This window comes from Psittacula echo, assembly GCF_963264785.1.
Source record: "Psittacula echo genome assembly, chromosome: 2".
NCBI classification, from domain to species: domain Eukaryota; kingdom Metazoa; phylum Chordata; class Aves; order Psittaciformes; family Psittacidae; genus Psittacula; species Psittacula echo.
In genome coordinates this window covers 58920837-59034864 of record NC_137737.1, presented here as the reverse complement: position 1 = coordinate 59034864, position 114028 = coordinate 58920837, and the positions used below count along the sequence as shown (strand labels likewise).

The 114028-nt window shown below is 42.9% G+C and overlaps 3 protein-coding genes across 7 annotated transcripts; 2 read left to right on the top strand and 1 right to left on the bottom strand.

Moving 5' to 3' along the window:
* Positions 1 to 17297: 17297 nt before the first annotated feature.
* ALS2CL (ALS2 C-terminal like) lies at positions 17298 to 44509 on the top strand (the record flags this gene model as incomplete). The annotated part of the gene is made up of 26 exons (XM_080639419.1): positions 17298 to 17378; positions 17796 to 17904; positions 18772 to 18964; positions 20755 to 20820; positions 21564 to 21729; positions 22203 to 22331; positions 22664 to 22783; positions 25080 to 25156; positions 25538 to 25604; positions 26324 to 26520; positions 28389 to 28454; positions 29259 to 29357; positions 31139 to 31297; positions 31633 to 31744; positions 33362 to 33439; positions 35002 to 35129; positions 37041 to 37214; positions 37791 to 37884; positions 38455 to 38612; positions 40103 to 40171; positions 41173 to 41346; positions 42247 to 42289; positions 42725 to 42786; positions 42882 to 43031; positions 44033 to 44129; positions 44410 to 44509. The coding sequence occupies 26 exons, from the start codon at positions 17298 to 17300 to the stop codon at positions 44479 to 44481; spliced, it is 2940 nt and encodes a 979-aa protein (XP_080495545.1). The 3' UTR covers positions 44482 to 44509.
* Positions 44510 to 46728: 2219 nt separating this feature from the next.
* JMJD4 (jumonji domain containing 4) lies at positions 46729 to 55687 on the bottom strand. Of its 3 annotated transcripts, XM_080639422.1 has the most exons (8): positions 55592 to 55687; positions 54868 to 55068; positions 54482 to 54568; positions 53661 to 53826; positions 51935 to 52060; positions 50985 to 51252; positions 50150 to 50296; positions 46731 to 48489 (listed from the first exon to the last, which is right to left on the bottom strand). In XM_080639422.1, exons 2-8 carry the CDS (start codon positions 54914 to 54916, stop codon positions 48178 to 48180), a joined length of 1155 nt encoding a protein of 384 aa, XP_080495548.1. In that variant the 5' UTR covers positions 54917 to 55068; positions 55592 to 55687; the 3' UTR covers positions 46731 to 48177. The 3 variants fall into 3 exon arrangements, with proteins under 3 accessions (XP_080495546.1, XP_080495547.1, XP_080495548.1); XM_080639420.1 differs by having other exon boundaries at positions 46729 to 48489; positions 54482 to 55068; XM_080639421.1 differs by having other exon boundaries at positions 46729 to 48489; positions 54482 to 55068; positions 55367 to 55667.
* A 77-nt stretch (positions 55688 to 55764) lies between these two features.
* Positions 55765 to 88235, top strand: SNAP47 (synaptosome associated protein 47). Of its 3 annotated transcripts, none has more exons than XM_080610619.1 (5): positions 55765 to 55794; positions 64024 to 64570; positions 70401 to 70885; positions 75120 to 75250; positions 85095 to 88235. In XM_080610619.1, exons 2-5 carry the CDS (start codon positions 64080 to 64082, stop codon positions 85239 to 85241), a joined length of 1254 nt encoding a protein of 417 aa, XP_080466745.1. In that variant the 5' UTR covers positions 55765 to 55794; positions 64024 to 64079; the 3' UTR covers positions 85242 to 88235. The 3 variants fall into 3 exon arrangements, with proteins under 3 accessions (XP_080466745.1, XP_080466747.1, XP_080466746.1); XM_080610621.1 differs by lacking the exon at positions 85095 to 88235 and adding an exon at positions 77358 to 78058; XM_080610620.1 differs by lacking the exon at positions 85095 to 88235 and adding an exon at positions 76049 to 76439.
* Positions 88236 to 114028: the final 25793 nt, after the last annotated feature.

Genomic DNA, 114028 nt, shown 5'->3' with positions numbered 1-114028 from the left:
TTGGGCTCTTCATGTAGCCAATGTGCCTTGCGGTTGCAGGTGGCTTTGAGCCCAGTGGGACAGGGCCTTGCTATCCCCATTTAGCTGCTGAAGGGAGAGATTGGACACATTCAGTGTGATGCTGTGGGAAGATGGCTCCAAGGCAAGGAGAGGGCCACTAATCTCATGTGGCTGCAAAAAGAAGGCAATCCTCTTCTAGTGTGCTCTGTCGTCAGGAACACTGTTGTACCCACTCATCACTGCTTTTACAGCAAAGTTCTATGCTGCCATCTCAGTTGGGGATTTGGGAACTGGGAGGGTCAGGAATAGGGGGAAGACTGGGCCAAAACTTGCTCAGCTCTTCAGAGTTGCTCATGTGCTGGCCGGCCCTTGCCATTTTCTCACACACTGCCTGTGTTTGAGGAGAACCTTTCCCAGTCCTCTCAAATCAAATGGTGTCTTTCTCAGGAAGTATCCATAAAACCTATCTGGGTGACCGAGGGAGACTGGTCTTGGCCACAAGAAATGTCTCATGCACTAAGAAAAGAAATGTAGTTGATTCCTGCTCTCTGTCCTCCTTCGGTGAGTCTCTGGCCTACCTGTAGCTTCCCTTTCTTTCATATCTCCACATGCCAGATACCTCTGGCTATCAGATTGCTCTGGTCCGCTGCCAGGATGCTTCTGGCACAGCTTCCCAAGGAGTGGGAAGAAGGCCCCAGCACTGAAGCTGGGGTTGTGCCACCCTGCTCGAGCGTTTGGAAAAGCCCTGGTAAAAGTCACTGTCCTCCTGCAGGCAACCACTGCAGACCTTTGGGCCATTCCCCAGCTGGGCTGCTTTGCAGCCCACAAGACTCAGGCAATTAAGTACTTGTTTATCTCACAGGTAACACTTCTCTACTCCAACTGAGACAAATTTTCATGTTGTTTTCAGAGCCAGAAGGGTTGCAATCATTCTGCTACAATGAAAGAACACCTTTTAATTATTATTATGCAGTTTTATGGAAACTTATCCATCCAGCTAACCACCAAAAGGCTCAAGGTTTCAGGTAACTTTGCATAGAGCAAAGTTCTGAGCTAAAAGATGACAGCTTAGTACTAACATAGCAAAGTAAATTCCTTTTTGTCTGGATTTCTGCCCCCCTGCATGTTATAGCATTTCCTATGGAATCAGGACTGACTGCCAGAGGCGGTTTTCCTCTTATCAAGTCTGTGGAGTAAGAATTAGAATTGCTTTACTGAGCAGTAAGATTATTAGTCGTGTAACACCATGTGGTATGGTGTTCCAGGTGAGCTTGTATTTGGATGTGATGTGGGCCTTGATGTGATTGCAGAGGTGTTGGCATCCTCCCAAAGTGTTTGTAAACCATCTGTACTTTCCAAAGTTGACAGAGCAATGTAGCACCCTGACTGCTGGAGGGCAGCTATTGCCAGATGGGTGGGCATCCTGACTCGTTCCTCTGCCCTCAGAGCAGAAGCAAGTACCACAGGTCATATGGAGGGGGACATACTTTGAAATGGTGACTGTCCCCACCATGACCATCTAGCTCTCCTGCCTTGGCAGCCTAATCTTCTGTGCTGTGTAGGACAGGGGGAGGATGGGACCAGTTGGTGCAGCTCATGATGCACAGTTTCAGCACCACCTTGTTGCAGCTGGTGTTTGTCCAACAGGCTAAGAAACTGGTACAGCTTGACTAACAGGCAAAAGGAGACATGTTACTTTTGGGTACTTTTTGGTCCTTGGATCAGGATCAATGTTTGGTTCCTTATGCTGATGGCCAGTGTGTTCCTGTTTGGTTTTGTCCCTTTCCAGCTCTTCCTTACTCTAAAGAGAACCAGGTGCTACCTGATGAAGGCCATCAGCCAACAGCTGCTGTCTGTCCAAGGTCTTGTCAATGCCTTGGATGACCTTGCACTTCTGTAACTTCAAAGCTGTAGCAAATCCAGCACTGGTGCTAAGAACTGGGTCTGCCATAGACCAGATACTGCATGGACATGTCACTGTAGACATACCAGCATCAGCTCTTGTCTAACAGAGGAGATCATGAGTGGAGTGGACTTGCCAAAGGTCATGTAAGCAGCTGGGGAAATGGTATCTAGGTCATCTGGCTGCTCAGCTAAGGCTGAAATGTCTAGACTGTACATGCTTCATAGAATCATAAATTGTTTGGGTTGAAAAAAGACCATTAGGATCATCGAGTCCAAGCATTAAGCCAGCACTGCCAAGTCCACCACTAAACCATGTCACTAAATGCCACATCTACATATCTTTTAAATACCTCCAGGGATGGTGATACCCCCTTCCCTGGACAGCCTGTTCCAGTGCTTGGCAACCCTTTTGAGGAATAATTTCTTTTTCCTAATATCCAATCTAACCCTCCCCAAGTGCAACTTGAGGCCATTTCCTCTTGTCCTATTGCTTGCTACTTGCGAGAAGACACTGGCTCCCACTTCACTACAACCTCCTTTCACGTAGTTATAGAGAGTGATAAAGTCTCCCATAAACCTCCTTTTCTCCAAGCTAAACTCCTCCAGTTCCCTCAACCATTCCCTGTCAGACTTGTGCTCCAGACCCTTCACCAGCTTTGTTGCTCTTCTCTGGACATGCTCCAGCAATTCAATGTGTTTCTTGTAGTAAGGAGCCTAAAACTGAACAGAGGATTCAAGGTGTGGCCTCATCAGTGCAGAGCACAGGGGGACAATCACTTCCCTCATCCTACTGGCCAAACTTTTTCTGATACAAGACAAGATGCTGTCTTCCTTTTTGTCAATGCTGTGACATTTAATTTGCATCTGAGCTCTCTGACACTGAGACTAGAGATTGTAGGAAGTGTCAGTCTCTTAGCTTTCTATGGGGCTTCCCTTCATAACGGATAGTGTGTGGTAAGGAAAGATGTTAAGATGTTAAGTACATATTATCTGCTTCCATGCCTTTTTCTCCTGTGCTTGCCCTGTCTCTGCCCTGCTTGTGGCCATTCTTATGCTGCAGTCTGTCCCTGGTCTTGTCTGACTGTCATCTCTATCTGTTATGGACAGAAATACAGACACAGACACATGACTGTTTGCAAAGCCTGTTACCTAATGCTTCTGTGCATCCTAACATGACCCTGGAGAAGTTCTGGAATTGTTTTATTTCTGTACTGGTTTACTGCTGAATGGTAGCGCAGATGAAGAAAACATGCCTGTACCCATTGTTGATCCCAGTTTCTCATTCCTTGTTTTCTAATTACTCCTGCCTTGCATGCCTCTCTTACCCTTTAGGGTAAAAGCTTGTGTTGCCTCAGTGAAAAGAATCAGGACAAGTTTGATTATCAAGAAGATTGTGAAACTTCTTTTGCATGAGATACGAATAATTGCACACTTAGCCCCTGTTTCCATGCATAGTTTCCCAATGGCATGCACAAACACTCTGCTTCTGGGCTTGCAAGGCACTTGAGTTAAAGAAGTACTTGTTTGGATCAGACATCCACCTCTGTGTTAAGAGTCTCCTGGGTAAGTGAATCTGAGTACTTGTTGCTCCTGTCTGGGGTGGGTGCTGTGTCAGATCCGTAGCTGGCAAAAGCGTTAACAGATTCAGTGAGGCTCCAGCTGCTATGACTGCCCTATCCCTTTCCAAAGCCTTATTTTTTTTGCAGGAAAATGTGTATTTTTCTCGCATCTTCAAACAGCCTCTCCCTGTGGGTAAGCAGGAGCCGAGGTTTCTTTGAGCAATGTTTTGGGAATGAGAAGCTGTAGACTGTTTGCTGCTGCTCTTGGGCATGCTTCAGTAACACTGTATAGGAGCTGGCATAGTCACAGGTATTCTTGTAACTGAGTGAGTCATAAAGCAGTTATTTCCAGAATGGCTGGTTCTTGTTACATGGAGTGGTGTTACTCTGGTGATAGAGAGATGTGCTGGCCAACAGAGGTGACTTGGCATCACTGGCCCCAGAACTCAAGATTTTGCCTGGGACCTAGTTTCAGTACAGGAACTTGGACTATAAAGAGGCTTTGGTTAGAAAAGCCAAAACAAATACTTGATGGAAAAGGCAACTTGATTTGGGGAAGCTGTATTTGAAGGAAATTATGAAGGTGGTGAAATACTCTACAGTGAGGGTGCTGAGGCACTGGAAGAGGTTACCCAGAGAAACTGTAAATGCCCCATCCCTGGCAGTGTTCAAGGGCAGGTTGGACGGGGCTCGGAGCACCCTGATCTAGTGGAAAGTGTCCCTGCCCATGGTAGATGTAGTGGAACTAGATGATCTTTTAAAGTCCCTTCCAACCCAAACCATTATGTGTTTCTATGAAAGGGAACATTTTCTCATGAGGTACAAATTAGAGTGAGATTTGGTGGAGGCTTCTCTTCTCATGTCTAAAACCCCTAAGCAGAAGGAGCAAGGTGAGGTCCTCCTCTGGGAGTTTTCTTGATTATACCTACTTTGGATTTCTAAAGGGATAAATGCTTTTACAGATAGTAAGCAACAATTTCATTAATAATGAATTTCAGATAATGAGAAACCTAGAGTGATAGGGAAGCTTTCCGAAGACTTCTGTAGAAAACCACTGTGTTTATTTAATAAAAACTGTTAGTAGAAGAAACTTAGTTCTGACAAAACTCCAGGCATGGACTCCTTAATTCGAAAAGAAAAGTCACATCTTTCAATGTGCCCCTGATTTTTTTGTTGTTATTGTTGTTCATTTTTTTACAACTGAAGGTCTCTTAGGTCTCACTTTCTTATTTTAATTCTAGTTCTGAAACCAACAAAAGTTCCCAAGTTAAAAACAGGACTTTTTGTCTTTAGGTTGGTCAGGACCAAAACTTAGCTATTTGCAAAATATGCCTTGGGTATGTTCTCGCCCATCCCCAAATCAGAGCAGGGCAGGGAAGCAACTGCACTATTATGTTTACAAGATGAGAAACATGTCTCATACACAGCCTTAGATGCTCTTCAAACATCTATGTCCTCATCACTGTCCTGTCTACTGCATATCCAACACAGACCTAATATGGTCTTAAAGGCTGGATGTCAAGGGATGTCAAGCAGCAGCAAATCACTGACATTTTTTTGCCGGGTATTTTAAGGTAAAGCAACAAGAATTCATGCTGTAACCTGTGGCAATCTGGTAGCTGTTGCACAACTGAGCTGCCCATGCAATGGAGACAGGTTAGAGGATGGTGGTAAATAGCATGGTCTGGAAGCTGGAGGTCCTATCTCTGTTGAGGACAACATGTAGGGGACAGGAATGTGAAGCTGTTCAGAGAAAGATGAAGCAAATTCCTGTCTGTCTGGCTTGCTGCTGTGGGGCATCCAAAGGGGCAAGGGTGATTAGAGCTGGGGAGAAGCTGAGAAAAAGAAAACCAGCAAATGAATAGTTGCATATGTGAGAAATGGGTTGCATGGATCATGACTTGCCTTGCTCACATCCAGAAGGAATGTTTCTGACCTGAAATGCAGAGGTGCAAACATCATGACTTGAGGCTTCTGCTGCTGCTCATTTGGGTTAAGGCTGAGAAGCAGCCTGGAGGTCTTAGACTAAACATGATACTTGTACAAATTCTGAGCATTTTAGGAAAACTAGCTGAGTGACTGGAAACAGAATTCTGATGACGAAACACAAGCAAAAGATGTGTCCCCAAACAAACTGCGTGTCAGCACAGTTTTAACACAGCTTTACCAGACTGGAGTTAAAAAGAATAGTTGGGGGGAAACATGAATCTGAAACGTGCACAAAAAGCCACTTTACCAAAACTGTACAGAAACAAAGCACAAAGCTGAGCTTGAGGCCCAGACCCAAATGCACTCTGTAGGTTGAACTGGAAGACATTAGATGTTCCAGTATTTAAAGGGTGGCTACAAAGAAAATGGAGACTCGCTTTTTACAAGGAATCATATGGAAAAGACAAAGGGTAATGGGCAAAAGTTACTCCTGGGGAGATTCTGACTGGATACAAGAGCAAAATTTTTCACAATGAAGACAATCAGTCAGTTGGAGTAACCTCCTCAAGGAAGTGGTGGACTCCTGTTGGAGACACTTAAGATTCGGCTGGACAGCATGCTGGGTCATCTAGTCTAGGTCATGTCTTACCTGGAAGTGTTGGACCAGATGATCTTTGAGGTCCCTTCCAACCCACGGTTCAATGATTCTATAAAATGAATGTGGGTTCTGCAGTGTCAATCTCTCTCAGCATGGAGCAGCGTTCATAGGCCATTCATGCAATGCCAAAGGGGAGCTTGTGATCCCCAAAACTTTATGTGCAATAAGAAAATGCTCAACAGTGGAATCTCTGAAACCTTCCCCTCTTTCAGAATGGTAGGCACTCTCATAAGTTCTGCTAAGGAGCAATCTCCATCCATATAGGGTTTAGAGCCTGGAAAGTTGTGGGATCAAGCACCTATCCAAAGACTTTGAAAAGACTTGAGGGGCATATCAACCATCTCCCTTGTGGGGAGAGTGCTTTCTCAGGATGTGGAAAATCTGATTTTATTCCGAATTTTGGACTGAAAGAAAAAGGCCTGTAATTGTGCCAATGTCCTAATCACCATCTCTTTGACTTCACAGCTTGCAGAGCAGGTAGGAGGTCAGCAGTGAGCTCATTGCGTACTCATCCTTTCCATTCCCTGGCTGCATCCTTTCCTGGTATTGTTCCCTGCTGTGTATAGGGTTGCTGCTCTGCCTGCTTGTGTAGTGTAAACCATTATGCTGAGGCAGACAGTGAGCACATCCTTCTCTGAAAAGACCCCAGGTGTCCAGGAAAGTGGGAAGGAAGTCAACACAACAGAAGAACTTCTCCAAACAAAAGGTGATTGAGGCATCTCTTGTCTCCAGTTACACCCTGAGCATCCTCGCTATAGAAATGGACTTGTCCTGATCCCTCAGGCTGCAGAAAGTTCCAGTAGTTTGTAAAAGTTGTTTAAATCACAGCTGGGGAGGAGGCAGGCTGCTGAGTCGTAACATGTCAGAGAGCCAGGAAAAGAATGGGGCTTTGTTAGTTCACTTCAGCATGCTTTGAAGCAGAAGGGGAGGGCATGGAACTTTTGTTGGGCAGCGTATCTACTTTTTCTGGTGTGGAGAGCGAGCACATGGCGGCAGCTGCTGCTTTGACAGAATGCCTAGGTCAATTTGCTGTAACTCAGCATCAACTGGAAAAATGCTTTTGTGCTTTAGGAGGTGGGGTGGTGGGTGACCTCCAGTAGATGGGTCAGGGAGGATACCAGACCCTCCTGATAGATGGACTTGGGAGTTTGGGGTTTGATTTTAATCTTTTTTTAGAAGGAAAGGAAATGGTTACTGCTGGCTGAAGTGTAGGAGAGGACAGACTTTGCATGCATGACGCGCAGGCTGTCACAGGCTTCCAGCAGCAGGCTCTGAATAGGAGGAAATGTCCCATTTCCCAGGGTTTTCGTCTGTGAGCTATGGCAAGTGCAGAAGTCCCACAAGAGGAGAGACTGGCAGAACAAGGAGAAAAAGCACAGGACCTTCATTTGGCAAACTGCTATGGGCATGAACTGTAGGTGAAAAGGGATTAGACCTGAGAAATGCCGCTGCAGAAAGGAAAACTCATCCTGTCCTTTTTCCTTTCAGTTTGCTGTATTTTAAGCTTTCCTGACACACAAGCTGCCAAGAGCAAAGATCACAAAATTTCTTATCCTTTTAGAAAACACAAATAACAAGCAATTGCTTTAGAAATCCTATTTGCATGGGTTTCGTAACTGTCTCTCCAGGCTCTGTGGGTGTCTCATCTAATGAACAGGCCCAGATCTGTGTTTCAGCAAACGAGACGGTCAGACGTGGGAGGGAAAGGTGGGAGGGGATACCGGTGGCTCCGGGAGTGCTGAGTATTTCAAGACTCGGAAGCTCAGAGGAGCTGCTGCATAGCATTTACTACTGGGGAATTCTAATTGGCTGCCTTATGCAAGGTACGTTGCTCTACACGATGGTTATTTTTGGGTTTTGTGACCACTGGTTGTTGGTTGGTTGTTTTCCCGTTGACCTGAGGCTCGTTTTTATGCTTGGTTGTAAGATCAGCTTTAGCAGGCTGAAGGGATTACTGAAGGTAATATGCTATCAGTAAACATCGTAAAGTTAAGTTTCTGAGTGTTTTCTACAGGTAGAAATTCTACCTGTGCAAGTGACCAAAGGTGTGGAGTGCATTTTCCTGGAGCGTAACATGCAGTAGTATGCATCGCTGTATTTATTTACTTTATCAAGACTTGCATAAAAAAGGTACCTTGTCTTCAAAGTATTTAATTTCCAGTAAGGTCTATACTTGAGGCATTAAATCCTTTGCTTGCTTTCACCTTGGGTTTTCCAGAAGAGGATGCTGGAGAAGCATGTGCATGCGTGGTCCCTCTCCTGCAGGCAGCTGCCTGATCCTGGGTGTGTTGAGGCTTGCTCCTGTGTCAAGGGAGGGATTTTCCACCCGTGCCAGGCAAGCAGGCAGCCTCACCTGGTAACCCAAGCCTGATGAATTAAGGTTGGAAACTGCATTTGTGCTGGGGTTGCGCAGCTTGCCTGGTGGAGTAAAGAAACCAATACCCAACTAATTAGTCAGGGTGACAGAAGCTGATAAGCTCATTAGGGGTTTTGCAAGGGAAGGAAGCGGTCAAACACTTGCAGGTGTCTTAGGTGTTAAGTGAAAAGTCTGGGTCAAAGGCCCAATTATGGGGTAACAGTAACATACTTAAGACTCCCAAAAAGTAACAAACAACTAGATGTTTAGAGCCAGAGAAGGAGGAGCTTCAGTTCAGAGGAGGGCCTCTTAAACTTTAGCTTAGTTTAATTTGGACCTGAACCAAAGTTGTGTCTCTTTGTGGAAATTTCCTATGGCCTGAAAGCTTCCTAAACCTTGCAGTGCCTCTCTGAACTTCATAGTTTCAGTACTGCTACTGCAATGACTTCAATTCCCAATGAGAGAAAATATATTTGAAGAGCTGCAAGGAAATGAGGCATAATTGTCCTTCAAGATCCTACCTTCAGTTTAGTAATGCTTTTTGGAGGCAAGCAATACAATCAGGTTCAAAAGGAACAAGATAAATTGAGGGACAACAGGTCCATACTAGGAATAGGGTTGCATCTTTTGAGATCCCTAATGCAACAGTTGGTTGTTGAGTGAATACAAAAGGAATGAACCTCAAAAAGTGGCTAAACTTATGTTTGTTCTCTAAATAACAGCTGTTATTCTTACTGCCAGACTATCTGGACCACTGGCCTGACTGGGTCGGGTATTGTTTACATTCCTCTTGAATTGGAAAGGGCTCATGCAAAGTACTTTAGGCTGAACAAACAGGAATTTTCTTGTGAAACAGTTTTGTCAGAGATTCTGGGCAGCTCTGCAGGTCATCAGAAGACCTGAGTTTTGGCACTCAAAGCACCTCAGTGAACTGTGGTGTCTTGGAATGATGATCAGAGGTTAGGAAGCACCAGCAGCTCTTTGAAAATCTGTCTTGTCTCTAGTGGCTTATAATTTGTCTTCCAACAGCACCTTAAGGTTTTGGTGTGACACTAGAAGCTTCCTGCTATACTTAGTCTTTTGTAAAGGCCTCAGGCACTAGAAGAAAGAGGACGAAAAATTTGGCAGTTCTTCATTCAGGGTGATTGTTGATGTCCTGGATGTGAGTTTAAGGGACCCAAATGGAAAGGAGAGGAAGGCTGGGTGCAGGGATTAAATTGATCCAGGCAACTCTGCCTTTTTTTTTTTTTCTCCATTCCTGTTCCTTTGCACGTTCTTCAGCCCTGCCCTATTTCTGGCAGGTATTGGGAATGCTGTCAAGTGCCTAGGATTAGCATGGGTCACTTGATAGGGCAGCTGTGGGAAGTTTTCTAAGTGGCATTTTGTAGTAGTATGTTGTTACCTTTAGGCCTTGCCTCTAGCGTAAGCAAATATTTGTGAGATGGGAGGAAAGGTAAGTAGTGGTGTCGAAGGGCAGATAGAGAATGGATACAGAACTTCACTTCTGGAACATTTGGTGGAGCCAGCCATCTCAAAAGTGTCTATTGTCACCATTCTGTGGTGATTTTCTGTCTTTTGGAACTTGACCCCATCTATGAAGCAGTTGTTCTACCACCTCTCCCGTTGTCCCAAGGGACGCTCCTCTGATAGTGTTTGTGACTCTGAGTTTGTTTCTAGGCTTAATTTAGACTCTGATACTCAGGGTCTGACTCAAAAATGCTTCGATGTAGAAGGTGACACATTTTCTAAATGCTAAATTTGTAGTGCTCTGTCTCTTTTTTTGTTTGAGTTTGGTTTTTTTTGAGGCTATGCTGAAATCCCATTTGCTTCAGAAAAGCAGAGTAAGCATATTGGGAGTATGAGGTCAAGGGAGAGGAGCTTCTGCTCCCAAAGCTGGTACCAGAGCTGTGACACAAAAATTGTCCCTAGCTGTTATCTTTTGTCTTTTCCATATTTCTGCTCCAATGGAAAATTGAGTTCTCTCTTCTCATGATCTCCTTTCCTTTGCTGCCTCTGTACAACTTGTAGTTGTTTCATTTTTGGCTTGGAGTTTCACCTAGTAACCCCCAGTTATTCTGTGTTGTATGAGAATTGCTGGGTCAGAATAGTTATGCTTCTACATGCATAAGCTGCTTGTAAGTGATAACAATAATGGGAGCTACAAGGACATGGGGGATTAAACCACTAAGTAAACATCATCTCATCTTGCCTTGCCATTTGCAAAGACTGAATGACATCCTTAATTGTGGTGAGGGTGATTTTTCATTAGCCTTAGTTGTTAACAAGTAAAGGATCTTATTTGAGCTATTTAATTCTGTATCTCCTGAAAGAGACCAGGTATTCCCAAAGATCCACTCATCTCACTAAGGCTGGCTTATATGGGTTACAAAGCATGTCTGGAGTAAGTAGTTGTCCTGATTTCAGTTCGGATAAAGTAATTTATTATTATATGAGCCTTCAGACACCCAGAAAGGGCAGATGGATTTTGTCCTTTTGAAATCAACTAGAGGTTTATGTTTGTTTTTGTTGTGCTCAGGGGTGAACTTCTTAAGGAAGGGGCTTGTGCTTTCCATTTGGGTTTGGGGAAGAAAGAGAAAAGCTGTGTCAAATAAGGTTTGTGTAAAGCCTCTGCATTCCCAGTTTCTGCAAAATAAAGGAGGAAAACACACTCCCCTCCCCCCACATAGCTTCCTGTTTTTCTGTGTTAAAGGTGGACAAAGACAAAAAGTCTGGGAGAAAAAAGTTCTCCTGGAGCTGAAAAATCAATTATTGCAACTTCAGTGCTTTCTGAACAGAGTACTGAATACTTGTTTGACCCTTTGTAAGCTCCTGGCCACATACTACTATCCTAAATTTGCTGAGATTTTAATGTGGTCAGCATTTTGACAGCCTTGCATTGTCTCTTCTTTCAGTGTTTGGGGTCCTGCCATGCAGGTGACCAACAATTTTAAGTGGTGCATAAAATCAGCAATAAAAGCCAGGCTATCCTACCTCTTATAATGCAGAACATGCCTGGAGAAGAACACCACAAAAAGTGGAAAGGGTTGTAGTAATACTTCGTCCTTGTTTGCTTTTTGCCTCCTCAGGGACTTCCTGAGGTGGAGCTGATGTTTGTTGTTGGGTTTTTTCCTACTTTCATTGCTGTCCTGGTAAAGAAAATGCTGAACCATACCCTGCCTGCTTTTTTCACGTGGCTGGCATTGGCACACTCCCTGTATCCCATACTAAAGCCTAATCCAAGTAACTGCTACCTCTGTTCTCTTCCTCCTTTTTATGCTGCTAAGGGCTGTCTTGGGATTTGTGGTTTTATTGTCTTTCTACCCTCTTTATTCCCAATTACCTCTTAACTCACACATTGTGTGTTTGTCTGCTTATGAGGTTGCTCCAGTAAGTTGAACTCTAATTCATCCCGAGTCATGACCATCTGAGGCTTGATAAGAGCAGAGTCTGAATGGGAGAATTTGCTCCAGCGTGTTGGTGTTAAACAAAGTCTGGAATTGTTTTTCCACATGACAGAATGGTCTTTGTACCAGCCTGAATGCAGACTCAGCTGGAGCGTGACATGTGAGGGAAGGGATGTCGGTTGGGAATACAATTACAATGCATGAGGATACTTGTCCCTAAGAGAAAAGTGGCAAAGGTTGGGACAGAAAGAGTAGCAATGTCTCAGCATTGGCCACCAGAGTTTGTCCCAGTGGCCTGAAGAGCTCCTGAGTTTATGGATTCTGAGCTGGCACTAACTGAATGAGGAGATCCCACCCTGCTCCTAGGCATGTTTAAGTGATTGCACCTTAAACTATGCTGGGGAAGGATTCAGGATAAAAAGTAATTTGGCAAAGAAAGCTAGGGTCCTTGGTCCATGCTCAAATAATCTTTCCTGTCCTTTTGCACCTCTTAAGACCAACTGTTAATGCTAATCAATCTCCCCCTCAGTCTAACAATACATTTTTCACAAGTTCACCTTCTAATTTCCGTGGGAGAAACTCCCTAATGACAGGTTTTGCTTATAGTTGTGTATTATTCTGCCCGGTACCATGCATCCATTACAGCTACACCCTTGCTTGAGGAAAGATATAATGCTCATTTAGAGGGTGAGTGAGTGATTAAGAGCAAGGGAGGAATTTTGAGCATCTAGAAGATTTCAAATGTTTTAGGCTGCTGCAAAATGGAGGGACATTTCCCAGTCCATGTCTAAGTGAGCAAGCTTTGTATTATATGCCCAAGCTCTATATTGCATTCTTAGACAGGTTTAGATGCTTTAGTTAGAATCAACACCATCACTGGCATGAAGAGTTTCAAATTTCTCCTGAAAAAGAAGTATCTTTAGTGCCTCTTGGCTTCTGTTTGGAACACTTTTATTTACTTCTGAACCAGAGCTTGAAATAAAGCAGCTTTATCCTTGCTGCTGCAAAGATGATGCACTCACTTGACATGGGCTGTAGTAGGAAATACTTCTTCAGTTGCAAGGCAGCAATAAATTGATAGCCTTTCAAAGGGCAGGGAAGGGAAAACTTGGCCTGTTTGAAGACTGTATGTAACAAAGTGATGGACTGGCCCTGTTTCTGAGGCAGTTAGTAGTATATAGACTATTAACTGCAAATACAGATGAGATTGGAAAGGCTGCAAAGGCACAATGCCTTTTAGGATGGATGATGCAGGGAAAGGGAAGAGTTTTAAGGAGGGGAGGGGCTACAGCAAATGTGGTTGCGGCACTTACATCCCACCTGATTGAGTTAAAATGCCCTAAGCACTCCCTAGATCAAGCATAGTTCATGACAGTTTCCTTCCCTCTGATAAGTATTTTTGTTGACTGGTAATCTTTAGCACAGAGGGGGATTCACAAGAGGAAGATGGATAATGAATAGTCATTCTGTAGATGTCCAGTTTGTTCCTTAATGTACAGGAGCTGATAAGATTGTTTGACTAGATGTGTTTCCATGAGAAACCTTGTGTCACATACAAAATATATGGGGCTTTCCAGATATTTTCCTGGTGGAACAGCTGCCTCAGAGCTCCAGACTCCAAAGCAGAAAGGGGTTCTATAAAAAGGTGACATTGAGCCTCAGCATTCCACCAAAATGTCTCTTTGCTTGGTTTCCTATCTGTTCCAAATACCCTTCTAGCGATTTTCTGAAACTTGGTATAACAAGCCGTTATGGTTTCTTGAAATATGTATTTTCTTGCTGAAATGTTCATTTAGCAGCTTAAACCCTTTTGAGGATGAATGTACCTCTGGATGACCCAGGCTTCTCACATCTATTGGATGCTCAGCAACCACTTAGTCTGGTGTTAGCTTCTGCATCACCATTTTACCATTTTTGTTTCCCTCATTGCTATGCTGACAGAAAGGCCAAGAACATGATAAGCCACAGAGATCTGGTGACTCCTACAGAAGTTGTTTCTCAAGGTCTTTTTCCTGTTTCTACATAAATACCATTATGTGTGTTAGAGGTCCCTTCTGTAATTACGGACCTGTGCTGTACGGCTTTCTTGTACCTTCATTTAAGGAGAATAAACAGATGTGTCTGATACTTCGGAAAATGTTTTGCTAAGGAGATCTCATTTCTCATGGCAGCCTGAAGCAGGCTGGTGGTGGCTGTTTTGGTTTGCCAGTGGAAACCTCTTGGGGCATTTTCAAAGGCTGTAGACTTTCTGATTTTGCATGTAAACCAGGTGCTGTCGTGCAGTGTGCAGCTAGCAGACCCTTCATTGGAGGTGCACCTCCTTCAGTTCTGGCCATCAGGTGTGCACCATCCTCAAAGGTCTTTACTCTCTAGCAACAGAGACATGCATGAAGAGCGAAATAAAATAACCTTATGAATAGGCTTCAGAGTGGCTGTGCTCAAGCTTGCCCTGGCCTGCATGGAGCAAACACAGAACTGCAAAACCCCCAAATCACATGAATGCTGTGTCCAAGGTGAGGGAAGCAAGCACATGACAGCCCCAGGTTGCTGCTCAGTGCTCCCATCACTCAGCAGCACTGCAGTTTGCATTCAGTTTTTCACACACGTGAATGCACAGCATGACTTCCACATGCCCCTGCACGTTCCCAATTGTTTCCTTTGCCCTCTGTGGCTGAGGCACTGTTGGTTTTGTTCTCTAGGTGATGCACTCCAAATTTTTTTTTCTCCTGACTGGGCTAGAATATAAGTGTGTAAATACTGTTCTTGCAGAATTGATGGGGAAAGCCTGGAAATGCTATCTGAAAGCTGTGTTTTCCTTATTTGGTGATATGATGTGGCAACTTAGGTCTTTCTGTGGTACTGGAAGGGCTGTTTTGAAAGCTGACTGGTGCTGCTCATCCATTCGGTAAATGATCCCTAACTATTGTGTTCAGGCTGGAAGTAGCCTAAAGATTTTCACAGAAAGGGTGAGAACATGGTAGCTAAAAAGAAAAAAACAACACCTAACCTGAACCACTGAGTTAAATTTGTATCAGGTTATATTGGAAAAGAGTATCCAAATGCTTCTGTTTTTTGCAGAGTTGGCTTAAGTGTCTGTTCAGTATTGCTGCTGCGGTGGTTTCTCAGCCCATGTCCTGCAACCAGAGAGTCCTTTGTGGTTATCACGTAAGGTTTGAGCTGAGGTCTTCATGGGTAATAGACCCTCAATGTATGAGGATTGTAGATGGGCAGGAGGCAGAGCATGGGACTAGCTGACCGGTTGGAAGGGGCGTCTGGATCAGTAGGCCCATTTTGGACATACATAGTTCTTCTCCCAGGTGGCCATTACAGAAATAGCCAAATAATACATAGGCTGGGGCAGTGATGCTTTTATGGTGTTTGGCATGTGTCCTTCAGCCTTGAGGAGGCTACTGAGCCTTCTGTCTCTGCCCGTGGACTATCGTGGTCCTGTGGAACAAAGCTGTGGGTATTTATGCCCTTGGTTTGAGTCATTCAGTTTACATTAATCTGCATGTAATGATTGTTGGGCTTCTCTGGTTGTGTTGATAAGAGTTTGGGGAAGACACCGAGCCTGGCATCTAGTACCCATTCTTTTTGTTTAGCATAGGATAAAACATTTTCTTGCAGAATTAAATAAGGACCAGGTGGAGACACCCTGTCATATTGGAGCCATCTGAAATGATGGTGTCATCTTTCATGTTTCCCTAGAACCAGACAAACCAGCCAACCTTAAAAAATATAAATAAATCCACCAGACTGTTACTCAGTGAGCCTAATACGACCCCAATGACTACCTGTGGGTCTGCTGAACCATTTGAAAATTAAATGCTGCCACACATCCCGCCCAATTTTACTCACTGATTGAGCAAGCTACTTATGCTTAAAAATTTCTAACAAGCTTGAATGCTCTCTAGGACCTCTGAGAAATAACTTTGTGTCTACAAGACAGCAGATTAAGTGATGGCAAAAATAAACTTTTAGATCTGTCCTGTCCTCTTGATACTCGGGTGAGAGATGCCTGGCTGCTCGTTTGTTTTGCTGTTCCCCTGGCTCTGTTGCCTTCACTGGGAGGGGCCAGAAGGAGTTTGGATTCCAGCTTTTTGACCTGTTCACATGCCTGCAGCTTTCCTCTGGGGCGAATTGCGGTGTTCCTGCAAAAAGTAGCCTTATGGTCACACTGACCTTGATGTATGAAAACTTGCAAACTAATGAGATTATGGAATTTTTTAATGCTTCCCATTCTTCAGAAAAATGAAATTTAAGAGGCAGTGGTTACTAAGGAGAAAACATTGTCGCTCATCTGCAGTCAGTTTTGTCTGGTTCTGAACAACCACTTAAAACCACGCCATCTAACTGTTCAACTGCAAAGTGTCCCTTGCTCTATGACATAGTTTCAGCCCGAACTCCAGGATGACCTGGAGGGGGAATTCTTAAGCAGAATTTGGTGTCTTTAGGGAGCTCAGTCTCTTATTTAGCAAGGAATCCACCCACATGTGAAGCTTAAAAATGAGACATTCCCACCCAACTGAGTCACTCCACCCAGGTGACCTTTTGACAGTTCATGCTAAGATACTTGAGGTATTTCTTCCCATAAAGTACAAAGGCTTCTATGGCTAACTTCCTAAAATCTCAACATGAGGAGAATGAATCTCACCTATTGTTTGTAGCAGTTGGGTAGAGGTTAAAGATATCTTAGAGTATACCACAAGCAGATAGCTTCAGTTCGACTCTTCCTGAAAACAATCTAAAGACTATAGTTAGATCTCCATTAGTAAATAAATGCAGTCTATCCCATAGCTAAGTAGTTATTGCATAAGCTATACCTAGCTAACTTCTCCTTACCTCTCAAACCAGCACGACTATGTGCAAGCTACCTGTTTCAAATGGTCCCTGGACTGTACCCTGGGAATTCTGGGAGAGGCACAGTTGGCACACAGCAAAACTGTGCCAAATTCTCTGCCACTAATTTAGCAATGTAAATCTTTGTGTCATATCCTCGTTTGCTTACTATTGTGAACGTAGCCTTTAAGTGTGCACTACAACCAGGGAAAAGAGAGGATAAATGTGGACAAACCATACTCAGTCACTTGAGTTTTCTGATTTGCTTCACAAAGTTAAAAGAATCTCAGAGTTTTGTATTTTTAATTACTAATGGTGATAATTCAGAATCAGAATCAACTGATTCTGCCCACAGTATCTCTGCCACTTGGCCTTTTTCCATAGCAGTGTCTTATGATGTGTTATTAGTTGGCTGTGTTCACTTCCTCTGATAAATTTCTTTTGGGAGGTAGGGCTGGGAAGGAGGAAGCTACTGGAGCTTGCTCACATGAGTTTGCTGGCTTTGTTGTTAAATGCTGCCCACTTCCGCTTTAGGCAAGCTTTCATTGTTGACGCAGCATTTGTGACATATAACCAGCAGTGTACTGTCTTACTTGGAAAGGAGTAACACCAGACCCCTGTTCCTCTGGAGGGCTGGATGTGCGGGCATGGCTGGCACAGCTCTACAGCTCCGTACTGTAGCTTGTAGTGCCAAAAAATGTGGACAGAGGCACTGGAGCAAAAAAATGGTGAGAGATATGGGAAGAGATGCTCTGCTTCATCCTTTGCTGCCTTGTACTTCAGGGATTATTGTCTTTTTTTCTGGGAGAATGCATCTGGCACTGAGCAGCATTAACACATATAAGAAATGTAGGGCCTTTTCCAGTCACGTGGAAGAGGTAATGTGGACCACCTGAGAAGATCTTCAGTTTGGGGCATCAGGAAAATGGGCTGTTGCCTCTGTTGTCTTCCGTGACACTGGCTCGTGTTGAGCTGTTTGATTTCTGTATCCTCTTTCAACATTTTCAAATGCTTTGGGCACAGCAATTACACCTGTCTGTGCTGTCAAGAGCAGGAAAGGCTGGTTGTTTGTAATAAGCACTGAAGCCTTATTAAATGGATTCTCCTGCTAGGGAGTTTATGTGTATTTTCTGTGTTGTGTCCAGGACATGTATACAGCTGAAGCAACTGCATCTCTGCTCCAAGTGGAAGAAACCTTCTCAGCATGCCTGGCACGGATAGATGCTCTCATCCTCAAGCCTCTACTCCAGGCAGGTAGGTCAGAGAAGACTACTTTTTTGTCTGTAGTCCTAGCCTTGAGTCATTGGCACAGCTATGAAGGGATTTGTAATTAAAACTCGGTGGCTGAGGACTTGCTAGAGGCTGTTTTGCTAGAGTGAGTGGTATGTAAAGATATTTAATTTAAGATGGTGAGCTCTTAAGGACGGCTATGGCCTTTCATTTAAGCTTAGGACCATGGTTCCTGTTTATTTAGAGGTTGATCCAGATTCTAACCAGTATCAACCTGCTGTGAGGCTTGTTTCCAGCATGGTACGCAAAAATCCAAACTACATCTCACATATGCAACCCCTAATCCATGCCCGTTCTGCTTCCCTGCTCTTGGTCCATGGTCATGCCTGTCTTTGAAGGTAAAACTTGTGGGTGCAGGTTCTGAGCTGGCAGTAAATCAGAGCAGCTCCACTGAAATAACAAATTCATATAAATATTCACAAGCCTGTCTGGCCAAAAGTGATGTGACTGGATTAGGCCCATAGCGTGGTTCCCTCTTACGTCACTGCCTTTTTGGTGTAGCCTCCAAGGAGATTTGGAACAGCCCTTCAGGCCGGGGGCAGAAAATTTTCTGCTGGTGCTCATGTCTGAGCCTCTTGGGCTGCCCTGACCACATGCCCCACAAGAATGTGAAGGACTAAGCCTTAGCATGTGTAGCCCATGCAATTACTCATAGGAACACAACCCTAAATAATCTTCATCTCTTTCCTCCTTGTCATTGTTTTCCTACAAGAATGTATGTCCTTTACACTGAAAAACTGGAATGAGTATTACATGTAGGCAATGTTTTCCACAAGATTTCTTGGAGTCAGGGGTTTCTGAGAGCCTTTTTCTTCCATCTTTTCATCAAAGAGCCTACTGACCAAAAGGGAAAGGAGAACTTAAAGCTCTTCCTGCTCCTGAATGACCGATTTCAAGCTCTCTGGAACCTCACAGAGGAAAATTACCGGATTCTGAAACAAAAATGCAGCACCTCTGAGTCATTCTGCATCCAGGACATTTACACTGTCTGGAAAGGAGACCTGTTTCTAAACCTCTACATCCAGTAAGTACAGAAGCATTTTCAGTAGCTGAAGGGACCAGATTACCAAATTTATCAACTTGTAGGTTGGTGCAATTAATTTGTGCATTTAATTTGTTCAGTCTTGTCCACTAGTGTTCAGTCATTAGGTCAGGGAAGTGGTTGCATTCACTGCTCATGACAAGTGCTGTGAAGACAGCATAATCAGTAGTCCTTTTTGTAGCTGTGAGAATGCTTGAAACCAGGACAGTGCTTGTAAGATAATATTTTCTTACAAGTATAGGTTTTTTTAATGCATCTTAAAAGTGGGAAAAGGATAGGGGGTAGAATTTGTGTTTGGGTCATTTATGAAAGTGAAGCCTGAGCTGTCAGGAGAGAACAGAAAGATGTGTTTAAAGAACTCAACAGGAACATGGAGAGATGTCGCCAGGCACAGTTCCTATTTTGTGTTTATGCCACATTTTTATGCCTTTGGAAAGGATATGATGTGTATGAGCAAGTGATGGATGTAGTGTGATGTGAAAAACATACTGCCCCATTGCTCTTTCTAGAATTAACTACATCTGCTCCCCATCTGTCTGTAATGCAAAATAAAATGTTTACCAAAAGCACTGCAGTGTATGTAACCTGTGTTGATGTCCTAGAGAGAAAGCTATCATTTATGGGCATCTGAGATGACATAAAAATCAGACAGTATTTAATCCTTCATTCATCATGTTGACCATAAATGTGGCCAAGACAATACAGATGGGCTTGTACCGTCTGTGCGGTTTGCACCCACACATGGGAGATCGGCATACTGACTTCTGGGCGTTGCTGTTCATCTAGTCTTGGTTTTGATGGTTTTATGCATGTGGAGGAAGGAAGGACTACTTTATATTTTGTTTTTACTTAGCATCATTTTAAAAAAGTGATGTACAACAAGTTTTGCCTTTGTATGAATGGGGTTGGGAGCGGTGTGTCTTGCTCATTTGGGAACTGATTCAGTGAATTAAGACTGATTTGCTTTAGGCATGTGAAAGATGAAAACTTGTGCTGAGGTTTCAGATGACATAAAGGAAAGTTTATCTTAAGATCTAATTTCCCCTCACTTCAAAATTAAAACCTGTTTTTGTTGTGGGTCATGCAAAGAAAAGGCTGGTTCCTACCCACCTCTGCTGACTCACTCTGTGCAGTCCTGATCCTAACAATGTCTTGTACTTGTTGGAGTAATATAGAACAAAACAGATCTGATGCTTATGGGCCTGAAAATCAGCAGCAAATGCGTGTACCTGAAAAATGTAAATAATGATAATTAGTCTGGACATTTTCATAACTTACCTGGAAACAATACTGGGAGAAAGTGTATTTGCTGACAAAATATGGCTCGATCTCCCCCTAGTGTGAGATGAGATACATTGGTGTGGGACACCTTGACTTTAGTTTACCATTAGTAATATAGGCCTGCTACTTTTACTTCAGCCAGTGGAAATTCATACATCTGATGCTGATCTTAAGCTCAGCCTTTGTAGATTAGCTTTCCAGGACAGTTGTGTAAGCTTACTTCTGCTTCTGCTAAATGAAAGGATGATTTAAACTTCCTGTATTGCAAAAATCAACCAGGCAGTTACAGCAAGGAGCTGGTAAATGAGGCAAAAGGGGACTCAGCCAAGGTGAAAAGTACGGTAGCTTTGTTTCTCTCTGCCTTCCTTGGAAAGGTGGACCTGACATAACATTTTCAAATCAGCTTCTTCCATTTATCACTTAAACCTTTTAGCTAATGTGTACCTCTAACTCATGTTTCTGTGTGTTTGGTTTTTTTTTCTTGCCAACAGATATTTCGTCACTTTTGCAAACTACGTTGTAGTCCATGGCTTTGAACATGCAACAAAGAGCAAAAGGTCAGTGGGATGAAAAATGCTTGTTAAAGGGGCTGATAGGAACACAATGATACTGTAGGGTTAAGACAATTGTAAGGTTAAGCCAGAGCAAGCAGCACCTTGCACAGCACCTCGCAGTGATCTCTCTTCATGGTTCAGTGCCTCTGTTCTGAACTGGCCGTGCTGGTTGCTTCTGCCATCTTCTGAGCCCATGGCAGTAGCTGTCTGAAGGCTTCTTCTACATATCTGTCCCCATCTCTTTCTAACCATGCCCAGCCCCTTTTGTAGGCGAGGAAACCTGTAAATTTGGAATTTGGAGGATTCAGATAAGGGTGGGACCCGAGAAAGGGTGATGTGGGAATCTGTCAGATTTCCACTGCTTGTCCCAGATGTTGTCAGATTCTCATGGAAATAGCAAATGAAAATACGAATGCTAGATGTGAGCAGATTCACAGCTGCTTTATCTATGTCACCCTCTTGGTGTGCAAACCATTGTGAAAGTCATGCTATATTCTGTATATCTGCAGGGGTGGTTCCTATTTGCAGAGACAGTTGGGCCAGAGGCAGGATGGATGGTGCTCATTTGCCTCATTTCTGTGTGTCTGGCGTACAAATATATTTGCACTATGTTATCTCCTTTTCTCTCAAGTCTTTCTGTGCCATCTCTGGGGGTGAGGTGGCATATAAATTTAGGGAGGTAGAGGAGTGGAAATTTGCAGAAAAAAATATTTAATGAACCTTTGCCTTAATTCACTATCTCGCAGTGAAGCCTGGAAGCACCATAAGACAGTGCTGAAACAATTCCTCACAGACTTCACCTCCGAGACCTCCATGTCACTGGCCTTATACACTGTTCTTCACAAACCTATCCGAGATCATATAATGCAATATATACTGCTCCTTACCAAGCTGAATGAGGTTCTCAAAGAGGTAAGAAGCTCCTACATGATGTTACTTGACTGGCTTATGCTAACACTTGTTAGGCTTGTGGGGTTTGGTGGTGGTGTCAGTGAATCCAAAACAGGCTGGAAGGAGACTTATTTCCAGTGGATATCTGCAGGGGTAGTAACCAGCACCGGTGGAGTGCAGCCTACCTGAAGGTCTCAAAGCAATGAAAAGTGGCCGCTCCAGCATAGTACAGGCTACTCGTCATATAAAGCAGCTGCAAAGGGTCAAGTAACTGGCCTAAGGTTGCACACTTCTGCTGGTCGCAAACATAATGGTAGGTTTGGGTGGCTTTCCTAGGCCAGGTTTGGGAGAGGGTGGGAGAGGGTTGGATGATAAACTCTCATTAGCTCCTTGGATTCAGAGCTGCTGAAGTTGTTCTGCATTCGTAGCCCAGAGAGTAATGTCCTGCACAGCTGTGCCTGAAGCATTGCTCAAGCCCTGCTTTCTTTTATCAGGACTCTGAAAAGGACGTGGTTACCCGTGCCATCAAGGAATACATGAAGCTTGAGTCTTTCATCAGCCAAGTCCTGGATGAAGCTTGTTTTACTAAGTCCTTATGGAAATCCTTGGGCTACAAATTCACAGTGAGTTATGGATGTAGAAAGTGACTTGATGGGGAGCACTTTTAGAGGTCTTACACTTCTACTTACCCATGGAGAAAATTTAATATGGATCAAGAATTTGAGCTTGGTTTGAAGCCAACAGAGCAGGGCAGTGTGGAAGCCTTGGAGAAACCTTATGGTCACTGGGTGCTCTAGATGTTGAGTGCTGTGTCTGGTTATGTTATTACTGTCAGCTTGTGCCACTAGTCAGATGACTTCTGCAGGAACTGTTGGCTTGATTTGTCCTTTTCCAAATCCTGACGTTTCCTGATGCTTGTGGTCCTTCATCTTGATCTCTGTGGTTCCCTCTGCAGGACATGCTCTGTGTACCTGAAAGGAGGCTGCTGGAAGATAGTAAAAATCTTCCTATCTCTGCCAGCACAAATCGATCAGACCGGATCTTGCTGTTTGATGATGTCCTTGTGCTGATTCAGGCAAGTCTACAGTCTTTCAAAGGGATTAGAAGGACAGTGCAGATAAATGACAGTAAAATTCATGTTCCTTTGATGCTGAAAACGAAACACAGCTTGGCTGTTGGCAAAACCTTGTCTCAGATCCATGCATCTGTGGTTTGCACTGAAGAATAAAAGAAAGTCTAATGAAGGAGGACTAGGAGAGTATCCACGTATTTTTTTTCCCAGTAAATGTATGCTATCCAGCCACCACAGGACTTTTCTAGTAACCCAAGCCCATGCCTGCGTATGAATCAGTTGCTTTCTGTCCTTGCTTATGCAAAGGGGGGCTGATGGTCAAAGATACATACTGTAAGCAGTCTTGCATGGGAATAAACATGATCTTTCATTGTTGACTCTGCTAGTGGCATATGAGCAGAAGTTGCAGGTGTTCTTGGGGCTATTTCAGGGATTTGGGGCCTGGGTGTGAGGCAGACAGGGAGTGTCTACAGTCCTGGATAGCTTAACATGCGTTCAAAGCTGTTCTGCAGCATGTTAAGTCCAGCTTGGCTTGCTCTGACTGATAGCAGTCATAATCTAGCAGGGCTCTTTTCATGTACACCTCTCTCTGCTTGCTCTTTAGTCATGCGCCAGCACCGTGGGTGTCCAAACATGACTGTCTTGTGAACTGATACATCTTACGGGCTCCTCCAAACATGAGCCTTTGTGATAATGCTGAGCAGTCCTACTCAGCTTGCAGGGTCTAAGCCTGAGGAAATAGGGTGGTGATTATCTCATCCAACTTTACACTGTGGATTTCTTAGCACAGTCACGCTTTCACTGTGAGCAAGTGCCCTGAGGCTCCCTTTATAGTCAGGAGAGAGAAATGTGCACTGCCTGGGTGTGGTTTATCTGACCTGTTTCAGATGCCCAAATTAGGATGAGTTGAATCATGTCCTCAACTCGGTTGACTAGGAAGAGAGCACAGGGTAACTAGCTCACACAGATACTTACATTGTAGACACCTCTGTTCAGTCAGTGGTTCTAAACCATGTCCCGTCTGCTGCTATGACTGTTATTGAGGCTTGGGGAGATATAACTGGGCTGGGATTAAACTGGTTAGCTTGGGCTGATAGCAGGGGTCTGCTGATGAGGGTTCTGGTGCTGAGAATCTGAACCTCTTCGCTGTTCCCCCAAATCTGCTACATACATCAGTAATTAATTGTGGTGAATTCCATAGTGCTAGTCCTAGACTCATAGAATCTTAGAATGATTTGTGTTGTAAGGGATCTTAAAGATCATTCAGTTGCACTCCCTGCTGCCACAGGCAGGGACACCTTCCACTAGACCAGGTTGCTCAAAGCCCTGTCCAACCTGGCCTTGAACACTGCCAGGGATGGGGCAGCCACAGCTTCCCTGGGCAACCTGTGCCAGCGCCTCACCACCCTCACAGGGAAGAACTTCTTCCTCATTTCCCATCTCAGTCTCCCCTCTGTCAGTTTAAAGCCATTCCCCCTTGACTTATCATGGCATGCACTTCTCAAAAGTCCCTCTCCAGATTTCTTGTAGGCCCCCTTTAGGTACTGGAAGGCTGCTATAAGTCTAGTACCTAACCTTGGCCAAGTACATCATTACAGACAGCAGCTCTGTAGTGTGGGCATGGGTACTTTACACAGAGAAGAGAGTTGTAATATTAAATGCAGCCTTGATGCAGCATTTCAATCATTTTAGTTTCTTCTTTTTAGTGTACTATTGATCAAAATAGTGACTTCTTAAATGTACTTATGGGCCACTGTTGGCTGTGCCATCTGGAGTCCAAATCCTAGATAGATCATAAGCAAAACTGAGGCATAGAATCATAGAACAGTTAGGGTTGGAAAGGACCTTAAGATCATCTAGTTCCAACCCCCCTGCCATGGGCAGGGACACCCCACACTAAACCATGTCACCCAAGGCTCTGTCCAACCTGGCCTTGAACACCGCCAGGGATGGAGCATTCACAACTTCCTTGGGCAACCCAAAGACATGCTGGGCACCAATGGTGGTTTGGAAGTGCTGACATGTGATAGGGAAGGTACTCCTGTAATGCCATCCTAGAAGGTCTGCTACTGTTAGTTGTAGCCATGGTGTTATGGAACACCACTTACAGATGTTAAACTAAGAACTTTCTTCCTTCTCTTACCTTTCTTCATCCTCTAATGTATGTCATTGTAGTGTGGTATAGATGTGGACATCAAAAGAGGGAATTTACAGTTCTGCTAGTCTTGCTCTGCTGCTCAATGAGGCAAAGTGTGATGTTTACATCAATAACAGGAACATCTTCTGCCTTTTGTTCCAGGGAAACAGCTTTCAGAGTTTTGATCTGAAGCTTGTATGGGTAGATGAAAACTGCAGGAAGAAATCAGCTCCAGGACTGTAAGTGAAAAATTTCCACTTGAAGATTAAAAAAAAAAAAGAAGTGTTCAACTTGATTGTGAAACTAAGAAAATTATTCAAAACTTTGTCCCATCTCCTTTCTACCTAGTGGGATTGGTTCTGGGCTCTGGGCAATTGCAGCAGCTCTCGGGATTGCAGCTTGGAATTGGGTTGCTTGCCTTTGCTGACATATTGAAATCAATAATAAAATTGTTTTGTCTCCAGGCTTAGAGAACAAAAATGAGTTAACTAGATGAGTCAACTTCCTGAAAAGGAAAAACTCTCTGCAAAAGAACTACTAGTTCCTAAAGAGGAATGGGAAGAGCAGGAACTTCTGTTTAACTGAAGATTTCATGGTCTTTAATGTCTTTTTCTTCACAGGTATGGATTCTGCATTGTAACCCCAGAAGAAACATTCTTTCTCTCTGCTAAGGACCCGCAGATGAAGGTTAGCAGTGGGCAGAGTGTTTCTATTCCACCTGAAATGCAGCACACTAAGTTTTGAAATAGGGGAATAGTATAGAAGGGATGGCAGCTCTGTAGTAGAGGTCACCACTGAGTGGAAGTTGAAATCCCTTTAAGCATCAGGATTTTAGCTTCCTGATCAGAAGACAGATTAGTGGGCTCTGTACCTGCTTAAATGCAACTGAGGTCTTTCCTCTTTGATTTTTGCTTTTTTTTTTTTTTAATTTTTATTTATTATTTAAAGCAGAATAATAAGCAGTTTGGGGTTTGTTGGTTTGTTGTTGGCTTGGGTTTTTTCCCTCTCTGTTGAGCCAGTACTGGATTAGATGGCCAGAGGTCGCCTAGACAATTGATAGTAGATGAAGAATACCCGGGTGCTGTAAGTGGTCTGCCCTGAGCAGTAGTGTATGCTACAGTCTCATCAGCATGGTTCTGTGTCAAGGCCAGTTAGTGGTAGTGAGAGTCAGGCTTAAATGACATGGAAGTGTTGTGCATTGGTGCAGTATCCAACTTGTGGAATCCAAGATAACACCTCCTGTTGATGCTGTAGATGAGCCATAACTCATCAGCCAAGCCAGCTGAATGGCACAGAATCAGTGGGAATCGAACAGCTTCTTGCAGCCTCTCCTGGAGTATCTCTTATTGAGAGCTATTACGCTTTCTTCACTTGTTAGTCCAGCATTCCTCTTCCTCTGCCCCCAGGCTGTTTGGCAATGGAAGCTGAACCAGGCTGTCCGCCAGGCGCTGAATGGGAAGCGAGATTTCCCATTGTGGGGCAAGACTGGTGAAGGCACCGAGCCCCCATCCTGCCGCTTCTTCACCTATGTCTTCAAGCTGGAGGGCAAGTTCAAGAGTGCATCCTATGAGGGCGAGTGGCATTGGGGAAAGCCGCATGGCAAGTAAGGAGCCGTTTTTGCCCCTTTCCTAAACAAGAACCTGCAAGGACGGTCCTGTCTTTGTGTAGCACTGCCTGGATCTAATGGTTGCACAGGGAGAGGTATAGATGTCACAGAATGCCTGTGGACATGAAGTGGTTCATCCCATGCTGAGGATCTGGATCACAGACTCTGGATTGGTGATCTCCCAGGGCATGTCAGCCTCTCTAGTTACTGCCTCACTTGTTTCCAGAGGGAAATCTGGTATTGAGGGCAGATTCAGGGAGCATTTGGGACACATTTGCTTGATTTCAGGGCTTAGTCAAAGCACAAATCCTAATATGTGATCTATTGTATTGTAGATGTCTCACTAGTGATACTGGTTCATGCAGTAGATTGTAAAGACTGCCCCTAATAATGTGATAATGATCACATAGAAGGCACTGCACTGGCTTATGCCTGTAATTAGGACTTAGACTTGAGCTAATGTTTATTTTCAAGATCTCAGCCTGAGGCATAAAATCTTAACATCATCATTACAACAAAAAAAAACCCAAAAACATCAAAACCTCATTAAAAAGCCTTTGCTTGTGAAAGAGACAAATTTTTTATCCTGTGCTATCAAAATCTATTTTAACATCCACATTATTATCAGTGGAATTAAACAAACAAACAAACAGACAAAAAAACAGTCTCAAGTGCATTTTTTTGAGAACATGAGAACTGCTCAGTAAATCCAACTGAAGTTTAAAAGCAAACTCTGCCAAAAGGAAATGATCTGTAAATCAAAGGCTAAATCTTCCCAACCAAAATCTTTTTGATATAGGATAGAGATGAGATAGGAAACAAGAGACTGTTTCCTCTGTTTCAGCCTCTGGAGAGGCTGGCATGGCAAAGCATATAAGCGAAAAGCGGCAGCAGTGTGAATCGGGGCTCTTCAACAAAAGCATAAACAGTTTTCACTGTTCTGTCTCAGAACGGATGACCTGATGTGAGAGAAGGAGATACTCCCAATGAGAAATAGCTTAAACCATCCCCATGGCTGAAGCAGGCATTCTCTCCGGCTTTGTCAGCTTTCATACTAGCAAAGCTAAAGGAGATACATTTAAAATCCATTTAAAATTAATCTGACCCTTTCCCTGTAAGTATCAGAGAAAGACCCAGTCTCACGTGGGTGTTCTTAAAGCAGCAACCTCGATGAAAGTCAAACAAATGTGTCATGGTTTTGGTACTGCACAATCTTCTGTAGTCTCTGTTTGGAGAATGTGTAGGGAGCAGATTGTGTCTGGGGTGATGCAAGAATTAAAACAGTGAGTGGGTGTAGGTGGAGTGGAAGACTGGAAGGGAGGTAATTTGGCCATCACATTGACCATTCCAGTCTCATTTTGCATCGTTACCTTGTGTAGTCATTCCTACAACCCCACAAAGAAAAAAAACAAACCAGATAGATAGGATCCTTTTAGGCCAGTGCTTGTCTCTTTTGTTTTCATAGCACTCGATACAATGAAGTTCTGGACTGTGGTGTCATTATGTTGTCTGAGGATGTGCCATGTTGGAACTTCAGCTGGCTTAATCACATGCTGCACTACAATTACAAAAGGGTCATGTGCAAGGTCCTAAATGGATGACCCAGCAACTCTACAAAATATTTTTGAGATTAGAGAACTTGGAAGCGGATTCTCTCCACTCATGCCAGGGCATGAAAACATTGTGGTATTAAAGCCTTACAGTGCAAACCGAAGTCCCAGAGGTGCCTGGAGAACTTCTGTGTCTGTGTCCGCTGAGAAAGTGTTTCGGTGTTAGCCATTTCGAGGTTGCTTCTTGATACCTTCTGTTGCAGATGTGAGTGTTGCTGGTGATGTCCCTTGTATAACGCTTGCTTTGAATTGCAGGGGGACACTGAAGTGGCGCGATGGACGCAACCATGTTGGAGATTTCAAAGAGGGCTTGGAGCACGGGTGAGCTTTGAAAACCAGGGAGTTTCTTGCTTTCAAGATAGGCTGAGAAATGGTTCCTCCCAGGGGTACAGGGACACTGGTGTCTTGTAGGAGGACTCTATTTACTGTTACAAACCAATTCATCTGACCTATTCTAGACACCTGATTTAACCTAAGGTGATAACGTTGACAGTGACCACAGTAAAAGAAGATGACCAATTCAGATGCAGATATTTCCATTTAGCTGGATGAACATGACCCCTGATCCCTAAATCTAGGTGAATTTATTCATATGAAATGCCTTGAAAAATCTATTTTTAGATATCTTTAAAAACCTCTTTTAAATTAAGAATGTTTGGAGCAAAGAAAATGTACAATGAAATACCAATATTATTTTTCTAAATTTTTTTAAAAGTAAGGCTTTTAGATTTCTCATTTTTGCATGAGTTCAGAATAGGTTAGGCTTTTAAAGGGAAAAATCCGAATACTTTGTGTCAGGATTAAGAAAACATTTTGTTTGGACCAAAGCAATTGCTTTTGTAGTCTAACTCCACCCCTAAAATGGAGAAGGGGTAGAGAGAGGAAAACCAAAAACACTGAAAGTGTCTCTATAGAAGAAGCAATAAGAGACTGTGATTGCAGCTCACAAGGTGAGCTTTTCCTTGGATCGAGTTCATTGACACCTAGAAATAGTGTCAGAGGTAGAGCTGATCCCAACCCATGTAAATCAGCCTGGGAATCTGGAAAGTCCTTAGTCTTTAATCTTCATCCAGTACAACAGACCTGCCTTTTGTCATGCTAACCTCTGCCATATGCATCTTGTAGGTTTGGAATATGCCTTGTCCCACGCCGATCTGAAGACCGGTATGACTGTTACAAGTGTCACTGGTACAAGGGCAAGATGAGAGGCTATGGAATCTGTGAGTAAGTAAAACCCAAAGAAGAATCTGGGCAAAAAGGGGACTCCATGTATTTTAAGGGTGAAATGTTCCCACCTCACTGTGGAAGGCTCAGTCACAGTGTAAAACCCAGGGTAATTCAGGTGCCAAAAGCTTTTGCTTTGGAGATAGGCAGTATGGCTTCTTCACAAGCTCTGAGTCTCCTGGACATCAGAATAGGAAGAGCTTTTCTGCAAGCTGTGACTGTTGTAGCTACCTGACGTAGCATCCTCTGTGCCCTATATGTGAGGATATAATTTTGTATTCATGCTTGCGATTGCAGAGCAGGGAGAGCATCGTGTGCCATCAGCTCTGGACAGACTTGATGGAGCACACAGCTCACTCCGTGTCCCCTGGCCATGCTGCCTTAATCAAATCTTGTGCAGAATAGGTTCCTTAATGATGGATGGGGTTGTTGGTCTGGGAGTCATAACTGTTACACTAACTGCTGAAGGGGGTTGGTTCTTTCATTTGGCTCACTCAAATTCTGAGCTTAAACCCAGAGCTTAACTTAACAAATGGAGTCTGAGATTTTCTTATTTGGTCATCAGAATGCTTCTGGAAACAGTAATTTGTACACCTGTGTTTCAAAGTGCTGCTGGGAATTTGGATGGAGCCTGGTCTCTGCTGTGGGCACATGGTGGTGTCCCAGCCTTACCCACCACCTACCTTCCACTTAGAAAGCTAGAAATGGCAGTGGAGGCCTGCCCAGGCTGTAGGTATAAACTGGTTTCATTTGCAGCCTAGGGGATAAGTGGACAGGACCAGCTTGATTCGTTTATCTAGCAGTGAGCACAACAGTATCCCCATCTTTGCTTAGGTCACATGTGGCTTGTGGCCAAATGGGTTGGCCAGTTTACAGACTGGACTACCTGCTGTTACTGCATGTTCTTACCCCTGCTTTTATTGCGCTGAGTGTGACAGAGGAAAGCACACAGCCCAGCTTTCCAGCTGTTTACTGTGGGATAGGCCATCTTCCTGCCTGCCTGCATGTTCTGCTCCTCATTTATAAATCAAACTCAGAAATGCAGAAATCTGTGGGGAACTTGGAGCCATCTGAGCAGCATTGTGCCCATATCTCTGGTGTCAAATGTAACAGCATGTTCATAATTACAGGACAGCTCTGCTTAGCATGTTTTCGCTGTTGCAGCAGTGAAGATCTGCTGGCCAACATGGGCAGGGCTCAGAGAAGCTCTTCTCAGCAGGATGATCCCAAGAAAAGGGGTGGTTGGCAAGCAAAGAAAGGGGAAGGCAAATCTGGCTTCCTGCTTGATTGTAGAATCAAGGGATTCCTGCTTCCAGGGGTGGGGCATCCACAACTTCTTTCGGCAACCTTTTCCAATGTCTCACCACCCTCACAGTGAAGAACTTCCTCTTTGTATCTCATTTAAATCCCTCCTCTTTCAGCTTAAAGCTATTCCTCCTTGTCCTATCACCTACATACCCTTGTTGATCTGATCTGCTCCAACCCTGGATTAACCAATGGTCACCGTGACTTGGCTGGTGAGAGGTCGAGGACTGAGTAGCCTCTCCCAGATAACTGGAAGCCTAAGTGTTTTGTCCTTGGATAATATTACTGTGGAGCGATTAGCTTGGGTGGTGCACATTCCTAATAGTAAACAACTACCAGCTCCAGAGTTGTCAGTCAGATATTTAGAATATTTAGCTGGCAGATGAGTCCAATCTACTCACTTTCCTGGCTTCCTGCTCCAATAGTAGCTATCAAACAGTCACTGTCTTAACTTCTGTCTATCTGTCTCCATGCAGGTATGGGAATGATATGGTCTACAAAGGTTACTTCAAAGACAATGTGCGTCAAGGGTTTGGGATATTGGAAAACTGCTCAGCTGAGCATCCATTTAAGTACACAGGACAGTGGGAAAACGACAAGAAGAATGGATATGGAGTCTGGGAAGACAAAGATAGGTAAAGGTGGTATGGATCAGAGTAGGCTTTAGGGGCCTGATATTTTTTCCCCTCTATTGGCAGGGGTAAAACCTAATGTTTTGATGAGGAGACTTGGGGATGAAGGAGCGATGTGTTCAACCTTTGCTATAAGGCTTCAGCTCCTGGGAAAGCATCATATGAACTGAGTTTGTGCAGTACATCTGGCACAATGTACTGCATATAGCTGCATATAGCATTGTGCTGCATGGAGCATTATATCAGGCAAAACTAGCACCAGTAAGTTAAACATCAAATTGACTTAAGATCTAAGAAAACAGGGGAAAAAACGTATTTTGTTTTCCATTGCATTCCAGAGGAGAGAGATACATAGGGACATGGCTCGATGATCACAAACACGGTCAAGGCATTGTAGTAACCCAGTCGGGTGTCTGCTATCAGAGGACATTTCATGCTGATAAAATGGTGGTGAGTACATACTTTCAGCAGACTCTCTAAATTAGCGGAATGTGGAATTCCCCATCAAGGGCAAGATAAAGATTTTGCATCATAATTAATCTTTGCGGGAAAATGCAAAGCAAGAAAATGTAAGCAGTGATGTTTTACCATGAAAATGTTTTTGAAGAACAAGACCTAGATTAAGTCTTGTTTCTTATCATTTTCCTCAGGTGCAGGTAGGAGCTAGATGTGTGACTGCTGCTTCTCCTTGCTCAACCTAAAACCCCTTATAAGTCTGTCTTTTAAACTGACCATCAAGTCAGAATTACAGACCAGAACTCCTATGTGAACTGCATAGTTATATATGATAATACATCTGTCTTGGAGATCATTAAGTCTTTACCTTTCCAGTGTGAGCTTACCTATAACAAGTTGGCTTTCCAGTTTATTGAAAGTTTAGGTGTTGGTAAGGAAAGCAGAAGGAATTGGCATCAGTAGAAGTGGCTTGGAAGTAAAAACATTTCTTCAAATGAAAAGTACACTCTTAAAAAAACAAACAACCCCTTCCCCACTCACCAAATTAGGACAAAATGTTTAGCACAGAAACTTTGTCGGAAGGACTTTCCATAAAACCTCCATCTGTGGGGAACCAAAATAAAGCTGTCATTTGGTTTGTCAGCTGCCAAAGGCTCCTTTAACTTCACAAGGCTTCCGGGTAGGGAGCAATCACTTCAATTTTCCTAGTGGAAAATTGGTATGGCCAAGAAGCTTCCCTTGGAAACCTTTTACTTTTGCCAGAAAGGGTGCTTTCCATCAAGAAAGTCATTCCAACGGAAAATGTGTTACAGCACTAAAAGTGACCACATTTTCTGGCTGGTATTGGTACATGTAAAGCTTCGGGCTCAAATGCTCCATCCTTGGCGGTGTTCAAGGCCAGGTTGGATGAGGCCTTGGGTGGCTTGGTTTAGTGCGGGGTGTCCCTGCCCATGGCAGGGGGGTTGGAACTAGATTATCTTAACGTCCTTTCCAACCCTAACTATTCTATGATTCTATGATTCCCCACTCATATAAATTGTCCTGTGTCTATTCTGCATCTTGGTGCTCCTTCTCTGAAATGTGTGCTGCTGTAGGCAGCCATGGGAGTTTGGGAGGTAATAGAACAAGTCATTTAATGAACGCTTACAAGCAGCTCATTAAAGTCCTGTTGCCTGCACAGCAAGAGACAAAGCTAATTCTACATAGCAGCTGCCTTCCTCTTTTCTCTTAATCATTTTGCGAAGAATGACACAAATGGCTACAACCACCTAAAAGTCATAAGATCGGAAGGACCATGAGTTTGACCTGTATGACAATTCCTGGTGACCATTCTTAGTACAGAAGCCTGCCTTTTGTTCCTTCTACAAAACCGAATGCAATAGTACTGTTGTTTAAAACCTCCTGACTATTCTGGAACTTCTCTGTGCAGGGATTTCTAATGGGTTATCTCTAGAGCACCTCCCATGATTTTGTCTTGAGCATTGCGATGTATGCTGGGCTTCCAAAAAGGTTCTCAGAATCTACAACCCATAAACAGTCCAAGCCAGTGGCTCTTTCTAGCTGAATAGGAAATTAGTGTCATGAATTCACTACTTCTGCTTTGAACTGAAGGGTTCTGGGATTCTCCTCTTGGAAGATGACTACGTCTATGAAGGGAACTTCACGGAAGATCTAACATTTGTTGGAAAGGTGAGCATTTCCTTCATCTCAGCCTTTCTATACAGTAGCATGCTTTCCAGAGGGCTGAGGGGTTGATCTTCGAAGTTCACACTGTCCCACTCCACTTCCCCCCAGGAAAAAAAAAAAAAAAAAAATCCCTCTTTTTCTTCTTTTTTTTTTTTTTTTTTTCTTTTTTTTTTTCCCCCCTCTGCTATTGGTCTCATTCACAGAAGGAAGGCTGCAGCTGAGAGACTTCAGTAGCTGCAGGCTTTGCACATTGGTTTTTTTTTTACCGTTTTGTTTACATTGAGGGTTTTGGTTGTTTTGCTGTTGGGGTATTTTTTGGGGGGGGTTGTTTTCTTTTTTGGTGGGGTATTTTTGGCTGTGCTTTGCAGCTTTAGTTGTGATGCTTTTGTATTCTCAGAACAAATGTTTTAGACTTTGTAGTGGTTGGGAACACAGGAAATGTTGTATAAAACCAAATGGAGTTGCAGTACCAGCACTAGAATGACGTAACTGAGATGTTAACGTAACTGAGGGACCTTGGAGGCTTAATTTTGCAACCTGGACACTGCATTGACATGTTCAGTGTTTTGTGGTTGATCTTTAACAGAAATATCTGGTCAAAGTGTTCATAAAGTGCCCTGCTGCAGGGAAAACCAGCCCTCCAGCTTGTTATAGAAATCAGTGATGAGTCTGACAGGAAGCGTGTGGTTATCTCAGAACTGAGCGGATGTCAAAAAGGACACTTACTAACGATTGCAAATGAGCCCTGTCATTTACTAACTTGTCATGAGAGGAAAAGGTGTCATCATGTTCTTCAGCCAGAAGACTTGGGGTGGATTTTGAGGAGACTGATTATATTGCTTAGATACCTCCTCCAAGATGAATGTTTAGTTTTAGTGGTTAGTCTAGAAAAATCTGTTCTTTATCTAAAGATGGAGTGCCTCCTGCTATTAGCAATGAGGATTTTAGGCTTGATTTCAAAGCCAGACTAGTTACAATATTGTTTGGATTTGGATTTGATATAATTAACCTCTAAACCTCTAACTTTGAGTCAAGCTACTGCATGTCTTTTGTATTTGCCTCAGAGAATTTCAGGTTTGTCTTATAGCAGCAAACACTTTCAAAGTGTTTATGGTGAATATCATATGAAGCCCCTACCTGTGAGGCCAAACATGCTTGTGACTTTAACAAGCAGAGGAAAAACAGGGGAGAAATGAAAGTTTCATGTGTTCACTCTAAGTTAGAAATAGCTATTGTCAAATTTTAGCCAGAAAAATTTATAACTCAAAGAAGATATTGGCTGTTTGTAAAGCATAACCCAAGTATTTTACTCTGTGACTGTGGTGGTCTTTCCCCGCCAGAATCCTACGTGTCATTCAATAGTGAGGACATGTTGTCTCCAGTGACTGCCATCTTAATGACACTATTGCTTTGGATGGTAAAATTCTGCACCTCTGTCCTGGAAGTTGTTCTGAGTCATCATTTCAGGAGCTGGCTCTGTAGAAAAGCGAATCTGCGATCTCAGTCCAGCTTGTTTCCTCTCTCTAAAGAGATGTTGGCAGAATAACCCTTTTTCTCCATTGCAGGGAAAGCTGTCATTTGCCAATGGCTTCATTTTGGAGGGAACCTTTACTAACAAATCGGGCCAAGGCCTTCAAACGCATGGCATCCTGAACACGTCAAATGAGCAGCTGGATGACCGGATAACCAAAGCGTGAGCAACAGGAGCTTACTTCTTGGGTCATGGCTTGTGTTTTGACTCTACCTAGAAAAATACTGGATCAGTCCCTACGGGGATCAAGGCAGTCCTTGCTCAAAGAAGGACATGGATCTGTTGGAGCAAGTCCAGAGGAAGGCCATGAAGATGCTCTGAGGGCTGGAGCACCTCTGCTATGGAGAGAGGCTGAGAGAGCTGTGCCTGTTCAGCCTGGAGAAAAGAAGGCTCCAGGGAGACCATAGAGCAAGCCTTTGAGTACCTAAAAGGGGCATATAAGAAAGATGGTGTCATGGTTTAATGGGGATAGACATTTTAACAGGGCCTGTAGCAACAGGACAAAGAAGAATTACTTCAAACTGACAGAGGGGAGATTTAGATGAGATCTGAGGAAGAAGTTCTTCCCTGTGAGGGTGGTGAGGCCTTGGCACAGGTTGCCCAGAGAAACTGTGGTTGCCCCATCCCTGGCAGTGTTCAAGGCCAGGTTGGACAGGGCTTTGAGCAACCTGGTCTAGTGGAAGGTGTCCCTGCCCTTGGCAGGGGGGTGGGTTGCACTGGATGAGTTCCCTTCGAACGGAAACCTTTCTATGATTCTATGATGATGATCTAAGAATCAGTTTATATCCAGCGAAAGAAGGAGAGAGCACAGTTTGTTATTTAATGTTAATGCCACATGGGAAGCAGAAAACAAACTCTTTACTCCCATCCTGCCACCATCTACCCAGAGATACTCCTGTCCTCAGACTGGACAGAGTTTTGGAGGCTCAACATTTTCAGTGATTGGTACATGTGTGTGCATGCACACATGTTGCCCAAGTTGGGTTGCCCAAGGAAGTTATGAATGCTTCATCCCTGGCAGTGTTCAAGTCTGGGTTGGACAGAGCCTTGTGTGACATGGTTTAGTGTGAGGTGTTCCTGCCCATGGCAGGGGGGTTGGAACTAGATGATCTTAAGGTCCTTTCCAGTCCTAACTATTCTATGATTCTACGATTCTATGTTTCTGTGTATACAGACAAATGGGTCTGAAGCTATACAGAAAAAGATGGGCTGCTAAAATGCATCACTTGCTCCTTTCCTGTACTTCTGTGCAACTACATGGATATTATTACCACCTGATATTGTAGAGGTGGGAAAAATCAAAAAAAATAAGATGTGAAGTACAGCACGTGAAGCTCTGGAGAGCTTGAATTGGGTAGTGCTGTATGTAGAGGAAGGCTGTGGTGCCGGGGTAAGAGCTTCATGGGGCACTGATGCCGCTTTGGCAGGCAACAGTGCAAATGCAGGGCAGGAGTAACTGATCTGAAGCTGTCTGGACACATCTTCTGATATAGACTCTTATCCTCAGAATTGAACCCTGCAAAGGGATGCTCTGGTTGCCAGGCTGTAGGGCCTGGGTTTAGTCAGTTTAACCAAAATGAGGGAGTTCCAGTGGGAAAGACAGGTGCTGTCCTCTGAGGTTAATTCCTCTCATAAAACCCAGTTCAGTTTCATCTCCTGTTTCCTGTACTTTTCAGGCAGCAATAGCTATTGGTTGTGGTTGCTCAGCTGTCTTATTGCTGTAAGTCTTCAGGCTTTCAGCTGAGATTATAGTCTATATTTAGAATGATCCATAAGTGGAGCAGAAAGCTCCATTCTTATTCACCTCAATTCACCTGCAAAGGTTCAGATTACTGATGTTCCACATTCCACCAGGACTTTTTCTTCACCTAAAGTACCTTGTTGTTAGGACAATAGACTTGAGTTGCTTTTTGTTGATCTTTTTTTTTTCTTCAGTTAGGCACTGCCATCTTCACAGCTTCAGCAATTACTGTGTTAAAACGGGATTCTGGAGAACCTTCCATATTTGAAGGTGAAGTCTGAAATAATTGAGAAGGGAGGCAGAAAAGCCTAATGCCATGTTGTATTTTGCAGTCAGCTGGGCCTCGAGGAGTTCCCTGTGGAGAAGAGGTGGAAGGGAATCTATGACCAGTTCCTGGAGTTCATCCACTCTGGCTGCAAAGAAGAAACAGAGGAGTCTTTCATGGGGTTCCACATACAAACAAGCAAGGAGCTGCGGAAGTCTCAGGAGTACCTCTTTTGCCAAAGGTTATGAGTATTGCATGCCTTTATTGCAACAGAGGAGCCCATTTGTATAAAGAAGATGGTGGTTTACATTAGGGTCTGCCATGTGTTAAAGTTATGAACCCAAGCGCTATCCATTTGTTTCTCCCTATGAGACAGGAGGATGAATTTTATGCCTGATTTTAAGGTTGTGCTATTGAGATTCATTCTTATACATGAACATTTGGATGGGATTAATTTGATTAAATATATGCATCTGCATGTGATTCTGTCATCACTGGCTCCTCTTGTATTTGAGGGAAACCTAGGTGACATCATAAGCTGATCCAGAGTAAACCCATCTCTCCTTAAGAAAATACTTAAAATAGATCTGACAAGCATGTGCAGGATGCAACTCAGGCTGATTGTAAGGTGAGATTAAACTGAATTTAGAGAATCACAGGTACCATAAGCCAGTTAAGCAATTCCACTGAAAAGGATAGAGAAAAATTAATTTCCAATAGTCTTATTGCCCCCTTAGAATCTACCTGCAATACCTATTTGGATTTATCCCAGTGCTTCATTGTGTGTTTTTTCCTTCCTCAACTCTCATCTTTTCAGGGGGACTGAGGACGTACCCTGGAAGACAGAAGATATTCTTGAAGAGCTTGTCCAGCACCAGGGGCTGGAGTCACTACCGAGTTATTTAGAGAAGGTAAAGTTTTAAGCCATAGTGATCCATGTCTGTCTACTAGACCACAGACATAGGTCGTAGCAATTTTGTGTTGCTTTCTGTTAGCACATATAACTTTGCCAGTGATTTCGAGAATCCTCTAAATTAAGTGTGAATATTTATGTTTGTGAAGCGGAGGGTTGTTCTTCATGCTTTTTGCACGCTCATTTTGTGTACAGCTATGCAGGCCAGGAAGTGATAATTAAGCTTCACTCTTGGTTCTCAAACTATGCCAGGGAATAAGCAGGAGCTTGAAATGATAAATAAACTTCCATGAATTCTCAGTGATTGTTTTTCACTCAACTAGCCTTTCCTCCAAGCACCCTTTGCTCTCTCTTATCTCATCAGAACAGCAATTCTACGAAACGTATTTCTGCCAGATAATGGGAAGAGAATGAGCTTGTGCCAGCAAAAATAGACTTAAAATTATAGTTGATTACTTCTAGGCTTGTTCTTCTTTTCTGACAAGAGAAGATTGGGTGGCCTTTCCATGTTATCCTCTACTAATGGCAAGGGCTAATTTGCAAAATTTAATTTTCCTCTATCATGCAGGCATTGAAGTCTTCCCTGCATCCACTGGGAAAGCTGCTGAAGGCCTTGACAATAGCTTTTCAGGCAACATATTCTGGGATTGGGGCCAACAAACACTTGCTGACTATGGCACAAGAGGAAATCAAGTACTATGCAAAGAAAATATGGGAGTTTTACCAGTAAGTCAAGCACGTTGAGTCCTTCCAATGGGTATGAGCATAGAGGGCTTTGCAGTGTACACCACTGGGGTAACCTTTTCAGGCAACAGGGTTGCTTCATTTTGCAGCATATTTCTTGGGAAAGTTGCTTCATAATAGTGCTATATAAAGAGTTATTTGCAATAACTGAGGTCATATGGACCTAGAAAATCTTTATTATCCCTATTGCTCAGTACATGACCCAAGGGCTTTAATGTTACTAAATCTCACTGAGTTCTACAGCTCAGTGAGCTGTTGCTCATAAGAAGACTTAATTTAGATAAGCACAAATATGAGCAAGAAACCACACTAAGTAATGAGGGCAGCAAATTATATCAGAGCACACAACAGTGGTGTTCAGTATATCTGTTTGAATAAAAAATAGCATAAGCTTAACATGCCTCAACTTAATGGGAGTTAAGAACATGCAGTGTAAGCAGGTTGTTGAGGCTCGGCTGGTGTGGGTAGTGACTCTAAAATGAGATTGCTCAGTTGTGTGGTTGTGCTTTTGGGTAATTAAAGATTGGATCAAATGCTTGATTGGGTTCTGTTGCTGTTTGAGCATCATTTGGGAGAAGATACAAAAAATGCCACAGTACGCAGAGGTGAGGAACTCTGCCTCTAGCTGCACTCAGGGTGGTATTGCCTTAAAAATAAGAGGTTGGATAAAAGCTCTGTCATTATCAGTGTAGCCTTGTGTGCTTGAGGAAGACTGCCAGCTTCCTCAGGCATGAGGGGTTGTCTGTCCTGGAGCAGTCTGAGAACAGCAGCACTGCTGATGGGAACAAGTCAGATTTGATTCAGTTCATCTGAACTATGTTCACTAACAGTACATGAGGTCTGACAACCTGAGTATTGTTTCACATGAAGGTGCTTCTGAGCTGAGTGCAGACCTTGGAAAGCTTGCTTCATGTCTCAAGACCTTTCACATGCAGGGTGGGGAGGCAGACCTACCTTGCTCTGCTGTGCCCTTGGCTAAGTTTCCTAGTCTAATACTGCTACACCAAGAAAGACAACCTTTCCCTAATCCTCATTTTAAGATGATGAAGTTTTGGCTTGGAAATATCAAGACAAACCCAAGCCACTTTTTCAGAGTATGAACATCCTCCAGTGTTCATAGATGGATTAAAGAATTGGTTGGTATGGCAGGTCCTGAAACCTCATGTGCTACTGTTGAGTAGGAATACAAAGAGATGGTGCTCGATGCACAGGGTCTCCAGAATGACCATCCTATTCTTCAGAAGCCATGGAGATTTTTAAATGCTTAGTCATTCCTGGAAGCTTCTGCTGGTAATGAAGAAAGCCCTCAAATAATGAAACAACACTGCAAGGATTACAGAGAACTTTACTAACAGCTCACTTGATGTTGGGACAGCTGAGCTCCTCACTTGTGAATAACAAATTACACTTTAAAAAATGAGGGAGGGAACTAAACCTCAGTTTACAGAACCTCAGTTCTGCTGCTCTTGTAGGGGTTTGCTCCGCCTGGCACTGGAACAGAAAGGCCAACTGCCTGCAAAGCATGTGGAAGGGGATATAAGGTATGTATCACTACTGGTTGTTTAATTTTAAGATGCTTGGACATATGGGGTGTCTTCTAAAATACAGTAAGTGTTGAACTGATTATATTTGTCCATTTGGGTCAGGTTTAGTATCCACACTTCTCTCTGAGTGCAAAGCTTTCAGTAGCTATACTTGAAGCATAAGCACAATTTATTCATGTTCTGCAGCAGAATAGTGGTGAGTTGGAGGTGTGTGTGGTACACAGCCTGGCAAGATTACCCACACCAGCTACCGTGCAGCAGCATGGCTGTGTGTGAGAGAGCAGTCCCAGCGCCACCATGTGCTTTGCATTAGTCACAGGAACTTGTTCAGGGATGGTGACTTCCATATCTTTCCTGAGAGAAAGGCAGGCCTGGAAATAGGGAGTACAGCATGGGAGATGTGGAAAAGGAGGTAGAAGACATGATGTTCCTAGAATAATAAGGTAGGAATAATTGTGGGAGGCCCAGGTTTATGTTTTTTTGCGGGCGGGAAGAAGCATCTCTGTCCGGCTGTCCCCATTTTGTTTGGATTTCTTCGCTGTAATCTGGAGCCATCCCCATATGGGCTAAATGAAGCCAGGAGACTGGTGGAATGGCAAGGAGCTAGAAAAAGGCTTTACCTGAATTTATTTGGTCTTTGTCCCTTAAGAAATAATAGGTCCTCTACTGAAACAGCTCAGAAAGAACAGCTTGACATAGGTCTCTAGTGCTGCAGGTTTCTTAAAATTCCAGATCAAAGAAACAGTGGAGAAACCGTTACCTGTCCTGTCCTACAGCATAAAATACACTTGCATCTCCAGCTTGTGGGCACACGCATGAGGGTGTTGTATAGGTCACTACTGTCCAACTGTGACATTGAACTAAAAGGTGGAAGAAGGTGGGGAGAACAAGAACACCTTTCAGGCTCAGAAGCTGTCTCTTCTGTTGTGTGCCATGGGGCTTTTGGTAGTATCAAGGTTACAGGTCTCACTGTAGGACTGTGCTTTTCTTTGCCACAGTGATCAGAAGGCATGCAGCATGGTCCTGCCACTGATCTTGCCCTGCTTCTACCCTGAGCTTTTCATGCTCTACATGCTCTATCATGAAAGAGAAGATGACCTCTACTGCCAAGGGATTATGGATCTAAGTCTGTTTCCTGACATCAAGCTGCTAGAGTTTCTGGATGTGCAGAAGTAAGTGGAGTTTCTTCATACCAGAATGTAACCCCATGATACCAGCTGGGAAAGTAGGAGCCAGGGAAATCTCTAATAGGATAGGAGGAAAGGACATACAGCCTTACCCTGGGTCCATCATCGGCTGTAGCATGGAAGTTTTTCTTAGTCTGCCAGAGGAAGTCCTGTCTGGAATGCCTGCAATACTGTCTGGAAGGACAACATTGACTAGTGGAAAGCTGCTACTAGCTGTACTAATGTTAATTTTGTGTAGCAAAAATTGTATCTTCTAGCTTACCAAACAAATGGCTTCCTCCAGCTCAGGACCAATCAAACTGAGTTTATAAATGTGCCTTAGACAGGGCTGTAGTCCATCCGATGGCATCTGCCATAACAATGTAGGGACAGAGTCTAAAGACAGGGAAAAGTCTGTGGAGCTAGATGTTTCCTTCATCCATTCTTGCAGCTAGATTCATCTTTGGAAGTGATACCTGAGGATCAGTGAGCCTCAGACCCAAGAGGCACGTGAGCTTTTCTAACACAGCCATCATCTGCAGCTCAAGGACTTTGGCAGGGTTAACAGGAGACCCGGAGTCTCAATCTGGCAGTTTAATTCAGTCTAGACTCAGTGAGAGGAATTGATTCTGCCAGTGCCAAAACTCTCAACTGATTATTACAGGAGCACCCGTGAGTAAAATGAACCCTGTACTCAGGTTAATGAGTCTAAGTTATTAATTATTCCTGTAACAGAGTAAAGAAACAAGCAAACAGCCTCATGCCACCTACAAGAGTGCGTGAGTAGCATGCGCTTAGCGTGCATTTAGTATCATCACCTTAAGGAGATAAAAGCAGTCAAAATCGACTAAGGGTGAACATATGGAGATTGGCCTTCTAAATCTTTTCTCTGTTATCTCCTTTCAGACACCTCTGGCCTCTGAAAGATCTCACCCTGACAACCAACCAGGTAGGAAATAATGCTAACAGCTAGCTTTAGTGTGTTAGTGAGCTGGCATCAGGCTACATGTTGGTGCTGGCTAATAATGGAGCTTCACCTAAGTAATCACAGGGCAGAAACTGTACTCAGAAATCAGAGCAACATGATGTGTGTTGATTAGTTATGATCTATAGCTACTGTGTATGATTTTCCATGGATGGGAATGTGAGCTCCGAATAAGATTGCTTTGTAATGCTCTGCTTGGTGGTGTTTCAAAGACATCTGTGTTCAGTGGCACTTCAGACATCTCAGTGTGTTCAGAGTGGCATTGACTACAACAGCTTTATTTTGCCCTCTTTTATGGGCAGCAAACGTGTTTATTTTGGGTCCAGTGATGAGGAGACATGTAGTGGCTTCTCTAACAGATGCTGTTACAGAGGCACAACTCTTTTGTCTCCCTTTCAGAGGAGGTCCCTTATAAAAGACAAGTGTTTCCTGTCTGCCACAGAATGTTTGCAGAAGCTCATGTAAGTCACTGTCCATAACCTCTGACTGATAACCAGGGATTTTATATTTTCTGAGAAATGCCATACATTTGACATGGCTGTATTCATACTGACAGCACCACAGTGGATCCCCGGGAAAAGCTGGTGATCCTCCAGAAGACATATGAGGAGATTGAGAGCACAGTGTCCCGGGTGGTGGAGAAGGACTACAAGCTTCCCATGGATGACCTGTTGCCTCTACTGATGTATGTTGTATCCCGAGCAAAGTAAGTGTAAGCTTTTCATTTCCCAGTCCTGCTGTTGTATGATACCTTAATTGGAGAAAAACAACCATGTTTCCAAGCAAAATAATTTACATTAAAAGCTAGGGTTTGTGTTTTGTACATGCTTTTTCCTGAGCTGTATTGGGGTTTCTGTGTGCTGCTGTCTGCCAGGTGCGGTGTGAGGGTGCTGGCCATGATATGTGAAGTGGCTAGGTACTTCCTGAGTGTATATCTCTTACCCGAGAGGATAATTCAGGGTTGTCATGGGAAATGCGGTCTTATGTGCATGCCAGATTACAGTAGAAAATAGGAACATGAAACCTTTGAAGGCCAATTGTTAATGCCTTCCAGACATCATCTGTATATCATGCATCTTCTGTTTTTCATTCTCAATGGGGCACTGTGATCCATTTTGAAGACTAGGAAGGTTCTGAACACTGACCATCTAGTTATTAGACTTTCCCTGCATAGGAATGACTTTGGCAAAAATGTGTCACATTTACAGAGGCTCTGTGCTGCTTCCAGTGTAACTGCAGGGACTCGCTTACATCCAGTAGAATGAAACTTTATGTATTTATTTCCTGGTAAATTTGAGTCAAAATCCCTCACTGGCTTCCTGTGGATATGTTTGGTCTTCAAAAAAGGGTGAAATACTTGAATTTGGGGCCATGAAATCCAGAAGCTCCCCCTGCTGCTGTCATGTTGGATAATACAGTTTTGTTTGCTAGGCAGCTTTCTTGACTGCAGGTCAGACAGGAGGGGAATAAGAGAATGTAAAAAATGAAAGAGTTTAAATTCTCTTATGATTGAGCATCTTTGCTGAGATCCAGTCATATCAGATACCTCAAGGACTCAGCCTCCAGAAGGTCAAGGTAATACACAAGGAATCAGAAGTGGACTTACAGATCTGTGCTTCCTTCTCTTCATAATCTGAGTTGAAGTACATGCACACAAACACCAGATGCCCAGAGATTTGTTCTAGTTGTGACTTTTATTTTTGCTAGAATACAGCATTTGGGAGCTGAAATCCATCTGATTAGAGACTTGATGGACCCTACCAATCAAGGAGGACTGTATGACTTCCTGTTAACTGCCCTGGAGGTAAGGAAATGTTTTCAGCAGTGAAAGTTACAAACTGCATTAACCTGTGTTGAATAGTAGCAATACTGATGTGCTATATCCTTAATTTTAGGGGGCTGCTTATATGCCTAGCACAGGAGGTTATTTTACTTCTAGTCTAGAGAATATGCCTATCATTCATTTGTAATGTGCAGATTTAATCCTGCTTTTGGGGCAATGTAGCTTTGCTTTGTGTGCAGGAGACCAGAATTTAGGCCAAAGTTCCAAAACTTCTTAAAGGATTCCTCTGTTCCTTTCCCAGTCTTGCTATGAACACATACAGAGGATGAGGCTCCACCAGAGAGAGAACTGCCACGTGACTCACAGCTCCTGAGTCCGAGGACCCAAAGGGAGCCTCCTCTCTGCTGCACTTTTTGACCAAACACAGTTGGATGAAGAAGCAATTATGTCCCTGCTGTTCTGGCTGCTTTTTAAAAGGGAAGAATAGTTATTTATCAGATGAGGGTTTCTTGCTGGGTTTTCTCTTAGACTAGCTGTGATTGTAAAGCACAGGCATACAGGTGCTGTGGACTAAAAGCCTTCAAGATGCAACTTCAGCTTGTGTTTGGGAATGTCTTTGCAGAAAGTGGACAAGGTTTCTTTTTCCCTGTAGTTTTATTTCCCTTTCCTGCAAATAGCAACCTGCCATGAAACCTCATTTAAATGTTCTTTTAGACACTGCGTTTGTTTTGCACTAGTGAACTGACATGAGAGGTTATTTATAGAAAGCGGTCAAATTAAACCAGAGGCAATTATTTTGGTGGGACAGTTTCTGGTTGGCAGAAATGTGGCATGGACAGGAGAGGCCATCTCCATCCTCCTAAACAACCTGCTCCTGGAGTAAGGTGGCTTTTCCTGCATCCCTAAGAGGAAGGTTTTTCCATTCCTCTTCCCACTTACGACAAATTCAGTACCTCTCCATTGCACTGTAAAGCTGCTATTGACTAACTTCCTTGTTTTCATCATACTTACAAGTGTATATTTACACTCTGCAAACTCCTGTTAAATCTCAGGGATATCACACTTGCACCTTGAACATATTAGTGCTGCTTTGTAATTCTGCAGGGGTTTTTGTGTGCCGAAGAGAAAGAACGTAAGTTGTTCTGGGGTAAGAAATCTCAAATCCTGGTGACAGAAAACAAAAACCACCTGGCTTTTTGCACTGACATTGCTGCAAAACCACTGGTTTTCTAAGGTTCACAGCTTTTGCTGACAGACCACCCACTGATGCCAGTGGGGTACAAATCAGATTAGAATTGGGCTGGGTTTTATGATGCCTTTATGAAAGGCAAGCAGGTATTTGGTATCCTGCTACTCTCAGATAAAAATAGTAATGTTGCAGTTGCCTGTTTATAGCAAAAGCTCCTTTGAACTAGATTTTAACCTGCCCTTTTAGTTTTTTTAAAGTTCGACTTTAAAGCCCATGTTTGTGACTTAAGGAAAACATAACAAAACTTCACAGGCAGCTCCTCCTGTTTATCACAAGTATTATGCTTTAATAAATAGTACATAGATTACAATAGTTAATATATTGGTATGATAATATCCTAATGTATGTTTCACAGTAACTTTGTATTTAAATAAAACTGTTTCATTTTTAAGACTCCAGGCTCACATATTTCTTATTCTGATCTTGTTGCTGTTTTCAGGCATTTTGAGAATTTGCTTTCCTCTCTTTATCTTTAGAAAATACATGGCTTCCTCACTGCTTTGATCATTCATGGGAATGGAGAATCTGAACTACAAATTAGTTTCCTAATGTAATTCTAGCAGACTGAACGCATAATTTGTTCCCTGCTGAATCAGTAAGGAGGACATGGCTTAAACTTTTAACATAATTTCCTGCAATTAAATTACCATTTTTTTCCACCATTGTCTTGCACTAAGTTTTAGCAGGCCTTATGAAGGAGGGCTCTTACACCTCTTTGGAGCTGAAAATGCTATGGTGTAGAGACAGCTCGGGTAAAGAGAGAGTAAGTAGTTGAGACCCACCTTCCTTTACTTGAATGCCTCTTTATTCACCCTATTTTCTTCCTTCCTTGACTACTTTCTACAGGGAAGAGGAATTAACTGCAGAAATGATGCCTCTTCCCTGAGAACTGCTGCTGGATTTTTGCATTACAGCAAACTCATGCCACCCATCTAAATGAGGCTGTAGTCAGCCGGATAGTACAGTGTCTAAACAGACCCTGTGGAATTTGAGATACTAGGTTCTTGGTGTAAAAGCTGGATTTGTATTTTTGCTGGTTTCACACAGCAAATCCAAGCAGTTCCGCTTCGCAGGATGTGAAATGAAAAGTATTGTTGATCTAAGCAAGCCCTTGATAAAATTGCAGTGTTTAAAGGGGTTGGTGCCTAACCACTTGCACAGCATGCAGTGAGACAAGGGGATACAAGGCCAAAACCATGCTTTCCAACCATTACACTGATTATCAGCTTTAAACCATTGTTCCTCATCTCTATGAAATCTCACCCGATTCATATAAGGAAGAAAGCTGCAGCTGCCTGTCCTTGAGAATGTAAACAGACGTAAGTAACAGCTGTGAACTTTTAATTTCAGAGCTGCTTAAAACTGGCAGTTTTCCAGTCCAAAGAAACACCCTGCCAGAAGGTTGAATCACTGAGATGTAATCACAGCTGTTTAAAAAAAGCAAAAAAAAGGGTTTTTTTCCATATTGCATTTATCCATGCTCTGGGTATTGGTTTTATTTTCAGGTACCATTTCCTTACTCAAAATGCAAAACTTCTACTAGAAAATAGGACATGCAAAATGCATGCATGTACAAACTCTACAGCATTATCTAGAAAACTGATTTTTCAACCTACTGAAGATTTCTACTATTGCAGTAAACATACAATTAGTTGCTCTTACTAGTCATCTGGTTGAAAATTAAGGAAGTTCTTGAGCAGTAATTCAAGTGAGCCCTAAAGGGGCAACTAAGGTAACAGTGTGCAGCCATTTGTGCTTCTAGACTTTCTTACCAGCCAGTAAAAGCAAGAGGGATGCTTCACTAGAAATACTCCTTGAGCCCAAGGGTTGCAAATTGTGCTAAGTAACCATGCAGTAGTGTTATTTGGTGTGGTAACAGCATGGCTTTTTTAGGAAATAATATGAGGCTACTTGCTTGCTTCCCTGATTAATCAAATCTCTGCTTGATAAAATATTGTGCCTTGAAATAGCATGTAGAAATGTGAGAGTACATTCAAGTTCCTTCTTTAGAGCTTGGGTGGAGCACATGTGTAAATTATCAGTGACAGATTTGCTGTCTGCACTAATTTGCAACCAGGACTTGAGCTTCCCGATTATTATGTTAAATTTAAACCTGCAGGCCCTTGGAGCAGTATGAAGGCTGACCCTGCCTGAGACTTGCAGCTTTAGAGAGATACCACTTTAGGGGACACTGGTACAGTCAGCTCTTCCACATCCAAGGTACAACTGTTGAGCCAGTTTGGGCTTCAGTAGAATCTAACTAACTAGAGTCTCCTAAAAACCCCCAAATCCATAAAAAAAAAGAAAAGCTGAGCTGTACCTGGAAGCAGGACAGGTCTTACAGTAATTTAGCTGTGACCAAACAAAGCAGAGCTTAACTGTTGGAGTCTTCAATGCAGGTCTGCCATTTGTACGCAGTGCTCTCTATAGTAGGAGTATGGTGCAGACCACTGCAACCTCGCTCAGTGTAAGACCACTGCAAGATCAGTGTTTAGTCCTGACAGACCTAAGCTTGATCCACAGAGAATTTCTGTTCCCTCTTCCCTGCAGGCATATTCGGCGGCAGGGTTCAAAATATAATATTACCATCATTTGGATTTTGCCTTTATCTGAGGATTTTTTTTTCCTGCCTAATTACTCTAGACACGCAAGTTGTGTCAACTTAAAAAGCATTCAGTTGTTTTATGAATGTACTCTCTCCCCACTCTATATTAAGGCTCTCTATACTTCAACTGCAAGAGCTATTAAACAGGGAGAAGTCAGTCTTCTACAAACATTTTGCAAAAGGTTCATTTTACAAAGAATAGAATAAATAGGAAGTTAGAGTAGTGCTGTATCTATTGCTGCTTTCAAGTGGTGGAGCAATGCCTCCGGAGGTGGAGAAAGTGATGTCAGGTCTAGTTTCTTGAAATCTTCATTAGCACTCAATGATGTTAACACCTTCACAGTCCTCTTTAAATCAAACACTGCATGGAGCATGCCCAAGGTGGAAATGGCAGCTTTTGGAGTGTTTTTTGCTGAAGCTTCATCATCGAGGCCGTTTTCCAAGACAGAAATTCTGTTCTCTGCGATAACTTTGAGGAAGTTATAGAACTCCTTGTAGTCTATACCCGTGCAAGACTTCATGATCAACTAGGTTCAAAACAAAACAAAACAACCCAGCACTGAAACGGAAACAACTCGTTTCTTTGTATTAATAATAAAAACATTTTATCAAGCTAGTAGTAATGAGCTGGAATCATAAGTAACTATGTTTAATCATATTTTTTGTAATTCCACAACGGCACTAAAATTCTTTACCTTACTTGAAATGCCACTAGACCCAAAAGCAACACTCTATTCTTGCTAAATGGCTGTGTTATTTGAAGGATATCAACCTACCAGCAATAACAGCCTCAAGAAATAAGCTCCACATTTGTTCCATGCTTAAGATTTTGGAAGCATACAAGATATAAAACCCTGCTCAGTACAGTCAGATGTTCTGAAAGCATCACTTTGCAGATACAGAAACCTGCTGTCACCTTTACCTTAATTTTGCTTGTTTCAGATTCACTCTGTCATCATGAATGGTCTTCAAACCAGTTATTCTGTGTGGGGTCTGTCTTGTCAGTTCTTCTGTTTACATGAAAAACACTTACATTTTATAAAGGGGAATGTAAATACTACATAAAAGATTGATCCAGATGCTAATACTAAGCTTGAAGAGCAGTTGAAGCAGTAGTTTTCCAGGCAACATCCTAACCTCCCTGACACAGCAAATATGCACTGGCATAAGCCTTTCCCTATCTTAATAAAGTAGTATTTCATTCCTGCCACTCAGAGGTACCTGGACAGGCTTGAGAGGTGGGCTTGTATAAACCTCATGAAGTTCAACAGGACCAAGTGCAAGGTCCTGCACCTGGGTCAAGGTAATTTCAAACACAAAAACAAGCTGGGCAGAAACTGGATTGGGAGCAGCCCTAAGAAGAACTTTGGGGTGTTGCTTGCCAAGCTCAAAATGACCTGGCAGTGTGTGGTTGCAGCTCAGAAGCCAACTGTGTCTTGAGCTAGATCACCAGGAGCAGAAACAGCAGATCAAGGGAGGGGATTATCCCCCTCTGCTCCACTCTGGTGAGACACCCCCCTGCAGTCCTGTGCTCAGCTCTGGAACTCCCAGCATAAGAAGGATGTGGAGTAGTTGGAGTGAGTCCAGAGGAGGCCACAAAGATGCTCTGAGGGCTGGAACACCTCCACAGTGGAGACAGGCTGAGAGAGCTCAGCTTGTTCAGCCTGGAGAAGAGAAGGCTCCAGGGAGACCTTACAGCAGCTTCCACTGCCTAAAGGGGCCAACAAGAAATCTAGAGAGGAACTTTTTAGAAGGGCATGTGATGACAGGGCAAGGGGGAATGGATTTAAACTGACAGAGAGGAGATTTAGATTAGATCTGAGGAAGATGTTCTTTCCTTTGAGGGTGGTGAGACACTGGCACAGGTTGCCCAGAGAAGCTGTGGCTGCCCCATCCCTGGCAGTGTTCAACGCCAAGTTGGATGGGGCTTTGAGAGTGGAAGGTGTCCCTGCCTGCGGCAAGGGGGTTGGAACTAGGTGAGCTTTAAGGTCCAACCCAAGCCATTCTAGGGTTCTGTGATTTCCTGCAAAATGAAGTTGTCACCAGTTCCTACTTCTTGATGAAATATACTAATCACGTATGAGGTTAAGGACTTTTGGCCTTAGAGCAATAATAAGGTGGTGCAAAGCATCCCTGAAATATATGATTCCCTAACAGAGTCATGCAACCAACACCACATTGTTATACCTGGCATTGTAGGTGCCAATCATCCATAGGGTCTTTCCATTCATTAATTTCCCGCTGGACAGCTGCTAATTCATCCTGTAGGAAGCACCACATTATAGCCACATTGCAGCCATTCACCCAGTTGTGGTTAATGGAAATGGTATCCTCCTGAAGGAATAATTTAAATGGTTATTAGGCTCTACAAAGGAAAATGAGAAAAAACAGCTATATCATCACTAAGGCTGCAAAATGTAAAACCATATTCCTCAGCAAGGGAAATGCTGCTTTAGCATCACTGTGCTGAGAGACTGTCTCTTTCTAATGTCTCTGAGCAACCAAATCTTGTTTCACATTGTAAATTGGCAAACATCTTTACTTCCTCTGTCTAAGCATAACTTTCAAGAGCACAAATGTAGAAGGCAGTGGGGAGAAGGGAGTAAGGTTTTTAATTTTGGTTTGGAATCATGAAGACCAATTTGTTAGCATTTTCCATTATTAAATTACAATTTACAGTTAGAAACCAAGATTAACAGCCTCACCATAGGTCCATCTCATCTAGCACCTCCTTTCTCAGTGACTAGTAGTAGCATCTAATGATGAAAACTGTAAGAAAAGAGGGTGCAGACAGCTTCTTCAGTGACCCAAGGAACTTATGAACTCAGGCTTGCTTTCAGCCATCATCTTGAGTGGCGACCAATAGACCTTTCCTCTGTGAATCTCTCTAAGCTTTTTGCAGCCCAGTTAAACTTTTGGCTTAAACCCACAGCATACTGTGGCAACAAATGTTTGAACTGATACAAGCCTGCTGGCTGATGTTCAATCTGTGCAATGAAAACGATGGTATCAGTTACCTTACCAGATTGTAAACCTGATGATGCCATCCGCTGGGGATGAAGACTATCTCCCCTGCTTCCTGCACAATCTCAACAGGGGGTTGACTTTGGTTGTAGCGAGGATAAATGCTCCTGTCCTGAAGGCTAGGTGCAGTCACATCAAAAGGCAAGTTTCCGTGGCGGTCTTTCAGGTACTCCTCCTGTCCTGCAGGGTACAACAGCCATTTCTTTCTCCCACATATATTGGCTGACCAGCTATAGGAACGGAAGACATCAGCATGGAATGGAGTCCTATAGGGCAAATCAGAGGTTTAAGTGAAGACAATGCTTAAAAGCTGTAAGATGAATTAAAATCTTTGAGAATCAAGCAGACAGAAATCAACCTTTACTATGTAAACCTGATCCATAACTGTCATCCTTTTGATTGTTTTATATATTAAAAAGCAATTATATCTACATAGTATTGCAGCCTTTTATATCCCATGTTTCTCCATCAGTTAGTTTTGAACCTGTCCTACAAATACCTCAATGGCAAAAGATTCTGTGATGTGAACTGATGAGACTACTCTAAAGACAACTTTATCACCAACACCAGACTTAAGTTTTCACCTGCAAAATATGTGACCAACTCATCAGCACTGCTCCACGGCTTCTTCTGACTTTGCAAATCACAAGTGCTAAATGATCCCCAGGGTGTTTCTGCTCTGAAACTTTATGCAAGCTAGCTCATCTTGTGGGTACAACTCAGGGCTTTTTGAAGCACAAAGGAACTCTAGCTGGCTGCATAAGGACAGCTCACATCCAGAACCATAGGAGTTGTGCTTGAGAAACAAAACTGGCTGGGTTCAGGTACAGCACTAAGGCCACACTCCCTCTGCAGCATGATGCTATCCTCAAGGACAACGTGAAAACCCCCTGTAATATTAATTAAAAAAAAAAGGATGTAAGAATGACAGAAACCACACTAGCTTACCATGAACCTTTAGGTCCCATGTAGACAAACCGGTAATCATCCACAGCTATAGCATCCCAGTATTCATTCAGCCAGTCAGATGAGAAATACACAGGGGTTGTATAAACATCTTGCTCGGGGAAAGCTCTTAAAAAGATAATGTGTTGGAAATGGGTCTCAGAAAAATGAAACATTTTTCTTTTTACCTCAGTTTTGAAAACCCAGTTGCAAAGACCAAACAGGTCTCTAACAGGCCATTAGTGCTTAGCTGCCATCTCCTTCACATTATTTGTTGCAGTGAATCCAGAAGAGGTCACAAAGATTCTCCAAGGGCTGGAGCACCTCAGCTATGGAGACAGGCTCAGAGAGTTGGGCTTGATCAGCCTGGAGAAGAGAAGGCTTTGGGGAGACCTTAGTGCAGCTTCAAGTGCCTAAAGGGGCCGACAAGAAAGCTGGAGAGGGGCTTTTGACAAGGGCAGGAAGGGATAGGACAAGGGGGAATGGCATTAAACTGACAGAGGGAAGATTTAGATGAGATATTAGGAAGAAGTTCTTCCCTGTGATGGTTCTTCCCTGGCACAAGTTGCTCAGAGAAGCTGTGGCTGCCCCATCCCTGGCAGTGTTCAAGGCCAAGTTGGATGGGCCTTGGAGCAACCTGGTCTAGTGGAAGGTGCCCCTGCCTGTGGCAGTGGGTTGTAACTGGATGGGCTTTAAGGTCTCTTCCAACCCAAACCATTCTATGATTGATTCTAAGACAACACTGAGTTGTGTGTAAAATTCATGCAAAGGTGCTTTTCTGCCTCTCAGGAAAGCTGTGAAGCTAAACTGCTATTTGGGAGACTCCTAGTTATGCCAAAGACAGTTTCTAATAAACACACTAATTATAGATGAGATGCCTGCAAGACTGCTTGTCCAACTGGTTGACAGGCTGGAGGTGTGAAGGTTAGGAGAGAAGCCAGGCTGTGGCATTTTTGACAAATGTGTGGCCTTCTCACACAGGATATGCTGCCCCTTTCCAACCTTAGGCTGCATGTCCAGGTTTTCTGCAACAAGCCATGAAACCAAGAAAGCAGATGAACAGGGAGGGACTGACAGATTTCCTCTATTGTAAGTCACTGGCACAAAAATTATAACAAGAGCTCATCACAAGAATGTTGGATTACGAGCAGGATATGTTTAAAGAAGGAAAGAGTTGAGTGAAAAGACATTAAAGTCCTACACAGACATGAGAAACAGACAATGCATCCATCTCACAAGCAGCAGGCTGGAGAAGAAGTTAAGGCAGAATACTGGGAAGAGAACTTGTAATGATTGGGAAGGTTAGCAGAAAAGAAAATGGATAATAAAGGATTATAACTCACACATGCTCACTGAATCTTTTTTCTAACACAGACAGAAATGTCCCCCATCTTTTTAAAAAGCAAGGTTTGCACTGTAGAAGTCAAACAGAAGCCAAATGTTCCAGCCACATGGTTTCCACAGGGATAACACAGTCATTTAAAACATAGATGAAAACCAAAGTGCTCAAGAATGTCAGCCTCTTCCAGAAACAATGGCCTGTTTAAGGACCTTGCCATGTGAAATACCCTGAGAACAGTGCAGCATAAGGCAGGTATTTTGGCGGGCGGGCTCTAACAAACAGCACTGGTGGCATTTAAAATCTCAGGCATAGGAAGATGAGTACTAAGGCTCTGTGGCAGTTCTTTGCTGTGAGTTGCATGCAGGGTTTTCCACAGCACTCTCTTACCTGCTCAGGTGCCAGTCCTTTAGATAAAGACACCCTTGGGATGAACAGTAGCCATTTTTAATGTACTCTTTCCAGTACTTGATATACTCCTTGAAGGGGAGCTGCTCCTTCGGGTTAGAATTGTACTCCTTGACATCACAGTTGGCAACAGGTACTACAGCCTCTCCTGAAATATAAAATACTTCAGCCCTGGTGGGGACAGATTCAATGATGCTAAAACTGAGCTTCCTTACCTTATCAGCTGCAGAAGCCTCTAATTTCTGGGCTCTATAATGTAATTCTAAGTACAGTACAAATACATAAAGCTTAGCTCTCACTCCACCCTTCCCAAATCTTCGTTCATGAAGTCAAGCCATGATAAGCTCTCACTCCCAACACCATCATCCCAGGCAAACATGATTCAGACCAGAAGTTATTTATTTAATGTGACCTGAATTTTCCTCTTAAACTATATTAGGATTGGGGTATTAGTTCCTACTAAATATACTAAAATTTTAGCACCTGAAAGATATTTCACTGGAACTACAAAATATTTTCTCCTTGTCTGAGAAAAGTATCAGGCTGCTCCTCTGGTTAATGTTAAGCAGATGTATAAATTGGTATGGTTAAGTTATACAACACCATTTCATTGTGGGAATAAATTCGAGATTGAAATCTGCAAAACATAAAGTGTGAGTAAGTATAGAAAATGAACGTACTAACTTGGAAAAAAAGTCTGAAGAATTTCTAGGTTTTGTCTAGCTGTTCTATTCCTAAAATTAAGAATAAGCTGTCATTTAGCATGCAAAATTTTATTAGGTATTAAAAATACCATGACTTACCAAACTTCTGCAGCAGATAATCAAAGTTAGGCTTTCCATCCCAAGTCACCCAACTTCTCCTGCTGCCCCAGTCTTCAGTGAATTTAGCTGAGAAAATACAGGGATGGTTGGGAATCAAATAATCCCGGAAAAAGTCTGAGTACGTGAATGATTCTACTTTTTCAATAAAGTCAACGTGTCCTCCGGGGAGGCAGAATGCACCCTGAGATGAACTGTTGTAGTCACGAAAAAAGGCAGTGGAACAGGCAAATGTTGCCCTGTCCATGCAGGCTGGATATCCTTCCTGGCTTAGCCAAGACAGCTTTGAACAGATGCTATCCTGTTATGCTACAGCAAAAAAACTGCTTTAAAAAGTGGCTTGAGTCTTTAAATCCATGAAAACTCACAGGCAAATATAAATGGCCAGAGGTAAACCAAGAAGTCATGCAGGAGCATCCCACCATGTTTGGCTAATTAGGATCTTTCATAGTTCATAAAGTTTAATGCCAGTGGGATATTTGACAAGACAGTCACCCTATGGTTAGTGAAGATGTCGCTTTTCCCTCATCACCTTCTTGACAAGTTGACCACGCTGTCTGGGTTCCTTCCTGTAACAACAGAAAGGTGACTTTCAGCGGGATATTCCTGCTAGACATCTGGGGCACTGAAAAACCACTGCAGCCCAGTGATAGAACTGAGGCTCACCCTTTTGTCAGAAGGTGTAAACTCTAGCACGCCCCACCCTCCCAGACCTTTCTCTATGGGCCAGGCAGGAATTATAGATTTAAAAAACAACAACCAAAAAGGTAAATAATAGTGAATAAAAGAGAGGTGTCCAGGAAGGCAGGGGGAAACGGAGCACAAAGCGGGAGGGAGGAGGCCCAAGGAGAAATAAGGTCATATAACCTGCAAGGATGGGCTTCAGGAGCGGGACGACACCGAGCGTGAAGGAGGAGACCCGTCTGCTCAGGGGGTGAAATGGGGCCGCCATGAGGCGGCTCACGAAGCTCCAGGGAGGAGACCCGGACCCCACATAGCGTCGCACACACCATCCCCACGTCGGGTTCTCGGTCCGCCCGCGCAGCCCGAGTCCCGCAGAAGCTTAGAAGACACTGGGGGACGGATACTCACCCCCACCCCCCGCGGGGCAGCACCCCGGGGCGAGCGGCGAAGCGGACAGACTTCCGCGACCACTCACGGAACCTCAAAGCTCAGCAGGCAGCGTCCGGCGGGGGGTGAGAAGGGGAGAGCACCGGCACGCGGCTCAGCCAATAGGAGCGGGCGGCGGGCGCAGGCGCAGAGTGTCGATGCGGGGATCGTTGCGCTGAGGGGGGGTGAGTACGGGATTGGCATGGCGTTGAGGGGGTTCTGATGGGAGTCAGAGGAAAGGGGGAGGTTGGTGATGTCTGAGTAAGGGTGTAGGAAAAGCGGTTTGGTCTGAGCCTGGGAGGGGGGTGCAGATGGAGAGGTGGGGGGTTGGCCTAGGGGAAGGAGTGGGAGTCTGGCTGAAAGTGGAGGGGGTGTTGTGGGAACGAGGACTTACAGGTATGGGAAGGATAGAGAGCAAGGAGGGAAGTGGGTTTGGCCTTGGGGAAGGTGTGTGAGGGTTGTCTTAAGAGCTGTAGCAGAGGGGAGGATTGCAGTTGAGCCTGGCCTCGCAGTGAAAGAGAGAAAAGGATTTTGGGTGGCTGATCTATGGCTTTTGCTAGGACTAGGGGAAGAACAGTGTCTCTTATGATACTAGGAAAAGGACAGGGATTGAGTAAATATCTGGTTGTGTTTGGGGTGAGGAGGAGGAAGGCTATCTTTGTACTTGGGGAAAAAGGAAGAGAAAGGGATGGAAATGTGTTTCAGGAGGGGAAGAGTTCTGTCTTGGGGTAAGGAAATAGTCCTGGGGCTGGCACTGGGGAAGAAGAAGGGATTGAGAGAAGGGGTGCAGAAGTTGGGCAGGGAATCGAGGTTTTGGAAGTGTAGATATGTCTGTATTTTGGATTGGAGAAGTTGAGACAGGGTTGAGATTAAAAGGAAAGCTGATGAGGTTTAACCTGGATGCTGTAAGGGGCTGGTGTGTGTTAAAGGATGAGAACTGAGGCAGTCCCATTCTTTAATGTATTTGGCAGAGGTGGATGGTCTTCTGTTAAGTTGCTTTGTATCAGAAGTAGGGTGGGATCAAAATGGGTTTTCTGCAGAAAGATGGAAACATGTTGATGTGGAGAAGCACCTCAAAGTAACTGGTCTGTAGTGGGGATCTGTTGTAATCTGTTTGCAAATGAGTGGAGCTGCGTTCCTCTGTGTGCCATAGTAGAGATACTGTGTGTCTTTGCCTACTGCACCTCTTGGAGGGTCATCCCTGAGTACTGCGTACCTTGTAGCATCATTTGGAGAAATGTAGAGTTAGAAACCTGGTGAAATTGTGTCTCAGGCCTTTAGTTAAAAAACATGGGAAAGTCATAGATTCCTAGAATCCCAGGTTGAAAGGGACCTCAACCTCTCTAGGCAAAGCATGACCTAGGCTAGATGTCCCAGCACCCTATCCAGCCTAATCTTAACAGTGTCCAATGCTGTGAAGTCCACCATTTCCCTGGGGAGATTATTTCAGTGACTGATTGTGCTCATTGTGTGCCCCTGGGGTAATTAGTGACGCTTACATTTCGTTGAATGATCTCAAAGTACTTCACAAGAGAGGGTGAGTCACCTCCTTTTTATAGAAGCAGCCACCCAGCTGTGTGTTAGCTAAAGAATTTCTACAATGTTGTGGTGATGCTGCCGGAAATGTAATCCTCATCTCTATGCTGCTTATCCTAGTTCTTGTGCTGCGTTGCTGTGTGTAGCTTTGTGTGGTGCTGCACTCAGTTTGGGGTGGCAGATGTATCGTAAGGATGAAGTGTTTGCTAAAAAAAACCCAGACAAGGGGTGGGTAGTGTTTTGGTGTTGTGGAGCCCAAGCTGGGAGAGACCACATGTGTCATCTGGCCTGTAGACACACGTATAGGGAGAAAATACGGTTCTTTAAAAAATATGGAAGACCTTATTGTGAAATCACTTTGGGGTCTCCTTCCACTGCATAAAGGGAAGCAGTTGAAGGACTGTCCCCCGTTCAAGTTTATAAACCTATTGTTGACTGTATTTACATGTACTTGAAAGCCATATGTTTATTTTATTTTCATTTTTCCTACCAACCTAGCCTTTATATGGTATTCTAAAGGACTGACTGTCATCTGCTCATTGTTTTTGGTATTTTATTTCGTTTGTTTGGAAGTTTGTTTTTTTGTTTTGTTTTTTTTCTGCTGGGAATACTGAAATGGTATGGTTTACTGCAGATAAGGCTTTTTTGTGTGTGTTTTACAAAGCTATAAATATTGTGTCTTTTTGTGTAACTTTTAGCCAAGTTAATAGGAATAGAATGGCAGTTGACATTATGCTGAACCTCAGGTGGTGGGGTTAAAGTCATGGGAAGAGGAGAGATCCTGAATTTCAGGCAATCATATAATCATAGAATCACAGAATGGTTTGTTTTGGAAGGGACCTTAAAGCTCATCTAGTTCCAACCCCCTGCTGTGAACAGAGAAACCTTCCGTAGACTAGGTTGTTCAAACCCTTTCCAACCTGGCCTTGAACAGTGCCAGGGATGGGGCAGCCGCAGGTTTTCTGAGCAACATGTGCCAGGGCCTCACACCACCCTCACAGCAAAAAACCTTCTTCCTTATATCTAATCTAAACCTACCGTCTTTCAGTTTAAAGCTATTCAAGCAGTTCCTTGCAGCAAACCAGCTGTGCAAGTAGTAGAAGGCCTATAGCTCAGAGTTTCTGAAATGTGATTGTCAAAACTTTAGGAAATACAGGGGGGAAAAGTCTTTTCATTTGAAGGACAGTGGCTGAGCTGTTTGATCTATAATGATGAGCTTACTGTTTACATCAGAGGTGATCACAGTATCACAGTATGTTAGAGATTGGAAGGGACCTCAAAAGATCATCTAGTCCAATCCCCCTGCCGGAGCAGGAACACCTAGATGAGGTTACACAGGAATGTGTCCAGGAGGGTTTTGAATGTCTCCAGAGAAGGAGACTCCACAACCCCCCTGGGCAGCCTGTCCCAGTGTTCCGTCACCCTCACAGAGAAGAAGTTTCTTCTGATGTTGGTGTATTTAATTTTGCTTTTAATTTCATGGCTTAAGTATAATAAGGTGTCCTCCATTTAGGTGCTGCTAGAGCTAACAAGAGTTAAAGTTTTGTTTTATTAAAGGCAAAGTGCTGCCAGTAGGTGAGACTGAGAAGTTTTTTTTAATATTGACTCAAAGAGAATGAAGTTGCAAAAGTAATAGGATGATGTTTTCTAGCAGCTTTGAAACCATCATCACAGGTTAATAGCCATTAGAGAATTATATGGCAGAATGTATAAATGTGTTGTGTACTTTCAAAGTATATGTGGTACATATCCTACATGAGGATGTGCACATTTAATACCTGTCTTGAGCTAACTTCAAATGGTTGTGACTGTTCCTTCTTTAGTTTAACACTAGTGAAATTTCTTACGTGTTTTAATCCAACTCTTTGAAGGATGGTATTAAATTATAGTATGGTGTTGAATGTTCATAAATGATAACTGTGTTCTGTACCATTGATGACTGTTTTCATTGGTAAATCAATCTTGGTTATCCTTGTGTACCTCTGTATTTCTACAAGGTATGAATCCCTTCTCTGTGAGAGAAAGAGAGGGGAAAAAAATAAAGTGCAGGTCTCATGGTAATGAAAGCGTCATTATATTGGGGAAAAAATATGCTGGAACAGCAAATAGATTTAATTACCAAATGGGTTTTTGCTTGGAAATTCTGGTCTTGGGCACAGAGAGGAGCTGACTATCAAGCAAAGCTGTCAGGTGAGTCAAAAGTCATAAGACCTCAGGCATGTGCACATATATGTATACACGGGTGAAGTGGCTGCTTCGTTTCTTCTCCTGGACTTGGAAGACTTGCTTTACTCTTAGATCCAGGGTTAAATATACATTCTCTATTATTTATGTATTTTTCTTTTTGGTAGTGGGCATAGTAGGATTTTTTGCTGTAGCTTCTGGGTTTTTTTACCTGCTGTTTTGGATTTTGAAGAGAAAGAAATACTTGGGGAAAAAATTCTAACTACAGATGGACAGTTCTGTAAAGACAACAGCCCACAAAAGGCTGGCTGAGAATTCTGCGTCTACAGATAAAGGTAAGGAGCTTGAAGTATAGTTTTAAGAAGGTCTTTTTTTTTTTTTTTTTTTAATGGCACAGTTGTCAGACTGAATCAGATATTGATATTTCCACAGCCTTAATGGTAGAGTGTTGGCTTGAGAGGAAAAATGCTGTCTTGAGGAGGGGGTTAGTGGTAGTCATGCATAGTTTGTGGAATGATTAGCATGTATAAATGAACTCTAGGCTGAGATTTTACAAAACTTGGAGTCATTTGGTTATTTACAGTTTCTCCTTGTCTCCCTAGTAGGGCTGTGCCAGGTTGAAGGTGGCTGTTGCTGTTAGCAAGGTCTAGGAGTTGTTTTGCAGGTGACATTATGTTCTGTGGATGCCTGTTCCAGCAGCGAGCGTTGGGAAACCTGCATTTGGTTCCAGGTTTCCCTTGTGATCTTCTACGAGGCATATAATCTTTCGGTGTCTTGGTTTCATCATTATTTATATACATTATTTATAAACTAATATCTCAGAGCAACAGCTTGTTGTGAGCAGCATATTAATATTTATTGAGCTTTTCATAAGCTAGTGTAAGTAGCAAAGACACGTGCAGGGTGGAGGAAGAGAATGTCACTACTTCATGGGGGTTGGGATTTGCTGCTTTCCTGAATGTTTTGATAAATTGAGAGACTGCTGATTCATTTTAATTTTTGATTTCTTCCTCTCACCACCCTCTCAACCCAGGTCTGATGGGAGCTCTTTCAATAAATATCATTTGCCTCTGCAATATGTTTATGCTTCAGGGAGCTTGAGGATGCAATACATGATAGTTATTATTGTTTTTCTTTTGTTGATATTGAATTTACTTCATATCTAGGCAGTGTCAAACGGTTACTCCTAATTTGGATTTGAAATTTGTCAGTCCTGATTAATAAAGCTAAAACATGATTTAATTTCAACTGTCATTGATTTCAGCCCTGTAATTTACATTGTTGTAATGTAATAACACTTTGTTGTTTAACTTGACATAGTTGTCAGTTACAGTAACAAAATGTCTACTTTCTTAGCATACAACTGTGTATCCCTATTAGGAACATTTTCCACTTAAAAGTGTCCTCTGAAAGCCCCTGTTCTGCTGATGGCTGTTGTGGAATCCCCCTGGCCGATTTGACTGATTTTTAGGACTGCTTTTCTTTTCACTATTTCTTTGTGTATGACAGAAAGAAAATAAACTTTAAATAGAAATTACAATAAAACGCAAAACTCACAAAACCCAATAAACCTCGGGGGGGGGAAAAAAAAATCCATCTGTCTGATCTAACGTTGTTGTATTCAGGGAACTACCTTCTTTTTCTAGATGGAGGAATCAAGGCCAGAGCTTTTAGCTTTCTCTGCAAATTATAGAAATTATGTAGCAAAAGTCAGTAAAGCAATAATATTTCCTAGAACTTGTCACTGTTTTGTTAGCTATAGCTACTAATAGAAATCAGACTTCTGTGGGCTTTCCTCCCCTCTGTTAGGCCCAAAGTACAGTGTGAAGTTGTCTCTCTACAATTGTGATTTCATTAGGTACAACAGAATGAGAATTTTCACTTTGAAATCTAGCTTATTGATAAACTTATTGCATGGTGGGGTTTTGTGGGGTTTTTTTGTGGGCTTTTTTTTTTTTATCACTAAAATTCATACTGACATGAAATAAGGCACAAAACTGAAGTACAGAAAGAGTACAGTTTTTTGTGGAATATGGCAATCCATGAGGAGTCATTATTTCAGGAATACATAAGTTTTAATATATTTAGTAAAAGGCGTTGGAACTGAACTCCGAAGCAAAGTCCTCTAAATGCCTGGGCTCACCACCAGTGTGACCAACAGGTAGAGGGAGGGGATTCTTTCCCTTACGCTGCTGTCATGAGACACCCCCTCTCCCGCCTCCACCCCCAACCTCGCAATCCTGTGTCCAGCTCTGGGGCCCCAGCATAAGAAGGACTTGGAGCTGTTGAAGCAAGTCCAGAGGACACCACGAAGATAATCAGAAGGCTGAGGTTCCCCTTCTATGGAGACAGGCTGAGAGAGATGGGCTTGTTCAGCCTGGAGAAGACAGGGCTCCAGGGAGACCTTAGAGGAGCTTCCAGTGCCTAAAGGGGCTGACAGGAAAGCTGGAGAGGGGCTTTTGGCAAGGACAGGTAGGGACAGGACAAGGGGAAACGGTTTTACACTGACAGAGGGGAGATTTAGATGAGATGTGAGGAAGAAGTTCTTCCCTGTGAAGGTGATGAGGCACTGGCACAGACTGCCCAGAGATGCTGTGGCTGCCCCATCCCTGGCAGTGTTCAAGGCCAAGTTGGATGAGGCTTTGACCAACCTGGTCTAGTGGAAGGTGTCCCTGCCTGTGTGTGGGGGACAAGTGGAGGTTAGGATGAGGCTCTAGATGATCTTTAAGGTCTCTTCCAACCTGTTCTATGATCCAAGGGATATTACTGATGCAGCAGCCTGAAAGCACTAGGAGATCTTCAGTGTGTATTACCAGAATTCACACCAGTACTACCTGAAAAAGGTCTATTAGCTTTTTATTTTAATGAGGATTCCTAGACATTTCTGTAAGGAGAACAGATCGTACTGAAGTCAAAAGGTGTAATTATTGTCAGTGTCAACTGAACTGGGGACTTTGTAGTGGAGGTCTACCTTATTTATTGCATCATACAAATAGCAGAGCATCTTGAGATAACATGATGGTGCTAATGTGTAAATTGTGCTATCAAGCATCAAAGGCTTTGAGAAGATAATGAAAATATGTGTAATTATGATTACATAATGGATGTTCACAAAGTAGTTGTGGAACATAATTGGTCTTTGATGTTCATACTGAAAATGGTAGCAGTATGAAGGATAAGTTACAGGAAACAATCTGACCCGTGGGTACAAGGACCTTCTTTGGGCTTGTGAAGAGATGCTACTCCTGACATGTTTCATTGAATTTACTATACCAAATTTGAGATTGTTTTGATGTGAGCAAACCAGGCCTGAGGCATATGACAGCTGTTTGTTGTCTTGTTGGGATTGCAGATACCAATGAGCAAGTATTACAGGATTAATATTATGTCATCAAATAGCATCACGGGCTCCCAGGAGAACGCAGCCTGTCACAGAGATGCAATGAAATCACCAGTTCCCTGAACACCGTGTTCCTTCACGCTAAGTGCAGTCAGTTCTGCTTGCTCCACTATCACTCATATGGAGTTGCTCTGCATAGCAGGCCAGCAGGACCTCCTCCGATAAATACAGCTGATGTTTTTTCTTGTCTTAACTTCCACTTGGGTCAGTCAGGATTTTCCCAGCAGTGCTGATAAGCTGTTTACAATTTTTCCCAAACTCCTGTTTCCAAACATTTTTAATAGTAACTAAGCAACAATGAATATTTTACAGAACAAATACGACAGATTTGAGGTGTTTATTTTGGCTGTGTTTTTCTACCAGAAGTTCTAATATCCATTTGAGTTTTGTAAGGTAGATACTGTGTTAGGTCTCTTCTGAGACCAAGAGTGATGGTCTGAGGTAGTGACAATGTTTGAAGAATATCCATTTGTGGCTGGGTGTTTCTGTTCTTTAATGGTTGTGAGTTCTGGTCCGTGGTGGTTTTGTTTTCACCTGCACTGTTTGATATGTTGCGCAGACATTCTGTGTGTCTTCTTAACATATCTCAATGTTGAAATATCAGCGTGGATGGGGAAGGAATAGTTATTTCTTGTGATTGTTGTAGATATGTATCAATGAACTTGCATTTTTGTATGTTCTGGATTTTCTTCAGTACCTATTTGTCTATGGGAAGCTGGTTCTGATATTGCGGTAGGGAATGGAAAAATTTTTACATGGTCAATTTTCAGGAAAACTGCATATGTGAAAGACTCAGAGAACTTTTTCAGAATTCTGGTTTTGGTAGGTTCCTGTCCACCCAAAAATATGAACATATGCATGTGAACATGTAAGACTAATCAAATTATAAAGCATCTCCCCTGATCAGAACAGCACAGCACTTATTAAATATCCAGGACATTAATGCAACAGTCATTTGAAGTTTGTGCTGTTGTAAATCCTATGCTGATACATGATGAGAACATTATAAAACAGAGGGGCACTGCTGTTTTGGAGTGGGCAGTAATATTGACAGTCCTGTTTAGAAAATCCTGAGCCTTTCTGAATTAAATACTCTGATGGTTAGAAATGGTTACCAAATTTTGTAACCCATCCACAGCTATTTCCAAATCTATCAGGTATGTACCTGAAAGGTTACCAGGCAAGTGCTGGAAGCCAGCTCTGGGTGGGATTAATTATTTATGAGTGTGTTTTAATGTCAGCTTTTATAAGTAGCTAAGGATTCTTGCTTTATTTCCTCTCTCTTTTATGCTAGTTTCTGCTTCTGACTTTGAGAGTGTTGCTATTGAAGGGGATCTGAACGGCGAGCTGATGAACGAAGACATACGTATCCATAGCTGGCCTTGTTCTTACTACTTAGACACCAGCAAACAATGGGTCTCTGGCAGACTCTCGCTGACTCCTGTTGCAATCAGATTCACAGCTGGCAAGACTGGGGAGCTTTTGGTCAACTTCCATCTTTCTAGTATCAGTGAGATCAAGAAGGAATCTTCAAATTTAATCTTCAGCTCACTTACCATCTTAGAGAAGAACACCAAGCACTGGTTTAGTTCTCTGCAGCCCAACAGAAATGTGGTATTCAACATCCTTGAGCACTTCTGGAGGGAGCAATTGCTGTCAGGCCAAGGAGCGGAAGCAGCAGCTTTGCAAACAACAAAGGGAAAAGAACTGACAGGATTATTGACTGGCTCACAGAAACGGCTGGAGGACACAGCAAAAGTGCTGCATTATCAGGGCGAGCAGTTTGATAGCATCATGAGAGGACTCAACAAGATCGAAGGGGATATGGATGTAGCAGACAGGTATGGTAATGGAGCATCCTCTGAGCTAAGCAGTGCTTGTGGGATTGCATTGCTTATGCCTACATTTTATAGGGCAGATCTATGGAGGTCTTCAGAATCATAGAATGGTTGGGCTTGGAAGGGAACTTAAAGCTATCTAGCTCCAACCCCCTGCCATGGGCAGGGACACCTTCCTCTACACCAGGTTGGTCAAAGCCCCATCCAGCTTGGCCTTGAACACTGCCAGGGATGGGGCAGCTACAGCATCTCTGGGCAATCTGTGCCAGTGCCTTACCTCCCTCACAGGGAAGAACTTCTTCCTCAGATCTTGTCTAAATCTTCCCTCTTTCAGTGTAAAACCATTTCTCCTCGTCCTATCCTTACCTGTCCTTGCCAAAAGCCCCTCTCCAGCTTTCCTGTCAGCCCCTTTAGGCACTGGAAGCTGCTCTAAGGTCTCCCTGGAGCCTTGTCTTCTCCAGGCTGAACAAGCCCATCTCTCTCAGCCTGTCTCCATAGGAGAGGTGCCTCAGCCCTCTGATTATCGTCACGGCCTCTGGACTCACTCAGATGGGTCCATGTCCTTATATTGGGATAAACTGTTGATTTTCTCTGAAAGTTTAAGCTCACAGTGGTCTGTTGTGGATCTAGTTCTTGTTACAAGATGTGTCTGTATTTCTGTCCTCCGTTCTGTGTGACATTTTTTTTCACCCTGGTGAAGTTCTCTGTGCATATGTACCTGTCCCCTCTTTCAAATAACTTTTCAAGCCCTTACAAGTTTCATCCACAACTGGCAGAAATGGTAGGGATCTCCAAAATATGAACAATGTGTAAGTTCTGAAAGAATAGGCAACATTAGGGGAAGTAGGTGACAATTCATGTCCCCATAGAAGGATAAGGTACGGCACTGGCATTTTTATTAGATGTCTTTGAATATGTATATATAAAAAATACTGGGAGCTGGCTTTGGTTAATTTTGTGGAGCAGCCTGTTTTGCTGTTCTATAGCAAACATAACCACAGTTCTGCTTTTCTAGTTCTTCTCAAAGGAAATTTTGAAGATAGCAGGTAGGCTGCTGACTTGGAGGCAATTTCCTAGAGTTATTGCGAGACAGCTGCCAGTTGATCTTTAGGTAGATTGTACTCCTTTCTCCGTGCATGAAAGTCAGCCCTTGAAGCTGCTTTTTGCATGCATTGGGTAGTTGACGGCTTTATATTTGTCCTTTCCTTCGCAAGAACTTACTTCCCAGCTACACATAGCAGCGAGTATTGGATCTGGTGCAGATGTAGTCAAGGAAATAGCTGTAGAAACAGTGCTCCCTCATTTGTGATATAAAACTGTACTACTTTGAACCTTACATGGAATACTTTCTGGCTTTAGGTCTAGGAGGAATAAAAGTTTTGAGGAAAAAATGAGCAGTGTGAGCTGCTCTGAAGTGCTTTGTCTGCAGAGTAGGGTGGTGCAAGAACTGGAGAGACAGTACCAGACTATTTGTAGTAATATCAGTTGAGCACTTAAGCCAGTGTACTCATTAAATTTAGACACTCAAGTGCTGCCTTTAGACAACTGAAGTAAGGAATTTGGAGCACATTTGAGATGTTGCTGAACTAAGTTTTGCAGAACTCAATGTGAATAGTAAATGATTGGTGTCTTGATCAGAATATTATGGCTTTAATTCACTTTGAATGCTAATCATTATTCTATGTTATTTTGTATGCTGCAGGTTTGATTTGATAGCAGTCCAAAAGAGACAGTAAGGTAGACAGTAGTGTTGTAATATATAGCTATGAGTGTTTTTGTAGAAGCTCTGACAGTTGCATGAAAAAACAAACAGTATAGTTCAAACCAGTTGTTTTTGGAAGAAGCATCTGTTTTTAGACAGATATCATGTCTAAAAGAAAGTGTTGATTTCACAATGGTTCTGCTGATACTCTGCATACCCTTTAATGAAAAGCCAAGATAACTGAAAGCTTCAGCAATAGCTTTTAAAGTTCTGTAGCAATAAATAATGAGTAGGAAAATAAATACCTGCTAATTGTTTTTGGAAGAGAGTTTTGTTTTGGGTTAAGATGTACTCGGAGGTTTTATTTGTCCTTATGAATCTGAAGAACTAGATGCTTTGATTTAAAAATGGAAAAATAAAGGAAGGCATTGACCAAATGTTAGCTGTTTTATCTGTAGTACAAGGAGTTTGGCCAGCTTGCAGGATAAAATATAGCCCAGAATCCATTAGCAAAATGGTTTTAATCACCCTGTACTTTTCTAACACTTAGTTTTCTAGTGTAGTTTGTGTGTAGTTTTTCTTATGAAGCTGCTTCTCAGCCAGAAGTCTTCTCTTAAACGGATGACATCTCTCCTCATGTCCTTAACCACTGTAGGAAATAGGGAAGACTATGAATTCAGACTATTAACATAAATGGCCTCATGTCTGTAAGGCACTTTGACTATTATTTTCCTTAGAAGCTTGATGAGAAGTAACTGCATGGATAATACCATGCAGGACTATTTTCCATGTGTAGCAGATTCTGTGCAGAAGGAAACTTGGTAACAAACTTCTGTATATGCTAGTTCAACAGCACCAGTTTGGTGGTATTGTCTATCATAAAAAGAACCAGGCCCCTTTATCTCCTTTCATATGTTTAAAACTTTGATTTACTTTATCTTGCCTGTATGTGTGGGCTTTTTTGGATTATTAATTCTGTTCTTGTGTATGCATGGGTACATACAGCTGCCGTCAGTGGATCCGTGTTCAGATAAGCAGAGCAGAGTGTGATTTTCTAGCAGATGTTCAAAGACCAAAAATAAATAGAAACCCAGATTTGCTGTTTCCTATTTAATGTATTGCTATTAGATGACAAGGTACTTTGGTCACAAATTTTCACTTGTGTATATGGACCGGTCATATAGGTTGTTGATACAGACGGGTGACTCCTTCGTGGAAGGCTGGAGAAGTTGCCTGGAACCTTTGTTAGGGCTGTGCAGCAGAAAAGCCTTAGCTGTAAATCAGACATTGCACAGCTGGGATGTCAGTCCCTGGGGAAAGAAGGGAGGAGGCAGGAGGGTGAAGGGATGAAGTGATAAAAATTAAGGCGCAAAGCTATCCAGGATAAATTGCCACAATGTAAACAGAGGTTTAGGCTTTTCACGTTGCAGCTGCTTTTCAGAAGGTCCCTGAACACAGTGAATGTGATGAAGTGAACCCATATTGCCATAGGAATTTAATGACTTTTGTTAGGTTAAGACATAGGCATAAGCTGTCATTGCCCTGAAGTAAGTTTTTGTAACTCTTTCATACACTTAAGAGGACAGAAAAAGTGCTTTGTGTTCTGTAGAAATGAGATCAGGTTGGTTGTCTCTGCTTAACAGCAGGGAGGTTGGAGCATAGCTTTGAATTTGGAAGATGTGTGCTAGTAGAGCCTGGGGCTTTTTCAGTCATTCTCTGTGTAGAATGTAAGTTGAACCTCATAGTTTCAGAATTCATCCCTAAATCTATGATACTGTGCCATTTTAAATTCTGTTATGTAGAACTTTGTACATATCCTTTGGTCTACCTTCCCTACCCCTCAGCCCTTTTTTAAGGAGTGTCACAGCATTTCCAGAGGGCAGTGGTGAGCTCCAGAACTGATACTCATATTGAGTTCTATCTACAGAAGTATCTGATGTTCATGCTTTAGCTGGGAGTAGACTCTTGGAACAATTCATTCTGCCTCTTCTATTCAAGAATTCAGTGGTTGATTCCCAATATGACGTTTTCTGCTCTTCCTAAAAGATGAGTTTATTTAAGTTGGTGTGTTTTGAAGCCAGTGCAGAGCTTTGACGGCTAGTAAAAAGTCTTTCAGATTAGACTTTGTCTGCAGCCAAATTAAACAGGTTTTTAAAATTGCAGAGTCTTCTGTGTGTAGGCACACTCTGATTCTCATGGAAAATAAATCACTACAAAAGATCTTTAGAGCAGCACTGTTGTGATGCGTATTTGATCAGGGAGTACCTTTCTAGAGTAAACTTAAAAGTAAATTAAATCAAGCTGACTTTCCAAAATAGCGGTAAAGCAGTAGTAGTTTTTGTTTTGGTCTCATAAGCCTTGCATCTCTAGGATTTAAGTTAGTAAATAGTCTTTTGTAGTAAGATGGCATTTTTTCATGAAAGATTTTATTACGTGTAGGCTGGCTTCTTAGAAGCATCTACTACAACTGCTGTGCCAGTGGCACGTGCCTCATCACTAGATAGTCTTTAAGGTATTGATGGAGATGGGGGAACACACAATTCTGTTCTGGCTTGAACTTCCTTACAGCTGATTTTTTTTTTTTGGTTGATTTAAACATAACCTCTTCCTTCCCATTAGTTAATTGAGAATTCATTTGTGCCTCCAGAGACTGCTTTCCTGTCCTGCTCAGGGGCTGAGGAGTGGACTGAAAAATCTCTGTTTAAAACATCCTGAACAGGCTAATTGTCTGCAGCCTAGTTTGGTTTGTAGGATGCTTCCAGCCAGCTCTCTGCTGGTTTTCAGTGGGAGCAGGGTAGGGTTTGGGCAGTCAGTGATTCCCAGAGGTTTGATTTGCCTCTTCCTATGCCTGGGACTGGAGATGAGCAACTTTGGCTCAGATGTGACGTGCGTATCAGAGGCTGCTGGTGAGTGAGAGAGGAGGTGACTGTTTACACGGCGGGAGGGAAGGTGGATATGAAGTTTGTGTTAGCTGGGTGTGGAGATGTTGTTGGTCCCAAAATTTCTTTCCAGCCACTAAAGTGGAGTCATCTTGAAATGCACAGTCCTCTGCTAGCAGGATGGGCTTGAGTGATACAGGCAGGGGATGAGAGGAAAGTGAGAGAAATGGAGCATCATTGGTGTTGACTGTGGCTCTGCCACCAACTCCTGTCTAGACGTGGAGAGGGATGATAACAGACAGGAGCGCACAACGTGAAAAATCAAACCAAAACCATCCCATTTCCTCTTATTCCCTTTCCATTTCTTTCTTTTTTTTTTTTTTTTTGTGTGTGTGTGAAAAGAGCAGTGGTCAGGCTTAGACCCAAAGGTCTTCGATCATGATCCTTTCTTGGGAGAGGACCCAGAAAAGGGGAATGGGCTATGCTGATAAAAAAATATAACAGGAGGATTTTGTTTTCTCTGTCATTGATTCTTCCTAACAGTGTTACATCTTTCTTGCTTGCAGCTGGTAAACTTGGATGCCTGCTTAGGTGCATGTTCTTGCTTAGGAATAAGGGACTTGACTCTTTTGTTATTTCTGGCTATACAGTGGTCTTTCTGGGGAGCAGTTGCTTAATTGTTCCATAAAGTCAGTCTGGTTACCTTTAAGCTAAGGCACCAGTTTCCAGCAAGAAGGCCTGTGTCCTTCAGGAGCTACACCGATACTGATGGTGAGGCAGACTCTGGATGCCTGTGGCAGTTTCTGCTGGGCTTTTCAGCCTCAACATTGCACTCTTAGTGTTTTAATGGGAATTTGGGAGTGGAGGCAAAGCAAAAGGTAGCATCAGACTGTGGGGCTGTGGTATAAAGGAGCAGAAGAAGGCAGTGGTGCAGATGGCGAAGTGTGGAAATATTGAGGTAAATGGCAGTATTAGCTGAAGACCTGGCCTGATTAAGTAAGTTAAAAGTTGGATTTCTTGTGTCAGAACAGTGGGATTCCAGGTCCCCTTTCCAGTGTGTTAGCAAATGAAGGAAAGCTGCTTTTTAAAACAGATGGATCCTGGTAACCTGTGAATAGGTTTGAGGAACAAAATAAGAGGGCGGGATTCAGTATTAAGAAATCTTTGTCTGCTGTAATTTGCTTTGAACTGGAGGGGTAGCACGACCTCCCTACTGGCTTTGACTCTGCTAACACTCTCTTTTCTCTGCTAGGTTGTTGACTGAGCTTGAATCTCCTTCTTGGTGGCCATTTAGCAGCAAGCTCTGGAAAGCACCATTGGAAACCAAGCCAAAGGAAACTGCCACAGTTTCCGATTCGAAGAACCAGGAAGGAATCATAATTAGAATTCCAGTTATTATCACCCACAGAACAGACTCAAATGTCAAGCCAGGAAAACTCACGCTCTTTGCTTCTGGTCTGGAAATCAGTGACTGCAATTCTCAGGTCATTCACCGTTTTGAATCAAAGGATGTAGATGATATCAGAGTTCATACACCATATGAAATCAGTGTCCGTCAGAGATTTATCGGGAAGCCAGACACCTCTTACCAGCTCTTGTCAGCAAAGATGCCGGAAGTAATTCCTATCTTGGAGATGCAATTTAGCAAGAAGATACAGTTTCTAGAAGATGCCCTAGGTTTTGCTGGTGCCAGGAAGTCTCCTCAGGTGGATTTGGGGACCTCCATTTGGCAAGCAGGTATGTGACAAAGCAATCCATCTATAAGAGTAACAATACTGCCAGAATTTTCTAGGTGGTTTTCAAACTCAAAAGTGTATAATAGTTATAAGGCAAATCTTCTTCCCTTTGCCCCAGTGTGAGACAATGTTGATGATAAAATTCAAGAAATAAATGATGGGTGACCTTAGACCCTATTGCCAAGAGGGCAGAAGTGACAGAAGTGTGTGGCCCTGCTTTAGTCTAGTTGGATTTTCTTTTCACAGCTACATTAGCAGAACCTGTGACTGCAGATGCTGAAGCTGAGTGTCCCTCAGGAGCCTAGCAGCTGGATTGCACCAAGCCCTCTTTAACATTGTGCTCTCAGCTGGTGTTGACACTAACTCTACACCACTTTGTGAAAGGATTAACTTTGATTTTCAGCTGCTGGCCTGTGTTTTAACTACAGTGTCATTCTTTTTCCAGTGGTCACCAATTCACTTTTGTGCCATTCTGTGGGGAAGTCATTAGAAATCAGTTTTCCTGATTGCATGCTTCACAGTCCTCTATTGTTGTTTTTACTTTGTAAGTTTGTAGCTGGAAATATATTAAATCTGTCATTCAGTTAATTGTAGAAAATTTAAAACATATTTCCAGTCCAGCAGGTCTTTTAAATAACATCTGGAATAAACATCACATTAATTTTCATATCTTAAAAACTAGAATTTTATTATTTGAGAAGTTCAGGTGTTTGGAGTTAGATTTTAGGTCTCAGGCTAGGTTAATACATAGGTGAAAGAAAACAAAGTGGAGATTGAAACCCTTTCACAGTAATAAGAATGACATTACTTACTACTGTTACGTCTGCTAAAATTCTGGAGAGGGTTGTTTTTTGTGTTGTGGTTTTTTGTTTTTTTTTTTGTAATCCAACCCTGGATTCATTTGGAGAGCTGTTGAATTCTTGTCTGTTAGGAATTTAGTTCTATCAAAATGTCTGAATCCTCCTTTTTTTCTTAATCGTTCATGACATAAGAGCAAATTGGATGGATTTATTGCCAGTACATTAAAAACAAGTAGAAAAATTATACAGTAAAGCAATAATTGAACCTATATCCGTGCACTGAGCTAAAACTGGAGTTCAGCAGGGAGGATAATGTCCTCTTGTTGAAGAGTCATCGAGGGCCATAGCTTGGAAAAGCTTGTTAATTTTTAAGGAAGTAAGTCTTGGGCATCTGGCACTAAAATGTCAGCACAACAACTTAGAGGAAAAACAACCTGCTGGTTTCTTAAGCACTGAGTTATTCCAGCAAATTGGTGTTCAGTTCCTGATGATCTTAAGGCTGGTTACATAAAATAATTGGTTATACAGCCCTAGTGTGCTTAATTTCCCACTGCTCTGCTCTGTTTGCATCTGAGTCAGTGAGTCAAGGATATTGCTCTCCTGCCCCCACCTGCATTTCGACTGTTTAATTTGGAAATGTCAGTAAAGAAAACTGGAGGTTATGGAAATCTTGACTTCTCTAGCTCCACCAAAACCCTTGTTTGTTCCTTTCCCGAGGTCTAGCACTGTCTGTCTTCTGTCGCAAGATGGCAGTCACGGACTGTGTTTTAACCTCTGGGTTTTTTCCGTGGTGGTTCACATGGTGGAAATACTGATTTATTTTTATTTTTTTATTTTTTTTTTTAGTTCTGTCACCCCCTCTTTTTTTTTTTTCTTTTTTTTTCTCCCCTAAAAGCAGGGGAAAAAAGTCTGTGTTATGCATCACTGTCTCTGCACACATAAAATGTGTCAGTTTTCAGATAGTGAATGTAGATTCAGGGACTTAGAGAAGAAATATCTTTGCAGTGGAGGTACATCTGTCTCTGTGAACTGGCTTGTAACGTTCTGTGCCCTCAGTGGTGAGATGTGAACATTTCCACCGCTGTCATAATCTCATCTGGATCCTGTCTGCTTATACTAGTCCTGCCTTAAAGTTGTGCATATTGCATGTTTGTATAAATAAATAAAAAAACCCCTCATCTTTCCTGAGAGTTTTGGCTTAATGCCACCTAGAAGAGGAATTTGTGAAGACTTTTATACACACCAGATTATCTGAAAGTATTTTTAGCTGCTTTGCATGTTTTTTCTGACTGTATATTCTTGGACCGAGCCACATGGGTATTTAAATGCTTAGGACAGAGCAGTGAGGTTTGTTTGTAACAGAGGTGGTTCTGTGCTGTATCAAGACAGTACTCTCCTAGCCAATAACATCCTCAATAGTGGCTGATAACAGCTACCAAGCATTAAAAAGTGCAAGAAATCCTACAGTGCCTGTGCAGTATAGCAATCTAGGGCAATGCTGTCTCAATCCTATAGCTGAAGACTGGTATTCGCTGTTTATCTTTTTTGAGGCTGCTGAATTTTTCCTGTCTACCCCTGTGACCGAATGTTCTCATTATTGAGTTTCCAGCACTTTGTTCAGTGGTTTTTACCTTCTCATCCTCACATGGTGGCAGTGAGTCCCACAGTCCAACTGAGTGTGACACAGAACAAAATTGCTTTTTAAACGTTTCTGCCTTTCTGTTCAATTCTGGGAAATGCCAGATCTTCTTCTTTCTTCATCCACTGTTTTTGTTCAGCTTTGTCACATCCTCTTACTGTTCTTGTCCTCAGTGAGATTAATGGATTGAAATGGATAGATTTCTTGTTTTTAATGAAATAATTAGTATATGGTGACAGTCAGCTGATAAGAAACACAAAGAATCTCCTCTGGTTATTTGCTGCCGTAGGAAGGACTGTCATTCCCTCCCCACTTTGTCCTCCGAGGGAGACCATGGCAGTAATTTACCATAAGCAGCATTTTTCTGTGCCTTGTTCTTAGACCATCTGATTACAAGGAGCATTTGCACAGGGTAACACTAGTACAGTAAATTACTTGCTTGTCTTAAATCTTGATGGTGTCTGAGTCCAGTGACTCTAAGGCTGATAACTGAATAATTCCAAGGATTATGAGTTTGCAGTAATTCCTTAAGAGGGATTTAGGATTTGGTGCTTTTGGTTTAGCTTTTGTCTTCCTTTTTATGGGGAGGTAATGCTGTCCAGAGCAGTTGAGTATACCTTGTCAGCTGGGCACCAGCTCCTTGACCTGGCAATGAGCTCTGGCATCTGGCACACTTTCTGTCCTGATGTACATAGGAGTTTTTGTCGTCTTCCTGTAATGGGTCAGGTCGTGTGCTCACAGGTGGCAGCAGTAGAATTAGCTTCCTTTATGGTGCCTCTTTAAGTGGGAGAGCTTCAGAGATCCTTGAAGCGCCTCTAGGAGCCAAGACATGTGTCACGGGTGTTTAGCAGCCATCTACATCAGAAATAACAACCTTGCCTTGCTGCATAATCCTGCTACCCTACTCTGGGTAGTATCACATACTGCAATAGGAGCTGATGCTTTAAATAAAGGACAAGTGGCATGTTACATGAGGGATTGCGTCAACACTACTTAGCTGGGGATGGCTGTTAGTGTCAGTGTTGCCCTTCTGTTTCAGGGGTTTGCTGACTTGACTCTGTCCCAAATCCATCACTTGCAAATTCTTTAATTAAAAAGATTAAAGAGAGAAGAAACAGAAGGTGGAGAATCCTCATTTATCTGATTGGGAGTGTGTTGCTGCTGCTTTGTGCTCAGTTCAGATGAATCCCCACAGCTCAAAATGAACCCGTTCTCCAAATGCTGCCTTTAATAATAAGTCATCTCTCGGTAGCCTGGTCACCTCCAGGTTAGGTATTGTACAGAATACAGCTCAAATCTTTTCTAGAAGAAAAGTCCCCTTGCAGACTGGTATGGAGAAAAGCATAGAATCCCAGAATGGTTTGGGTTGGAAGGAATCTTAAAAATCATCCATTTCCACCCGTCTGTCATGGGCAGGGACACCTTCCACTAGACCAGGTTGCTCCTTCAACCTGGCCTTGAACACTTCCAGGGATGGGGCAGCCCCAGCTTCTTGGGACAACTTGTGCCAGGGCCTCACCACCCTCACAGGAACTCCTTTCTATGATCTCATTTATATCTCCCCTCTGTCAGTTTAAAGCCATTCCCCTTGTCCTGTCCCTACCTGCCCTTGTCGGCCCCTTTATGCACTGGAAGCTACTCTAAGGTCTCCCTGGAGCCTTCTCTAGACAGAAGAAAGGGAGGGAGGATTAGGGGGAGAGAGAGAAAAAAGCAGGGATCAGCCAATTTGATACTAGAGCTGGTTCTCCCCATTGGTACAGGAAATGGCAGTCTGACCATGGGAATTTCTTTTGCAGCCACGGGACTCCTGGGAGGAGTGGTGCAGCCCAGCTCTCCAGTAGGAGGCAGAGAAGGGATGGACAGTGACCACATCCAGCTGCAAAAGCAAGAGAAGATCTCCCAGGAAGAAGCAAAAGAGCTTAAACAGGTATAAATTGGCATAACTTTGATAAGAGTTGTTTCACTGCCTCTGATTTCTTCATGAGATACATTTTCATCATCAGAAACCTAGTCATTGTCCTTAACAGAATATTCCTCAGAAAATTCCTGAAATTAAATGGGCAAATTTTAAAAATCAGTTAATCAAGCCTGTGATTAAAATGCACTGATAACTTTATAGTTTTGTTTTGTTTTGGGTTTTTTTACTTATTTTGAACAAACCAAGGATTTTCATCAAAATATAGGATTATAATCCAAGCAAAATCCTTAACTGTAACCTGTTTTTCTGAAGATTAAGCATCTTAATTAAATAATTTTTAGCTCTTTTGTGTTTTCTGTATGCCATCTTATTCTTTTTAGTAAGGATTAGCAGTTCTGTTTCAGAAGCATCCACAAAACTGAACAAAGTGTTTTATAAACACACAGAACTTGTAGTTGGGAAATAAGTATACTGTCCAGCATATTAATAAAGAGGAGATTTCCCTAGAAATGAAAAAAATATTTAAAGTAATCTAGTCTGATATTGTTCCTCTGAATGGCTCTTTAAGGAATTTCTCTCATAGTTGATGTGCAGAACTCTTAGTGAAGAATCTGCCTTTGTAAGTAGATGGTTGATCTGAAACAGTGAACAAGCTGGAAAAGCAAATGAGAATGGTTTGAGTGGTTTTTCTATTAAAATAGATTTACTGGTGATGATCACAGCCATATCAGAAGATGTGACTGAAAATTAAACTTTATTATTGCTTATTTGCCCCCCTCTAGCATTTTATTCTTTTTGATATTCCAGGTGTATCTTGGTGATGGCATCATGTGAAGTCTGTCCTAATTCCATTGTTTCTTAGCCAAGCCTGAAGGCTTCCAGCCCCCTTCTTTTGTTTTATAGTTGGGAATTAGAATACAGCAACTTCTGTTAGCTTGAGTGCGTATGACAGTCACAGTCACTTAGTAGAGTCTCGAGTGGCTAAAAATAAAAGCTTCTTGCATGAAAAAATCTATTTATTAACCAAAAAACAGTTGAGTAAGTGAGAGTTTAACCTTTGCAGAAGGTTAATTTCAGAAATTTCTGGTACTCTCTGTGCTGGATGGTAGACTAGAAAAAGTGTTATATGGCCAGTGTGATTTAAAACAAAACACTTTTAAGATGAACTAGAGCTCAAAAAACAATTTTTGTATTTATTTATACCCCACTAAACCAAAAATCTTTAAGCCAGTTGATTATTTGGGGTGAGTTTGTGGGGGAGTGTGGATGAAGAGAGGATCTGAATTCCAAATTTACAGGCCATGAACTGGCCTGATTTTTCTCCAGTAATTGCTGTACACCTGTTCCCTAACAGCCAGGTGTCTTTAACCATCATTCCCGTCATTAGTAATTTTATGGTACATGTTTTAATTCCTATAAAACTCCTGTTCTTTTTCCTTGCTAGGAGTCACCACATAAATACATAGCTTTAGACCATAACTTGCTTCTGTAACCAAAATATAGTCAATATCTTTTGATTGAAGTTTCTTATTTGGATTTTTTTCAAAAACAAACCTGACTATTCACCATTTAGTGATTCTCCCTTCCGATCTTTTAAAGAGCTTATCTCCATGATCTGTTATTTTATCAAAAAATAACAATTTTCTGAAGCAGCGTTGACCTTTTGGAGGATTTTAAGAGACAATATTTCTCAGTCATAGTTGTACAAATAGCAGCAATCTGTTCTTCATGCAGACATGTGCTTTGTATGGCTGTTACGTATTCAGGAGGGCCAGTTGTTCCTTCCTTAAATGTCAGCTTTTCAGCACTATAATTCTGATTTGTAGCCAGACCCAAAAAAGATAAATACACTATGAGGGCTTGTTGGTCATGGACTACTAATGAAGACACATTTTGATACACCTTGCAAAAAAGGCTTTTCACGAATTGCTTCCCCTCCTCATTACTTGTGATGTGGGTGACTCCAGGAGAACTTCTGAAGACTGGAGGAGAGGAATTTGTGATGAACAGATATAGTTGTCACTCCTCCTCTCTCCTCAAAAGCAAAGTACTTGCAGTAATAACAATAGACATTTTGCAGCAGAAATCGTTGAATGATACTAATTCCTTCCATTAGAGCTGGAAGTCCTGAGCATCTGCAGTTGTGACTGGGTGACTGAGTAACGGACCTCACCAGGACTTCATGAAGGGATATTTGTGTCAACATTTGTGGCAGTGTGAGCTGTGTTCTTTAGCTGTGCTATACAGATGGAGAAAGAAGTCTCTGAAGTTACTGTGGTCTCTGGCTGAACTTCTGCCTCCCGCCTCGCTATGGCTGACATAATGGCATTGGGTGTGGGAGGGGATGTGATAATATTAGCTTAAGGGCTGTGGTCAAAGGGAGGCAATTCACTAAATTTGAAATTATTTTGCCAAACCGGTGCTTTCTAATTTCTCAAATTGTTCCTGCCAAAGAACTGTCCTGATATTTACTGTCTGGAGCACATATGCCATGAAGACAGAAACAATATTAAAGAAGTTAATTCTTTAACATTTGGGAAAAAGCCCACATCCCAGTTCATACCTTTGGCATTTGCTTTCTCATTGTCTTCTCAGGTCAAGGTGGTTCCATTTCAGTCCGTTGCTACTTTCAAAGTCTCTTCAGTGTTTATTCACCCTTTTATCATACCTTCATCTCAGGAAATTCCAACTGTTAGAAAAAACGTTTTGTTGAGGAACTGTTCATTCCAAGTGCTGAATACCAAATTTGCTCACAGGATGGCCTGCTTCCATGGCCTATAGTGGTCAACAGACAACTGATCTTAAGACCCATGTAATGACTATGCCTCAAGTTTATTTTTTGGAAGGCACAATGCAGGGAGAACTGAGATCCTGACAACTAATGCTTTGTATTTGCTTGTGTGTAACTTAAATATTTAATGACATGAAATTAAAAGGTGATAGTTAAGCTTGTGGAGCTGCTTGAGTACTTTTTTCCAGACAAGGCCAGCAGGATGTTAGTGGGACCATGAGTGCTCCGTGAGAAAGTAAATAAAATTAGAGTTCTGTATCACTCCAAGAAGAAATAATGGGAGAAATCAGCCACTAAGAATAAGATAGTAAACAATGATCCTTCCGTACTGTCTGAATAGCCACTGCCTCAGAAGAGCTGATGTTTTAAATCTGTCTGCTTTTGTGTGCTTCAGATACGGGGAACCTGCTGTCCTGTCAGACACGTCTGTTCAAGTGTTATCTGTGCTCAGATGTTCTATTCCACAAGAGACAGCCTGATTTTCTAGAGCAGGCAGAAGCCCTTTCACTAGTGGCTGGTGTAGAGCTTGGGTATTTGTACACTAAATACAACTCTGCATCTAGCAGAAGGAACCTCTGTGCTTTGCACAGCTACAGGCAAGTACTGAGAGCGGCAGTCTCAAACAGAAAACATGTTAAAGCAATTCAGATCCATAGATATTTGTTAGGGCAAGTTGCACTTGCCTCTTGAGGCATTAACAAATGTCCTGTAGTAAATTGTGTTGTGGTAGTTTAAGATACTTCTGCGCTCTGCTATCTCCCTGCCCGTTTCCAGGTGCAACAGGGGAAGATGTGGACAGGACCCTTAATATTTCTGGTGCAAGATCATAGAATCATAGAATACTTAGGGTTGGAAAGGACCTTAAGATCATCTAGTTCCAACCCCCCTGCCATGGGCAGGAACACCTCACACTAAACCGTGCCACCCAAGGCTCTGTCCAGCCTGGCTTTGAACATCGCCAGGGATGCAGCATTCACAGCTTCCGTGGGCAACCCATTCCAGTGCCTCACCACCCTAACAGTAATGAATTTCTTCCTTATATCCAATCTAAACTTCCCCTGTTTAAATTTTCACCTGTTACCCCTTGTCCTGTCACTGCAGTCGCTAATGGATAGTCCATCCCCAGCATCTCTATAGCCCCCTTCAGATACTGGAAGGCAGCTATGAGTTCTCCACGCAGCCTTCTCTTCTCCAGGCTGAACAGCCCCAACTTTCTCAGCCTATCTTCATATGAGAGGTGCTCCAGTCCCCTGATCATCCTCGTGGCCCTTCTCTGGACTTGTTCCAACAGTTCCATGTCCTTTTTATGTTGAGGACACCAGAACTGCACACAAAACTCCAAGTGAGGTCTCATGAGAGCAGAGTAGAGGGGCAGGATCACCTCCTTCGACCTGTTGGTCACTCTTCTTTTGATGCAGCCCAGGATACAGTTGGCTTTCTGGGCTGCAAGCACGCACTGCTGGCTCATGTTCATTTTCTCATCGACCAACACCCCCAAGTCCTTCTCTGCAGGGCTGCTCTGAATCTCTTCCCTGCCCAACCTGTATTTGTGCCTGGGATTGCTCTGACCCATGTGTAGGACCTTGCGCTTGTCTTGGTTGAACTTCATGAGGTTGGCATAAGCACACCATACAAGAGTGTCAAGGTCCCTCTGGATGGCATCTCTTCCCTCCAGCTTATCAACCGAACCACACAGCTTGGTGTCATCGGCAGATTTGCTGAGGGCTCACTCAATCCCACTGTCCTTGTCACCAACAAAGATGTTGAACAAGACCGGTCCCAACACCGATCCCTGAGGGACACCACTCGTTACCGGTCTCCAGCCGGACATGGAGCCATTGACCACACCTCTTTGCATGTGGCCATCCAGCCAGTTCTTTATCCACTGAGTGGTCCACCCATCAAATTGATGTCTCTCCAATTTAGAGACAAGGATGTTGTGTGGGACAGTGTTGAAGGCTTTGCACAAGTCCAGGTAGATAACATCAACTGCTCTGCCCCTGTCCATCAGCCCCTTCATAGAAGGCCACCAAATTGGTCAGGCAGGATTTCCCCTTAGTGAAGCCATGCTGGCTGTCACCAAGCACGTTGTTGTTTTTCATGTGCCTTAGCATGCCTTCCATTGCAGTTCCTGTTGTGGGTTTGAGTTTATAATGGGAGTATGAATTGGAATATTTTACATGGTTTTTCCCCTTCTTGCTCACCTGCAATGTGTTCAGCACAGAGGTGAAGCACCGTATTAAATCATGACAAGATATCACTCTTTTTACACCCTATTTCAGAGTACTGTGAATGACAGCTTCCTATTAACAGGTGAATTTATCTGCATTCAAGAGCCGTTTCTGGTTTTATGTGTTCTGCTTTAGTTTTCAGACCTGTTGGACAGGGATAGTAGTGTGGATCTCAGGGAGAATTTAATGGAGTTCAAACTTCAATTGTCAATACTTCCTGCACAGTGACACCTTCTGTATCTTATTTTTACTGCTGGATACTCCCTGTAACTTATTTTTTAAGCTTCAGCTAAATTACTTTGTTATGATGGCATCTCAGGCCCCAAACCAAATTGAGGTCTCCATTGTAAAATCTTTAGGATACAATCTCTGTTTGTACTATGCCTAACACCTGGAATTTACATCCTCAGGTGATGTGGCAAAATGATGAAGTCACAAGGCTAAGTACTGAACAGGTTCACAGGCCTGGAGTCCTCTCCTATCATTTTGTTTGTGTCTGTGTTGTGACTCCTGCTTGGCTCTCACTTAAGCCAAAGCAGAGAGAAGTGGGCAGCACTTGAACAACTCATCAAGCAGGTACATAAAACAGAGCAGATGAACTTGAGGTCCCTTCCAATCTCTAACATACTGTGATACTGTGATACTGTGAACTATGATCTAAACTGCAGTGTACTGATTGGGTCCCTGTAGTCTATACAAGAACTTGGGATACATAGCTTGGATGGATACCTCTTCTCCCACCAAGGCCTGAGTCTGCTGTAGTTGAACACTTGACACAGGGCAGATTTGGATAGCAGTGACAAATTTACTTCCTTGTTTTGTACAGCGAGAGTTCTGTGTGGGAATATTAGGTATTGCCTGAAGCTGCACAGAAAATCTGTGGCAGAGCATGAGGATAAATCAGACTTTCCAAATTATAATCTGGTGGCATAAATCTAAAGTTATCTCGGTGTGAGACTGACCACTGCCTGAGGAAATGTGCCTTTAAAATGTGTCTTTGATGGGCTCATACCTGCTGTTTTGGTTTGTGTAACAGATAGTTTCACGCTGAATTTTCATGTTTGGTTCACCCTCCAAATTGCATACTGGCACAGCAAGCACTGCTGCTTTGAGCAGTTGACAGAACTGAAGCAGTGATAACTAGACATCTTGCAATCATTTTGCTTTGCAAAAATACTGACCAGCTTTGGCCAGACTTCAGCTTCCAGTAACTCTTTCCAGCAAGCTCTGTGGGCTCTGCTGAAAGAGAGTCTTAACCGCTCCAGGTCGCATTGGATTGAGTGGCAGTACTTAGTTGGAACAGATGAAGATGCTGCAGACAAGGAGTTAAGGGATTTATTACCAGACTTTCTGAGGCAAAGAAAATTAACAGATGAAAGTGAGCCGCTTGCCTTTTATTTTTGCGTGTGAGTAACCACATCGTCATCAACTGCTGTGTTTCAAGGCAGAGCCTAATGGCAGGTGAACTGAGCAGAGCCCTGTAGCTGACTAAGTTTCCATTTTACTGCTTTCATATTTTAAGCGCTTTTCTGTTCTCAACAATTGTGTCTTTTTCTGTATTTTAAATGTTAAGTATGCTCTAATGAATGCAAAGCCTATCAAAAATAATCTGTTTTGAAACTAAAAATAAATACTTTCTGTGGCAAACCTGGGCCTTTTTGGCACAATTTTGATTTACAAATAAATTGTGTTCCTCTTGGAGAGGTGGGGAAGGAGTGTTTCTGCTTCCTTTCTGCATACTCTCATGCCAGCCCCTGCTTTGCTGCGTAGCAATCTTGGAGGCTTGCTGCGTATCACCACACTTACCTGATGTGGTCGCCTCTACCTAGATGTGGTGGGTGAGGAGGTGGCTCAGGAAACCTGAAATTTACCACACTTTGAAGGGTGCTTAGTGGTAAACCTCCAAAAGCCTGTGCCTGGCAGTAGCAGGAGGTGGAGGTGTTGAAGGACCAGAGGAACCATTCTGGAGCATGTGTCATTCCATGATCTAGAAATCTGCTTTTCTTCTGCTGTTTCGGAAAACAAATTTTGGGATGTTGTTGAGTAAGCCTTTTTAGTAAACTTGCTGAGAAAATATTAGTATGAACCATCTTTAAATCATCTCCAAATGATGAGGCATTCTTCTTTTGCTGCCATCCTTTAGGATGTATGGAAGGAGTGAAGTTTCTTCTCTCTTAAACTGGTATAAAGAATTTAAACTTTATTGGAGCAGAGGCTGAAACTCTGTAATCTCTCAGGTGAACGCTGAAGCTAGTCCTGCTTTTAGTTGGATGGAGTGGACCAGAAGACCTTCAGAGGTCTTTTCCTAAACACACTGTGACTTTATGAATGGTAGGAGTCATTTCATGTCGCACTGCCTACTTTATTTCATGTATTTATATGCATGTTCTATGTATGATACAAGCAGAAGAAGCCCAAAGGAAAGGCTGAGAGAAAGCCACCTCTGAACTTCCCATTTTCAAGTATAATTCTGAATAATACACATGATATATCTGATCATGTCACTTTTCTTTTTGGTGCGTATCGTGAACACATCTACCACCTCTAGTTTGGGGAATTCACCTTTGCTTTCCTGTTACAGTGAGAGATCCTGAAATGTTCCATTTGAGATAGAAAAAGAGGGGGGGTTAGCTTGTAGTTTTGGTAAGAACAGACAAAAGTAGATAAAGCTTGATCCATGGTTTGAATTGTTGGTTTGTTTTTTCTTGTTTGTTTTCTTTTTTCTTTGGCAGCCAAATTGCCAAATCAGTTTTTCACACGGCTCTGTTTCTAGCTGTTTGTGATTTACGGAAAGTGCTGAGAAATACCTCATAGCAGCCTTACAATATCTGAAGGTGACCTAAAATGCTGGAGAGGACTCTTCGTCAGGGGCTGTAGTGGTAGGACAAGGGCAGTGGGTTTAAACTTCAGGTTCAGGTTAGATACAAGGAAGAAATCCTTTACTGTGAGAGTAGTGAGACACTGGAACAGGTTGCCCAAGGACGTTGTGAATGCTCCATGCCTGGAAGTGTTCAAGACCAGGAACATGGTTAGATGGTTGGATAGTGCATTGAGCAACCTGGTCTAGTGGAAGGTGTCTGTGCCTGTGGCAGAGGGGGTTGGAACTATATGATCTTTAAGGTCCTTTCCAACCCAAACCATTCTAAGATTCTGTATGTTATGAGATAAATCTTATTACCATGACTGATATCCAGCTTCAGCCAAAGCATTTTGTCTCAAAAAATTCCCCTGTCCTTCCAGCTAGATATGATGTTCTTCACTGCTTTTCTCAAACCGGTAACTCCACAGCAGCTTTCTGGGGGCTGATTATATGTTCTAATATATTCTAATGGAAAACAAGAGAACTGAGTTTGGCACTTAAGAAAAAGTAAAATTAAATGTGTTTAGAGTGCAGTTCTTTTCCCCTGTTTTACTAAAAGCCACAGATTTATGCTGTTAGGCTGCAGTTCTGGTCTCTTCCGTAGCATCACCTGGATGCTCATGTAGCACAGTAGTTGATGTTGTGGGATAGTGCTGGGATAATTTGCTTTCTTGGAGACTCACTGCAATTGATTGGATAAACTACTCTTATTAAGCAGGCAATGCAAGAATGGACCCAGCTGTGGATGCCTAAGGAAGTAGACCATGTAGGCCAGCAGAGACCTTGTGATCTGAAGTAACTTGGAAGCTGGATTTCCAGTCAGTATGATGCAGTGCTTCCAAATTTCCCTCTGATATATCTGAGAAAAGGCAGCTGAGGGTTGCCCATCAGGCAGGTGCTTTTCAGTTCACGCATCCAGGCTTATTAAGGGAGTAGCCACAAGAGGGAAGAAAAGGCAATGATATAACTCAGTCCTTGGTCTGCTGCTAAAAGGAACCACTGTTACAGGGTGAGGAATTAAGACAGATTTTTCTTGTGTAGTTTGGATCTCTGTGCTTGGACTTGGTTGTGTGAACTGATGAAAATGAAGGTTGAGTAGGCCCCATAAGTCAGTGTATGTTATTGTTATGGATGGCTCAGCCATGAGAATATATAAGCTTGGATTTCTTCCATTTTAGAGGCTTCTGCCCTGTTTGGACCAATATCTATAGGCATTTTCAGACTACATGGTCCCCTCACAATCTTGGAGTGGCTGAGGGTGTTAGCTCGCAGTTCCACATATGAACAGTAATTTGCTAAATGTAGTGTAAATTGGTTGATATATAATACAATGCTTACAGCCTGGAGTAGAGCTGTAGCCAGTGCATCTGTTATTTCTCATCTCAGGTACAGCCTGAGCCTCTTGGCGGCCTTGATGTCTGTTCATACCGCACCACTCTCTAGTCCCTTGAAAATTGTTTGGTTGCCTAATTCTCACTTTTCCCATCTGCTCCAACCACTGACACTTCCTGTCCTTTGACATTGTCAGTGCCTAACATTACTATGCCTTTAGCTGTGTGATCCCCTTCTGGTTTTGTAACAGCTGTGCTTGCTTTCCATGTCAGCTCTCAATGTGCACATCATCTCAGTACAAGCTACTGCTCTGGAATGCAGACATACCAAGGAGATAATAACAGAGCCAACAAACAACAAATGATGCTTAAATGATTTTTATTTCTAATTTATTCTCTTCCCTCCTCTCTAACCCTAACAGTTCAGATTTGAATTTTCTGGTCTTTAGTTCCTTGTTTCATTCATCTCAATTTAGTTTATCAGAGTAAGAAGTTTTTTTTCACCAGCATGCCTCAGGGCAGACTCCAATAAATGAAATAGAATTACAACAATGAAATAACTAATTGCCATGGGTCTGTTACATTTCTCAAAGAACCAGCTTGTAAGTTGCTGAAAGTGCTCAGTCTTTTCTTCTGACAGATACTAAAGAAGCTGAAGGGCCTTGCCTTGGAGACAGAAGCTGAGCTGGAGAGACAGGATGAAGCTCTTGATTCCATCACTACTTCTGTAGACCGTGCGACACTGAATATTGACAAGCAGAACCGCAGAATGAAGAAACTAACGTAGCGCCTACAGGAACCAGTGGGGATGGTATCATGAGGAAGAGGAGGATCAGAGAACTGTATTTATCAAGACTGTTTCTTTAATAGACACTTTATGTGGGAGCTGTTTGCAATATTGTCTGGAGTACAGTGCTGCTGTTACTGAGTTCCTGTGGGTTTTGAAAATGTTTCCAGACTTAGATGATGTTTGAAGGCTGTTTTAGGATTAAAAAGGCCAAGACTTTTAATTGCAGTGGAACAATGATAGTGGCTTCTTTACTACAGAAAATCTGTTAATATGAAAGGATGTGATATAATCTGAATCAACTTTTATGTGCTTTTTTTATGTTGCTGCTTTTGAAAGGTTTGGGTTTTTTACTGCAATGAAGAAGTAAAGGAGAAATGAACTGCATATGAGACTACTTTAGGTGATTACAGCTTATTAATTCTCTCTCAAGGTCTTTCTTTAAAAAAGTTAATAGCTGAAGTAAAGACCAGATGTCCAACTGCAAGTCATTGAGGCTTTTGTTTGTAACTTAATGCTGAGGTGAGCAAATGGTGGTGATAAAACCTTGTGTTCCCTGAGCAAATGTTTTTAATAGTTTCAATTGTGCTTTTAATGTACCTAGAAATTTTATAAGAATAATGAAGACTTAGTGGCCACAGCTGTCTGTTGCCACATCCTGGAAAATGGAGAAGGTGGTTAGTTAATGTGCATGTATTGGTAGAGATATCTGCTCACTGAGCAGGTTTGGTTTTTTTTTTTTGCCATTTGATAAATGTTTTGCTTGCTTTAGTCATTTATAAAAAGTATCAAAGTTGAATATGTGTGCTTTCCAAAAGGAAATGCTGATCATTGATGATCATGTACACGTTTTTGTGTGTTTATTTTTCCCTTTTAAACTACATGCGTAGTGAAGGAGTTGATTTTGGAGTGGAGAAAGTATTGTGGGTGAATCTATTCAGTTCTTGGAGTTCATTGTTTGTACCCCTCACTTGCACACAGTGTTCTTAGATTTTTGGTAATAGTCTGACATGGGATGCAGTGTTCTCAGAGCATCATGAGCACAGCGTTTACTTAGTGTGGTCCCTAAATACCATGGTGGAGCTGAGCTGCCAAATCTCTGATGAGTGTCAGTGGAAGGTCTCTTGTCCTTTCGCTTTTCTGTCCTTCATTTTCCAAGGATCTCTCTACCGTTCATCTCTGACTCCAAATGGGAACTTCATGAGTCATGTACAGCATCATGTAGTTTTTGTGTATCTCCCTCAGACGCACAGACTGAGGGACCTGTAGTTGGAGCTGTAGGCATCTGTATAATATTTGGCAGTTGTGGTACATCCATCTAATTCATGGCTTTTGTTTATTTGTACTAACTGGTGGTGAAACTTTTCAAGACTTCTCATAGACCTGTATTTCTAAAAGAAAAGGGAATACTGCAAATTTTTTGCCTAACAAGTTTTGTTGAGTTCACACTTGGCTCCATGGAGACCACAGGACAGCGAGACATTTTCCCCTCCTAACCTGCCTGATACTACATAGGAGAGATTCCAGGTAATCCATGTAGTGTAGAATCATAGAATGGTTTGGGTTGGAAGGGACCTTAAAGATCCTTCAGTTCCAGCCTCCTGCTCAGGCAGGGACACCTTCCATTAGACCAGGTTGCTCAAAGCCCCATCTAAACAGGCCTTGAACACTACCAGGATGGGCCAGCCACAGCTTCTCAGGACAACCTATTCCAGTGCCTCGCCATCCACACAGGGAAGAACTTCCTCATATCTAATCTAAATCTCCCCTCCGTCAGTGTAAAGCTATTCCCCTTGGCTTGTCCATACCTGCCCTTGCCAAAAGCCCCTCTCCAGCTTTCTTGTTGCCCTCTTTAGGCACTGGAAGCTGCTCTAAGGTCTCCCTGGAGCCTTCTCCAGGCTGAGCAAGCCCAGCTCTCTCAGCCTGTCTCCATAGCAGAGGTGCTCCAGCCGTCAGAGCATCTTCATGGCCTCCTCTGGATTTGCTCAAGATGAACATTTCTATCTTGAAATCTAGAATGAAACATTTAGAAAGAGCAAGCTGCTGGTCATGATGCTGGTGATGCAGCCCAGGACACAGTTGGCTTTCTGGGCTGTGAGCACACATACCTCTCGCCTGTGACAGAGAACACTAATTTCTTCGGTTCCTGCAGTTCAGCAGCTATTTTAGTTCAAAGTAGCTGTTGTAATATGTGTGTGTGTGGGGGGGTATTTTTGTTTGGTTGGTTGGGGTTTTTTTAAGTGTCTATATTAAGAAATTATTCTTGTACTGCTTTGAAATACAACAATTCTGGTGCAATATTAACTAATGAAGCTTTGAACTGTTTATTCCACTAATAGTTGATGTGAAAATGTCCCTTGTCAGGGTATTTCAGCCTACCTTTTAAAGAATGGTACAGTAAATCACATAGCGTATGTTAATTTTCAAGACCTTACTCTACCTTGTTTTGTATTACTTCATATTAGTTTGTTAGATTTGAGTACTACACTGCAAGTTCTCAATTTACAGTCCAAGTTGTTACTGGCATGCACTTTACTTACTTGCTGGATATAGCAATTACATGTACATTCACTATGTGCTGTGAAATAAAATACTGTCTGGGGTTCTCTTGTTTGTTTCCGATCCCAAAATCACTATTGTTTTACTGTGAAAGGAAGATACGTTTGCACAACTAATTATTTAATTAATTTCAAAGTGTACTTTGCACAAAATGCATGTGAACTGAACCTGGTGCTGACGCTGACTGGGAACTAATCTCTGAACTGAATTAGTGTGAACCAGGATTGCCAAAAGTAAATCCTAATGACATGTCATTTAGTTTAGCATTCTTGGTGCCATACTTGTATTGTTGTGGTTTTTAGCACTAGCTATTGCATCTTACTCAGTATTTTGTGGTTTGTATTAGTCCAACATTTCTATGATAAAGCAAAAAATTGTGATATTGTTTGTAAGAAGTGACCCATTCTAGAGCTGTGTATTAGATGAATTTCATGTGCCCGAAGGACTTTCGGTCTGTAATTGCTTCTTATTAAACATCTTGGGAAGATGATCTTCTCTCTTTTATTCATTTGACTGTGTAGTTGCAGTAAAAATACTCTATCCACCCCCTTGTCATTCTGTGGAGCAAAATTTAATGCAGCGCTTCTGTACGACTGGGCTTTAGGATAGGAGTTCTTTTATTATTATTAAAAAAAAGGGGGGAATATTAACTGATGGAATGTTATCAGTGTGAATGTTTACTGTTTGCAGCTGAAAAATGAAGTGGGTACACCGCACAGTGTACCTGGTGGCTGGAGACTGTGGCATAGGAGCTGCTCCCGCTCTTGGAGAGTGGGCTAAGATTCACAGAATCCTAGAATGATTTGGGTTGTAAGGGATCTTAAAGATCATCCATTTCCAACCCCATGCCATGGAAAGGGACACCTTTCACTAGACCAGGTTGTTCCAAGCTCTGTCCAGCCTGGTCTTGAGCACTGCCAGGGATGGGGCAGCCACAGCTTCTCGGAGCAAACTGTTCCAGTGCCTCACCACCCTCACAGTTAAGAACTTCTTAATGTCTCATCTAAATCTGCTCTCTGCCAGTTCAAAGCCATTCCCCCATGTTCTGTCCCTACCTGCCCATGTCAAAAGCCCCTCTCCAGCTTTTTTGTGGGCTCCTGTAGCCACTGGAAGCTGCTCTAAGGTCACCTGGGAGCCTTCTCCAGGCTGAGCAAGCCCATCTCTCTCAGCCTGTCTCCATTGCAGAGGTGCTTCAGCCCTTGGAGCATCTTTGTGGCCTCCTCTGGACTTGGTCCAACAGAACTCCAAGAGCTGCCTGGACATGTTACTATTTGAACAGTGGTACAGAAGTATAAAGACTTTACTCACATCAGACTTTTATTTTTATGTTATAATACAACTTGTGTCATTGCCAAGATTGCTTAGAGCCTCCAGAGTTTCCTTCTACATTAAACCCAAGTGCTTGTATTAATGTCACAGATCTGGACTGGTGCTTCACAGGAGAAGATGCAGCAGGTAATGTGCCAAACATTATTCTTGTGTTTTGTTCTTCACTGACATATTGTTATGAGCATGAGGCTTAGAGATATAATTTAGGATAATTTTTGCCTTTTATATGCAGTTTTTTAGTTCTTTGCAGGTCTTTACTGCAATGTGAAAAGTACAGGGCTTTGTCATTAAGAGACATAAGGAAAAACCTAATAAAAGATGTTCTAACATATAAAATTAAAAGTTATCACTTGGTCAGGCTTTTCAGATCTTGAAAAATGGAACTAGATTGTGTTCTATCATATTATCATATTATAATCCAATGTGTGTTCATGGAAGTGATGAGTGAGCCTGAAATGACTGGAACTTAAATGTATTTCTGCATAGGAGTTTGAATTTCTCCTCTGGAATTATTGAAATCCTGGTGATAAATGTAGCACTTTGTGGCCCTCAGGCAAGTGGTGTAGGGAGCTTTTTTCAGGCAATTAATTGATTTAACCAAAGCCTCATAATAGCTGTCTCTGTTTCCAGAGCCAGTGCTTTGAAACCACTGGTATGCTCTTCACAGAAGGAAATGAAGCAAAGCTGCTTGCAACTGTCAAAACCTATCTCTGGATAGAGTTTGGGGGAGAAATTTGCTGTATTTACTCTTTAATATGACAAACCATGGCAGCGGTATCCCTTGCCTCTGCTATGCATGAGCAATGTTAAGCCTCTGCCTAGTAGAGGGAAAATATAAATTTGTAATGGTCCTAGTCATAGGTTTAAGAGCTGAGCTTTGCAGAGCAAACAGTGCTTGGCTTACCTACCGTGCTGGGCCTGTGTGTTTGCAGCTTGGCACTAGGCTCCTAATGGACTGTCCATTGTCGACCTGGTGGGAAGTGTGGTGGCTCAGGCTTTGCCCACCAGCCTCATCCGTGTGCTGGTGGTGCACCGTGCATTCACTCATACCACCCTAGTGAATCCGTGCTGTCATGGGTGAGGGTAGATAGACCGTGTGAGGGCACTTGTGTGTGAGCCAGGGCACTCCTAAGGCAAAACAAGTTGGATTCAAGCTGCCTCCTGTTTGAAGTGGAGAAGTGTTTGCTTAATGGTTTGAAAGTCCAGCCTAGCTTCTGTCAAGTGGTTTAATTTTAAACCAGCAGATTTGAACCCTTTTATGGTTTGGCAGCAGAGGGGTTAAAGTAGTTCAAGGCCAAAATTAAGAAGCCTGAGTTCAGGATTCTGGTGGTTTTTGTTTCTTAAGAGCTTAATTATAGAATCCCAGAATGGTTTTGATGGTGGTATGATAAATGTTCAAATTTTAGCAGTTGGTATACCTTGAGCATACCAGGCTGATACAGCTCCTAGTTAGTATGTTAGTAGTTAGTATGTAGTTAAGCTTTAAGCTGTCTGGTTTCCAAAGGGTGCCTGCCTGGGTGTTAGCCTCATCCTCTGATGCTCTCAGCTTTCCTGCTTGCACTGTGGAGAAAAGCTTGGAGAAAAAGAACATGGAGCTAGAACTGCCCTGACCATTTTATGTGACCACTGAGCCATGAGGATGCTCATGGGCTTGAGACAGCAATAAGAAAGAAGAAAGAGGGAGATCAATGGGGCTTTTGCCACTCTAGAGGGTGGTGTAGATTTGGGTTTACACCCTGGTTGAGAATTTATTCAGGAACTGACAGTAAAGAACGAGCTGTGGAGGACGGGGTTATATCAGGCTGGAATGGTGAAACAGTGCTTCCAGTGATATCTGGAAGAGGAAATTTGCTGTGCTAGGTGGGATGGCTTCAGAGAGGAGAAAGAGACTTGGGGTATAAGAACTGCCCTTAGTCTGCCCACATTTAATTTCTGGCACTGCTACCAGCTGTCAGTGTGCATGTTGCTTTGGATTTAAGTTAGATCATTTGCTTTGTACAGTAGTGAACATTGTTTATAGCCATGAGGACGCAACAAAGGCAGGAGAGGGTAACTGCAGGTACGCAGCAATGCCAAGGGCTCCCTCCCATGATGGCATCTCCATTCAGCCCTTTCTGTGTTTCCAAGCTACTGAATGCCAGAGGCTGGAAAAGGAATCCCTGTTCAGTGAAATGGTTTCCAGGACTTGAATTCTCCTTTAGGAAATTAAGCTCTTGGGCTGCCTCCATTCTTTTCCTTGTAACTTCTGCATAAGAAGCAAACCACACAGCAGGTTTTTTTAATCTCTAAAACACTGTACTAATTGTGTGTATTTAACACAGGTTTTGGGCTGAGTTTTTGACTGGGATTGCTGGTTATGCTGCATGGGGAATACTGGAGGGAGTATCAGCTTTAAGTCATCTCACAGCATTCATAAAGTGTAAAAATCACTGTGGGCATGGTACACTGATGGTAACGGGTATAGAAATTGGTATGTATAATGGTAGTCTTAAAGTTCGTGTTTGCCTGAAGAGACCACATGGTTTCTAGTACAACTCTTTGCCAAGTCTTTACCTTTAGTTAAAGGGATTCTGAACTGGACATGATGTTTTGTAGGAATGGAATCAAGATATTCAAAATGCCATCAAGTCATGTTGGATGCAGCAAACCCGTTGGTCACCTTTTCTCTAGCCTGTACTTTCAGAGGACTTGCAGCTCTGACAGATTTCACATAAAGCTGCCTAATTCTGGACCCTCTTAGCCAAGCTAGTATTTTCAGCTCTGTCACTGGTAATCCCACAGCATATCAGCGCTGGCCACAACTGGAGCATCATCTTGCTGCTTAGAAAGCCTGTATCCGATCCCAGACACCACAAGGAGACCAGTTTTCCTTCTGTTCCTTGGTCATGCTAGACTTTAAATGTAATAGGTATCTCACCACTTGCTAATCAGCATGCTGTCTGAGTGCAAGCTTTTTAGGAGACTGCATTTATAATGCACGTATCTCTGCACTTTCATAATTGCTAGAAGTGATTTTGCGGTGATTTTTTTTTCCCATACACATCAAATGTTCAGCTTGACAACTGGATCCAGTTCAATTTTAAACTACTTAATAGATTCCAGCCTTTTCCTGCTGCACTGTTGGTGGAAATAAATGACAATCAGACCCCCGGTTTCATGCTGCATTTTTCTGTCCAGTTTTCCCTTCTTCCCCCTGAAATGAAAGGATGAAAAAAGAAAAATCTTGCAGTCTGTTGGTAAAGTGATCCAAGCAGCTATCTCACAGCACTCTGCTGTGAGCTCTCCACAGGTCAGCTGCTCTGATCATCTGATTTTATATTCCTATCCTGTAGTAAAGATTTTTTTCACGTTTATGCCTTTTGATGGAGACTAAGGGGTATTTTCATTTGGTGGGATACGCAAGCACGTACAACCACCTTGAGCAGCAGATGTTCCCTACCTCATCTTACCTTCTTCCAAAGTCACATGCTACCCATTTGTAAACTCAAGTCTCTGATACCATCAATCATAGAATCATGAAATAGTTTGGGTTGGAAGATACCTTAAAGATCATGAAGTTCCAACTCCTCTACCATATGCAGGGACGCTTTCCACTAGACCAGGTTGCTTGTTGCTTGTGCCAGTGCCTCATCACCCTCACAGGGAAGAGCTTCTTCCTCAGATCTCATCTCAATCTCCCCTCTGTCAGTTTAAAGCCATTCCTAGTTGTCCTGTCCCTGCTTGCCCTTGTTGAAAGCCCCTCTCCAGCTTTCTTGTGAGTCCCTTTAGGCACTGGAAGCCGCTCTGAGGTCTCCCCAGAGCCTTCTCTTCTCCAGGCTGAACAAACTCAGCTCTCTCAGCCTGTCTCCATAGCAGAGGTGCTCCAGCTTCATGGTCTGCTCTGGACTTGTTCCAACAGGTTGTGGGCCCCAGAACTGGATGCAGTCTTCCAGGTGGGGTTTCACTAGTACGGAGAACCTCCCTTGACCTGCTGGTCACACTGCTTGTGGTGCAGCCCAAAGCTGCATCACTGCTTATAGCACTTCTCTATACTCAAAGGATCTGGACTGTCCCTTCAGCAGAGGCTAGATTCCGATCTCTCTACTTGAACACTTTCAGACCTCACCAAGGATATTTAGAGGGGAAGGTCCTGTTCATTGCATGCTTTGGTAGCAGACTCCCTTTTATATCAAGAAAAGCTGCTTCTTGGGCTTGAGTCCAGCACAGGGAGGTCATCCAGGGATCTTTGACTTTAATTGCAAGTAGGTAGGCCACTAGAAAAACATCATTCCTAGAACTGTTTCTTATGCTGAACAGGAAATCTTGGGAGCATCTGATTTTTATTTTTTTTTTTATCATTAAAGGCTAGGTTTTTAAAATGTTTTTCCTTTTAATGCTTAAGGCCAAACCCTGCACACTGATTTGCATGACCAGCCCCTGGTTGATTGATTTTGCTGTCATGCAGTGATCTGCTTAGGATCTCTGAAACAAATTAAGTCAAATATTCAAATGAATTTGTTAAACAAACAAACAAACAAACAAAAAACAGAACAAAAAAACAAAATAAAAGCAGTCTTTGGCAAGAGCCAGAGCCTGGACTGCCTTTTCCCAGACAGATAAATGATGGAGGACTGTGGAACACTCAGGTATCTTGTTCAATAGGACTCACATCCTAATGTAAGCACACAGGCATATTTCTTTTATGCATTCATAAAAATATTAATTAAAGCAGCATGCTGGTTGAACGAAAGCATGAAAAGGGTCAGCACCAAATGCAGATTGTTTTAGAAATAATCTTTAGTGAGAACTGGCATTTAAAAATTGTTATAAGCAAGAGACTTCTACACCATCCAGCTGTAAAGCTTTTCAGGTTGTATCAGTTACTGTATTCTCAAATCTGTCAATTCTATCACAAATAACGTGCAATTTAATTTTTCCCTTTAAATTCCAGCTCCCAATTTTTGGTGATTAAGTGAGGATCCATTTGCAATTATTGAGATTGTGGCGAATCTTTGACTTCAGAGCAACATTCAAAAATTGTAGAGACCAAAAGGGTAAGTTTGGGCATTGGTTTTCTTTAAAATTAAGATTTTGCTGCTACTTCTGTAACTCCGAGACCGGTTCAAAGTTAGGAAGCTGATGGCCCTGTGCTCCTTCAGTAATAAATTGATGGAGAGAATCTTCTCCAAAGAACTTGGAGGAGATGCCTCTTTTAAAGGTTAGACAACTTTCGGCCTGTCTGCTGCTGAGGCTGGCTTTCCTCTTGCTTTTGGGGGTCAGCCCTGGCTGTTTTAGGGGAAGGAGTTGTACTTGCTCTGTCTTTTAGTAGTAAAATTTCCCCACTGAAGAGGACAGCAGTGATTTTAGGACTGGGATGCAGGTGGGCACTTCAGTGCCAAGTTCCCCCCTCAGAGCATCTCAGCAGTGACATCCTGCTTTGTTCCAGGTTGTTCTCTATTAATATAAAAGCATTAAATGCAGTAGGTGACCTAGGAGTGTGTTACCACTGCTCAGAAATCCCTGTTGCCTAAGCATGACACTTAATCAGGTGTTTGAGTCCCAATGCACTTTAAGCTTACCCTAAATCTTAAGCATATGTTTAAGTGTTTTGCTGACTAAGGTTGAGATTTAATAACAATACCTGGCTTTTATACAGCACTTTCCATAAATTTCACATCATGGGGATTTTAGAGCAGAAAGTGAGGTGAATTGAAAACTCAGAATGGCCAGGCCCAAAGCAGGGTCAGCAGCAGCACCAAGTCTAGCAGGAGCCAGTAAACAGCAGCATACCCCAGGGGTCAATACTGGGTCGAGTCTTGTTTAACATCTTCATTAATCATATGGATGATAGGATGATTCCTTATATATTTGGAAGAAATTCTTCCCTGTGAGGGTAGTGAGCCACTGGGACAGGTTTCTCAGAGAAGCTGTGGCTGCCTCATCCCTGGAAGTGTGGGAAAACGGAGGAATGTGATGGTACAATAGCGTGTAGCAGCATACAGCAGTGTCATGGCCAAACCAAAAATTAATTTCTTGCTTCAATGAATTCTTTGCTTCCATCCCAGTGGATTGGTCACCATGCCTGGTGACGAGCCTAACTGTACAGGCATGCTTACATGGCTCCCAGAGGCAGTTCAGCCCTGGCCCCATCTTCTTGCAACAGGCAGGAGACTGGGACCAGTTCAGGGACCTGTGTGTAATGCTCAGGACTGCAAATACCAAAATCTTGGTACCACTTGGTGCTGCTACTCCACCCATTGCATGACACAAAGACAGGCGCTAGATGAAGGCTGCAGCCAGAATTTGCTGACAAATCCTATCAGCCCTTAGGGTGGGATCTGAGGAAAGGATCCCAGGGCAGTATCCTAGGACATTTTTTTTTTTTGTCTGCTTAATACCAAGCACCCAATGCAGGGGGGCAGGGAGTAGCTGCAAGAGCAGCTGAGAAAGGATCACTTTTTATTTGTGCATCTATTCTGCTAATTTGTTGTACATACAATGCAGGAGATGCAACCTGCAGCCTCGGTGGTTTTTACACCGCTGAAGTCACAGCTGAAGGCCACAACCAACGGCATCACTGATGCAGTTTTTACCTATGATTACCTGATTGATTGATTTAAGTGATCCTTCTTTAACCCTCCCACTTCACAGTCTCCATCATCCAGGCATAAGAACCAGAGCTCCCAACCTGAGATAGGGGCTCCATTGGGTGCTCTACATCTGCATAAGAGAGTGTCCCAGTTGGGAATTAAATAACAAAAACAAGGACAGGAAAATATAGCAGGGTACATGAAAGAAATTACCAGGTGACCCAGCATGGCTGGGCAGAAGGACTTGTCCTGCAGAACTATACTGTGCCTGAGCACATGAAATGGCAGGCTGAGACCTGCATTTGCCCTGCTGACTTGATTTTTGCCTTCAGAAGGGTTTCTGGAGCACTTCAGATACAGGCTGTATTTCCAGCTTTCCTGGGCCATGTGTGTCCAGCTTTGTGTGCATCAGGTTCCCTGCACATCGCATGGCACTAATGTAGTTGACTTTCACCAGTTGCTTTAAGGCTTACGGTTGACAAAAGACATGATAGGATCTCAGTATTATGTTTTATTGTTGTGTTTATGTTCTTAGCTTTCTGGTACTACCCAACGACTGTGTTCATCTCTTTTGTATCAAGCTTTTCTCTTCCTACAGTGGCTGCAACTGGCTGATAAATTATTTTCTAGCCTGCTTTGTTATATCTGTAGAAACACAAACTGTTGCAGTTTCTGCTCAGGAAATGAAAGTATTCCATCTTCCAGCTGGGAAAGTCAGGCTGGTCAGCTGGACCAGCGTTCCCAGGTGCCTTCTTGGTGCTCTCTGATGGCAGGGTCTGAAATAGCATCCATGCAGGCCATGGTCGAAAGCCACTTAATGAAGTTCACAGTGTCCTTCAGAGGGGCAGCTCAAGTGTTCAGCAGAAAATGAAGGGATTTTGACTTTCTGCCTATGGCAGGTGGAAAGAATTTGCACTCAGATGTTAGTAACAAATGCCATTCTCCCTTATGATTTTCTTTGCATGTCAGGAAGGTGTTTTCAGCTAATGCTTGGTATGTTGTCCCCCTGGGATTTCAGTGACTTTTACTATAATAGGATTTTAATTTTAGCTTCTAATATGAAATTATGCTGGTCTCCAGATACATGAGAAAATAATTTCCACACCAGCTCTATTCCATGGCTTCATAGCTGTGAGCTGCAGCTGGGCGGGATGGTGGATATGGGAGGCCAAGAGCAAAGTATATGGAGCCAGAGGTGAAAAAGTGCAAAAGGTGAAATGCATTACTGATGGTGCTTTAACATGACTCCCTGAGACCTCCAGAGGTATTAATTCCCTCTCTTGGTAAAAGCGTTCCCTCTGTCTGCAAGCCTGTGCCAAGTTCTGCATAATGGGGGTGATCTTTGACATTGAAATGGCTGTGCCTTACACCTGCATTCATCCCACCTCACTGCAGACACATATTTGAGGCATCTGCATGATTGCTGTGGTCATGTTAGGGTTATTGCATAGTCGGTGGAAAGAGAATAGCAACTCCAGAAGGCAATTCAGCCTTCCTTGCAGAGGGAAGACTTGTCCTCTGGTTGCAGCTGTCTCTTCATTGACTACAGAAGAGTAGAGGGTGCCTACAGTCCTAATACTACATCTTAGGTGAGATAATTAGACCCTGAGCATCTAAATATTGCAGAATCAGACTTTTGAACTAAAACAGAGGGGGTCAGCATCACTGCAGAAAGGATAGATGTTGCAAATGTCCCTCCAGGGATCCAGATCTAGCCAAAGTTCAATGCACTCAGCAATTCAAAGACTTGGCCTCAAAGTCAAAAGAGAGCTCAGGATTCTGAAAAATCAATATTTCAGGCCCATGTAATACACTCAGACTAAGTCCCAGATATTATTGTAAACACAATATACATTTACAGTCACTTTTAAATTTCTCACTGTTATTAAAAAAACAAAAATCTATGGGTTTACAGAAACATTAATCCCACATCAAATGGGTTGAAGCAATCTGTTCCTATTGTTTACACTGGCCAAAAAAATCACTTCTGATGCCTTGAATGAATCTAGCAAAGCTGCAAAGGATTGGATACACTCAGATTGATCAAAATAATCACTATAATAGAGCAAGAAAGTGGTAGAGAGCTCAATAGGACACAAAACCAGACTGTTCAGTTATTTCAGTGTGACTAATACACAACTGTTCCTATCATTTGATTTTGTTCTCTCCTGACAGTCAAATAAGTGACCTGAAATTAAAATGTACATCTGTGCTCTCAAAACATTTATTATAAAAGAGTTCCCCCCCAAAAAATAATCCTGAATTTGTTTTCCAAAAATTGGGTGGCGTTTGGGATATAGTACTCTTTTCAAAGACTTCATTCACCCAAAGTTGACATGTTCAACAGTGATGAAGCACACCTCTGTATTCCTTGTCATATTTGAAGAAGCTTTTTCATAGTTGGTTGGTTGAGGTTTTCTGTTAAGGAAAATAGATGTATTCCAGTAACAATTTTCAGACTGGGGAATTTTAAATGAAAAACAGTCATTCAGAAAACACGTCTTGTGGTCACATACTCCTAGTCTGCGTACTCCCTAATTTCAAAGGTCCTAAATCTGTAGGTTCCAGTCCCAAATTATACTGCATTTCTCCTGACCTTGCGTTTTTAAGATCCTGGGAAAGGAAAGCAATGCATTCCCTGATTATGCTGCTTCAGGGACACCTGCAAGTCTGTAGATTGTTTTGGTCCTGTCTTCCAGGCATTGCTGGGCACTGAGGTTCTTCAAGCATTGTCCTGGAGGACATGGACTTATCATCATCCTGACAGGCAAATTTAGGAGTCAAAGACATATTCCAGGTTTTTCGAGGGAACCTGGAATAATTTCAGATATGTTATATATACTAAGATCTGTCTTATCTCTTTATTTTATTTTATTTTATTTTTTATTTATTTTATTTTATTTTATTTTTTATTTTATATTTCATTTTAAATTTACAAAGCAAGAAGGAGTACCATCTCTCCCCATGGTGTTCTTCAAAGGCATACTCCTATCAGCCACAGATCTCTGTGGCTGTGTTTGACCTGCATTCTTTAAGCATCCCATGAATTTTTTATTTAAAGTAACTTGGCTTGATGTGAGCTGGAACATGCAGCTTTACCAGAATGTTTCAATCATGCTGTGGTTTGAAGCTGGCTGGTTTAATGTTATAACTGAGGGCGCAATATGGAATCCATTGAAAAGCCCATAATAATGTTAGAGCTAAACAGATGAGAGTATGATTATTTTTGTCTGAATGACTGAAAAAAAACCCCAACCTAATTCAGCATGAATCAAGGGGATGCCAGTCCCAGAATGGGCTGGCATCCAGCTCAGCCAGGGTGGTGGATGTGTTGGAAAGATGCCTGAAGAAAAGGTTGTACCACCTTAGCAGACAGCACCAAAATGTCCTGTGCTCCAAGTGCCCTTCAGCAGATGTGAGGAGGGGTAAAGAAAGGAGCCTGGTCCAAAAAGGGCTAACAGACATGAGGGCATACAATGAAGCACGTTTCACATCATGCCTCAGTTATGCAAGGGTTTGAGCTCCTTCACACTGTGTTCTCCTGCCTCCTTTTTCTCCCAGAGCAGGTGCGCCAGTCACTGCCTTCCTGCAGAGCAGCCACCTCAAGCAGTCCCACTGAGGTTTGGTGCCTGCACATCACAGCTTTGCTGCAAATCCGCCTGTCTTCTCCTTTCGCTTCTTTAAACACCCCATTTGGCCCGCCTGAGTCCACAAAATGCTTTGACTACACTTTGTCATCTGGTTTGCTGTGCCAGTCTCTGTGCTGTGCTGGCCTGCTCTGCCCCCCACATCGTAATCCAGCTGGTGTGTGTCTTGGGGTACAGTTTGGCAAGAAGGTTAAAAGGATTGTACCTGTTCTGCCTGTAAAATAGATGGTCTTCCTTTCCTGCTGCAGCTTCCAGCTGCTGCACCTTCTCAGTTGTTGGAGGAACCAGATGAGGAAACTGACCTGGCTGTTACCTGAGCCAGGGGAAAAAATAAAAATAAAACGAAGTATCATCTCCTATCCACATCAAGAACCTGATCCAATGCATCCCACAGCCACCTGAGTGTTAGTGCTGGCTCAGGAAAATTGCTAGAATTAACAGATGTGCCAGAGAACAAGCATCCCTGCAGCCTTAGACCATTAAACCATTATGAAACCAGAGGTTTCATGTCGCACTTAATCTAGTGATGGAGGGAATGGCCTTCTCCCACAGCCTACAACCCCTCTCTGTCTCTTGTGCTGAGACTACTAATTGCACAGCCGAGAGGTGAATGCGATCGATGAACTGATCTGATGTGAACCTGTCTGATTTGCCACTCTGATTTACTATGTGGCAGGACAATTGCTGGAGTATCAAAATTGAGACTATCAAAACCACATAGCTGGAGAAGGAGAAGGGGGATGGTCACCTCTCACAGGAGCAATTTACATCAGATTCAGTGTAACATCAACCTACACCCCACGTTGCAGTCGTGATGATGGGAAATGTGTATCAGCTGGCTCAAGCAGTGATGGAATAAAGTAGTTCAACAGCACAGAGTTCACCATGGGCAGAAAGTCAGACTAAGTCAGCTATGGCCATGGTTCCAGTTGCTACCAGTGGATCCCCCATGGCCAGATGCTCCAGAAGTACAGCACTGACCCAGGTTAGGAAATACCTGGGTTAGGTAATTCCTAACCTGGGTCATTGCATTCATTAATTTAGCAATCAGCTGGGACCCACAGCTTGCTCTGCCTCTTGGTCCTCAGGTCACTTCACCATCTGCAAAGGGCCGGACAATATGAAAAATTAGCCTGTGCACTGTTAACCCACCCAAATGTTTTTGATCCAGGACAGTTCACTTATACTGATTTGGTGCTCTGTGCCTTGGGGATGTGGTGGTTTACACTCACCAGGAGGGTTTCTGCCTTGTGCTGTCAAAGCATGGCCTCAGTGCATTAGCCCATGTGTTATTGAGTGCTGCAGAAAGAGGAGATCCACTATGCAGCTTGTTAGTTCAGAGCTATCTGCATAGCTTGGCATTATGACCATGGTTTTGCTTTCTTTTACTAGCTTTACATTTTTATATATCCTTTTGCACAGATGTTCCATTAAAGGAGTCTCCATACTCTGCAATTAGGATGCTCAGCCCCTAACTTGTCTGGGGCCATCCAGGACTATTTATGCACCTGGTGTCTCACCTTCAGCAATCTTCTTTCCCAAGGACGTTGTGGTAACAAGCTGTGAGCTGGATGGATTCTTTTGGAGGTGGGAACATTTTGTGTTCAGCTTCCATAGGTCTTGCTGATGCCGCAGCCTCTCCCTCTGCAGGCTTCCTTTTTGTGTTTGAGTTTGTCCGGGAGCTCCTTGTTCATCCACACAGGCCTCCTGGTGTCCCTGCCTGACTTCCTCGTTGTCAGGGTGCATTGCTTCTGAGCTTAGAGGAGGTGATCCTTGAATATTAACCAGCTTTCTTGGGCCTCTCTTCCCTCCAGGGCTTTATCCCATGGTACTCTACAAAGCAGATCCCTGAATTCAGAGGCCAGAGACTGCTCTCCTGAAGTCCAGGGTAGTGAGATTGCTGTGCATCCTCCTCACTGCCCTAAGGATTTCAAACTCCACCATTTAATAGTCACCTCAGCAAAAGCTGCCTTTGAGTTTCACATTCCCGACCAGCCCTTTCCTATTGGTGAGAACAAGGACCAGCATAACACCTCTCCTTGTTGCCTCCTCTATGACTTTGAGAAGGAAAACACCCAAACGAGAGTTTGAGGGATGTGCTAAGCTGGTTTACTGTGATGCAGCAGGCTGCACAGCCAAGTAGACTTTCTACATTAAATCCTGGTCCTGTGAGTAACTGTACAGGTTATGGCTGGGATTCCCTATATCAGGACAGGGCTCCAAATGCCTGTGTTATATTCCCAGATTTTCCTCTTCATGGGTAATGACAGACAAATAATTTGGCTTCACCAGAAACTGGATTGGCCTCTACTCTTCCCTATGCTTCTACTTCCTCATCTGCAAACTGGATGTAAGATTACTTCATTATAGGGTTGGGATCATATAGCACTATTACATCTGTAAATTGCTCACTGATCCGTCTGTCCTCAGCACATTACAAGCAACTCTTTGGCTATTTCTTTCATTGGACTTAGCCCCTTGTATCACAGTATCACAGTATGTTAGAGATTGGAAGGGACCTCAAAAGATCATCTAGTCCAAACCCCCTGCCGGAGCAGGAACACCTAGATGAGGTTACACAGGAATGTGTCCAGGCGGGTTTTGAATGTCTCCAGAGAAGGAGACTCCACAACCTCCCTGGGCAGCCTGTTCCAGTGTTCCGTCACCCTCACTGAGAAGAAGTTTCTTCTCAAGTTTAAGTGGAACCTCTTGTGTTCCAGTTTACACCCATTACCCCTTGTCCTATCATTGTTTGCCATTGAGAAGAGCCTGGCTCCATCCTCGTGACACTCCCCCTTTATATATTTATATACACTAATCAGGTCACCCCTCAGTCTCCTCCAAACTATAAAGACCCAACTCCCTCAGCCTTTCCTCATAAGGGAGATGCTCCACTCCCTTAATCATCTTAGTTGCCCTGCGCTGGACTCTCTCCAGCAGGTCCCTGTCCTTCTTGAACTGAGGGGCCCAGAACTGGACACAATATTCCAGATGCGGTCTCACCAGGGCAGAGTAGAGGGGAAGGAGGACCTCTCTCGACCTACTAACCACCCCCCTTCTAATACACCCCAGGATGCCATTGGCCTTCTTGGCCACAAGGGCACAGTGTTGGCTCATGGTCATCCTGCCGTCCACTAGGACCCCCAGGTCCCTCTCCCCTACACTACTCTCTAACAGGTCGTTCCCCAACCTATACTGGAACCTGGGGTTGTTCCTGCCCAGATGCAGGACTCTACACTTTCCTTTGTTATATTTCATCAAGTTACTCCCTGCCCAACTCTCCAGCCTGTCCAGGTCTCGCTGGATGGCAGCACAGCCTTCTGGTGTGTCAGCCACTCCTCCCAGCTTAGTGTCATCAGCAAACTTGCTGATAGTACACTCAGTTCCCTCATCTAAATCATTGATGAATATATTAAATAATACTGGTCCCAATACTGACCCTTGAGGCACTCCACTAGATACAGGCCTCCAACTAGACTCCGCCCCATAGACTACAACTCTCTGGCTTCTCTCCTTCAGCCAATTTGCAGTCCACCTCACTACCTGATCATCCAGGCCACACTTCCTCAATTTAGCTATGAGGATGCTGTGGGAGACTGTGTCAAATGCTTTGCTGAAGTCAAGGTAGACCACATCCACCGCTCTGCCATCATCCATCCACCGTGTTATTTCCTCATAAAAGGCTATGAGGTTGGTCAAGCATGACTTCCCCTTGGTAAAGCCATGTTGACTGCCCCTCATAACCCTCTTATCCTTGACATGCCTTAAGATGGCATCAAGGATAAGGTGTTCCATCACTTTCCCAGGGATGGAGGTGAGGCTGACCGGTCTATAGTTACCCGGGTCCTCCTTCTTGCCCTTTTTGAAGACTGGAGTGACATTTGCTTTCCTCCAGTCCTCAGGCACCTCTCCCTTTTCCCAAGACTTGGTAAAGATGATGGAGAGTGGTCTAGCAATGACTTCCGCCAGTTCCCTCAGCACCCGCGGGTGCATCCCATCTGGACCCATGGATTTATGGATGTCCAGATTGCTCAACTGGTCTCTAACCCATTCCTCATCGACTAAGGCAAACTGCTCCATCGACCTGACTTCATCTGAGGTCTCAGGAGTACAGGGCTCTTCAGGACTGCCTCCGGCAGAGTAGACTGAGACAAAGAAGGCATTCAATAACTCTGCCATCTCTGTATCTTCTGTCACCAGGGCACCCATCCCGTTCACCAGTGGGCCTACCTTGCCCCTGGTGTTAGTTTTATCAGCTATGTATTTGAAAAAGCTCTTTCTGCAGTCCTTGACCCCTCTTGCCAGATTTAATTCTAAGGAGGCCTTAGCCATCCTAGCTGCCTTCCTACATCCTCTAGCAGCAGCCTTATATTCCTCCCAAGTGGCCAGCCCCTCCTTCCATGACCTGTAAACTCTCCTCTTCCACTTGAGCATACCCAGCAGTTCCTTATTTAGCCACGCAGGTCTCCTGGCCCTCTCCCATTCATCTCAGCTAACGCTACAGAAATTTTCACTTGGGGGTCCCTTTACTGTTGATGAGGAGGAATAGGAACTTTTAAGGCATGATTCATCTGATCCTGTTTATATAGTTGCTACTGGATGAGATGAAGTCCACAACTAATGAATCCCACCTTTGCTATCACTGTGGGGTGGAGTTAGAGCAGGTCACGACTGCTCGTGAAGGGGTAAAGCTGGAACAAGGAAAGACATGCCTTTCTGTCTGCACATGAAGCTGGTTTTCATTTTTTGTTAATAAGTTCTCCAAGGAAATACATGATTTTATATATACTAACAATGCTATTCATTAGGACAATGCTGGTTAGAGACATGTTTGCTCTACCTTAATTGAAATTAATATAGAACTGAGTAGGCCAGAAGTGGGATTTTTTTGTTAAAATTGATGAAAGAAATCAATACTTTTTCTTTTATTTTCTATTTTGTTTCTTTTATTTTTGAAAGAAAAATCTAAAATACTTTTCTGTCCATGAAACAATTAATTTATTAAGGTGGCAAAAGTCTGGTGTTGGCTTTTCTGTATTTTTTTTTTCCAGAATAAAAGAGAAAAGGCAGTATTGTAGGGAAAAAGCTTTTTCTCCTTATTTGTGTCCTTTAAAAAGTGGGAAAAAACGAACAAATAAAATGTCATTGAAAATAGCTTTTTATGAAAGCTTAAATACTTTAGCTTCAGAAAATATTTTCTGTTGGAGAAAAGATCTATATAAATTTTTAACACTTCCAACTTTATGTTATAGGCATACAGAAAAGCCCCATACTTTACAATCTCAAATATTTTGTCCAAGTAAAATGATTGATTATACCATGTCAAACTTTCATTTAATTTATGGGTGAAGACCTTACTGAACAATGGATGCAGTGTCCATTTCTGAGTGAAATTCACCCGTAATATCCATTCTCCAAAAGTACTAACCTGAATGTGCCTAAGGAATATGGTATCCTCCTCACTTAATTTCATTTATTTATTTATTTATTTATTTAAAGTTAGATCTCTGCTCCAAGGTATTCTTCTGGGCCTCATGCTATGGTAGTTATTTCTTACCATTGACTATAGAGAGGCATGGGTAATTATTTCTGACTTTGAAGATAAATCCCACCTTCTGTCTAATTGATGCATAACGGACAAAAATCCTGTGTTTTGACAAAGATATGTTTAATAGAATTATGTACAACAGCATTACCAGATCATCAAGAAGTAGTTTGCTTGCACTTACCATGTTCTTGACTCCTAATGCTGACATAGAGAAAAAAAAGTCAAAAGAAAGGTTGGAGACACATTGTACTCAGAGAAAAACAATCATGCCAACTGATAGAAAAATTGTCCTGTTGATTTAACCAATATCTTGATATCTGCCTCTTGATGAGCATCTCCATAAGTAGGCTGAGTGGTGCCCATACAGCACCTTGCACAAAATGACATCTGAAACCCAGGTCCATGCTTCTAGTCCTATCTATCTGTCTGCCTGTCTGTCTACTTATCTGTCTGATATGGCCATATCTATACCAAACTTTCACCAGCCACCTTTTTTTTTTTTATTCTTTTATTTTTTAAAGTAATTTGGCCCAAGGTATTTCTTTGAAAGTTTGAATAGATTTTTTTTTTTTTCTGTAATTTACATGTGTTTAAAAAGAGGTCAAATTAAAAAGAGGTCTGTTGGACAAAGCCAAAGAGAGAGGGGAAAAAATCACCCCGCTCTCAATGGCTGTTTATTAGCTCAGGTTCTCTCCACCATTTGCTTTTATGGCAAGGTAAAAAATGATGCATTTCAGAAGCTTTGTGCCTTTTCTCCTGCCTCCCCTTCAGCCCACTGCCCCCCTCTGCTTGGACTCCTTTCCCTAATGGCTCTCCGAAATAATAACCCGTGGGCATTTGCTGTAATAAAGCACAAAGACCTTGTTCCAAATGAGTCCAACTGCAAGAGAGAAGCCAAAACCAACTCAAAATGAGATTTTTCTCACTCTGCGAATTTGCTATACTTGGAACTGGCAAAAAATAAAATGAGCAGTATGTGGAAAAACATGCAGCCCTAAGGATATAAGAGAATGGTTGGCACTGGGTGGGGCCATAGACTTTTACTCCCTAGGTTACAAAACACTGGCTCCCAGCCCCAACCTGTTTCCTCTCCTTTTGGGTTGCAGTTGGCGAGGTTGACTCACACTGAGAAGTGATTACCCACCTCAGAGAGGAGGAAAGGCGTTGAAGATGACGTATGGAGGCTAAGCAGGAGGATATGCATGTGTCCTGAGTTCAGGACTCCCTAGGCTCCCTTTATACATCATGGTGAAAGATGTTACAGAGGGCAGGGCAGCTCTGCTATGTCACGACCTGAACTGGAGTGTTCCCTGAGAAGACCAAGTAGCTCTGAGCCTTAATTCTACATCAGTCGAGGTGGGAAACTGAATTGCCTTTTAGACAGCAATGAACCTTGCAGAAGCAGCCGGACATGGGAACTCTGGGTCAATCTTGTGTGGTTTCTATGCATGTCAGAGCAAAAGTCTCAATCTGATGTGGGGTTCACCAGCTCTGTGTTGAGCATCTACAAATTTAATCTATACCCAATGAAGAGAAACTGGGCAATGCCAAAGGGTGAGTTGTCTCATCTTAAAACAGATTTCAGAAGCATAGAATCATAGAATAGTTAGGGTTGGAAAGAAATTTAGATCATCTAGTTCCAACCCCACTGCCATGGGCAGGGACACCACACTAAGCCATAGCTCTGTCCAACCTGGCCTTGAACACCGCCAGGGATGGAGCATTCACAACTTCCATGGGCAACCCATTCCAGTGCCTCACCACCCTAACAGTAATGAATTTCTTCCTTATATCCAATCTAAACTTCCCCTGTTTAAGTTTTCACCTGTTACCCCTTGTCCTGTCACTACAGTCCCTAATGAATAGTCCCTCCCCAGCATCTCTATAGCCCCCCTTCAGATACTGGAAGGCAGCTATGAGGTCTCCACGCAGCCTTCCCTTCTCCAGGCTGAACAGCCCCAACTTTCTCAGCCTGTCATCATACGGGAGGTGCTCCAGTCCCCTGATCATCCTCATGGCCCTCCTCTGGACTTGTTCCAACAGTTCCATGTCCTTTTTATGTTGAGGACACCAGAACTGCACACAAAACTCCAAGTGAGGTCTCATGAGAGCAGAGTAGAGGGGCAGGATCACCTCCTTCAACCTGCTGGTCATGCTCCTTTTGATGCAGCCCAGGATACAGTTGGCTTTCTGGGCTGCAAGCACGCACTGCTGGCTCATGTTCATTTTCTCATCGACCAACACCCCCAAGTCCTTCTCCGCAGGGCTGCTCTGAATCTCTTCTCTGCCCAACCTGTAGCTGCGCCTGGGATTGCTCTGACCCATGTGTAGGACCTTGCACTTGTCATGGTTAAACTTCATCAGGTTGGCATCAGCCCACCTTACAAGCGTGTCAAGGTCCCTCTGGATGGTATTCCTTTCCTCCAGCTTATCAACCGAACCACACAGCTTGGTGTCATCGGCAGATTTGCTGAGGGCACACTCAATCCCACTGTCCTTGTCACCAACAAAGATGTTGAATAAGACCGGTCCCAACACCGAACCCTGAGGGACACCACTCGTTACTGGTCTCCAGCCAGACATTGAGCCATTGACCACAACTCTTTGCGTGAGGCCATCCAGCCAGTTCTTTATCCACGGAGTGGTCCACCCATCAAATTGATGTCTCTCCAATTTAGAGACAAGGATGTCGTGTGGGACAGTGTCAAACGCTTTGCACAAGTCCAGGTAGATGACATCAGCTGCTCTACCCCTGTCCATCAGTTCCATAGCCCCCATCGTAGAAGGCCACCAAATTGGTCAGGCAGGATTTCCCCTTAGTGAAGCCATGCTGGCTGTCACCAACCACCTTGTTGTTTTTCATGTGCCTTAGCATGCCTTCCAGGAGAATCTGCTCCAAGATTTTGCCAGGCACAGAGGTGAGACTGACTGGTCTTTAGTTCCCTGGGTCATCCATTTTCCCCTTCTTGAAAATGGGGGTTATATTTCCCTTTTTCCAGTCATCGGGAACTTCACCTGACTGCCATGATTTTTCAAATATGATGGCCAGTGCCGTAACAACTTCATTCGCCAGCTCCTTCAGGCCCCATGGATGGACTTTGTCAGGTCCCATGGGCTTGTGTACATTCAGGTTCTTAAGATGGTCTCGAATCAGATCTTCTCCTACAGTGGGCCCAAGGTCTTCATTCTCACAGTCCCTGCGTCTGCCTTCCAAGACTTGGGTGGTGTGATCAGAGCCTTTACCAGTGAAGACTGAGGCAAAGAAGTCATTAAGAACCTCAGCCTTCTCCAAATCCCGGGTAGCCAGTTCTCCTGATAGCTTCTGAAGAGGACCTACATTGTCCCTAGTCTGTCTTTTATTCACTACGTACCTATAGAATCCCTTCCTGTTATCTTTAACATCCCTAGCCAAGTTAAATAATTCTAACTGGGCCTTAGCTTTCCTAACGTGGTCCCTAGCTTCCCGCACAACATCCCTGTATTCTTCTCAGGCCTCCTGTCCTTGCTTCCTCTTTTTTCCTTCAAATTTTCCTGAGCAGCTCCTTATCCATCCAAGGAGGTCTCCTGGCCCTCCTACTGCACTTCCTTCTAGCTGGGATGCAACACTCCTGAGCTTGTAGTAGGTGACCCTTGAATATCAACCACCCATCTTGAGCCCCCCTGCCCTCTAGGGCTATATCCCATGGAACCTTACTAAGCAGGTTCCTTACTAAGCATATAGCATGATTTGTCCCCTAGGACAGTAGGTGTCTCTGTATGTGTTGTTAATTAGGCTGGTCATGTCATCTGGAGATGGCTGAAGCTGGGTGATATGCATCCCACCAGTGATATCATATCTGTCATCCCATCAGCTGTACATCCAGGGATATAACAGGGATTGCTCTTATGCTGGGTGTCAAAGCAGAAGCCCACCAGCACACATACAGGGGCTGATGAGAATGCTGGAAAGGGACTTTTGACAAAGGCCTGTAGGGATAGGACAAGGGGGAATAGCTTTGAACTCCACAATATGGAAGGGTGGCTGCTGTGCATAGAGACACAGTGCAATAGTTTTCTGCATGAACTCCCAGCTTGAAGGACCTTGTGCCCTGTTAAATGTTCGTCTAATTCAGAAACAAATAACTACTGGATTAGGGTAATACAGAGGCTCCAGTTCAGTTTAGTAGAAGGTTGGTCCTGGCTAAGCACTACTGCTGTGTGAAACCATGATGTTGGCAAATCCATGTAAGTGAGCATGTCCTTGGATTTAACTCTGGTCCTTTGGGATGACCCAGCTGTAAGGACACTAGCCAATATAGCGGCTGCATTGCCAGCAGTGAGAGCACAGTGTTAGAGGCAAACAGCACAAAGACTGAAGTCTCACTTGTTGCTTTTTTCTTTTTTTAATCCCCGGCTGCATGTTCCTGTTTTCCCTGCTCTGAAGTGAAGCACAGATGTACATGGCCTATGAAGGGGAGCCCTTCACTTTCCCCCCAACACATATACGTTTTAGGAAGTGGTAGCTGGTCTTCATTCATGAGGAATTCTCCTCTTTATGATGTGATAATCAGATATAGTTGGATCAGCAAGTGCATAGCCTATGCCCAGGGTAATGACTTCATGGCCGCACCATATTAAAGGCATTCTTGTATGATGCATTAAAAAATAAAAAAGAGGGAGAAAAAAAAGACTGTCACCTCTTTTGGGGTGTTTATATACTGAGAGCATCACTCCTGCCAGTGCCAACTTGAGGGACCAGGATGAAGTCAGTAGAGAGACATGGTGTAAAGCAACTGAAAAAGACAATTTGCACCAGTATTTTATGGTTTTAAGGACCAATGGGGAAAACAAAGTGGATCCCTGTCCACGTCCTCTCATCTCCTTTTGCTGCAGATGATCTGTTCTTTCCTCCCTCTGTTTTGTACCACTCCAGGCACCAGACTGGCAAGCAATCTTGAGCAGCTATACTCATCCACAACTCACTGACACATGAAGGTCATGCTTGTGAATCTAACCAGACAAGTAGGGAACAGACCAACTGAGCACACTTTAATTTGCTTCAGTGCAAAGTTAATTTAGTTCAAGCTTTCAGGCATGGCAGTTTGCAACAGTTAGTTTCACTGGAAGGGTGTAATTCATAGCTAGATGAAATAGCTTTTAAAACTTGCGCAGCTAGATTTGCAAGAGGCTTTCTGACTATCCCCTAAATCCATATGTAGATTTAGACTGAAATTCCATCTATGCTTTTGGTAGATGGAAAGCTATCCTTTCTTTCTTATGACCTACTCATTGTCATTGCTCCTGGAAATCAGAGAGGTTTTATAATAGAGAACAGGTTTTTATTGTTCAGCAAAAGTTAATCTCCCCACCGAACATAGAACATGGTCAAACATGCTTTTTGCAGACAATGAAAATGCCCAATCAAACAAAAAGGATACATTTCAAAAAAGCTCCAGAACCAAAACCATCCCAGTCATATAACTCCATCACTTTGAAGATTTGTACCCCACAAAATTTCCCTATAAAATATGTCAAGCAATTTGCAGAAGCAACTTGGGAGGTTTAGGCCCCATTTGATTGTAAACACCTGCTAATGTTTTTAGTAGTTTTCCTTCCATTAATATTACTTCTTTTGTCTTTCTCTGTCCTTTTAAATTTTGTTATTCTTTTCTGGCAGCCTCAATATGGTGATAGAAAAAAATAATCACCAGGAAAGTAAGTGAGCCTTGGGTGGACTGTGGAAGATGTTAAAAGCTGCAAAGTAGTCATCTGCTGCATGTAAGAATTTTATTGGTCCTATATAACTCTGATACACTTCACCCACTGGAACCTCAGCTATTAACAACAGCTTTTCTGCATGGATAAATAACTGCTAGGAACTTCCTAAAGCTGAAGTAATTTTGTAAAGAAGTCTGATATGATATTCAAAGGAGACAATCCCCTGAACACCGCTGAATTGGATCCACTTTAAAAAGGTCCAAAGATACGTATCATAATGTTCCTTGGGATTGCAAACCAGAACAGTTTTCTTCATGTGTTCCAACCCCATTCTGTACAGTCATTTCATACAAATCTTTCCATAAACTTATCTCATTCCAGTTCAGAAATCTTGAGTATAAGCTTCAGTGCCCTTTTCACCGTTCCTGTTTATCATGTAGTCTTCAGTGGCCCCAGAGAACACAGGTATGTATTCTGTCAATGGGCTATGATCCTGACCTCCTGTGGTCTATCCAGTGTTGCATCATTTCATATGGGTTGAACTTCAGACCAATCTTCCACTCCCTAGTTGTACCACCTCACTGTGGTAGATCTTATTTCTATTCTGTTAGTGACTTCATTCTGCTAGTGTCCTCAGGCTTTCCAGTCCAGTCCAATATGAGACTTCTCCTGGTCATCAGGTTCTATATAAGATTACTAGTTGGGGATGCTGTGATGTTGAGGCATTGCCAGGACAAGATCCCTTCCTCCCTGATATAACTTTTTGTCAATCTGTAGATGCACTGGTTTCAGTTCATTCCTGACTCCTTGTCGCCTTGAGGGCACCAAGAGAAGTTGTCTGCTCAGGCTCCTTTTTGGTACTGCCTGATCAAACTCTACTGCAGAGCATTGGTACTTCTTGTCTGGTACGTTATCATTCTCAAAATCAGCCTTCAAATCTCAGAGCCTGGTCCTTCTAAGAGAAAATGATGAACAAATTAAATGTAATAGAACATTAAACCCTAGCTGGTCTGTTCAACGTTCTACAAAGTGAGCATGAGGGTCTCATGAGGCCATAGGTAAAGCTAAATGCTGTGCTCTTTATGTAGTTTGTCCTGTTGTTGGCTTCTGTCAGCTGGCCATTCATTAGTGGCTCATTCCAAGCATATTGCTGTTCCCAGCTATGAAAGATGCCCTCATTTAATTACTGCTAGAGCTTATATCTACCAAACTTGTGACTTTTCCTTTATAAATGAAATCCATTTCTGTTTGCACATAGCTTAGGCCTCTTCTGATTACAAAGGTTAAATTCCAGTAATACTTTCTCTGTGAAAGGTGACCAGTCCTAATCTATAGGAGCTGTTTAACTCTCTGCTACACCTATTCCCTGCTTTAGTGCATTCCCAGGGATCTGTCAGACAACTTGTTCCAGAGCACAGACCGAAACGTGACATCGTGAACAAATGTCATCTATCAGTCGTGGTCAGAATGAATAACCTCAGGAGAACTGAAAGAGTTGTTATCTGTTAGATGGAGCTGAAGTAGATTGCTACCTGATCTGGCAAGTGCCTCAGGCTGTGCACTGAAGTTTTAAAACATTTTAAGACAGAGTCAAAGTTCAGCACCAAATCCAATATGTCATTGGACCAAGTTTAGCACTGGTTAAAGACAGGATTGTGATCCAGACTCACAACTCCTGATCTGTTAAGGTTATTAAGGAAAAGATGAAAAATTTTGAAAGAAAAAAAGTTTTTTTGTCACCTCCTTTCTCCCCATTACAGTCACACTGGAGATCAGCCATGATTTAGTATTTGACAAAGAAATTCCTTTTCATTCATCTCTGGCCTTTTAAAACTTACCACTTTATTCCCCTTAGCTTTTAATCATGTTGTTTTCTGTTCTTGACCTTGAGCTGTCATTCCACTTAACTGAGAACAGGAAAGAATGAAGGAGGTCACAATGGGATTTTTGGCAGAGCACAGGAAAGAAAAAAAAAAAAAGTGATTTTTTAAGAGTCCTTTGCATGAGCCAGAATTTCATCTTAAAGAACATAATTGCTCCATTGCTCAATTGTGGCTTAGGGTCTTATTAGCAGAAGAAAAAAATGTGCTTCTTCAATAGTCAGTGCTTCTCCAGACGGCAGCAGCTGTGCCAAGTTTTGGGGATACATCTGCAAAGGGGAATATTAATTCCTTGGTGCCTGTTTGTTATTAAGACCCTGCTCTGACTGTGCACTGTGCTAGATGCAGTAAAGCTGCACTCATGTCTCCATGGCGGCAGCAGAGGTGGAAGGCAGGAGAGGGAAATGAGGGTCAGACATGCTTGAAAACATTCGCTGGAGCAAGTAGAATCAGGCCACTGCTGCTGCACAGCAGTTCTCAGTACTTAACACATACCAAAGCTGCTGATTCGAACAAAACCTGCTTGAATTTGCTCCCACTACTTTCTCCAGTGTTGCCCCGGAAGAGTAAAACGTGAAAGCCAGTGGTCAAATGCTGCATTACTCTTCTATGCTTCATTACTCGTCTAAGAGTTAAAATACTTGCTAAGCAAAATATTGCATTGTGAGATGTATCATCATTTTGCTCTAGTCTGGTCACCACTACAGCAAATGCCTTATTGTGATGCCTTACTGTGGCCCCATGTGTGCCCATGTTATTCCGTGTCAGTAATATATTTCCTATAGACACAATGTGCTGGAAGCAGTGCTACAGCACAAAAGTAGGCTTAAACTGGTTTTCTTACGGTACTTTATTTGCCCTCTTTCTGACCCTGCCCTTTCCTAGATTACAGTTTTGTCTCACTCAGAAAGTATCATGACATCAACTTGGGTCAAAAACAACAGATCTTTTTGGCGTGAAGTGAAAAAATAATGAATAAATTTTAAAAAAAAAAAAAAAGAGCAAGTCTTGGAAAAAAAAATTTTGAGTGTTTCCAAAATTACATGTTTTGATTGAGGGGCTAGAGACAGGAAGAAACATACGCAGTGTTTGCAAAAACAAAACCCAAACTACCTTATCTATACCTTTAATCATTAGGACACTCAGCAAAAGAAACCAGCAGTGGCGTGCTAATGTCAGCTTGTACATCTTTCAAGGCACAGCAGAGGGTATACTGGAGGTAGAAGTTCATGTGCAGAGGATCTACCCTAGGGTATGTTTGAACTCTTCAGCTTTTGAATTAGTTGAACTTTCTTTCTCTGTCCCAGTGGATATTTAAACATGACTCAAAGTGTAACAGTTTTTATAAGGAGAACCCACGCTCAGCAGATAAGATGTATTCCTTGGTAGCAAAATAACAGGGATTTAGATCAGGCAAAGGAGTTTTGCACAGCCAAAGCAAATATTTAAAAAAACCAGATATAAAAGGCTTCATGGTTAGGACTGGACTCCCAGGACCCAATCAGCCAGATGGAATATTTCTGGAGGTGTAGAAATGCCTGGATCATTTCTCTGCCAG

Bases quoted from the DNA above. Each gene is read 5' to 3' on its own strand.
- JMJD4 (XM_080639420.1), bottom strand. From the start codon at position 54,746: ATGGACAGGGCAACATTTGCCTGTTCCACTGCCTTTTTTCGTGACTAC. The intron at 51,253-51,934 runs GTAAGCTAGTGT...TTTGCCCTATAG, and splicing joins ATGGGACCTAAAGGTTCATG to GACTCCATTCCATGCTGATG. The intron at 48,490-50,149 runs GTATAACAATGT...TTTTGAACCTAG, and splicing joins ATTGGCACCTACAATGCCAG to TTGATCATGAAGTCTTGCAC.
- SNAP47 (XM_080610619.1), top strand. From the start codon at position 64,080: ATGAACGAAGACATACGTATCCATAGCTGGCCTTGTTCTTACTACTTA. The intron at 70,886-75,119 runs GTATGTGACAAA...TTTCTTTTGCAG, and splicing joins GACCTCCATTTGGCAAGCAG to CCACGGGACTCCTGGGAGGA. The intron at 75,251-85,094 runs GTATAAATTGGC...TTCTTCTGACAG, and splicing joins AAGCAAAAGAGCTTAAACAG to ATACTAAAGAAGCTGAAGGG.